This window comes from Prunus avium, chromosome 1, assembly GCF_965620075.1.
Source record: "Prunus avium chromosome 1, drPruAviu1.hap1.1, whole genome shotgun sequence".
NCBI classification, from domain to species: domain Eukaryota; kingdom Viridiplantae; phylum Streptophyta; class Magnoliopsida; order Rosales; family Rosaceae; genus Prunus; species Prunus avium.
Window position 1 is genome coordinate 59,522,126 of NC_142284.1, and position 112,272 is coordinate 59,634,397.

The window sequence follows — 112,272 nt, forward strand, 5'->3', positions numbered from 1 at the left end:
CTGCAAATCCTGCTGAGCAAGGTTGAGTGTTGGACGGGCTAAGCACTCCACATATGTCCAATTGGGCTGAAATTTGGATATGTTGTACTAGACACCCATTGGAACAAGTTTCATGAAGATCATCACCTTATTCGAGCCCCATAGCATGCTCATCCAAGGCCAAGAAGTTGACCTACGAAACTGGGCTGGCAAGGAGTTGTAGCCAAATTGAGTTTGTCTTTAAGCTCTTCTTCCATTCACCCAAATAAGGCCTTAACATGCATGGATTGCATCATTTCCTATCCAAAGTCATCATTGTTACCTAAAGCTCAATGAACTGAAACATAAACACAAAAAGGATTAAAAGCACAAGTTTAACTCAAAAACATAACCAAATCATAAGCTAGAAGGGTACAAAATAATATATAAATATGCACCGATCATCACACCACCATACTTCACGATCTCAAATGTCGATTAGACTACCCACTTGCTCTAATCAGACTTCACTATGCAGGATTTCAAGCCTCGATTACTCCTCCAAGGACTCTTCCTATAAATACAAGGCTCAAGATACATTCAAAGGGTTCAAACACCAAACCAAATCCTCCCACGGAGCAACTTATATTTTCCTGTAATGCACTTTCAATATTTTACTTGCTTTCCTAGGAGTAGTGTTAGTTTGTAAGGAAAATTCATTCATCAATATATCATACGACCCTTGATTTTCAAAGCGCCGGAGCACCATCCTTGTTATTCGCTCATTCACCCCATATATCATACGACCGCCGCTCACTAAGCGGCTCGCCGGAGCACCGCCCTAAACCCACCATCGACACCACCACTAAACGGCCTTGTAGCTCAGGCCGTGAACCTGACGGCCGAGATTAGTTCCTCTCTAGGCCGCAATCGTTTGATTAAAAGTCAAGTCCAAACAGGCGCACCATTTCACCACTTCCATCCAAACCACATCTCGACGCACGGTAGACCGTGCTGGCACGCTCGCGCTTAACCGCACCGCACCCAAAAGCAGGAAGCCGCGTGTCAACGCATATCCCCTCGGCCCGGAACTCCAGGCCGTGAGATCTGCGCGGCAGACAAATTCTAATCCTGATGCTTTATTTGTTTTTCATGAGTCTACTAATGAGGTTGTTGTTCCACGACTGTGTCAACCATCTCCACCAATAAATATTTCACCCACCACCCAAATTTCTCAAGACACCCAACCCCTTGCCTCTTCCACTCCTCAAGCTTCTCCACCGGATCCCATTGTTCCTGTTGTAGTGTAGGACTCTGTCCCTCAAAATCCAAGTGAACCAGTACTTGCAGGTAGTGTTTCTTCTATGGCTGATACGACATCATTACAACATGCACCCCCTGTGCAGTCACGTATGGTGACTCAGTCTCAGCTTGGTGTGTGCAAGCCTAATCCCAAGTATGCCCTGAATGCAACAATTGATGCTACAGACCATGAACCCACATGCTATAGTCAAGCAGTAAAATCTAAAAAATGGAGGCAAGCCATGAGTCAATAATTTAGCACCTTACAACGCAATGGAACCTGGTCTCTTGTGCCATATGAATCTCACATGAACTTGTTGCCAAATAAATGGGTTTTTAAGATTAAAAGAAAATCATATGGCTCGATTGAGAGGTACAAAGCCAGGTTAGTTGCAAATGGATTTCATCAGAAGGAAGGCATTGATTATAATGAGACCTTTAGTCTAGTTGTGCAACATAGTACTATTTGTCTAGTTCTGAGTTTGGCAGTCTCAAAAAAATGGCCAGTGCGACAACTAGACGTACAGAATTCATTCTTGCATGGTTTTCTCACCGAAGACATGTATATGCGACAACTTGCTGGCTTTATTGATTCTCAGCTTCCTCAACATGTGTGCAAGCTGCAACGCAGCCTCTATGGGTTGAAACAAGCGCCCAAAGCTTGGTTTCAACGGTTTTCTGACTATTTACTTGAACTTGGTTTCCAAGAATCAAAGTGTGATTATTCTTTGTTTGTCTACAATCACCATGGCGTCTATTTGATTCTATTAATATATGTTGATGATATTTTAGTGACAGGAAATGACCAAACACATGTTTCTACACTTATTAGACAACTTGACTCTTCATTTTGCATGAAGGATTTGGGACCATTACACTATTTCTTGGGAATATAAGTTGATTACAGTGGCGACTCCATGCATTTGACGCAATCTAAGTATGTCTTGGACTTGCTCTCTCACACAAAATTTACAGATGCAAAGCCTATTTCAACGCCCACCACAAGTGGTCAGAAGCTAAATGCTCTTGATGGTGAGTCCTACTCTGATCCAGCTTTCTATCGAAGTGTTGTCGGTGCCTTGCAGTACCTTACGATCACACGGCCTGATCTTTCTTATCCGGTCAACCAAGTCTGTCTGTTCATGCAGAATCCTATGACTACTCACTGGTCTGCTGTGAAAAGGATCCTCCGGTATTTGAAGCATACCTTTGATCATGGTTTAGTGTATCGGCATGGTGATCTGCAACTGCGTGCCTTTTCTGATGCGGACTATGCAGGGAATCCAAATTCACGACATTCCACAGGTGGTTTCTGTGTCTATTTGGGCAAGAATTTAGTTTCATGGAGTTCTAAGAAGCACAAGACAGTGTCACGGTCTAGCACATAGGCTGAATATAGGCAACTTGCGTATACCGTTGCTGAACTTTCTTGGTTTCGTTCTTTGTTTCAGGACTTAAAAATTCGCTTATCTCCTCCCCAGATTTGGTGTGATAATGTGTCCTCTCTTGCCATGGCTTCTAATCCTGTGTTTCATTCTCGAACCAAACATTTAGAAGTTGATTATCACTATGTTCGAGAGAAGGTAGTTTGGGGAGAATTGCTTATTCATTTTGCTTGTTCACAAGATCAGATTGCTAATCTGTTTACCAAAGGATTGTCTAATGTGCTGTTCAAATACCTGGTGTCCAAGCTTCCTGTCGTTTCTCGTCCTGTCAGCTTGCGGGGGGATGTTAGACAAAGCTTATCCACGTGTTCTAATTCAAAGTCTGTAGCAGCTGTGGAGTAGGAGTCCTAGTCTGTGTGGACTTCCTTAGTTGTAATATGATATGCTTTTCTATTTGTATTTCAAACTATAGTTTTGGCTCCCACTTATTTTGGGATAAGATGTAATCTCTGTAACTGATATGTTGAGTTGAGAATATAAATTGTTGTTCCATCGTGTTGATGGATACAAGCTGATCAAACTTTCCTGAGCTTTCTATTGTTTTACACCCACAACCACCATACACACACATACTCTCTCTCTCTCTCTCTCTCTCTCTCTCTGCGCGACCCAATACCCATTTGTGACTCCCCAGCCATATCCACCCTCGTTAGCTCTTCGCACCCACCGACCCTGCGACCCTGCAACCCATTGGTGCAATTTTCATGGGTCTATTCGAGAGAGAGAGGGGTTTAAGGAAGGGGCTTTAGGTTTCAAACAATCCAGATTTGAAGTGGGGAGTGGAGGTTGGTCGGAGATCAAGATAGAGGGTGGTGATGGTGGACATTGGGTTGCGATGCTGGTAGGGTTCGGATCTAGGGCGGGGAATGGGGTTGTCACTGCCTGCTAGGATTTCAATCGAGAATTTGGGTGATGCTTTGTTTTATTAGTTGTTGTTGAAGCAGCAGAGGATTTGGGTAGAGCTAGAAGGTCCAACAAAAAAAAATTGAACATGTTTGCAGAGAGAGAGCATTGGAATGGCTGAGCTGGGGATGGGGAGTTATTGTTCTGGGTCAGTGAGATGAGGGGTTGGCTGTGGTGATTGGGTGTGTAGGTTTAGGAAGAAGAAAATAACGATAGCATATAGCGAGTAAGAGAATCATTGCAGCTCTTCTAGGTGGTCAAGTTGTCCTCGAAGATCTTCCTGATAGACTCAGACTACTGAGAAGAATATTGAAGTCAATCTGAGACATGAAGATATGCGAGGTTCAGCAAAAGTGATGGAATTCATATGGGGAGATGATCCTGACCTGGAACTGACAGAACCTCCACCTGGTATTGGTAATATGTTGGTTCTCTCCTTTAGAGCAGCAACAATTGTTAATCAAATCTCAGTTACGGCTGCGGGGAGGTTTTTTATTTTTATTTTTAATTTCTCCTTTCTTTAATTTTTTCCAATGATTTAGATGAAATGTTGGATATAGACAGCAGGTGGATATTGAGAATAAAAGTTAGTTCGAATCCTTAATTTTCTAAAGAAAAAGGTCAATGGGTAAATTAATAATTAGGTACAAGTTCAGGGGTAATTTGATGAAATACCCTTTTATGTACGATATGTTTTGTTTATTGCCTCAATAAGTTATGCTGCTAACTGTAGCTAATTTTGTATTCCTTTCGGCCGAATGCTCTCTAGTCTCTAGGATGTTTTGACTTTTTGCTGAAAAGATTTTTTCTGTTAGTTTATGGGAGAAGAGGTTTAGGAAATTGTTGGTTTTAGTGTTTAGGACAATAGCTTGACTATGAATATAGAACTTTTGAAAGAGTAACAAAGTAATTTTATTTGAATGGAGGAGAAAAGAGAAAAGCGCTTATGTATTTTGATAGGATTTTTAGTACCTGCGCAAACAGGGTTAAAATCACTTAAAATACTTGCAAGAATACAAGGTAATTGTAGTTTAAATGCTCATGCAAGGTCGTTGTCCCCAAAGATTGTTTGACTAATTTGTAATTAAACTAATTCTCAGTTAATAATTAAGATAGATTTTATCAAAGTGTTGAAATTTATGAATTTGAAAAGATTAAATTAACAATAAAAGAAATTGGAAAGTTGGGAAATTGAAGAAAAGCAAATTTTAAAAACCAATTTATAAAAGCACTAGGGTTTCACCGTCACCTAGCAATCCTATGAATTTTTACCAATTACTTATGATTTGCACATGCCACTTTGAAGGTTAGGTTTTCCTAATTTATATTCTACTTGGAGCCTCCAACATAGAACGTATATCTAACATGCAACCCGTCCGGACGTTCGGATCAAATATGAACATGAAAGACTCATTAAGTTTTGTGAAAACCCTTTGAAAAACCATGCAACCCTTAAGACGTGGTGTTCATCTTAAGTGAAATTACAATTATTAACCACAAGAAGCCAGCGTCAATTCCAGGGAACCTTCCGACCAAAATTGCATCCAATTACTTTTCTAAAGATCATAATGGTGATCAAGCATTAGGACAATTAGATAATTTAAAACAGTGATTAACAATTCAAAGTATGCATGCAATCAATCATAAGCAATTAAATAAAAATCACATATTCATGTTAAGGTTCAAGGCTTCACCCTAGCAAAGAGAATTAGTTACGCATAATTATAACTAAAGCCCAAGAAAATATCATTCCCATGAATAAGAATAAAAACATCTTGAAGTAGAAGTTCTTCAAAAACCCTAGCAAAAGTCGCGTTCCAAAAGCCAAAAGAGAGATCCTAAAATTCCCTGAAACATAACTTAAATACCTCCTAAAACCCAGCTGCCCAATCTCCATAAGGAAACTAGGTTAAAATAAAATAAAACTAGGAAATAAAGTCCAAATTGGACTAGGAGAATCTGCCAACAATCTGCCCAGCCACGTTTTAGGCTCAAATCTCCTCCAAATCAGGCTCAAGATAGCTCGTTTTAAAGATAAAAACGTTCTGAACACTTCTCCAGAAGGCCACGAACCCATCCGAGGTCATCTTGGGCTCCAAAAACGTAATAAAGGCCCAACACGTCACTATTCCAGCACCGCGCATTGCTCCTTTATTTTATTGCCAGAAAATAACCGCTCGGTAGAAAGGTCAGAAAATAACTCACGAACGTCCTCCAACTGGAATTACTCCAAAATTCGTCCATTTGATTATGTTTTGCTCCGGAGGAAGTCGAAAGCCCTATATTGAAAATATAATTCAAAGTATCAAAATTCTTCCAAAATATTAACCAAATTATACTAAGAATAGGGTTAAATATATGATATAAAATATGCCGATCATATTTTATTTGAATGGGAGTGCTTTTGAAGCAGCGAAAAGCGCTTCTAAATGGGTGAAAGCGCTTATGTATTTTAAAAATGGTGTTTGGCAAAAATTGTAAAAGCGCTTTGGGTGAGATTCAAAAGCACTTGGAGTGGTTTTGGAAGAAGCACTTGAGAGGTGCTTCTTCTTAAAAGCGCTGCAGGACAAAAACAAGGGAAGCACTTGGCTCCCTTTAATGAAACTTTTAAAATGCCAAAAATATCCATATTTAATTTTTTTAAATGCCAAAATACCCTTTCTTTCTTTCTTTTTCTCTTAAGGAAAGCAAAGTCATTTCCTTTCTTCTTGTACTGTTCTTATATACGAGCTTCAAGACGGTGTCATTTCCTCAAACTTTTTCCTTTTTTTTTATATCCTCTTGAGTCTCACTTATGTCTACAGATTGTGTTGTTATTTTAGATTTCCTATGAATTTAATTTGGGAAGTTCATACTTTTTAAAGTCGTGTTTTTATTTTGGGATCCTATGAATTTTTATTTCCTGTGTTTATTATAATATTTTGGGATTCTTTAAATTTTTTTAAAGTACTTTTAAAAGCGCTTTTACTGTGTCAGCCAAACACTCATCAAAATATCAAAAGCGCTTTTATGTAGTGTAAAAGCACTTTTAAATGTGACATCCAAACGGCAAACTGCTTCTTTGTAGAAGCACTTATGTCATAAGCGCTACTGACATAAGCTCTACTAGCATAAGCACTTCGGAAAGAAGCACTCCCAAACGAGCCCACCTCTCAAAATAGGCATTGCCTCTATTTGTATTGGAGCCGTTGTTGTTTTGATTAGATTGAATGAAACTTGTCTGTTTTTGCTCCAGTCTTCTTCCTTCTATTTTTCCTGTGTTTGTGTGAGATCATTGAGTGTGTGTTTTGAGGCCTGGTTGTCGCTCTGACTTTGTTCATTCTGGTATTTGTTTCATTCTGTTTTCTACAAGATACACGGCAAGGAGCTTGCAAGGGGTAGGGAAAGGGAACAAGGCAGGAAAAAAGAGAAGAAACCAGCACGAAATTTCAGAGGGGAAGATTGACCCAACCAATTAATGTATGAAGAGTTTTGTCTCTAGGCAAATTCGTACTCTTTAGAAGTCAAGTGTTGTGTCTATATATCTATATTTTTTTTGTTTTTTGGACAATTCTAGATCTCTTGGAATTAATTCAAGTGTTGTGTGTTTTGTGTAGAAGTTCAATTCTAGTTATAAACAGCCAGTGTAATGGGCTATACTGTTGTATCGAAGCTTACACAATAAGTTGTTAATATTGTTGAAGAATACGCAGAGTCCCACATCGGCTATTAACAAAATAGAACGTTCCATATATTAAATTAATAGCTTCACTTCTAATAACATCAAGGCTTTTTGTATAAAATCTCACACCTGCTAAATATGTGGTTAAGTTGCGGACAATATCAATGTTGCTAGTAGTGGACCAAAGATCTGTCCCTACAAAATCTTAACAAATATTAGACTCTCTGGTTCTCTATATTCACTGCATTACTTCATTGGCAAGGGAATTGGGAGTCAAACATGTGGAAGTGGGAGGAATTTGATAGAAATTGAAATGTGTATGTCCTCGAAGTGTTCCAAATTGAAAACTAAAAGGATAAAATTAACAAAAATTTATAAACTACGAGGACAAAAATGATAAACCATCAAACTACAAGAACAAGAAATGACTTTCTTTTTTCCTAAGCCTTTTAATCTCTTTGCATTTCATTAGTTGGTCTTCGGACTTGTATGCTGAACTGAACGAGTTGTTTCGTGATTATTTTTTGTGGTAGTGGTTTGGGTGTTGCAGCACAGACAATAATGAAATACCCAAGTCAAGGTCAAGCTCCTTGAGCATTTTGAGCACATAAAAGAAAAAGCCCACATGATTCTGTCCGTGGAAGACTTTTGAGGGAGAGCAAGTCTCCTCCAGAATATATGGCATAGAAGTAGACCGAGAGCAAAAGAAGCTCCTCTGTTTCATGTTCAGTTTTTATTCCTCTGCATTCTGTTGTTTAATCTTAATGCTCGATAGATTGTGCAGCAAAAGTTTGTGAGTGTGCATAGGTTGGAATCAATATTCCAACAATTTTCTGTTGCTCCTAGCTGCACGATCTGTTGGGCGGCTAAAATTGAAGGTCCACATCAAATTGGGAGGAAAACGACGTACATGACAGCAATGCATTGTCTGCAAAATTAAGGATAAAAATAATCTTGTCAGTTGTATACGTTCCTACAAAGTTTCATGTCTCTTAGTTATATGAAAAGTTGTACTCTTAGAAGTCAAGTGTTGTGTCTGTATATCTCTTGGAATTACTTCAAGAGTTGTGTAGAAGTGCATTTCCAGTTAGAAATAGGCATTGTAGAATGGGCTATATTGTTGTATCGAAGCTTACAAGCAATCAGTTGTTAATATCCGATTCTCTGGTTCTCTATATTCATTGTCCTACTCCATTATTCTGCATATGTACTTTTTGTGATCTTTCCTCCAACAATGCCCAACTCATATTTGGAGAAAATGCGTATTGAGAGAAATAGGGACAAGGGGAAACAGAAAAGACAAAGAGTGGCCGGGTAAAGGGAATTAGGAGTCAAAATGTCGGAATTGGGAGGAATTTGACATAAATTGAAATATGTCGTTGAATTACTCTGAATTTAAAACTAAAAGGTAAAACTGACAAAATATAAAATTATATGGACAAAAATGATAAATTAGCAAACTACAGGGACAAAAAATAACTTTTTGCCCCAAAAAAGAAAAAGAAAACAGATCTGTTGTAGTCAAAAACTACCGGTTAGAGGCCACCATCCTCTCCACTCCAGCTTAAATATTCCAAGTGCTAAAAATAAAAATTCTTTTTTTTTTAATTTGACATTCGCATGAAGCTTTTGTACACATTACGGATAAAATTAAAATTCCTTTATTTATTTTTTTCAGAATCATACATCATTAAAATCGGGAAAGGAAGGAACAACAAGGAAAAAGAAAAAAAAGTGTATATGGAAAAACTTTATAAAATTAAGTTCCTTTCTGAAGGAAAAAGAAAAGTGTCATTTAAAACTTTATAAAACCATTAGAATTCATATTGCAGATATCGCAACCATTAAACTAACATCAAAATATTATATTTTTTTTTTTCTTCAAATATCAATTAGGATATAATTATGCAGGTTTATATGTACATATTGTATATATTATAATGATGAAGATAATTAGGATGGTTTTGTTATAAACTTCAGAACATGTTTTATTCTAGGGAAAACGTCAATATATTTGATGGAGTAAAAAATCTCTTTTGCGTATGTAATTTAGTAATACGTACATATATAGATATATGATATATCGAAATCTATGCAGGTTTATATGTCTTGCGTGTTCAACTTTGCAAATGAAAAGAGAGCAAAGTAAAGACGGTTCATACCAAATCTCTTAAATTTTTGGCTTTTGAACACAATCTTCAATGTGAATATCAAAACATTCCCTCATCACTCCATGAAATTTTTCATTATGTAATGAAAAACATTCTCCAATAACTCGAAACAAACATTTAATATCTATATGTGTTATGAGGAAACTGCGTAAGTGCCTATAATAAAATTAATCATCAACCAAAGAGAGTGGAATAAGAAATGAGGGAGATGGAGCATCTTCTCCTCCAACTACAATAAAGAGAATCGATTCCAATGCCAAGACTAAAAGGACTCTCAAGCGAGTTTCCTCCATCCCTTTACATTTTTATTTTGCAAAAAAAAAGAACTAAAATAATAATTATATATATTTATGTATTTTATTTTGCTTTCAACTAGTAAGCTTATTTTGATTACATAAAGATTCAGATACTGAAACTGATTAAAACTTTATATAATGTTATTAAGTTTCTTTTTCTTAGTACACTTTTTATTCGGGTATTTTGACAACTAAATTAGTCTTTTTTCAAAAAATAAATAAAATAAATAAAAATAAAGTGGCATTAGTGTGAAGCAACGTTTTGGCTAAAGAAAACCTTATCATAACTTAAATAAAATCTATTACGTATATAACGTTTCCCTTGACAGCGCAGGAGTTCATTTTACTTTACATCATGTATGTTCTTAAAGGGCAAAAAATAAAATTAAATAAAAAGATAATCGAGTCCCAGTGTGTTATTAAAATGTGCAAAATTGGGCCAAAAATCTTTAAAAGTGCAAAATTGGGCTATTTCCAGAATTCTAGAAATTTAGCTGTTACATAAGCCCTTCACTCTGTCCGTCGTCTGTGTGTTTGAACTTGAAGCTCCAACCATCGCGGGTCGTTGTTTTGCAGTGCGTGTAGGTTAGTTAAGGAAATGGAGGACATAGAGGATTTGCTAGGTGGGAGCGGAGGTGGAGCTCCTCCGGGTTTTCGTTTGCCCATAACAGCCGTCGGATTGAACCCAAAGAAGAACAAGAACAACAACAAACCCAATCCCAATGGCAATAGCAATAAGCTATCTCAAATCCAAGACCCCCTTGCTCCTCTCTCTCCCAAAATCCCTGGAACTCAGGTATTTCTCTCTATCTCTCTTTCCCTCTCCAGTGATGATTTTCTTTCGCTAACTTCTGTGTTTTTTTTCTTTATGCAAGACTATATATATCAAGACATTTGGGTGCTCACACAACCAGGTACGTTTTCAGGATTCTATTATTGCCCCATTATTTTTCTGTAGTTAATGTTACCCATGACCAACTGTTTAGATGCCCTACCAGTTTTTGCACTTTATTTAGTGTAATCTCATACTTTAGCAGGAAAACCTTCAGATTTCCTCTACAACTTGAATAAATAATTTTAGTTTTTCCTTCAATAATAAGCGGGGGAGTTTCATTTTTTGTTAAGTTTGCAAGTTTTGGATAATATGATGTGGTAAGAGGGGTTCAAATGATTAATTCAAGCAGCTGTCTTGAGAAGACAAATTCAGAGGTTTCTGTCATTTCTAACAATCAATAAAATTAAGTGACGAACAACAAACTGGGGTTTTCTTTACCAAAGTTGACTTTAAGCAGTCTCGTAAGAGGCAGATAGAGTGGATTACAAGGTTTCAAGTATCTTCTGTTCAAAATGCAGAGCTTGAAGCTTCAAATTACCATGATATTATTTTGTCAACTCCATGAACCTTATGTTCTAACTTCCATTTCATGCTTATAGTTATGGTGCTAAATGATGGACAGATTAGTCGTCTTCGTTAACACGCTTATGTCTACACATTAGTATTTTATTTGCTTCTTTGGTGATGCTACTAGAGCACGGTTGGATTTGTGCTACTCTCCTTTTCAACTTCGTAAAATCCAAGGATGAGTTGATTAAGTAGTTATTTTATTTTGTATTTCTTTCCCAGGTTGAAAGTAGCTCAGGAACTGCTAACACTATGGCAAACACAATGATGCAAAAATTCTGGGATTCAGCACTTGCTTTGGAGCCACCTGATGATTGTGATACTCAAAGGTATGCAAAATTTTCCAAGAACGTCACTTAAATTTTGTTGATGTGAGACTGATTGGGATATGAAAAACCATTTACTCAACTGCATATTGCGTATTGCTTCCTTGATTATTTGGTTTCCTGGTAACCTGGTTAGCTCATTAACTATACCTAGGGGATTTTTTTGCAGTGAATTGCCTGCACTAATGGCTTCTGATGGGACAGATGGAAAGTTCCCTTATCTTCTCTTGGTCTTGGAAATTCATTTGCGTTCAAGTTTGAAGATCTCAGGGTCGAATGCATCGGATCAATTGTGGTAAATGGCAGTGGAAGGCAACATTTCATTGCAAGGATGCTTGTATATGACTTTCCTTGGTTACCTTTTTTGGTCAATCCTTGGTTACCTATATATCACTCCTAGCTAATGAACATTTTGTGGAGTGATTGTGATGTTGGACAGCCTAAGGATTTGCTAAAATGCATGAAAACTCAAAGAACCAGATTAGTGAACTTGTAAAATTAAATCGAATGCTAAGGGATTGTGAATGAATTAAAATACAATACGGGGGCTGAGATGGAAGTAATTAGAAAATCAACAATGCAAATTATATGAAGTAACAAATATGATCATGCAGTACCGGAAAACAAGAAAGTTTCAAAGTCACAGTGAGAAAGGACTTTTGGTTCCCTAAGTGGACTTATTGAACTTATGGAAGTCGGACTAGCTTTGGAAAGAAACATGTTTACAATTATTTTTACTTGCAGCTTTTTTTCTTCATGTTTTTCTCTTCATTTTGCTGATTATTAAAAGGGTGATACATTGGGAAGACGAAGTTTTAATTTATTTATAAATTTTGGGGAGTATATTTTTGTTTTGCAGTGGATAGATAGCTAGGTATAAACTACGAAATAGGGGGTATACTTCTCCCCTCCTATTTTAGAGGCTCTAAACTGGGATTTTGAATTCTCATTGTACCTCTAGACCAATATAGCTCATTGACTTTTGGGGTAATGGGGTGAGTATTAGTGAGTTGTATTTATGATTATATTTGGGGTGGGGACATTAATGGCAGCTTATATGACAGTGGTATGCAGAAGTAAGCTCGGTGATGGTGTTATTAGTTGTGGCACAGAATTTGTTGTATACTGACACATGGTTTCGTCATATAAGTGTAGCTACTGGGCGTGATCAGCAGATTGGGTTTGACTGGGGATAGAAAAGCAGTCAGTGTGGTGAGAGGTGTGACAGTGATGATGGACATGGTTAATGTTTTTGCGCTTACATGCCCAGCTGTTTACAACAATACTATAGAATTCAACCCACAATGACCTACTTAAATTTGTTTTCTCTGTTCTCTTCAGGCATGGAAAATTTAGATGAGCTGTTATCTGCTGTCATGCAAAGGATTGGTGCTGCTAATGATTCATGATCGTCCTCATATATTGGTAAAAACTCTGAGCTATTTGTGGTGTTATATGATTTTATTCTGCTGTAAAACTTCAGATTGTGTTTACTTCAGTAATTTGTTCCACCAGTTTGAAGATGATGAAGGTGATAGAGTTCTACTTGCAACTGATGATGATCTTGTTAGTGCAGTCAGCCATGCACGAGGAGTGGGACTGAAGGTACTACAAATGTTGCTTCTTTGCTTCTTTTATTTTATTTCTAACACATTTGTTTTTTATTTTTGCGCATTTTGCACAATAGTTGTCTTGCAAACTCTTGGTCGTCACTCCCCTTGTCTAATATCCAATAATAAATGGAGGTTTTAGGGGAGTTTTGATGATAGGGTCAGATTGTTAATGTCAAGTTTTGATGTGTAATTATTCTCCGCTGTATGATTTATTTCCTTATGCCTCTCTCTCTCTCTCTCTCTCTCTCTCTCTCTCTCTCTCAGGTTCTAAGGTTGCATCTGGACTTCTCTGATTCTGGCCACAGAACCATATTGCAGTCAGGTACAACAACGGCCCAGAAAACGGGATGGACGTCTCTCCACACTGGAGTTTTGGCAAGTGCTGCTGTTTTAACCAGCATTGGGGTGTTGGTCTACTTAAAGCGAACTAACCTGTAATGTTATCCTGATTGTTCAAAGGAAGCACATACTAAGATCAATCAGAAAAAGGTTACTCAAGAGCCATGCCCCTGCCCTTCCATGCTAACCCTAGTAGATTATCTCATTGGCGGAGGTTTAAGTAAGGGATTTGCGTCTTCTTTTCAAGTGAAAGAAAATGCAGAATTTGGTTCCAGGCAATGTGTAAAGTTTCTTTTGCTAAAACAAGAAAAGGAAAAGGAAAAAATAAAATAAAATAATTTGGCTTCCTGCAATGTGTAGAATTCAATTCAAGGTTGCGACCCTTTCCTTTGCAATTAAATTCTTTGGCCAAAAAAAAAAAAAAGAAAAGGGAAAATTCAATCTTAAATCATTCCCGTCAACTAAATTCTTTGGCAACCAATCACAATCAACGTGGGTGGGAAAAACAATTGAAGAAAATATTAAATAAAAAACTTTTTAAGATACCCGAAACACCCCTTCACTGCTAATTGTTCATCCACAACACTCGATTGATTAGTGCGACCAAATGCATCATGGCTCCGTCTTGCTCCATCATCCGCCATGCCAAAAGGATTGTCTTCCACTGCTGATTCTTCAACTGTAGCACTCATTTGATCACCGGGAACAGATGCGTCATGGCTCCGTCCTCCCTCATTATCAGTTCCCCCAAAAAAATCCAGATATGGTTCCACTGCTAATTGTTCATGTATAACACTGCCCCTGAAAAATGCGTCATCAACTCCCCCTGAAAAATCCCGATTTGTTTCAAAATCATACAAATGACGATCCGGATTATCCATATTTTCCTTCATGACTTTGTCCCATTCTAGATGAACCCCGGTCTTCTCCACTCTCACAAAATCAACTAGAGGCCTTACAAGAATGGAGACTTGGTCCCCGCCTTGCAAACGGAGCACACCGTTTGACAATTGTCCCTGCCAAAGATGATGATGGTCTACCTGTCCGTATGAGAAAAACAATTGGTCTTCTGGTCTTCTGTAAGTTCTTAAGGAGGCAAATGCTATCTGGGTGTGCAAAGCAGTTCGTTTGGTAAGATTTCTAACGATAATGTCAATAGGACCTTCAGAATCTTCAAGTTTCGGGCCTAAAACAAGATAAACGAAGCATATAGTCAACCCTTTTAAATCACGACCCATGGATTTTTGAGGAACTTCAAAGAAGACGATATTGTCCACATCATTGACGATTTTGAACCACTCAGGAATATCATAAATTCCATTCAAATAAATTCCACCAAATCCGCAAGAAGTCCATCTCTGCACACCAGAAGCAAGACATTCTTATACATGCATGCATATATTATTACATGGGCCGCATCTGGAGCTGTGCCTCTGTGTTTGTGTGCGTGTGTGTGTGTGTGTGTGTGTGTGAGAGAGAGAGACCTGTAGGATGTTGTTCCTAAAATCGGCAGTCAGTTTGGTGCAGCCTTCCATATGAATCCTTGTCATGGAGTTTAATGACTTATCCAAGCCTGGAACCTCAGTGAGTTTGAACGAATCACGTAGATACAATTCTCTCATATCCCACATTTTTGAAAAATCTGGAATTGTTTCCAATTCTGGGCAGCCATTTGCTTTCAGAACAAACAAATAGGTTGGTAAATCTGGGATTGCAAGAAGTTGTCTGCATGCATTCAAACACAAGACCTTGAGCTTTGAAAGACCGGCGAGACTTGGGATTTGTCCGATGCCTGTCTTATCTGCTTCCAAAATTGTCAATGATACCATGTCCCCTAAGCCATCGGCCAAGTTTTGAAATCTTGAACAACCATTCAGTATAAGAGTTTCAATAGACTTGGATTTATAGAAATTCAGTGGGAGATCCTCTAGATTGTTGCAGCCTTCAAGATTTACCAAAGAAAGTCTTCCAAGATCCCCGATGGATGAGTGAACCTCAGACAAACTGCAACAGGATTGCAATATCAATTCCTCGAGATTTGGGAGTTCTGAAAAGTCTGGTGATTCGCTTAGCTGAATGGAATAACTGAGATTAAGGATTTTCAATTTCTGATGCAACTGTTACACAAAAACGAAATTAGAATGGAAATTAAAATCCGAAAGGAAGGTCTCTGATACAGAAATTAATGCAAAATGAAGAGAAGGTGAAGGAAAGAACCAACAACAGAAGGTTGAAATTGTTATACCTTGCAATCCTTCCAAACTATTTTGAGTTTGCTATATTGCAGGTCTAAAGCAACTAGTTTTGGTTGCATAGGAAAGTCATCTGGTATGGACTCTAAAGGAAAATGACGCCAGCACAACCATATTAAGTTTTTGGGAAAATCTTTGTACTCTCCAGTGAGCTCTACTCTGCTGAGGTAGAGTAACCTCAGTTTTTTCATCTTGGTAAATGCTTGTGCACTGAATCTAGTCAAATCTAGATCTGAATCTAGATCCGAATCTACATCCAAATCCAAATGTAGAGCAACTCCTTCAATTTTTTTATCCAAATGTAGAACAACTCCTTCAATTTTTTTAGTTCCCTGTTAAAAAAAGAGACCGAGTTAGAAAAATGATTTACAAACATGAAAATCCGTGTATGTATTAACCAAAAGGTATAATTAATAGTATTGGACCATGTTACGCCCTATAGTTTGTGTCTGCAATCAAAGCACATATTTTTTGTTGGTTATGCCTAATTGAGCTTTGATCTTAATGGATATAATATAAGAAATGGCAACGGGGTCTAGCGAAGTGAAAAATGGTCTAAACTTGCAGACTAAGGTCTCAGGTTCAAATTCATATCGCACCTTGGTAGTGTGGATGTGTAAGAATCCCCTCTTTTACTTTGGTTTAGACTATCGCTTGTACTAAATAAAATAAAAAAGAAATGGAAAAGGGCATTTTAATTTATTATAGACACGGGATATACATATGCTTCTCTTGCATGATGCATTCTAAAACTTTATTGGGAAAGTACTTACAGATTCATCGCTCAATACATCTGTTACGTCTTCAGGTTTCCACAATCTACTAAATTTTTCAGGGTGACTGTGGGCATTTTTACGAACGATCTCTCTTCCCATGTCTCGAAGCAAATCATGCACCATCAGCTTGTTTTGCTCACTGACAGTTACAAAGCACCGTTCGATTAGGACACTGATTCCTATCGTTGCATAAAAGCCACATCCATCTAATATTTGTGTTACATAGTCCTTGTCCATTCCTATCAAGAAACAAGATATATCAAGGAATATCTCTCTCTTTTTATGATCAGGTAGCCCGTCAAAGCTTATTCTGAGTATTTTTTGAATATCTCCATCAGGAGGACTTCTTTCCAGTTTCCCCAAATGTCTTTTCCACTCTGTCGTGGTTCTTTTCTTTAGAAAAGACCCTAAAACTTTAAGTGCTAGTGGCAAACCTTGACAGTAACGAATTACACGTTTTGAGAGGTCAAGATATTCTTGATTAGGATAACTTCTTTCGAAGGCATGCCTACTAAAGAGCTCTAGAGCTTCTTTTTCATCCATTGCTTGAGCCATATATGTGCTATCCACTCCAACTTGGTCTGGCAAATGTTGATTTCTTGTTGTTATAACAATTCTACTTCCATGACCAAACCAATCACGAGCTCCAGCTATTGCTTTTAGTTGCTGTAGATCATCTGCATCGTCAATTATGACAAGTGCTCTTTTACAGAAAAGTCGTTCTCTTATCATATCAATCCCTTTAGCAACAGATCCAACCTTTATGCCCTCTCCTTTCAAGATATCATTTAGAAGTTGTTCTTGCAAACCAACCAGACCATTACTGCGTTGGTTTGCAAATACTTCCCTCACGTCTGCAAGGAAACTCCTAACTTCAAAGCTACCTTCAAATTTGTTATAAATGGCTTTGGCAAGCGTCGTTTTTCCAATGCCGGGCATCCCCAAAATACCAATCATGCGAACATTCTTAGAACCTGAAGTTTCAAAATCTAAGTGATTACTCAAAACCTCCACCCGAGAAGTAATTCCAACTGAGTAAGCCGCATAATCATTGACCATATTTTGAGATGGATGATGTTTATACCCACAAATATTGTAATCAATCATATTTTCTTTCATAAGTTTATCCCATACTAGATTAACCCCGGTTTTCATCACCTTGGCAAAATCATCATGAGGTACTATGTGAATTCGGACTTTGTCCATTTCTTGCAATTGGAGCACATCATTTGATAATTGTCCCTGCCAAAGATAATGCTCTTCAGGTTTCCAGAGATAGTGTAGCGAGGCATGTGTCATCAAGGCGTCAAAATCAGTACCCTGGCTAAAATTTGTAATGGTAATGGTAATTGGAGCTTTAGGTTCGAGGTCTAAAGAGTAAACAAAGGACAGAGTTAACCCTGTAAAACTACGACCATCACTTTGAGGCACAGTGAAATACACAAAGTTATTCTCATTGACAAAGTCGAACCAATCAGGAATATCATTTCCATTAAGAAAAATGCCACCATATCCGCAAGAAGCCCATCCCTATACCATGCAGAGCAAGATTTGTATAAGAAATACATTCTTATGCATGCATGTGCACATGTAACATGTACGTCTGTTTATGTGTTAAAAAAAGAAAAATAAGAGAGGGAAAGAGAAGGATTTACCTGCATGATGTTGTTCCTAAATTGGGCAGTGAGATTGGTGCAGCCTTCCATATGAATCCTTGTCATGGAGTTTAATGACTTATCCAAGCCTATAATCTCAGTGAGTTTGAACGAATCACATAGATACAGTTCTCTCATGTTCGACATTTTTGAAACATCTGGCATTGTTTCCAATCCAGTGCAGCCAGCTGCTTCCAGAACTTTCAAATTTGTTGGTAAATCTGGGATTGCACGAAGATTTCTACAATGATTTAAATATAACTGCTCAAGTTTTACCAAACCACTGAGGCAGGGAAGGCTAAGAACATTATTTTTTCGAAGATCTAAGTATTCTAAAGAAATTAAACTCCCAAGATCGTTGTAGATTGCAGTATCAGTTAAATTGCAGCTTGCAAGAACTAATTCTCTTAATGGTTCGCCTTGGCTTGGTCCTGCCTCATCTGGAGCTCTCGACAACCAATCAGGATTTGGGTCCAAATCATACAGATGAGGATCCGAATCATGCATATTTTCCTTCATAACTTTGACCCATTCTAGATTGACCCCTGCTTTCTTCACTCTCACAAAATCAACTGTAGCAAATACAGAAAGCAAGACTTTATCCCCACCTTGCAAACTGAGCCTATCGTTCGATAGTTGTCCCTGCCAAAGATAATATTCTACAGGTTTACTGTCTGTTTTTACAGAGGCAATTGCTGGCCAGGTGTGCAAAGTAGTTCCCTGCGTTATATTTCTAACCGTAATGCCAAGACCATCTTTTGGTTTTGGGTTGTCTGAAGAGTAAACGCAACACAACGTTAACCCTTTTAAATCACAACTGAAAATTTGGGGCACTTCAAAATCCACTTCATTGTACTCATTACCGACCAACCTGAACCACTTAGGAATACCATAAATCCCTTCAAGATAAATGCCTCCAAATCCGCAAGAAGTCCATCCCTATACCATGTAGAGCCAAATTTGTGTAAATACATTCGTATTCATTCATGTGTATACATGCAGTGGACGTGGATGTGCATCTGTGTGTGTGTGTGTGTGTGTGTGTGTGAGAGAGAGAGAGAGAGAGAGAGAGAAGGGTTGACCTGTAGGATTTTCTTTCTGAAATTGGTGGTGAGTTTGGTGCAGCCTTCCATATGAATCCTTGTCACGGAGTTTAATGACTTATCCAGGCCAGGAATCTCAGTGAGTTTGTACGAATCAGATAAATACAGTTCTCTTATACTTGACATTTTTGAAAAATCTGGCATTGTTTCCAATGCTGTGCAGCCTAACACTCTCAGAACTTTCAGATTTGTCGGTAATTCTGGGATTGCACGAAGTTTTCTGCAGTCATTTAAACACAAATATTCCAGCTTTGAAAGACCAATTAGGCTTGGCAGTCTACAAAAAGAATTTTGTCCACAATCTAAATGTTCTAAGGAACTTAGGCTCCCGAGATCCTCAGGGAGTTCATCATCTGTTAAACTGCAGTCTGCAAGAGCTAATTTTCTTAAAGAGTTTAAGCCATCTAACAAAGAAGGCAAAAAACCAGTTGGTTGGGACCCTTCCAAACCACGGAGACCTGAAGATCTCAGGTAAGAATAGGGCAAAAAGCCAGTTAACCGTTCCAAACCACATAGAGATAAAGATCTCAGGTTCTTCAATTTTACTATGGAAGATGGTACTTTTGTTACAGCTGTATCGTCTGCTTCCAGAGTTCTCAATGATACCATGTCCCCTAAGCCCTCAGCCAAGTTTTCAAATCTTGAACAACCATTAAGTAGAAGAGTTTCAATAGACTTGGATCTATATAAATTCAGTGGGAGATCTTTAAGCATTTTGCAGTGTTCAAGATTTACCAAAGCAAGTCTTTTGAGATCACCAATGGATTCATGGACATCAGACAAACTCGTGCATTCCAATATCAACTCCTCGAGATTTGGGACTTTTGAAAAGTCTGGTGATGTTGTTAGATCATGAGAATGACTCAGATTAATGATTGTCAACTTCTCAAGCAACTGTTACACAAAAACAAAATTAAAATGGAAATTAAAATCCGAAAAGGTCTGATAAAAACATATGCAAAAAGAAGAGAAAGTGAACATAATCTATGTATAAAACCAGACAGAAAAAACTAACAACTCGGTTGGGATTATTATACCTTGTAGGAGGAAGAGAAATACACAACACAAATAGACACTAATTTCTTGAGAGAATATGCTATTTCATTTTAATTCAGTTCAACGAATAACATTGATAAAAGACCTATTTAAAAGACTTCTCTTATCATGACCTAAAACCCACTCTCACATCTTAATACTTCATCATCCTACTAATAAAATAACTGATTGTTTATTTTTCCCACTAAAACATGAACTTATTAAATAACAGAATAAAAAAAGACTCAATATTGAAACTTCTTGAATGCAATAATAATGCACATTCGGTTTAGTTCTCCAACTTACCTTGCAATCCTTCCAAACTACTTTGAGTTTGCTAAACTGCAGGTCCATAGCAATTAGGCTTGTTAGATCAAAGTCACCTGGTATCGAATCTAGAAGGAATCCATGCCAGCACAACCATCTTAAATTTTTGGAAAGAAATTTGTACTCTCCGGTGAGCTCTACATAGTTGAGCTGGAGCAATTTCAGTTTGGTCATTTTGCGAAATGCTTTAGTACCGAAACTAGCCTTTTCCAAGCTTCGCAGATTTAGGGCAAGTCCTTCAACTTTTGTAGTTTCCTATTAAAAAAAGGCAAATGATTTACACACATGAAAATTGCATGTGTTAACCAAATTCTTTATCCACAGGTTTGTTAACAAAAGCTATAATAGTATGTACACATGAAGTTTGGTTGGCAAAACATATAGTTTGGATGATTTTGCCTGACTGAGCCTTCTTAATGCAAGTTCAAACCAATAGAAAGAATTCTATCTATTAGGGGTTGGAAAACCGACTATGTTACGCATACATAGGCTTCTCTTGTATGATGCCATTCTAAACTTTTATTGAAAAAGTACTTACAGATTTGTCTTCCAATACATCTGTCGCATCTTCGGGGCTGAGCCACAATCTAGTCCGGTCTTCTGGGTCACCTTCTTGACAGATTGCTCTGCCCATGTCTCGAAGTAGATCATGCATCATTAGCTGGTTCTTTTCATTAACAGTTAGAAGGCACTTCTTACGGAGGACACTGATTTTTATTTCTGCTTTAAAGCCACATCCATCTAATATTTTTCTGACATGGTGTTTGTTCATTCCAATGAAGAAACAAGATATATCAAGGAATATACACTTCTCGTTACGATCTAGACCGTCATAGCTTATTCTCAGTTTTTTTAGAATTTCTTTAGGAGGGATTCCTTCCAATTCCTCCAATTGGCTTTCCCACTCTGCTATGGTTCTGTCAACCAAGCAAGAGCCTAAAACTTCAAGTGCCAGTGGCAAACCTCTACTATAAAAAACTACCTTTTTCGAGAGTTCAAGATATCGTTTATTAGGACAACCTTTTTGAAAGGCATGCCGACAAAAGAGCTCAAGACCTTCATCTGGATTCATTTCTGGAACCGTGAAAGTTTTATCCACACGAAGTACGTCTAGAAATTGTTTATCTCTAGTAGTTATTATAATTCTACTTCCAGAGCCAAACCAATCACGATTTCCAACTATCGCTTTGAGTTGCTCCTTTTCATCTACATCGTCGATAATTACAAGTACCCTTTTACATCCAAGTTCTTTTTTTATCATACCCATCCCTCCATCAACACAACTTATGTGAAATTTGGTCGGTTTCTTGTAGATTTCAGCAAGAAGTAGTTTTTGCAAATAAACAAGACCATGTCTATTTGCAGTGTCCCTAATGTCTCCAAGGAAACCATGAGCTTCGAATTTATCCTTAATTCGATTATAAATGGCCTTCGCAGCTGTTGTTTTGCCCAGTCCGCCCATCCCCCAAATTCCAATCATGACAACATCTTGTGATCTACCTAAAAGATAACTGATCATATCATGTACACGAGAGTCGACTCCAACCGTGTAGGCGGCTACTGGTAGGGGAGTTGTGGAAAGCCATCCGATAATATTGTTCTCAATAAATGCCTCGATAAACTTTGCTTCGTTCCTGAAAATTAAATTCAGAAGCAAAACAAAAGAACTCAGATTTTGTCGAGATCTGCATATAAGTTTCTAAACATAACGATATATATATGTACTAAAACTATAGACGTAATTAAGGAGATCATATTCTCGCATTACCTGTCCGCAGTGTCTTTGAGAACCCCGGCACACAAATTCGCAGCTTCAGTAAGAGCCCTTTTCCACTCCTTTACCACCTCATCTTTATGTCGGATGGTATGTTTCTGAAAATCAGTTGCCAAAGTACCAGTCTGATGCCTGACGTCTGAAGGATCCACATCGTAGAATATTGGCAAAACGATTTGATTCAGTGTTCTTCTACACTCCATGATCTTCACTAGCTCATCAAGACACCAACTGGAATCTGCAAACCTCGTTGAGAAGACAATTACAGACATCTTGGAATTTTCAATTGCCTGCAACAGTTCTGGTTTTATAACTTGCCCTACTTGTAGATCATCCTCGTCCATAAAAACATCGTATCCCCTGCTTTCTAATGCCTTGTGAAGGTGTGACGTGAAGCCCTTGCGCGTGTCTTCACCTCTGAAGCTCAAGAATATGTGGTACTCCCAACGTTTTGATGAGGAGGATGGTGAGGATGAAGAGGCTTTATGGGCTTTCCTGGGATCCATTAATTGATACTGGTTCAGATCAGACCAACTACAAATTGATACTGCCTTCCGATCCGACTTGAGCAGAAGAAGTTATCTCATAATTAATTATTTTTTTCTAGGCAGTGGTTTGGCCTTGAGCAGCAGATTAATATGTTATTGAATTACCCAAAGTCAGGGGTCGCTTTCTGTGGATGCTGGACGGCTAAGTTTGAAGGTCAGGAAAATGCAAGGAATCTTCGGGGAAAGAGGCATGAAAAGAGAGGGAAGAGACGAGCATAATGTCCAATAAAAAAAGACAAATAAAAAAGAAGAAGAAAAACACAAGTCTTGTAAAGGGGGAACATTGAGTCTTTAATTTTTTTATAAAAAAAGTTAAAAGGCAAATTAATAATTAGGTATAAGTTCGGGGATAATTTGATGAAATACCTTGCATAAAAGCGTGCGCATGATCAATTTGCCCTCACTTTTAGAACTCAAATGTTAAAAAAATGAGGGCAAATTGATTATTTCATATGTTAAAAATAATTAAATACTTTACAATAAAAAAAATATGACCTAAAAAATGAAGAAAAATAAACTATTATTATAAATAAACCCAATCCTAGACATGTATTTATAAAAAAACCCAAACACTATTTAAACATAGAAACACACCCAAAATCAACAATTGTATATTTTTTGGGTGTGTTTATAAATGGGTTTTGAGTGTGTGTAATGATGGATTTTGGGTGTGTTTATAAAGTGTTTTGGGTGTTGGGTTTTTTTATAATTTCAGCCCCCATTTTGGGTGTTTTAGTGAAACTCCCTTTTATAAAAAGGGGTGAGACCCACCCACCCCCTCCACCGCCACGTCTCCCTTCTGCCCGCTACCCTCACACACACACATACACATACACACTCTCTCTCTCTCTGCGAGACCCAATACCCATTTGTGCCTCCCCAGCTATAGCCACCCTCGTTAGCTCTTTGCACCCACCAACCCTGCGACCCTGCAACCCATTGGTGCAATTTTCATGGGTCTGTTCTGTTCGAGAGAGAGAGAGATAGAGGGGTTTGAGGAAGGGGCTCTAGGTTTCAAACAACCCAGATTTGAAGTGGAGCGTGGAGGTTGGTCAGAGATCAAGAGAGAGGGTGGCGATGGTGGACATTGGGTTGCGATGCTGGTAGAGTTCGGATCTAGGGCGGGAAATGGGGTTGTCACTTCCTGCTAGGATTTCAATCGAGAATTTGGGTGATGCTTTGTTTTATTAGTTGTTGTTGAAGCAGCAGAGGATATGGGTAGAGCTAGAAGGTCCAACAACAAAAAATTGAACATGTTTGCAGAGAGAGAGCATTGGAATGGCTGAGCTGGGGACAGGGAGTTATTGTTCTGGGTCAGTGAGATGAGGGGTTGGTTGTGGTGATTGGGTGTATGGGTTTAGGAAGAAGAAAAGAACGATAGCATATAGCAAGTAAGAGAATCATTGCAGCTCTTCTAAGTGGTCAAGTTGTCCTCGCAGATCTTCCTGATAGACTCAGACTACTGAGAAAGAATATTGAAGTCAATCTGAGACATGAAGATATGCAAGGTTCAGCAAAAGTGATGGAATTCATATGGGGAGATGATCCTGACCTGGAATGACAGAACCTCCACCTGGTGTTGGTAATATGTTGGTTCTCTCCTTTACAGCAGCAACAATTATTAATGGTTAATTGTTAATCAAATCTCAGTTACAGCTGTGGGGAGGGTTTTGTTTTTTAAAAAAAAATTTCTCTTTTCTTTAATTTTTTCTAATGATTTAACGGCAAATTGTAGACCTAGCAATATTGCACACGACCCGTTAACACGACACGAATTCGCACGAAATTATCAGTATTTGGGTTGAGCTTAATGGGTCGGGTTGAAAACGGGTGAACCCGTTAGCCACCCGTTAAGCTAACGGGTCGTGTTGGGTCGAAAACGGGTGAACCCGTTACACCCGTTAGGGAGGTTAATTTTGTAATTTTGCAAAATTTCTTTTCTTTTCTTCTTCACCTTTTCCTCTTTTTTTTTGGGTGAGTTCACCTTTTCCGCTTTAGCTTTCTCTTTCCGTGTCCTTTTCTTCTTTCCTTTTTTTCCTTTTCTTCTTCCTCTCCTTTTTTTCTTCTCTTCTTCTCTCCACTCAACAGACTCCTCCAGCTCTTCCTCTCCTTTTTTTCTTCTTCTCTTCTTCTCTGCTTCTCTCCACTCAATAGACTCCGTCAGCCCAGCCACTAGAGTCCACCAACGAGCCCAGCCACCAGAGTCAGCCAGGGAATAAGGAGGAGGTATCTGGGTCGAGTTCCACAGATTGAATTTTCTTTTTTCCTCAGTTTCTGTTGTTGTTGGGTTTTAATATATTTGTGAGAGATATATATACTATTTTGGGGTGAGAAGATTGAAATGTAAAGGGAAAGAGGGAAGAAAGGTTAGGGTTGGGGTTTGGGGGAAAAAGGACAGAGAAGGTGTTGTCTAGCTGGGTAGAGAAGCTGTGCTTTGATTTTTTTTTTTATTTTTTTTTTTCTCGTTTATTCTTAACGGGTTAACGGGTCGTGTCGGATATTCGCGAATTGTAACGGGTCGTGTTTGGGTCTAGTATTTGTCACCCGTTAACTTAACGGGTCGTGTTCGTGTCAACCCGTTAAGAAAACGGGTTGACCCGTTAACGACCCGGAACCCACTAAAACGACCCGTTTGCCAGCTCTAGCAAATTGGATGAAATGTTGCTGATTTAGACGGTATGGGAACATTGATAATAAAAGTTAGTTCGAGTTTTAATTTTCTAAAAACAAGGTCAACGGGTAAATTAATAATTAGGTACAAGTTTAGGGGTAATTTGACGAAATACCCGTACGATATGTTTTGTTTATTGCCTCAATAAGTCATGCTAACTGTAGCTAAGTGTATTGCTTTCGGCGGAGTGCTCTGTAGTCTCTAGGATGTTTTCACTTTTTGCTGAAAAGTCTCACTCTCTCAAAAGAGGCGTTGCCTCTATTTGTATTGGAGCCGCCGTTGTTTTGATTAGATTGAATGAAACTTGTCTGTTTTTGCTCCAGTCTTCTTCCTTCTATTTTTCCTGTGTCTGTGAGATCATTGAGTGTGTGTTTTGAGGCTTGGTTGTCACTCTGACTTTGTTGATTCTGGTATTTGTTTCATTCTGTTTTCTACAAGATTCACTGCAAGGAGCTTGCAAGGGGTAGGGAAAGGGAACAAGGCAGGAAAAAAGAGAAGAAATTACTGAGGGGAAGATTGACCCAACCAATTAATGTGACGTGAAGTGTTCCTAAAGTGAAGAGTTGTGTCTCTCAGTTATATATACAAATTCGTACTCTTTTGAAGTCAAGTGTTGTGTCTATATATCTCTTTTTTTTTTTTTTGGACAATTCTAGATCTCTTGGAATTAATTTAAGAGTTGTGTGTTGTTGTGTAGAAGTTTAATTCTAGTTATAAACAGCAAGTGTAATGGGCTATACTGTTGTATCGAAGCTTAGACAATAAGTTGTTAATATTGTTGAATAATAAACGGAGTTTCACATCGGCGATTTAACAGAATAGAAAGTTTCATATAATAAATTAATGGCTCCACTCCTAATAACATCGAGGTTTTTTTGTATAAAATCTCACACCTGCTATACATGTGGTTAAGTTGCGGACAATATCGATGTTACTAGTAGTGGACCAAGGATCCGTCCCTCCTTATGAAATATGAACAAATATCAGATTCTCTAGTTCTCTATATTCATTGCAGTACGTCATTTTCTGCAACATAATAATGAAGAAAAATGTGCATTAAGAGAAATAGGTACAAGGCAAAAAGGAGGACGAGTGGCCAAGGGATTGGGAGTCAAACATAGTGAAAGTGGGAGGAGTTTGATAGAAATTGAAATGTGTATGTCCTTGAAGTGTTCCAAATTGAAAACTAAAAGGATAAAATTGACAGAAATCTATAAACTACGGGGACAAAAATGATAAACCATCAAACTACTCTTAGAAGTCAAGTGTTGTGTCTATATATCTCTTGGAATTGCTTCAAGAGTTGTGCGTAGTTGTGTAGAAGTGCATTTCCAGTTAGAAATAGGCATTGTAGAATGGGCTATATTGTTGTATCGAAGCTTACAAGCAATCAGTTGTTAATATCCGATTCTCTGGTTCTCTATATTCATTGTCCTACTCCATTATTCTGCATATGTACTTTTTGTGATCTTTCCTCCAACAATGCCCAACTCATATTTGGAGAAAATGCGTATTGAGAGAAATAGGGACAAGGGGAAACAGAAAAGACAAAGAGTGGCCGGGTAAAGGGAATTAGACTAACATCAAAATATGATTATGTTTTTTTTCTTCAAATATCAATTAGAAGCAGATAAAAAAACCATGGCCCCAATTGGAATAACCATTAGAAAGAAATCACACCTGTTTCAAAACAAATATATATATATATATATATATATGTACATTCCTTCATCACTCCATGAAATTTTTCATTATGTAATGAAAAACATTCTCCAATAACTCGAAACAAACATTTAATATCTATATGTGTTCTGAGGAAACTGCGTAAGTGCCTATAATAAAATTGATCATCAACCAAAGAGGGTGGAATAAGAAATGAGGGCGATGGAGCATCTTCTCCTCCAACTACAATAAAGAGAATCGATTCCAATGCCAAGACTAAAAGGACTCTCAAGCGAGTTTCCTCCATCCCTTTTACATTTTTATTTTGCTAAAAAAATGAACTAAAATAATAATTATATATATTTATGTATTTTATTTTGCTTTCAACTAGTAAGCTTATTTATTTTTTTGGTAATTACCAAGGGTTGTCCGGGCCAGCTTACACGCACCTCGACTAATCCCCATTCGCAGAACTGAGCCTGCCACTGGCCACCAGGTGTTGCAACTGCTGGGACTCGAACTAGGGAGCAAACCCAGCTGAACCCCAGAGCCTTACCCAAATGGCAGACAAACCACTGGGCCACTCTTGATGGTTCTAGTAAGCTTATTTTGATTACATAAAGATTCAGATACTCAAACTGATTAAAACTTTATATAATGTTATTAAGTTTCTTTTTCTTAGTACACTTTTTATTCGCGTATTTTGACAACTGAATTAGTCTCTTTTTATAAAAAAAAAATTAAAAATAATAACAAAGTGGCATTAGTGTGAAGCAATGTTTTGGCTAAAGAAAACCTTATTATAACTTAAATAAAATCTAGGGCTAACATCATTTTACCCCCGAAGGTTTGAGGTCATTCTTGAAATGGGCCACGGTGTTTTAATTTTGTCAATTTACGACCCAACGTTTTAAAATTCAACCAATTTACACATTCTGTCAGTTTGACCGTTTGGTCTTCTGTTAAATGATGACATGGCAACGCAGGGTCTACTTTTTAGCTTAGGTGTAATTAAATATTAAGATATAATATTAAAAAAGAATTAAAATTTTTTTTATAGATATTAAAATTAAAATTAAAACATATATCTTCTCTCTCTCTCTCTCTCTCTCTCTCTCTCTCTCTCTCTCTCTCTCTCTCTCTCTCTCTCTCTCGGCAGTCTCATCTCTGTATCAACCCTCACTCCATCTTGCCGAGCACAACACATAAAACCTAGCCGCCACACCCATTCTCAGCTTTCAAAATCATCCTCGCCCCTTCTGACACTCGCCCATTTCTCACGGCTTTGTTGCTGGTCGTCGACGTACGGCTGGACTCGACTGTTCCAATGTAGAGGAAGTGTTGGGGTCTTTTTCTTCCAGCAGCCAGACGAATGGGCTTGGGCTGCTGTAAAGGATGAGCGGAGGAGGTTGCCCCTGTTTCTGAGTTCAAAGACCAGGCTCCAAGAGAGTTTTGAAAGGAGTAGTGACAACCTTAGAAAACACCTTGGATTCTTTCACCAATCAACCAAATAAACGTGACAAATTAGCAATGGAATGGCTTGGCATGAGGAGCTTGTGGCATGGGAGCTAAGCTTTCACAAGTTTAGCAATTTGAGAGAGAGAAAAGCATGAGTTTAGCATAAACAGAGAGAAGGCTGTGAATTCCTATGAGGAACAGGGGTTCTAAGGAAAGGGAAGTGATTCTAAGAAGGTTGACTAAGGAGGGAGAGAGATGAGGAGGAACGATGGGTGGTTTAAGTAATTTCCAGCAGCTTGACGAAAAGTCTGTCAAGATCTGGAATAGCTTGCCATAAGAGAAAATTGGAGGAGATGGAGAGTTGTGGCTCGAAATTGAAGGGTTCCAGAGGTGAGAGATGATGCTTGCTCTCTGGGTCTGGTTTGCTTGCCTTCGATTGAGTTGTTTTCAATGGGTAGAAGACACTCCCTTTTATAACCGATGGAAGCTCCTCCTTCCCAAGAAACCCTAAAAGCTTTTCTCCAATTTTCCCAAGTCTCCCCTTCCCTTTTTCTTCTCTTCTTTCGATTCATCCTCTTTTATGCAATTTTCCTCAGTCCAAACACACCAAGACAAGGTTTTTGGGAGCTCTAAAGCCTTCCCGCAGCTGCTCCAGCATTGAACTCCTATTTTTGGTTATCATCTCACCTTCTTTCCTTCCCTCTTCTATGGCCAGACCTGGTGGGAGAAAAAAATTGGTAAGGGCGCTGGTCTGAATGGTGTTTTGCTCAAGTATCCTTTGGTTTTTTGGATGGCTTGTGTTGGGATTTGTCTTTGGCCATGTGCTGGAGGCTCCCAGCAGTCCACTCACATGGGTAGCTTTGGTTTTGTCGTTGGTTTTGTTTCCAGCTAAGTGCTGGAGAGATGGCAGATATTTTCCTTGGTTACTTGGGCCATTCTAAGGTGATGGGTTAGCCCATTAAGGGGATGGGCTAATTTCCTAAAGTGATGGGCTACTTTATTAAGGTGAAGGGCTAATTTTTCTAGAGTATTGGGCTTCCTTTTCTCTCTCTTTTATGCTTACCCACATATTTGGGCTCAAGAAATGGGCTTGAGTTTTGGGCTCCCAAGAAACCCAAAACTTCCATTTCTCGACTCATCAATGGGCCTTATGAAAGCTTGTTACCATCCATACCACAACCCACTCAGCAAGCCCCGAGCATTTGCGTGGCTTGGGCCCACTTAAGCTTGCAGCGTGGCTAGGTATAAAATAATGATCTTCCGCTTGGCATGGCATGTCGCTTGGCGTGCTTGAATTTTGTCGTCTTTGAAAGAGACATAATGCTTGACAAAATAATTAGCAAGAGCTTGTAGAGCCAATGCCTTTTGTAGGCTCATTTTAATTCCTAGCATGATAAATTGCATATTTATTTGGCATGGCACGTGACCGTGGCTCGTGAAAGCGTGCATGACGAATTCCGCATACTCTGAATTGGGTTTCTTCTTAATAAGGTGTCGCACTGGGCCGAGAATTTATTTGGGCCCAACCCTTGATTTTTTTGGCCTCAACAAGAAGCTAATGGGAGGGATTCTCAAGTCGTCTGCGAATCTCTGGGAACCTGGTTTTGGTCGGGATGAGGGAGAAAGGAAAAGAGGGGCGTTTGGTTAGGATGAGGGAGAAGTGGGTGGTTTTAGTCGAGATGAGGGAGAAAGGGGGCGGGATAAGGGAAGGGGTTGAGGGGTTTGGAGAAAGGGGGCAGGATGAGGGGGAAAGGGTTGGGGGGTTTGGTCAAGATGAAGGAGAAGGGGTGGTTTGGTCGGGATGATGGAGAAGGGGGTTAGGAGAATGAGGGAGAAATGGGTTGGTATGGGGGGTTTGGTTGGGATATTGGGGAGGTAGTGGGGAGAATGGGGGTGGGTGTATGGCCGGTGATGAACTTTGAGGATATGAGGGAGAAGGGGATCTGGAGAAGGGGGTGGGGAGAATGGGGGTTTGGTTAGAAATCGGGATGAGGGAGAAGGGGGTTTGGTCGGGATATTGAGGGGGGGGGGGGGAAGGGGGTTTGGTTGGGATGAAGGAGAAAGGAGTGGTAGGGGCGGTGGGTTGGATGGGTGGCCGGTGATGGACTGTGAGGATATGGGGGATAGGGAGGTGGGCATGGTCGTGTACAGAGATAGAAGAACAGAGTGTTTTTTTTAAAATATAAAAAAAAAAACTCTATTGATTATTTGGTAGTTGAGTGTTGAGAGAGAGGGGATGAGAGAGAAAGAGGTGGAGAGAGTATTTTTTTAATTTTTTTTTTTTAAATATTTATCATGTCAGAGAAAACAGAGAGAAAGGGGACCCACGTTTGCCACGTCATCACGTAACAGAAAACGGTCGAACTGACGGAATGTGTAAATTGGTCGAATTTTAAAAAGTTAGGGCGTAAATTGACAAAATTAAAACTCCGTGGCCCATTTCAAGAATGACCCCAAACCTTCGGGGGCAAAATGATGTTAGCCCTAAAATCTATTACGTATATATCGTTTCTCTTGACAGCACAAGAGTTCATTTTACTTTACATCATACTAGCCTCCCTGCACGCGCTTCCGCGCGTGCGAGAGGCTTTTTTAATCACGCGCGCTATGCGCGACTTACAAAGTTTCGTAAATATTTTTTCGCAATTGTATTTATATAGATGTCCGTTTCAACAGTTTTATATTTTAATCTCGCGCGTGTGATAAATCGTCGTGTTAAGAGTTTTCTTTTATCGCCCGTATTTTTCTAGACGTCCATCTTAACAGTTTACACACTATAAAAGAAAAAATAGAAACTGCTAAGATGGACGTCTAGAAAAATACGGGCGATAAAAGAAAACTCTTAACACGACGATTTATCACACGCGCGAGATTAAAATATAAAACTGTTGAAACGGACATCTATATAAATACAATTGCGAAAAAATATTTACGAAACTTTGTAAGTCGCGCATAGCGCGCGTGATTAAAAAAGCCTCTCGCACGCGCGGAAGCGCGTGGCTAGTCTTTTTTAAACCTTTACATAAAAATTGAGGTTAAGGCATTAACTCATACGTTGAAAATGAACTTCTTATATAAATCAAATAAGGGTACATCGATTATTGAAGTTAAGGCATTAACTCATACGTTGAAAATGAACTTATATAAATCAAATAAGGGTACATCGATTATTAATACAAAAGATTGGTTATTAATACAAATGATTAATTAATTACAAAACAAAATATAATACATAAATTGCAAAGTTCAACCTTGAGCATGTCGAGGTTGTAGTCGTCATTGTTTTGGTTTGTATAATAATAATCAAATACAAAGGAGCAAGCAAAATGATTTTCTCTGTTCAATGTTTTCATTGTTCTTCTTTCAGCTGCTTGCTCCTTTTTTAGGTAAAAAAGTATAATTAGCAAACGAAGAAAGTAATGTAAAGGTAGGTGAATGTGAGCATATACCCATACCTCTAAAAGACTCATTTTACAAAATGATATAAAATCATTTCCTAAGTGAAGTTTTTAACTTGAATGCCTTCTTGTATTAGTTTGCATTGCTTTTTTTATATTTGTCATTTGTTTTATACGAAAATCTAAACCCATTTTTTTAGTCAGTTTGCATGAAAACCAACACCATCCTAAGTTACACAGCTAATCAGATAAACAAAACAATCTAAAAACAGCTTGTAAGTCAAGCAAAAGGTATAAACAACCACCAAGGTATATAACAAATTTCCCAATTTAACCCAAATAATAGTGGACACTCTCATTTTAGTAGTACTAAACACAACTCCCATGGATTCAAGCACACCTTGAGATGAAGTTCCTAATGATAAGGGCTAAGTCAAGGCTATCAAAAATATCATGATTGAGCAAATTTATTACCTGCACTCGTAATGTTTGATCCTTTGAAAGATGTGTTGCCTGTGGAAAGTGCACCTTCCAAGAGAGCGTTGCTCAGATTTGCCTGCAGAAATGGTACACGCATGTGTAAGAACATTAGAAAACGTTATGGAAACTTGTCAATCTTTATGTTCTTTGCTTGGAAACAATTGAACCTTGGGCCTTTTAGAATCCTAAATGGATGGTTACCACCAAAACCTGAGCCATTGACCAAGGGACAGGGATTCGGGAATTAACTCAATAGAGTCAGGGTGAAAACTAACAGATTTTAGAAAGGGAATCTGGAAATTTTATAAGGTTCTACTAAACTGGTAGAGGAAAGCCTTTTCCACTGCTGAATCTACAGGTTATCCCTGTCAGATAGACTTATCTGTTTTGTTCAAGTTATGATTGTGGTCCTATTAACTTGACTGAAAGATCAACCAAATTCATTCTCAATGCATCTCAAAACGACAATACTGATTATTATGACAGTGAGGCAGTGCCAAAAAATTAACACAGTATGGTAAAACCTGCTAGCTACACACAGTATGGTAAAACCTGCTAGAAAGAGAGTAAATTTCATACCCAAGCTCACGACTGCTAGAAAGAGAGTAAAGCGAAGAATGGTTAGACAATTTGGGCTCATTACATCATATATGTTCTTAAAGGGAAAAAATTAAATTAAAAAAAAAGAAAAAGATAATCGGGTCCCAGTGTGTTATTAAAAAGTGCAAAATTGGGCCAAAAATCTTAAAAAGTGCAAAATTGGGGGCTATTTCCAGAATTCTAGAAATTAAGCTGTTACATAACCCCTTCACTCTGTCCGTCGTCTGTGTGTTTGAACTTGAAGCTCCAACCATCGCGAGTCGTTGTTTTGCAGTGCGTGTAGGTTAGTTAAGGAAATGGAGGACATAGAGGATTTGCTAGTTGGGAGCGGAGGTGGAGCTCCTCCGGGTTTTCGTTTGCCCATAACAGCCGTCGGATTGAACCCAAAGAAGAACAAGAACAAGAACAAACCCAATCCCAATGGCAATAGCAATAAGCAATCTCAAATCCAAGACCCCCTTGCTCCTCTCTCCCCCAAAATCCCTGGAACTCAGGTCTTTCTCTCTATCTCTCTTTCCCTCTCCAGTGATGATTTTCTTCCGCTAACTTCTGTTTTTTTTTTCTTTATGCAGACTATATATATCAAGACATTTGGGTGCTCACACAACCAGGTACGTTTTCAGGGTTCTATTATTGCCCCATTATTTTTCTGTAGTTAATGTTACCCATGACCAACTGTTTAGATGCCCTACCAGTTTTTGCACTTTATTTAGTGTAACCTCATACTTTACCAGGAAAACTTCAGATTTCCTCCACAATTTGAATAAATAATTTTAGTTTTTCCTTCAATAATTATCGGGGGAGTTTCATTTTTTGTTAAGTTTGCAAGTTTTGGAGAATATGATGTGGTAAGAGGGGTTCAAATGATTAATTCAAGCAGCTGTCTTGAGAAGACAGATTCAGAGGTTTCTGTGGTTCTTGGAAAGAATAATGGAACCAGAAAAATAAATCATTGTGGGCTCCTTTCCAAGAATAAGTCTTAATCTTTCTCCTGTCCTACTGCTCTTCAAGCCGCATGGAAATAGAAGACTGCTAGGTTTTTAGGGAAATGCTACACTTGCCAACTTTTGTTCCCCAACTAAGATGGCAATGTCCAAGTGAGTTATATAACATGGTTCATTTTCTACTCCAATGATACAGTGTGTGCAGCAAGTGCCAAATAGGTTGGGAAACAAATGATGGGAGACAAAGTTGGGCTGTTAGGAATTTTTCATACTCTTATTATGAAAATGAATAACTGACAGCATTATTTTATATATAAAAAGTTTCTGGAAGGGGTTTCAAAAGGTTAGAAAACATCACAATTTAAGAGTAATATTAGGCTATCTTCTTAAATCAATGACCATTAGCTTGGGTGGAACCTTTGGGTTTATAGCAAGGTAGTAGAGTAGTTGATGATGAGAACAGGGTAAGTCTTCTTAATATTTGAAAATTCCTTTCCTTAAGAAATGTAGGATGCCACCAGAGAAGGGGAGTGGGGGCGTTAAGCCAATGGCTGAACTGCTTTTGTAGATCTCCAGGCAATAAAGGTGCATCTAATTTGGTTGGTTTCTTGTTTGAAGTTTTCTTAGATCTGTATCTAAGGTTTTAGTTATTTGCTGATTATCCTCTATCATCCACCTATTTCAAATAGATCTATGATATCAAATTTTAAGGTTATTATTGTGGTTATAACTTATAAGTAGGATTTATTTGGTAGTAATGTTTTTTATTCTTATTTAATTTGGATTTTGCATCCTTTCTGATCGTATTGCGTGGAGTGGTTGTTGATGAATTTTCTGATCGTACTGTTTTTTTTTTCTCCCATCTATAAAATAGATCATCTACTGGGAACTTCCCAGTTTTAGGGAGGTTGTTGATGAATTTAAACATCATGTAAACTCCAGCTGTTAGTTCACCATTCCATTTTGCTTGACCTTAATGTTATATAAGCATGAGATTTAGTTCTGTCACCGGCATATATTTCTTTTTTTTTGGTTAAATTTATCAGGGATTGAATGAGTAAAGTTTCTCATGTTTGTATTTGTTTTCCTTGCACTTTGTCTTTATGTCAGAGTGACAGTGAATATATGGCTGGCCAACTTTCAGCTTTCGGTTATCCATTAAGTGACAATCCTGAGGAGGCAGACCTGTGGCTCATAAATACGTGAGGATCCTTTTATTGGTATCATTTGTTCAGTGGATTTGGTCATGTCTTACACTGAAAACAATGTCTTAATTTTTATTTGAAAATCAATGTCAAGGGAATAATTTAGTGCTCCTTCAGTCATTGGAACATAAAGGATATAGTTTGTGGTATAGTAATATTTTTGAACTTTAGTACACCTGTTTTAAATTCTTTGTATTTAAGTCATCTATTCTTTTTGTTCTTTCCCAAACGAATCCTTTTCTTGCTTCTGATGATTACTGTCAAGGTAGTCAAATTTACTTAAGCACCTAAGAAGGCTAAAAGAAAAACTTGCGATAATGTGGACATGTGAAACTTACTTAGGCACAAGTCATCAGCTTGAATTGACTGCTTCCCTACCCTGTTAAAAGAATGGTGTCCTGTCTTGTACAAGAAAGTAGCTTGCATAGATCGTGTTATGAGGAAATATTGTCATTTCTAACAATCAATAAAATTAAGTGACGAACAACAAACTGGGGTTTTCTTTACCAAAGTTGACTTTAAGCGGTCTCATAAGAGGCAGATAGAGTGGATTACAAGGTTTCAAGTGAGTAGATTTCTCAATGATGATGTTTGCAGGGTGGCCTCCTCTTGTGGCCGGTGTAGGAGGGAGATAAAGAAAAGAGAAAGGGAGAAAGAGAGAGAGCTGGGCTCCTCTTTTGGTGGGTGAGAGAGAGAAAGAGAGAGGGAGGAGAGGTGCTGGGGGTGGGGTTGCAGGGGAGAGGGAAGAGAGTGGGGATGTCGAGGGGAGGGTAAGTCACTGGCAGGGTACAGCAGGAGAGGGGAGGGAGGAGCACCCAAAACTATTTTCTTCTTTTTCTTTTTAAATTTGATTCGGAGGGTAAAATTTGGGTTTTAGGCTTTACAAAAAATGACGGGAAGTATAGTTGGTGACTTTGTGGTATGAATACAATTACTCTTGACATCTTGTGGATTTATTTTTTTGGTGGACTGCATGTCTAGCGTTAATGTAAGCTTTACCACTTCAACATTAATAAATATATCTCCATGTCCTATAAAAGAGGACCCCAATTGAGCGCTTTTAATTGGCCGGTTATATTGGCTGGCCTTTACATTTTCTTTCTAAAATACCTAAGCCCCTTTCTCATCTCGCATTTTTCAAATGGTTTTTTTTAATTTTCTTAACTATTAGGTTGCATCTGCCACCAAATAGAATATAGTTATTACTATTGGTCATCCAACCATTTCTCACCGTCGCTCTCTGCAATTTTGTTCTATGACATTGTGCACTAACACATCATGGGATATTGGTCCTATGGTATTTAAACTGGTATGTCACTCTGCTTTGCATGTATATTATCAAAACTAATTCAAGAGTTAATAAGTTTTAGCATTTGAACCTAGGAGCTACTTAAAATCAATTTATTTTCACAACATTTGCAACTGTTAATAATATGTTTAAGGGAAAACAGTACGTCATATATTATTACTAAGATTTTAGGTTTTGGAGTCACAGTGTTCAAATTCTTCATGGGAGTGGCTGTATTCTGGAATGGAATGTCCATTATACTCACTTCTGCAACAATTGTCATTGCGACTGTTCCCGCACTTTAGAATCTTTCTGCCAAAAGCTTTCGTCCCAAGTCTCTTAGTGCTTTTGTGTAGTAATTAATAGCAATATAATTTTTTTAACGAACTACTGTGCTTGATGTATTGCAACATTGCTCCTATCTGTATTCCTCAGAAATTGTGTGCATCCATGCTTGTCTTTTAATGCTGAAGTTCTCTCTTTCAAGCTGACCCCATTTTGTTTACACTATTTTTGAAATTTGTCATTTTTATTTTAAGATCTCTCTATGCACATGTTTACCTACGATAATTGTTATTATCTGTCAACTCATAATTCTCAATGTATAGAGTTTATTACTTTATGTAGATGCACAGTCAAATCTCCAAGTCAATCTGCCATGGATACTCTGATAGCAAAAGGTAAAGGTGCAAAAAAGCCCCTGGTGGTGGCTGGGTGTGTGCCGCAAGGAAGTCGAGATATAAAAGAGCTAGAAGGTGTCAGCATTGTAGGAGTCCAGCAAATTGACCGTGTGGTTGAAATTGTTGAAGAGACTTTGAAAGGTCATGAGGTGCGCCTTTTGAGCCGTAAGACATTGCCAGCGCTTGACCTCCCTAAGGTTTGTCTTCTAGATCTGCAATTTGGTGTTTGCATTTTATTTGTTTTCGATTTAGTTTTCTTGGAATGTTACCCATTCTAACACATTTTTTTGGTTTTCTTCACTCCTGCAAAATTATGTTTCTGTTTCCACCTTATATTGTCAACTAGTCTGGAGATGAAGTATTTGCTCTTAATTTTTTCCACAGGTGAGGAAAAACAAGTTTGTTGAGATTCTCCCTATTAACGTTGGTTGTTTAGGTGCTTGCACTTACTGCAAGACTAAGCATGCTCGTGGTCATTTAGGGAGTTATACTGTTGATGGCCTTGTAAGTTTTGTGATATTGGTTTTCCTTATTTATTTATATCAGATTTCAATTTAATAAGAATTTTAGCACTGCAGGTGGGACGTGTAAAATCTGTGATAGCTGACGGAGTCAAAGAAATATGGTTGAGCAGTGAGGATACTGGAGCTTATGGTAATTTATTGTTATAATGTCTTGTCTTCATTTAGTTGAGAATGTGAACGTACTTGTTATCTGGAGAAATTTGGTCTCAATAGAGTTCTTGATGGTACTTGGTTTTGGTATATTATACATTCATGTGATATAATCCTTGGAAGCTTGAGGTAATGATCAAACTATGTAAACCATATCTTGTTTTGAGCTTTATTGCTCAAAATGGTAATGTGGTTCTAGTTGGTTGAGAGCTATGTTAAACATGTGAGTTCCTATTTGAACAGAAAAACAAAAAAAACAAAATACACAAGTGTATCATGTTCCTGTATCCCGATATCTTCCTACTTTTAGTATTATTGTTCGTTGGATGTTGCAGGAGAAATAATTTCAGACAGGACACAGAAAATGATGTAATATTTAAAAAGAAACAAAAAAAGTTAAGATGTTGCTCATGCCAGTGTTTAGTTGAACAATAATGGTGGCTAACCTGATGTTTGCAGGTCGTGACATTGGTGCCAATCTACCAATTTTATTGAATGCAATTGTTGCAGAACTCCCTTCAGATGCAAGCACAATGCTTCGAATTGGGATGACAAATCCTCCTTTCATTCTGGAGCACTTGAAAGAAATAGCAGAAGTTTTGCGACATCCATGTGTATACTCATTTCTACATGTACCAGTCCAATCTGGAAGTGATGCTGTCTTAACTGTAAGTGCTAAAATGCTTTTCATGTTTCTTTCTCCATAGATTGGCACAATTTATTATAGCGGTTGTTGATTTATCCTTTTACTTTCTTCTCCCTGAGATTTAATTATAAATGTAGTGTTTCTCAAGTGTACATAACTAGACTTCCCATTACATTATGGTCACTTTGTTAAACTAAATATCCTTATTGTTTCAGGCAATGAATCGGGAATATACTGTAAGCGAGTTCAAGACTGTGGTAGATATCCTAACTGAGCTTGTGCCAGGGATGCAGATTGCAACTGATATAATATGTGGATTTCCTGGTAGTGTTTAACTTGATTCTGATATCATTGCTCTTGTTCTTTTAATTTTTCACAATGATTCAAATTTTTGACCTCCAGATTCTGTGTTGATCAGTACTGATGTAACATATCTCTGAGGTTGTTTTTTAATTCCCATGCTAAACTTCTCATGCAATATATGTTAAAAATTTGGCTAACATGGTAAGAAGTTCCAATTTAAGATTGTGATACTATAGCACTCCAAAAGGAAGCACTAAGATTGACTTGGAAATGTTGAGGGATAAACTTAGCATGAATGGGGTACAAGTGATTCCTGGAGGTAGACAAAGTTGTTTGGAATGGTTTAAATAATTAGACACTAAGAAGCCTTCTTACTACGTACCTCCCTACACATGGTATTGTATATAGATATTTTTCCCAGTATGCTTGGCTTCAACACTACCTGATTTGATTATTTATTTTTTAAAGAGTTCCAGATGTGCTCTCGCTAAACTGATAATATGTGGATATGCTTGGGGGAAAATAATGATTGTTTGTTTATTTTATTGAAGTAAATATTACGATCTTAATTGCAAATTTAAAAATTCCATATCTTCTCCTACTTGGTTAGCATTTTTCCTTATAGAGGAATTGCTCCCCATTTTCTTCTTTAAGTAAAGGCAATTTAAGGTGGTTTAACATCATACATAATGACGTTAAGTTTGTAAATTCTTTTTTAAAAAATTTACTGTATCAGTGAGTAACTGATATATTTCCATGTGGTAAAACTTAGCTTTCTAGGAAGAGCATTAACAATGTATGTATAACATATTCTTGGAGTATCAGTTTTATTTGCAGTGGTGATGGGTACTTTTGAGGTAACTTGGGGGATTTGATTACTTTATTATATGCATTGAGCAGTCCAAAGAATATTACTTGAGGAGTTTAGGCTTATTTCCTGACTTCTCAGGTGAAACGGATGAAGATTTTACTCAAACTCTTAGCCTTATTAAGCTGTACAAGTTCCCTCAAGTTCATATTTCACAGTTCTATCCTCGACCAGGTATGTGAATTTGTTCCCCCCAAGTTCATATTTAACAGTTTTAGCAATTACATAAATTTGTAATAATCTGTTTTGTGTTTTATCTTGTTTCTATATTCAGGAACACCTGCTGCAAGGATGAAAAAGGTCCCCAGTACTGTAGTGAAGAGAAGGAGTCGTGACTTGACTTCTGTTTTTGAAGCTTTCACACCATATGTTGGGATGGAGGGCAGGGTGGAAAGAATATGGATAACTGAAGTTGCCACTGATGGAATTCACTTGGTAAGTTTAAGTAGTTCTTTATCATCCATGTCAGCTAGTTAATGTATGGAAAAATTGAGTGAGCAATCCGCTGTACAAATGTGCTCAAATAATCTCCTACCTGAGATAGCTACATTTGTCAGCATTGCAGATTAGGGGCTGGCTTCTTCTGTATTGTTTATTAATTGAAACATCATAATAATTAAGCAGATATCTGGAGTCATGCTAGTTTTTGTTTTGAATTAAGTTCTTTTTTCTTTTTTGATTCAATGAAACAACTCAAGTTGTGGCTTAATTGCAATTTGCATGCATATTATTGAAGAAAATTGTAATCCAGTTTGGTGTTTAATAATGAAGGTTTCAATCGCTGGATCAATATTTCATAACAATTGAGTTGAACAAATTTTATATAGTTATATTTTATCAACTCAACATTTGATAATAAATAGTTTTGGGTAGATCATGATAGAACTAATAATGGTGTTGACGTAGTTGCTATTTCAATTTTGTTGCCAATGATATTTTGGTCTAGTAACACCAAAATGGCGGTTTGTTTTTTTGGTGTTACAGCCAACCAAGATGACCTTCTAGCCAAAAGTTCTGTGGGGTTTTGGACAATTATTCAATCAATTGAAATCAAGTGATGTTTACAATTATCTGTTCTTTCTTTGCCCAAGGTTGGCCATACCAAGGGATATGTGCAGGTGCTTGTAGCTGCTCCAGAAAGTATGTTGGGGACTTCAGCTATTGTGAAGATCACATCTGTTGGAAGGTGGTCAGTTTTCGGAGAAGTGATTGAGACTATTCCTCATATAAATGATACAGTTTCAGGAAATGAAAGGCCTAAGCAGGAAAAAAATTTCTCTGGTTTGAACCATTATGAGACTAGTGCATGTTCAACAAAGTCGAAAAATTGTTGTTGTGGACCAGAAAGCTGTGGAGGACAGTCGGAAAAGTGTGCTGAAACAAAGAATGACGTTCAGCTGGAAGACAGGAACAGCAGAAATCTGATTGGATGGCTACTGAGGAAGCGAAAAAACCATGTTGAGAAACCTGTGGAGAATGAAATAGCCTTGGGATCCCAGAAAAAGCAAGAGCAGACCCAAGGAAGCTTGGGTGAATGGGGTGTTGTTGATCGGGCTCTTCTAGGCGGGATGCTTGTGAGCTTCCTGACAATTGTAACTCTACTATTACATCTTGGATTTAGGATTCTGTCATCTAATTAGAGAATTCTAGTTGTACTAATCCATTTTTGTCAAGGATTTTTCATAGAAAAATGCCATGAGCTTGTTTGTCTGTTCAAAAAATAGAATATTTTCGGTATGTTTGTAATATTGGACATAGTACGGCTGTTGAAACTTGAAACTTGGATCTATTTTTTTGTAACTGAAACTGATTGAAACTGACCACTTTTACTATAGTTGGCATGACTTCCTACTATGCCTCAGCAATTTGATCAATCTCTCATTCGGGGAGTAGAGATAAAGAATGACTCTACATATGGGATATTGACAAACTGGATGTACATATTCAAGAAAAGTGAAAAAAATACATTATCCCACCATGGTCTTTCCTGCTATTATTTGCTGGGTTTATTTACTGAATAACCTTTTTCTTCACAAGAATGAGGTGAATAAGTAATAAGCTGCCGTTACAAAAATAATAAAGATAATGAGCTGCGGGTAATAGCTTCAATCTCATAGTAGCATATCTGACTTGGATGGCAACCTCTTGAAGAAATTGACAGGTGCAGAAGGCATCTTGCTCCTGAATCGTGGATGCCGAAGCAAGTAGAGCCCAACCAGCACTGCCACAACCTGGAATGGAGTAATGTATATGAAAACAGCCCAGATCAACGAGAAGATGATGAAGATTGCTGTAGCCCTCGGGTCCCTCCAGCTTAGTATTGCCTGAGCTCTTTCCCCTTGGGTTGCCAAATCTCCGACAACGGTCTGCACTCTACCCGCGACACTACGCAACCTGTCGTACCTCATCCTCACAATGTCAGCGGGTCGACTTGTAGGGAAGCTGTCAAATTCCTCATCCAATTCATCCAGGTGCGCAAACTCTGCCTGTGAAATCCGAGCATCCATGTGAGGTGGGTGCCTTGGCCTGAACCTATAGTTCCATATACCAATCACAAAGAGGTAGAGGAAAATTGTGGGCAGGATTAGCTCTGGGTAGCAAACTAGTATCACAAACAAGATATGAACAAGGCATGTCGTGATTGGGTTTCTCCAGTTGCAGATGTCATTAAACCATCTGCAGACATTCGTGACTCCGCTAAGAACCGACATTATGCGTTGGAAGTTGGCTTTGCTTCTCCTCAGACTAAACATATGGTAGTCTACATCTAACATGTACTCAACAATCTCGCGCCTGAGCGGTGGCTCTGCTCGGGCTAACCTTGCCGACACAATCTGCATTGCCTGGTGGCGGAGCCAATCCGTGTACCTGACAGGTATAGGTTGGATATAATGCATCTTTGGAAGCAATGGCTTTCCATATTGAGCTACCATATTAACCCAAGCTGTGCAAGTGAACCTCAAAGCCAGTTGAAGTTCCCCATTCTTCTTTAAACCAGAGGGTGTGAGAATCAAAAGGGGATAGTAATGTGTATAAATCCGATCAGTTTCCAATGTTGATAACCGAATTCTCACCTTCCCAATCCTCTGATCTCTCGCGTCTTCTCTGCTTCCGTTGACATGGCAATTGTCGAAAACACCAATGGTGATGACAGTGTATGGATCATAAACCTCCCAAGTATACTGCTCATTCCAGCGAGGTGTCAGAGTGTCAAGAAGTGTTCTAGTTCGAACCCATTTGTTCCCATACCTTGCCACACAATACGCATCAGTGGTCCTGCCCTCCTTGCCCTTCATAGGCAGCAGATTTTTGGCACTCAGAATGCCAAGCTCAAGAATTCCAACGCCTGACTTCCTCAAATGCTTGGAGGAAGGCTGAAGATCGCTGCTGAAGTGCGTGGACTCATCAAGAACATGATAACCGGCGTCTAAACAGAGGCGAAGATGAATCTTGCTCGAGAACTTCTCTTTCTTCCTCTCACTTTCCTCTTCCACACTAGCGAAATGCCTCTGGAGATTGAACCACCGAGGCTCGGGAAGCTTATGAGTGTCAATTCTATGCGGGAGGTCTCTAACTGAAAGGATCAGCCTTCCCAATATCTCTTCCTTTCCGGGACCAACTTTGTCATCAACTGATATAATTATGTAATCTTCAAAAGGCTCGGATGCCACAAACATGAGCTCGTCATTCCACATTGGGTTAATAGTACGCACTTGGGAAGGCCTTGTCACTCTCAGCTGATTACCTAGCTGTATCTTCACATATGTTTCCGGAGGCCGGTTTCGCTCGGAAGGGACAAGATCCTGAGCTTCTAGAACTTGAATTCTAAGGTAATATAGCTTAGGGGAGAAGTAAACCTTTGATCTTGTGGTGGCAAGATTCATATGGCTAATGTCATGGGCATCAGAATGCCAAGCCTCAGGAAAAGCCTCATCAGCCTGCGTCCCAATCCAAACCGCAAGCATAACCTCTCCTCTAACTTTGTCTCCCTTCTTGTCCTCCAACCTATACCACTGAGGAGCCAAAGGGCTATCCGGCGGCACCCGAAGAGGGACTTCAGAGAGGTCAAAATGAACCCTCCCCACAAAATCATCCTTGCCAATATCCTTGTCTTTCACAGTCACTTCTAGCAGATTGGACTGCACCCTCTCCTTGGAGAAAGCGAAAATTTGCATCCACACCGGGTTTTGGTTCTTCTCCAAATGCTTGGTGACCCCTCTGTAGTTCCCAAGCTTCACCTCCACATAAGGGTCAAGGCTGCCTGAGACATCCATGGTTGGAAGATCTCTAGCTTTCACCACACTCACATACAAGTAATGCATCTGCTCCACCAGATCATATGTGCTTGAGGTCTTGTCCCCTCCAATGCCTCTGTACCTCAGCCGCGCCGCGAGTGGTGGACTAGTCTCCACCAGCGCGAACTCAGGGTTCTGCCTCGGAGCCTGCTGCATATGCATAACCGTGGCAGGACCCGCTCGCGCGAAATCTGTCCTGGTTTCGACAGTGGGTGCCTTCTCCTTCATATGGTGGGTCTCAAATCCAAACCCAGAAGACATTGGAGGAGGATAAGCCATTGAAGGAGGAGGAGGAGGACCACCACCACCTGCCCCAGTGCCAATGGAGTGGAAGGTCCTCACTTCCTTTTCCTTGCTCTTCTTCTTCTTCATCTTCTCATCCCCAAAATGTTCACGCCTAATTTCCTCATCAACCCTGTTGGTATTGATTTCCTGCAGAGGAGGAGGAACCGGAGGAGGAGGCTCTGCATTTCCAGAGCTAGTAAACTCAACATTACCAGAGCCATCCTCATGCTGGGGAGGAGGGGCATAATGGTCATCTTGAACTGCATAGATTCTGAGAGCAATATCACCTTTGACATTGGAGAAGAGGCCTCGTTTGTCAAGAGGGTAGCGCTGGATTGTGGCTTCAGGCTCAGAGAAGGGAACAGAGACGCCTGAGATTCTGACTCTGCCGAGGAAGTTCTTGTGGTGACCACTTTTTCTGTCATTGTAAACAAACACATCAATGGTCTTGCCTGGAAGCTCTCTTGGGTTGTTGATGTTGAAAACCAGCTTCTCATTCCACTGAGGGTTGAGGTCTTTGGGCTTGGTTTGGGTCCTCTGTCTCTCCCCCTCAAAGTCTACTTCCACAAAGGGACTTGCAAACCCATCACCATCTTTGGGCATGAGGTCACTTGCATCATGAACTTCAACAACCAGCTTGTTCATGGCCGTTGATAACTAATTGGACCCTGAGAGCTGAGAGCTAAGAGGTGACAGAAGAATTTTATGGTCTAAAATGGAAGGGAAAGTGAGAGTTGGGTTGTGAATAGCAGTGAAGAAGAAGAAGAAGAAGACAGAAATGGTGGTAGGAGAGAGAGGGGGGAGAGAGAAAGAGAGGTGGGGAGAAGAGTAGGCGGTGGTGGTGATGAGATATTCATTTTGGAGTATGAAGACAGAAACAAATGTTAGAAAGGAGGGTCGTTTGGTGGTGTGAGGTGGCCCCCTTGGATCATATGGCCTTTGATTGATAAAGATTCTAGTGGGTACATATATTTGAGCTTTTATGAGAGAAACAGGGAGGAGAGCTATTATAATGCTGTCCTCATCTCTTCAATTATAAGCCTAATAATGCTGTATATTGATGCAGAGTCATACTGTAAATTTGGACCGCACATTTTAACAAGAATATCAACTTGATCGATGGTTTAAATTTCGTCTGTCGACAGAAGTATCTGATGTTCGCAGACGGCATGTCAACTAAACATCTACGTATCGATCTTATGTTGTTAGACGGTTTCACAACAAAACATTTTCTTGTTTACTTATTGATGATGTCTGTGTACAACTTATTTACTGTTCACTAAACGACGTCGTTTCGGTGTTTCACTTGCATAGGTAAAGCTCATTGATTCAGGGGGTGGTACATGTGGATCCCTTTGCTTTTGACAGAGATGGGTTTGATGGAGATAATGTTTAGGTGGAGGAGAAGAATGCTAAGATAATTCTTAGAGGGAAGTGAAAGCGATCACTTCATTGATGAAACATACACACTTTTTCCAAAAGCAAAGTATTGTATCCTTTTTAATTGGATCTCTCCCTGTCAAGGAATTAGGCAGATGCATTATTAATTTCAAACTGTGGATGGATTGTTGTCAAGTCTTTGGCTAAAAAGGTCAGCAATATCATAATTCTCCTTTTGCCTAGAAAAAGTAGAGAGGTCCTTTGAAACAATCTATTTATTATTTAATTTACCCAAATAAATAAATATAAAATAAAAAGAAAAAAAGAAAGGTTTGGCTTGGTATTTAGATGAGACGGTGATGAGCCGACTCAGCAGAATTGCTTTACTGGTTTGTTGTTGCATAAAATATACACATTTGTGAGTTTTGCTTTTTGAGCAAAGCCCAAATCTTTGAATTGTGTGTGTTGCTTCTCATATGTAGGACGAAAAAAAACCAGCTTCTAGTGCCAGTTTGACTGTCAGAACTTGGTCATTATAAATAAATCAATTTGGTAATGTGCTGATGGCTGACAAAAGGTGAGGTGTAGAGAAATTGATGCATCTAGTGGTGTCTGCCAGTTGCAGGCAAATTAAATATTTTGCTTGCAGTAAATGAAGGTAAACAGAAAAGGACATATAGAGAAATAGACGTGTAATACTAATACCCAGTAAATGAAGTTTTTGTCTCCGATCTATATATGTGGTGATAAAAATAGACATATAATTGTATACAATTGAATGTAAAAAAGAAAATTTCGGTAATCACTACTAGTGACGAACGAAAAAGACATTTTGGAAGCGTTATTGTATTTGCACCTGGATTTCATAAGTAGAAGTGTCATACGGACCGTGTCGGTGCTACCCAACCTGTTTACTGTCTAGAGCAATACACTTAATAAACGGACGTATCTCACATAAGTTTTATTCACCTCCATTATGCGAGACGAGGGTACAACAAACCTCTCACATAGGTTTTATTCGTATTTCAATCATTCGCATGTCATCCTTCGAGTATTATCCTTGCCAAAAAAAAAGTCATTGAGATTCGAAGTTTTGTTTTAAAATGTGCACACAAAAACTAAAAAAACAACAGATGGGTCGTGGAACTTATGGATGTGATTAATTCTACCACGGGATATTCTTTTATAGTTGATATCGTCGTCACACTCGCAGCTTTTATGGTTCGCTAAAGCAGAGCCTGCAATCGACATAATCGTAAAAGACTGTTGTAAAATGACTAGATTGCCCTCTCCTTTAAACTTTTTGAACCGCTCTCTTTCTCTCATCTGAAGTGTGCGTAAGCACATAAAAGTCATTTTACTTTCTGACTCACTTGGCAATGTAGTTTCGTAATTGGAGTTGGTACTTTTTTTTTTTTTTTGTCTTAACAATGAGGTAGTTCTGGATGGGCCCCAACTATGAGTGGCACCTTTAAACCTTAACCACAACCCAAACTAATCCCCACTCACACCGGGTCGGCCCGTAAGGGGTAAAGTGTTGGCCAAAGTGGTGACTCCGTACAAGAGCAGGGATCGAACCCCTGACCTCTCTTAAGGAATGAGAGTGCCGAACCACTCACACCAACCACCTTGGTTGGAGTTGGTACTTTTATTATCTCTTTTGTCTTCTTTTTTTTTTTTTTGTAATTTATTTTAATTTTCTTTTCAATTGAACACTTAAAATTATCACAATTTTAATCAAATGATATTATTGTCAATTTAGGTCTTTTTTTTTTCTTTTCACAGTGCTGTTCACGAAAAAATGACAATAAAAATGAACGGTCCAGATAATAAGTTCACATTGCGAGATAGAAAGAAGAAAGAAAAAGGCATAAAAATTTACACACAGTATAAAAAGAAAGGTAGCTAACATTTCTCTTTAATTTATTAAAAGACTTACAATTATTCTCTCCAATTGCACACATATGTATATACGCGTATAAAAGAATTTCAGGACATTTTGAAGTGAAAAAAATAAGGAAAACTAAAGAGAGTAATATTAACAAACGAATTACATTCATGCAAGCTACATTTGCTTCAAAATTTAAGCAGTCTAGCTAGCTTAAGAGCTAAGGACTGTGTGCATATGCCCAGCCTAAAAAGAAAATTGCATGAGGGGGTAAAAGAACACATCGTGGAGAAGGCCTTGCTCGCTTTCTTTTTCCTTTATTCGGATATGTTTGTTTGGTTGTGTCACTTTAAGGACTTTTTTCTAAAGAAATATGTCCAAAAGTCCATCAACATTTTCAAAGCGGTGCCTTGCCCATCTGGTATCTAAAAACAATCTATGGATGGACACCTTGCTATGGCGTTGAAACCTAGACATGCAAAATACATTACGTAATCTTAATTCAATGGAGAAAAATAAGTAAAAAGTTAGGCATTTTAAGAAAATAGACAATTTACTTTTATTTTTTATATTTATTTTCATGTACTTTCAATTATTGTTACACATGAACTTACCTAATGTTTCCATTGATTTTCTCTTGAATATGATTGCAAATGTTGCAAAATGTTTCCAAAAGGCTTTAAAGAGACTCCATCAAGGTATGGAGGTCACCAGACAAAGTGATGCGCGACTTCATCTTTGCCCTCATGAAGAAAATTCTTGGTTCCGTCACTAACTATACGAATTCATTTCGCACTCATATAGGCATAACCAATTTCGTGCCCCCACCCCCATACGCATCCTTTAGCACAACACAATAATGATAGCTCTAATGCAAGACCATAAAACTGATGATCAAGTAAATATCTTTTTGTTTAGATTTAAGTGTGAGTTGTTGTTTGAATCTATAGTTCATACGTAAAATATCGGGAACTTCTCAATGATTGGGAATGTATGAGTGAGAGTGCAGTGGAAGCATAAACAATTTGGATATGCATGATGATCCATTCACAACTTTAGAAGTTTGTAAAAGAATATGCTGTGGGGGTGCGTCACAGGGCACTTCATGTTTGAGGGTCGCTTTCAAATTTTTCAGTGATTGTTAATCTTTAGGATCAGCAAGTGAAAGTGCAAGTGAAGTGATGATATTTTAGTCGGCACTGCTTCTCCTGCCCTCAAGTACTCTTAGCCGATGTTAATTTACTGTCTATGCTTTTCATTTTGTGGGGATTAAAAGAGATAAGGTGTTGATATTGTCGGGATTAAGTTTTCTCTATGACTAATACATCTTTGACAGTCAACTTTGACAAAATTTAGAAATTGACCTCTAGTTTGTTTTTTGTTTTTTTTAGTGTTAGGCACCAATTTTGACCTGAGAAATTTGTTGTTTAAGAGCAACTCTCCAAGGCTAATTTATCAGTTATTAAATTTAGTTTTGTGACAGCTAGCCATAGTTAAAAGGAGAAAATGACTCTAACCAAATGTTCAAACAATACAATTTTTGAATGTCCGAAGTTATTTTTATATATATTTAAAAAATAATTAAATATTCGAGGTTATGTCAAAATGGTCAGCATTACTAGAGGATTATAAAGTGGTTAGTCATAATATATAACTTTAGTAACCATGTTAAGTCATATATTTGATTCAACTTCAGTTAATATTGCTGAAATGATACCAAGTTGGCTAAAGTGGAAATGCTCCCTACTCTGCACCCGAATTCGAATCCCTCTTTTTGTAGTTTAAATTAAAGTAGAAAAATGGATGAGTTAACTTAATGGCTAGAAGATCACAAAAAATAAAAAATAAAAAAACCCCTAAAATTAATTAAGACAGATGGATTGTGTTATCTCTTTCTTATTAAAGAAAAAATAACAGAAGACAAATCACATGCGACACAATGACAACTTGCAAATATTGTACTTTTTCTTCTTCTATATTTTTATACTGATAACAATTTGACCCTTGAGGTTTTAAAAAGTTTATATGGCACACAAAAAGAATAGTTGCCTTGTGTTCTCATATGGTTTGTCTTGCTGAGATTATAGAACCTGCGAAAGACAATGCATGTGAGAAAATAGGACCACCCTCTACTTCCTGACCCATGCATGTTTATTCTTTACTTTTTGTATTGCTAACACCATATCACACCACATTCCTAGAAATTTAACGGTGTAGTAATTGTGGGTTAGGTGAGTTGATAAAGACAACGTATCTGTCTCCTACATCTGAGTTTGATCTCCCTCTTCTTACGTTACGTATTTTTTAGAATATCATTTAGTCAAAAAAATAAAACTAGAACATAGTCTAGGTAGATGTTTACTCCCATCAACAGAGCAAACTTTATCATTGTGCCTTGAGGAGCATCTTTTCAGCTATTGACCCCCTCAATATACAGATTCTAGCTCCGCCATTGCGATATAACTTCACACCAACTAGAGGAGGAGTGTGATCACGAATTGTATATAATTATAAGTAGAAATTTGTTACCTAATTTGTATAGTTGACCTATTTGAGTGTAATTAGGAGTTCGTCTTACTATTCTTGTAGTCCATATAACACAATGTAATCTTATATATTTGCCTCACAAAAAAGAAGAATACATAGATTCCCATCTTACATTAGAACATGAGGAGTTAACGTTAAGTAGAAGAAGAGTTTTCTATACTTTTCTGCTCTTGCTTCAAATTTGGATATAATCTCTTATTCTAACTAATGAATTTTCTCAACTGTAATTAAATAAAAAATAAAAACATTTTTAAGAAGTCGAAGTCAAGCTATTTGGCAAGTACCTTAATTTCCTCCATGTTCATTGGGCCAGATATTTGACCTATATTAGATCTCTCTATTTGAAATTGCATTTTCATGCCAAGTGAAAAAATGAACTGGGACTCAACTAAGTTCAGGGTTAGATAGAACCACAAGTCCAATTTCCAGAGACTGTATTAGAGCAGAATCAACTTCTGCAGCAAGGCTTAACTATTTTATAAGAACCTAAGAAAGAACCTACAAGTCAAAAATTAATTGAAATTCGAAATGTATAGTAAACTAGCAGCAAATCCACAACAAAAACCATATTTGTCAAAATAAGCAAGTACTAAGTTATTTACATTCATTAAATAAAATATGTAAAGTATACAGAGGCCCTTTGGAGAACTAGGTATGCATAGAGGCTAGATATGGCAAAGAATAGTAAATAAAAGCATGTAAAATCAACTTATATCTGTTGCAGCCAAGTTGGCCTTTTAAACCCCGCTGGCTACCGCAGTCACGTTAAACAATTGAATTCCGGTAGCGAATCAAAAGTTCAATTTCTTTGCAAACTCTAATTAGATGATGACAACTCTGTAAACCTAACGCCAAGAAGCAGCCTGTCTAAGGCAGAGCTGATGAGAGTCCCATCCCCCGTCTGGTTCCCTTCTCTTCATGGGAGTAGCTGTCAATGCAACTTGCTGGAAAGATTTCATTTGTTCTTCCATTGTTGAGTTACTTAAAGGAATGCAGAGTTGTCTAGCACTGGTTCCTCTGCTTCCACTCTCCGGACAATTTGCACCAGCATTTAGATCAAAAGTTGGCCTTATGAAAGCAAAGTCGCTGGGGCTGGATCCATGAGGAACCTCCATAAGATGTGGGGCCCCAGAAAACATAGAAAGAGTACCAGAACCGAGAATTTGTGGGATTACAGTGGTTGCATGGGGATCTGTCATGTATGGCAGGGCAGGGGGTGGGTAAACTGTTGAGGATATGCTGTTGTTTGGGTCAAAGTAGAAACCATTATTATAGAGGAAGGCATGAGGGTATGATTGGGTAAAGCTTGACTTGTGTTGCAGGGTAACTATCCTCTGCATTTGTTCGTTTGAGGGAAGCATATTGGTAGCAGCTACTAGAAAGGGTTTAGCATGATGACTATGACTAAATCCCTCCATTGAACTCAAATGCGGAGAACAGGACGACCTGAAACTTTTACAGTCTGATTGTCTTGAATTTTCCACAGAAGAAATTGCTGGATCATCAAAACCACCATTTGCCCGGGTGCCTTCACAGGGCCAGTAAGGATCAATGCATGCATCTGCAGAAATTGGGTTGTCGTTTAAATCAAAATCCCTAACAGAATGACTTGATAATGAAGCTGGTGGAGACAATTGATGGCAGTTTTCATCATTTTCACTGACACAGTTGAGATCAATATCAAACATTCTTGCTTGTCTGGAACTCACTTCCACAGAAGACTCTGTTGTATAATTACTTGACAGTGCTGGGATAGATTTCTTTGGCAGCAACTCAACATCAAAATCAACACCAGCAGCAACATTGAGGTCAATCCCTTTAACATGTGAATAGTTTGAGCTGCCAATAGTATCATTAGTGGACAATGCCTTATTTCTACTGCAACTCTCAGAAAAAGAAGTACGTCGAAAAGCGCTAGTGGCGGATGAACCTCTCCAACCGCTCAGTTCCCCTGCGCTTTGAAATTGTGGCACAGGTAAGCATATTCCTGATTTGGCGACCATGGGTATTGGCTTCGACACATTTTCACAGATAGATGCAGCTTCTTTGACTGACTTCTCAGTGTGTTCTACTGCATTTTCCAGGACATCTTCATTAAGATCAATTCCAAAAACATGACAAGTTTGGTCACCAGAACCTTCAGGTCTCATAGATGGCTCCTGTTTCTGACAGCCGTCATTAATTCCCAGAACCATGTCATGCAATGGCTCTTTCGCCTCCTCCAAACAAAACTGTTCCTTTTTTGTCAACAGTTTTAGATCCACAGCCTCTTTAGCGGAAGAGAAACTATCAGACTTATCTTGTTCATTGCACTGCTGCTGTACGGATCCAGCTTCTGTCAAGCATCCTTCTTTATCAGAGTCTGCCGAATCAGCATAGCTGAGATGAACCATATCACTATTTCTCACTTCCATAGAAGAGGAGCTTCCAGAAGCCTCAGCCTCCTGCTCTACTTCTTTTGCAACTCTCCAAGCCACATCCAGTGCATCATCCAGGTCATAGGGAGTTTCTGCTCTATCAGGATTATAAATCTCTGCACCTTTCTTCTTAGGCAGATCAGATTTGAACTGATTAATATTCTCCACAGTCCCACAATTATCATCCGAAGTTAAATCCGGCACCTTGTCACTAGTCCTTGTTCTGATGTTGTGAATAGGCTCTGAATGTTTAATCACATTGCACTGTTTTCCAGATGACAAGTTGGTAGTATCCAGTACTAAACTTCTAAATGCAGTCTCTCCAATATTAAAGTCAGTACAAGTGGAAGTGTCTATGGCACTAAGTTTGACATTCTTACATGACTTGTTATCAACTGACATTTCCTGACAACTGTCACTAGAACAAGCTTGAAGAATGAGTTGCGTGGAGTTGGAAGAAGAAGACTCAGATTTACATTGCTTATCATGTAAGGATGTCTGAACTGCAGCCTTCAATTCACTTTCACCAATTTTTAGTGGATATCCATTAATTTTCCTATCTTCCAACTGATTAGTTTCAATGGGTTGTACACTGTCCAAGCAACCATCACTGCTCATGGAACTTTTCTTTGTAGAAGCGTTTCCCTCCAGAAAAAGTGCAGAAACTTCAATGTTGGACTTTGCGGGGGAAATCCATAGAGGTACAGCACTGGATGCACTATTCACACAAGACTGTTGCTTCAAATTATAGTCATTATCCTTTGTACAATCAGTTGAAGAGACACGACCAATCCTTTCTCCTTCAGCAAGTTTTTCACTTTTACATCCATCAATTTCGTGGTCAGATTTATGTATATGCTTCTCTAATCCCACATTTGCATCACTTAATGTCCCAAGAACATCGGATAAGCTCTTTTCCTTCCCTGAAAGACTTTGCCCTTCAGGACAACCGAGGTGCCCAACATTGTCTTCCATTTTACTTCCTCTCAGAATATGGTAGTCCACTGGTTTCTGATGATTACCTCCTAAACAGTATTCAGTGACATTAACACCCACGCAGAATATCAACGGAATGCCTTACAAAGTTCAATTTACCAAAATCTACAGGATGCCTTGAGTGAAAAAGCCAACACAAATTTAAGGATGATAAGTGGCCAACCGAATGCTTAGAAGTTCATGATTCTTGTTGCTACATTATAGGCATCCATCCCACTCAAAAATATTTGAAGGCCTATTGGTCATCAAACAGGAAAGTTCAGTTTTAATAACCAAAATATCCAGCTACAGGCAGTTGGATCTCCTGCAAGAATTAAGCTCCTCATGAATTTGTAATCTCAATATATTAAGGATGAATAGTTTTCCCAATGCAAAAGAATAAGAAGGCTATCTCTCAAAGAGTAAGATGGTTTAGAAACATTATAGTCCACTAGACAGAAACATTTAATATACATTTAAGTCACACTGGACCTACGAATTATCTGCTGCACAACTATCTACCTCATTCCATAGAAAATTCATTGGAACGAAAGAAAATAGAAAAACATTGAATTGTCAAGCCACTTCGGTTGTACGAGATAATAAAATTCAAAGTGAAAGAAGCACAAAAGAAAAGCATTTCCCTCATCCCAATCATAGAAGCTCAATTTGGTTGCAGAGAAATGTATAAAGTCTCTTAATCAAGCTGTCATGGAAAGTAGCATAATGCCCGGAAGTCACCAAAATTTTAAAGAGCAAAATTATGAAACTCTGTACTATCCAAATCCAAGTAAACACAATTTAATTTAGTAGGACCCTGAATTCTCACCCACCCTTTTGGTTTTTGTGGAACAGTTTAAAAATCCAATCTGGTTAGTGAAAACAAAAAAATGTAGGAATATGAGCTCAAGTTTTCAACCCTGACAACAAATGGCTTGACTCCATGAAAATAAACCTTGCCTAAAAAAACCACTAGAATATTATTTCCATGGTTTACTAATCACTTCGCAATTTATAAGCAATCAAACAAAGACAACATGTGAAGACAGGAAAATCAGCAGAAAAACCCAAATGGAGCTGAAATATTGCAGACCCAGAAATGAACAGAGACCCAGAAAAACGTTAAACCAACCAATACCTCCAAACAGAAAATTCTACAACAAAGCTCAAACACAGAAAGAAATGAAAGAAAAACAAATAAAGGGTGAAGAATTAAGGAAGAAACGGACCTGTAAGACGAATCTCATGGTGGTGTTGGTGACGGAGGAATCAGTATTAGGGTTTGACAGAGCATACAAAGCAAGACAAGCAGAGAGACCCTCAAAGCTCTCTCTCTCTTTCTCTCTCTAGAGCTTGTGAGTTGAAGAAGCTACAAAAAGTTGGACCAACCAAACGGATCCTCCCCTTTTCTCTCCCCCAAAAGAGTGAGAGAGAAGCTGACGTAGACCCAAAACGTAACACTCACTAGCATAACATAGCATAGGAATTATAAAAATACAAAAATAAATAAATAAATTATAAAACAGAAAATGAGAAAAAATAATAATAAAGAAAATAATATTGGTTTGTTTTGTTTTACAGAGGGAGAAGGACGAGGGAGAGGGGGACAGTGAGACAGAGACAGGAGGATGATGTGATAGGCAGCTGGAGGAGGGAAGGAAGGACGGTGAGGAGTGTCAGTGGGACCCACTCTGACTGCGCCTCCTTCTCTGACTCCGTAGGACCCACATGCTGGTGGGACCCGGCCCCGCACTCTCCTCCTCCTTGCTCTTGGAATGCTGCACCTGGGACCCACATGGTGGTGGTGTGGTATCACCAAAGTCTTCAGCGTCTCGGGGTCTACAGGGTCTTTTTCCACATTTTTTAAATTTTATTATTAATAAATAAGTATTATTAGTAGCGGACCCTACCACCAACTCTATTTTACTGATCATCATTAAATTTAATTGTGTTTAATTTTCTTTGCTAGTGTACTAGTGTGGTCTTTTTTTTTTTTGGTGAGATAGGGGGCCAAGCCCCAGGAACAACAACTAAAACAAATCAATACAAACTAGGCGGGTTCTGTGAACCCCAGCACTATCATCTGCAAGAGTTGATCTCACCCACTCAGGGGCATTATCAAAGAGATGAACTCCCAGCTCTACATTGTAACTTGACTTAGCTAAGCAGTCGGCAACGCAATTTTTCTCACGAAAAATGTGTCTGACAACACAATTATTAATTTTCCCCATGTAATCCTTACAGCTGCAAATCACACCAGCAAGGGGGTGGAAATTACTGTAATCAGGAGCTTGAATAAGCTGTATAGTAGTTGCTGAATCCATTTCCACAATGAGGTTAGAGATCCCACGATCAACTGCAAGTTTAAGCCCAAAAACCAGCCCCCAAGTCTCTGCATCAAGGATCTGACCCTTGCCTAAGTTGGCTGCAAATCCAGCAATCCAATCCCCATCAGAGTTGCGAATAACACCACCAGCACCAATATCACCAGTAGCAGATTTCCGAGAGCCGTCGACATTTAGTTTAAAAAAACCAAAGTCTGGAGGTTCCCACACCAGGTAGACAGGAACTTTGGTAATCTTGGAATTGGTAGCAAAGGCATTTGTGAACCATTCATTGGCATTAGCCAAGATAAGGTTCTGAGGTTCGAAGGGCAGCTCTTCCTCCTCGTTAAACACATAATTGTTCCTCCATTTCCAGATGTGCCAGCAAGTATAGATGAATACCAAGCTCCAAGGTATTCCACCCCTCCAACCACGTTTAGAGAGAAGATTTGCAGCTAGCCATGGTTTTAACTCAGATTGGAAGAATTGGGTCCTATGTAGGGAGGGAGACACAGCCTTCCAAATATCTTTAGATCTAGAGCAATCTCTAAGGATATGGAGGACAGATTCAGAGAGCCAACCACAGATCATACAGGAAGGGTCCTGAGTAAGGTGCCTTTTTGCTCTCTGCTCATTAGATAGGATTTTACCCTGGTACAACAACCAAGCAAAGATTTTCAATTTAGGGGGAATTTTCAATTTCCACATGCTTAGCCAAAACAGATCAACCTCACTCATCTCAGCAAATAACAGATCATAGGCAGATTTAACTGTAAAAATCCCATCAGCTGTCGGGTTCCAAATTTGAGTGTCTTGTAAGCTGCTATTGAAGCCAACAGGAGAGCTAATAATCTGCTGAACAAGCTGCTCATTAAGCATATCCCGAAGCTTCCCAATATCCCACCAACCATCATGAGCAAAGTTAGCCACAGTATAGTCCACAGTTTCAGAGTACAGAGTTTCCTCATGATGTATTAGAGGACGATCAGTGATCCAATGGTCCTTCCAAAACTTAACAGTAACTCCATTGCCAATTCTCCACTTCAACCCTTTTTTAATGAGGTCGGAGCCATGTAAAATCCCCTTCCAGGTAGATGAGCCACCTTTTTTACCCTTCAAAGAGCTGTCCAGGATGGACTTCCCTTTCAGATACTTATCTTCAAAGATTTTGGCCCATAGCCCTTGGTCTTTGCAGTGCAATCTCCAGCTATTTTTGGCCAATAAAGCTTGGTTCATATCAGAGGTTCGTTTAAAGCCCATGCCACCTTTCCTTTTGGGTGTACAAGCCAAATCCCATTGGCAAAGGTGCACCTTCTGTTTTTTCCCACTTCCTCCCCAGAAGAAGTTCCTATTAACACGATCTAAGTCCTTGCAAATGCTAGCAGGAAGCTTAGCAGTTTGCATAGCATAAATGGGGATTGCAGCCGTGGCAGCTTGAATCATGGTAGCTCTGCCAGCAAGAGATAGGAGTTTACCTTTCCAAGACGCTAGCCTCTTGTAAACTTTATCCACCAGTCTTTTGTGAGTTTGTCTAGTCACCCGAGAGTGTAAAAGTGGCATCCCCAGATAAATACCCAGATTATCAGTTAGGGGGGACCCACATATATAGCTTATTTCTTTGGCAATAGCAGTACCAGTGTTGGGGGAGCAATAGATGGCAGACTTGTCAAAATTCACCGTCTGACCAGACATTTGGCAGAAGGAATCCAGGCTGTTCTTCATAACTCGGGCTTGCTTAGGACTGGCTTCAGCAAATAAAATTAAATCATCTGCAAAAAACAAGTGAGAAATCGATACCCCTGACTGAGAGGACTTGACCGGGTTCCAAATTTTCCTTCTGACAGCATCGAATATAATGTGAGAGAGTTTCTCAATGCACAGAACAAATAAGTAAGGAGATAGTGGATCTCCTTGTCTGATACCATTACTAGGTTTGAATGCTTCAGTTAGTTCACCATTCACACAAACTTGGTAATTCACAGTAGAGATACAATCCATGATAAGCTTAGTAAGATTGGGAGGTAAACCCACTTCATTCAGCACATAATTAATAAAGCTCCAATTCAACCTGTCATAGGCCTTGGACAAATCAATCTTCCAAGCAATGAACCCTTTTTTCCCTTTAGAAGCTTTGAATTTATGCATAAGTTCTTGCGCGATAACAATGTTGTCAGTTATATGTCTCCCAGGCACAAAGCTGACCTGATTTGGGCTGATAAGCTTAGGCATTAAAGGTCTGAGCCGGGCAACAATGATTTTGGAGATAACTTTATACAGAGTGCAACAGAGACTAATTGGTCTAAATTGCAACATAGAATGGGGGCTGTCCACTTTTGGAATCAGGGTAATCAAGGTATCATTGAGGCCAGTTGGCACAATACAATCAATCATAGCTTTACGGATCAAATCCACAATCTCAACAGCCCAAAGATTCCATTGAGTTTGGTAAAAAGCTGCTGGAAAACCGTCCACACCAGGAGCTTTCAGACTACCAATGTTGAATAGACTTTCCTTCACATCCACAATATCAATGCTTTTATGCAGCATACTAAGATCGCTTGGATCAATGCTAGGGAAAAGATTGGGAAAATCAAAATTAGTATGCAGCACTTGAGAATGAGAGAACAAGGAGGAGAAGTACCTGACAGCTAAAGCTTTGATTGCGCTGGCCTCTTCGACCCACTCACCATGCTCGTTCTTCAACCTCTCAATTTTGTTCCTTCTTCTTCGAATAATAGTAGACAGGTGGAAGAAATTAGTATTTCTATCCCCTTCTTGAATCCATTTGATTCTAGACTTTTGATGCCAAAAAGTAGCTTCCTGATCCAGCAACTTGTTAAACTCCTCCACAAGAGCGACTTCCAGGTTATTCAAAAATCTGTTAGGCCCCAAACAGAGAGATTTCTGAATTCCATCAATTCGAGCTAGAAGTCTAGCTTTCCTTTTCTTTAGATGACCAAAAACATTGGAGTTCCACTGCTTGAGAGGATCAATTAGACCACGAGCCTTTGCCACAAAAGAACCTGAAAGATGAGACCATTGTTGGATAATAAACTCTTTAAAACCCTCATGCTTCAACCACATAGCTTCGAATCTAAACGGCCTGTGAGCTAGAGAGGGGGTGAAGCCAGACTGCAAGCAAACCTTAATAGGATTATGGTCAGACTTAGTTCTAGGTAGGTGTTTGACATGAGCTTCAGCAAACAAACTTCTCCACTGTAAGTTACACACTGCCCTATCAAGTCTTTCAAAAATCCGCTTATTGGTCCAAGTAAACTTAGGACCGATGAATCCCAAATCAACCATACCATTACCATCGACCCAGCTCTTAAAACCTTTTAATCTATTATGGGGCACTCCCCCTAATTTATCATCTATATGCAGCATTTCATTGAAGTCCCCAGCAAGTAGCCAAGGCATTTGGTGACAGCCAGCCACAAACTGAAGATACTCCCACAGTTGATCTCTCTTCTTTGCACAAGGATTCGCATAAACAGCAGAGAATAACCAAGGCGTTTGACCAGGCCAAGAGGCACAAATAGTGATGGCTTGGTCAGTTGTACCAATAACATCAACACAGACTTTGGCATCATTCCATAATAACCATAAACCTCCAGAGAAACCATTAGCTTCAACAATTTCATAGCAGGGGAATCCCAATGACTTCACAACAGACAGAGCTTTTTTTCCACTAATCCGAGGCTCACACAGAAAAAGAATATCCATGCGATGGGTTTTAATTAATTCCAACATCGTAGCTTTAAATTTGGCGCAAGCAGCACCTCTAACATTCCAGCATAAAATATTCATAAAGACAGACAAAAAGGGAACTGTCAGCGACAAGGCTATACCTTGGAAACAACGGTCATACCTTTAGAAAACTTAAAGGTACTATCAGCTAGTTCTCCAGTTTGGTTTTGAACTTGGCCTTCTGCAAGGTCCATCAACTCTGCTGGGGCTGAACCTTCCGCTATTGGATCAGTGTCAATAGTAGTGGTAGCCTCCTCTTCTGGTGTCCTAACATTATTCACAATATTAGGAGGTTGGTGCCCAAAGACATATAATCCCTGCTTATCATACCCAATCTGACCATTAATCCAGTTATTCAACTGGTCATTGACAGAAACCTGGTTAAAAATCTTTTTTCCCTCAGGGAGCACCTTCCCTGTCATCTTCCCAGGACTAAAATTGTTGTAACCACCTGTCTTTTTAGCACTGTCCCTCAAAGTCACTTTCTCCTTTGAGATCTGGTTAGAAATGTCATGCAGAGCCATGTTGTTGCTGCCTTTTTTCGCCTTGGATTTGGTCCATACTTTCTGCCCAGTACCAGCAACCGTCTTAATTATATCAGCTTGTCCCAAGTTTGTTTGGTCAACAGATTCAATCCCATTTGCATCCTTCTCGCCCGAGCTCTCCCCCTCATGCCTTAGAGCATCAAATCTTGAACCAGTAGGATTCAGTTTACCATTCCAATCCTTTCCTCCATTTCTAATTCTCCTCCTTGGGGTTACAATCATCCAGGGGCCCCGTAGGCCATCACTGACCAAGACATCCTTCTCATTGCCCATTTCAGTATCATTGCCCATGGCAGAGTCATTGCCATGAGGAATAGCCTTATTTGTATTGTGCATTTCACCAGAAATGTCTGAGGCAGGTCTGTTTGTCAAGTCGCAATTAATCCTACTGTGACCATATTTCCCACACAAGAAACATATATCTGGAAGCCCTTCGTATTCGATATTGTACCAGACATTATTAATTTGTAAGAACGCCTCAAGTGGTTTAGATAAGTCCAACTCAATGCAAAGACGAGCAAACTTACCACGATTTTGAGAAGTGGTAAGGGTGTCAATTTTTAGAAGCTTCCCCAGCAGGTTCCCAATTCTCTTAAGTGCCCACACATCAAAGCATTCTAACTGGATGGCAGAGACTCTGATCCATGCAGCCATTCTGGTAATTTTTGCAGTAGCAGGACAAAATCCAGGTACCCACTTTTGCATAATCAAATACTGACCTGCAATAATCCAAGGTCCTCCCGTGAGTACGAAGTTGAGATCCTCCTCCAAATCGAATCTGACAACAAAGTAATCATTCACCAGGTCGACTAGTTTCCATCCACCCTTAAGGCTCCATTTCTGCTGTAGTTTCGTTAGCATATAATTATAAGTATGGGAGCGGCCCAGCAACTTAATAATTAAGGCATTTTGCCAAGGTTTACAGAGGCGAGACATTGCTCTTTCAGAAAATTTTATACTTGGGCCCCGGTCTCCTCTAGAGATCAGCACATCTTCATCATCGTTGAGTTCCTCATGGGTGTCACTCAAGCTATTAATATCCACTCCCAAGTTCAACATTTGGGGCACCTTATTCATGAGAGTGTCTCGGAAGCTTACTGGAGCAGCAACCGTGTTGCTCGACGGGTCTGGGCTGGGTTCAACCAGCCGATTGGGATCTGAATCAGCACCCATGATACTATCAGTTTCAGTCTCATCTGCAGTACGGCTGCGTTTAAGGAAACGGAGGTCTGGTAAGAACCCAGGAGATCCGTCTTCCATAGCCAAGGCAGATCCAAATCTGCACGATCACTGTAGCAGTCTGGAGCGAAGCGAGTTCACTGTAGCAAAGTTCTTTCGTTCACTGTAGCAGTTACTAGTGTGGTCTTTGGATGAAGTGAATTGAGTGCATTTTGTGTATCCGTAGGTTTGGGATACTTGACTTGTGATCATTAATGAATGAATTATTATTACATTAATACCACCCGCTTACCTTTTTTTCTTCTTCGTGCAAACACCAAATTTATTAAGTATCTACTTCTTGTAAGATATCATATGTTCCTCCCTGTGAAAGAAAGACAAGGTTTGGAGTTATAGCCGCCACCCCCTTTGGGGGTGGGTGAGTTCCTCTTGCTCTCCCCCCTCCCTTCCCCCCTCCCCTGTTTCTTTCCCACTCTTCCCCTCTTCTCTCGCCCCCCTCTCCCTTCCTTCCCTTGCCTTCCGTCCACTCCTTCCCCCACTCCCTGAGTTCTCTTCCTCTCTCCCTTTTTCTTCTGCTCTGTCTTTGGGTTTTACAGGGTGTGCGTGGCTGGGTAAGGGTGGTTTTGTTGCTCTGTTGCTTGGCATCTCCGGTAGATCTATTCTGGATCTAGTTTATCCGGGCTTTGCTGTGGTGTTTCGGTGGCTTGGGTGCTTTTCCCCTGTGGCCGCCGCGGTCTATCGAGGTTCTCTCTCGGGCATTTGGTGTTCCCATTTTGCTGGTTCCGATGCTCTCTCTTAGGATGAGAGCGGGTGACGTCGTTCGAGCATTCACTGCTTGTATCGAAGGCTTCATGCCTCCTATCTGTTTAGATCCCTCACATCTCCACCATTCCATCTCTCACAGAGCTGTCCATTGGCCTTCGTCACTTCAGTTGCTGGGCTTCCCTTGGTGCGTTGGTGTTTACGATTTCGGCGAAGATGCGATTTCTTGGGTTGCTGATGACCAGAACCCAGATCCCCCCACTTCCCTTTCGAACCGACTTCATCACCCGGTTTCAACGGCAAACTCTAAACGCGAGCTCTCGCGTACCCCTCGGAAGGTGTGTCGAGCCGCGACTTTGCTCCGACTCTGGTGCCTGCACCACCTCCTTCCTGTTACTTGGTTACTTTCCCTGTGCCTTTGGTCTACTTTGAGAGTTACTGGTTTTTGTGGTAGATTTGTGATTTGGGCGTGTATTTTCTGTATTTTTTCTTGTTTCAACTTGGTGTTGCTACCACATGTTAGGTGTGGGTTCTGTTTTACTGCTGGCTTTTTGCCAGCTTAATTTTGTTTCCGGCGGGATCATGATCTTCATGCTATGCCTATGCCTGGGTTTTAGTTAGATCTGGTCCTGTTTTGGTGTTGTTGCGTTTGTCTTTTGCGGGTGCTCCTTGCTTGGCCCTTTGGTTGTGTTCCTTGCCCTTTTGTGGGTTTTCAATGAATTTGCCTTTCGACCAAAAAAAATACATTGATTGTCAAACCTTTAAAAAAAAGGAAATTTTAGCAATGTCCTCGACATATAGATATTGTTTTTTCCCTATGAACTTTCAATTTGGTTTTGAGACCCCTAATTTTTCAAAAACTGTCAATGTTACCTCTTCTGTCAAGTTTGTTAATTCCTTTGTCAAATTCAGGAGCATTTCTATCTATTCAAGTTATGGTTGTTGTTACCTACCCTAATTGATTCGACCCATTATTCCTTTTAGACCCCATTTTCATCCATTTTAAATTTTTTTAATGTCCATTAAAACATGATTTGAATGCAAGAATTTGTCGAGTCAATTAGGGTTTAAGGGGGCTCAAAATCAAATTGAAAATTTAGAGGATAAAGTGGAATCAAGTCTATAGGTCACATAAAATTGCTATAAAAAAACCATAAAAAAGTTTACAGTGTCACATAAATTTTTAGCTTTCCTATTATGTTGGATTGGATTGGGATTGAATTTGGATCCTCTACTTTGATTCTTTTTGCCATGGTTTGCTTGACTTTTATCATTCACACGCCACCTCATTAAAATTTAATCTAAGGGACTTAAAAGTTGACACATCATCTTAAAAATAAAATCCCAAATTACTCTGAATTTTTTTTATAAAAAGGGATCCTAACCCAACTAACACGAAAGATTACGTACTTGAGTCCTTTTTTTTTTTTTTCTCCTTCCTACCTCACGTTAGTTGGGTTAGGATTTTTTGTTATCCTTTTTCAATTAGTAGTAAAATGGATTTTTGTTTTTAGGATGATGTGTCAACTTTTAAGTTTCTTAGATTCAATTTTAATAAAGTAGCGTATGAATGATAAAAATCAAGCAAATCATGGCGTAGAGAATCAAAAACAGAGGATTTGGACCGATCTCTCGGGTTGTTTTTACATCAAACAGAGGGGGCCTACATAGTGTAAGGTTGGGGCATGCCATTTTTGGGATATTTGTGGACAAGGACAAGTCACAAGTGAAACATTGCGTTGCGTATGCAAACAAATAAAAAATTTAATTACAACTAATTAAAAAAAAAACAAATTAATTATAAAATAATAATTGTTGTGATCTAGTGTAGTGGAGTGTGGTGTGGTGTGATGGGGTGACGTGACATTGAATGGTGGATGAGGTTGTTGTCTGCAAACACTTTGTTGGTGTTAAATAAATAAATCATTCATTTAGGGAAATTGAATGGGAGGAGGCTGTAAATGCCAACTTGGGCTATCACTTTAACTTGGGCTGTAAATGACTGTGTTGTTTGGAGCCTAGGAAAGTATGGTGACGTGACATGCACCGATTAAAAACAAGATAGGTACCAATGGAGGGAGGGGCCAAATTAGCTGAGCTACGAATTCAATCCCAGAAAAAGGAGCCTGACATTGTCCTATCGACACGCACAATTCAACGTGGCCATGCAAGTTGACACGAGCACACACTATCTATCTATACGTGTCAAGCCGCCACGCACGGCCTTTGAAAATGATCAAAGTACAAATTTCGTACCTCCAAATTGTTTGTGATCTTCAGTAACTGACGACCAAGAAAGAAACCACCAAGATATTCAAAGAATAGAAAAAAATGATGAATTTTTTGGCAGTGTTCCTGGTTGTGAGCTCGCTGGCCAGCGCTGGAATGTGGTCTCCGAGCCCACAAAATGATAATCAGAACCAGCAGAAGAAGCAAGGAGATCATCAGAGGGAGGTTATAGTGAAACATGGGCACAGGGTTGTCGTCGTGGAGTATGACGAGCATGGCCATCCCATCACCAAAGTCTCAATCTCACCGGAACAAGACCGTCATTCTTCCATTTCCGACAATGACGTGTCGTCGCCCTCTATGGTCTCGAGGGCATTCGACAAAGCTATGGACAACATGAAGGAAGCGGCCTCTGCTCTCCCCAACCTCGGCCAAGGCATCTCCAATGGAGAGGGACGTCACAGCCCGAAAGAGCTTATATGCGACGCGTACGGAAAATGCAAGCACAAGATTGCAAGGGATCTCGAGATGAAGAAGAAGATTGTGAAGGGGACCGTGCACGGGGCGAAGGAGGCGGCACATAAAGTCGGGGAGGCGGTGGAAAGTGCGTACGAGAAGACGGGCGAGGCGGTGGGGAATGTATACGAAAACGCGAAAGAAACGGTGTCCGATAAAGCTCATGAGGTTGAGGAAACTGCCAAGGACTCAGTGGGAAAAGCGAAGCGCGCCGCTAAAACGGCCAGGGAAATGGGGGAGACCTTGGCCGGGGATATAAAGAGCAACGCGTCGAACCTGTGCGAAGACTTGGCAAGCAAAGCTCAAGAGGCCAAAGAGACTGCAGAGCATGCTGCTGAGAAAGTCAAGACTGGAGCAGAGGAGCTCAAGAGTGGGACCCAGAACAGGTTTCATCAACTGGGCCACAAAGGGAGAGAGATTTGGTACGGTACCCTGCGGTCTACGGGATTGAGTGATGCTTTGGACGCTTTGATGTCTGTGGCTAATTTGTTTGGGTTGGCCACTGCTTATGGGACGTGCATGTGGATTACGTTCGTTTCGAGCCACGTGTTGTTGGGGAATTTGACGCCGCAGCAGTTTGGGATGGTGCAGAGCAAGATTTACAGGGTTTATTTCAGGGCCATGGCTTCTAGTGTTGGGATGGCGTTGTTGGGACATCTTTGGAGACTCGGAGGGAAGGCCGCTGATATGTTGCAGTTGCAGAACTTTAATCTTATGGCTGCCCTGTTCATGATTTTTGCCAATATGTTATACTTGGAGCCTCGATCCACCAAGGTAGCTTTTTTATTATTTTTTATCTTGTATATATTTTGTGGCTTTCGTATCCTGCTTCAGATTCACTTGTTTATACGATCGATCCCCTTCACAAGCATGATTATTAATTGTGTGGTTTGTTCATTGCGGTCTGTCGGCCCTAGAGACAACTCTCCAGTCTGTCTAAAGTGGGACAAAAGTTGTGCATTGCAGTTTGTGTTGGCCATGTAATCTATGGAAAAGAAAGATGAGACTATGCCATGATGAAGGTCTCACCAAAAGAAAAAGATAATTTGAGTCAAAGGACCCTGTATTTGTGTTTGTTTATCTCTACCTCATCTCAGATGAAGCAGAATTCGGGAACTCCCATAATTCATTGAAACAGTTCATTCTGATGTCTTGTTCACAATATTTGTCTACAAATTCCTTTCCATTCCATAAAACAGTGGTACATTACCACGACTTCGATAGGTATTCAAGGTTCTGATGCAGTAGGAAAAGTGAAATTGGCTTGGAGTTGTGCTGTCACATGCATGGTTTTGCATTTTCACTGTCTTTCTTTGTTTTTTGTTCTCTTATTTCAAAGCATGTGTGGTGCAGGTGATGTTTGAGAGAATGAAGATGGAGAAGGAAGAAGGAAGAGAAAGAGTAAATGTTAGTACCAGAGTCAGCAGAGAGGCTGAGCAGCAACCAATTACCACTGAAGTCGAACCCACAACCACGGTTGCCTCACAAGTCACTGAAAGAAGAGCTCAGGCTGATACTGATAGGCTCAACGAGATGCGCGAGAGGCTTAAGAAGCTAAACTCATATTCGTCGTTGCTTAACATCATGTCGCTGATGTCTCTGAGCTGGCATCTTGTGTACCTCGCCCAGCGCCTGCACGGTTAGTGCTGCCGATATCTCTATTACGGCGTATTTCTTTGCTTGATGAGGATGATGCTTGTTTTGATGATGTTTATTTGTATTCCTTTTGATGCTTATAACTTTTGGCACTGTGACACACATGGATTCCGATATGTGTATATTATGTACAGACAATGCTACACTCTACTTGCTTTTGAATTAGGGATTTTATCTTTGACAAATTCACAACCTTTCGTCTTATATAATTGCAATAAAACTGCATTCAGTCAGGTAAACAGAAAGAGAAAAGTACATTTTGGGACAGTACAGGTAAATAAGAATACCTGTATCACCAGCACTGCCTCTTTCCACACACACCACAACATTTATTTTGAAGAGCTTTTGTTACTACTTCCTTCTAAAGACACTATATTAGCCTTGATCCCCCATCTCATCAGAATCAATTTCAGCATCAACTTCATTGGGCTCAAGACCTTCCATGAACTCAATCCTATTAGTAATGAAACTAATTTTTTTAGCCAATTGATCTTCCAGTGCTAACAAACTTCCGAGACGACTAGAATCACGCAAATTTTTACCTTCCAGGTATTCAATCAAAAGTACCTCAGCATCAAGTGCTTGATTTTTAAATCTGGCTCTTTCCAATTGTGCATTCAGTCTGGATATATTTTTCTTCAGAAAGGCTTTTTGATCCATCATAAATTGTCCTCGTCTTTGTTCGGGTAGTTTCTTAAAATTTTCCAGTACATAAAACGCTTCTTGTGGAGAAGGCCACGCATCCATCTTGGAATCAGAAGGATCATAGACCACAGCACAGGCAATAATCCCACATAAGGTTGTTATCTCAGTCAGCTTTCTGAACAGACTTGCCTTTCTCTTCTTGAAGGTGACTCTCCTGTTTGGTTCATGAGAAATCAATTCAGCTTGATTTTATTTTTGCCCATGGTTGAGAATACAAAAAAGTAACGGGGATGCTTTCGGAAGTTGCGTTCGAGAAGGATATAAAGGGAGATAATCCAATGCTGCAAGAAATCAACCATACTACTGCTCTTAATTTTCACATCTTCATGGATATAGATATTTCATATAATTGGTTAGAAAAAGAACAAGTATGGTATATAATTAAACAGGATTACTATAAAAAAAAAATTCAACATTTAATTTTTCGAACGAATTCAGTTGAACAATGAAATTTGTATTTTATCTATGAAAGGTAAAATTTCTTTAGCCAGGGAGCTTGAAACTAAACATTTTGGAAATTTACAAATTCTTGGGACTGCAGATTCCAGATCTGACAAAGGCATTTTCATCCATCAGAACAAGTACATTCTCGATCTTTGAGAAGAGGCTGAGTAGTCTGGTATGTTAGGTTTCAAACCAGCAAACTCTCCCATTGAGGCAAATCGTCAGTACTTGAACTGGTAAAGGTAGTCAACTGGATCAAAGACTTGTGGGAAGTTTGATATGTGTCTCTCAGACATAACCAAACATAGCGTATGTGGTAACAATTGCAAGTGAATTCATGCATGACCTATGTGCTCTCCACCTAGAGGTTGTTTAATACCCTGAGAAACCTGAAGCCTGTTCCAGGCAAAGGAATACTCTTTCCTAGCCGTAGTCACTTGAAGTTGTACTCCAAATGTCAACGAAAGACTTGGTATTTTCTTGCGACAGACCAATAAGGCTATATATAATAATATGGTTTCTATTATTGTTCCTAATAATCTAGTTCAACAAGAATGAATAAACACATTGAGATTGACAGACATTTCCTCGAGAAGTTAAATAAAGGATTGAATCACATGCCTTTTGTGAAATCAGAGGAATAGTCGCATACCTCACATGAGCACGACTGAACAAGAAGGTTCCAAGCTAAAGTGTTTAAGGATCAGTCTCAACAAGTATCTCCATCATATGTAAAGTGTTGAAGGGAGGTAACAAACTAGGGGCTTTAGAAAATTTCCAAAGATCTACTGAAGTTAACCACCTGAATGTTACTTTTCTAAAATATTAAAGGAACAAACGACTGTGAATATGTCCAACTGTTGTTATAAAGAGTTCGGATCCTCCTTTTCACCATCTTAATCTCATAGGAGTAAAAGTTACCTGACATTGATAAGCCAGTTCCAAGGTCAATTGCTTCTCTACCAAGCAGACCACCAATTGCATCTCTACCTAGCATTCCCGATCATAAATGAAAGGGCTGGAAGAGGAAACAAGATAAGAGGTTTTAACAGATAAAGTAAACAATGCAAAATTCAAAACAATGCAAAGAAAACATTTCCTACACAGACTAAGAACTATATGTTCATCAAACAAACATTAAAAGGCAAAAAGGCAACTTAAGAACTTTTCAGTGGAACCATTTTATATCAAAACAAAGTGAGCCAAGCCAAAAACCCTTTCTCGCATATTCCATTTTATTAAAAATAAAATACAATCATTGAGGTCAATAAATTATAAATATACCTGACTCCTTTGACATACTTGATCATCCGGCGTACAGATAAGTCCAAACTGGTGTACAGATGAAGCAAAACTGGTTTTTCATAGCAGACTTTTTTTAGCTTCCTATTTAATGTTATCTCATGTACCATCTTCCAAAGAGGATCCAGCTATTCTAATTCTTTTGACTGAAGGACTCTTGTACTTCCAATTAAATATGTAGAGAAAAGATTTGTCTCCAGAATTTTGATGTCCACAAGAGAGCATTTATCCAAGAATGTAATCTCAATACATTGTGAATGCGGCTACCAGTAATCTCTACAAGAACAAGCACCATCTCTGAAATGATGAAAACGAATTGGATCTCTTAGGATTATTTCTCTTTTTTCCATCTCTGAGAAGAGCTTCATTGTTGTATGGCAATCAGAGCAAACTCTCAAGTTCTTCATCACCCTCACCGGAGCTGATTGTGGCAAGCTGATTATTCCAAAAGTTACAGCTAACTTTTCACTGTGGTAGTGTACCACTTTTCTGTCCTTGATTTCAGGTCCAGAAGTAATCATACATCCTATTTTCTTTATCTTACCCAACATTTCTTCCAACCGAGCATAAATTAATTGGATCATTTGGTGAGATTGATCACCACTAACAAAAGAATGAACTTTGTTTCCTACCTCTATCCAACTTAGACCAGGTTCCTTCTTAACCCCTCGATCTGTCATCAACTCCCTGATCTTTTGGGCTGGTAACTCTACGCCAGCATCATTGTAAATGTTGTACAGAAGAACATAAGATGCAGCAGCCTGAGGTTCAAGATTAATTAGTTTCTCTGCAACACGTTTTGCAGCAACAGTGTCCTTATAAACCCTGCAAGCACTCAACAAGGCTCGCCACATAACTGGATTGTCCTCAAAACATGAGTTGGAAATGAAATTTTCAGCATCCACTAGCCTTCCAGCACGACCCAGGAGATCAACAGCGCAGGCACAGTGCTCTACATTGGTTGTCATGCCATAATCATTCTTCATGTTTTCAAAATATCTGCATTAACAAGAACCTTTTTATTCTTACTGAACTAAACAAGGTAAAATCAGGAAATTAACTCACTCTGGTTGAGAGGATTTAAAATGCATTCACAAGAGTGTCATTTTTATAAACCAAGTATAGGGTTGTATATCAAAAGACCTGATGTGATGATCTAGAAACAACTAAATAGATTTCAAATATGGCATATAACTCTGGTAAGGACTCCCATTGAATCCTAAATTAATTCCTAGCAGTTCAAGACTTCAAAACAGTACAATTTTCAAAAAGCTCCACCGATTCTTTCCTTCATTACTTCTAGATGAATCACCTTGTGCTATTGTTAATTTCAATCCCCCGCAACTTATCACCTATTAGCTTCCCAACCAACTCCCAAACTCAGGTCTATTACCTACTGAATATTAACCATCACCAAGTTCTGAACATAAAACAGAGTTTCCTCCTCCGAAAAGCAACAAGCAAAATACGAAGTTTGTTTCACGTTCAAAAAAATAATATAGAGAATGAAAAACAAGAAAAGTGGGAAAGTAAAATGGAGGGAAATTTTTATTTGTTTGTATTTGGTTTCTTAACAAAAATGAAGGGAAGTTTTTAAATGTATATGTATTTCGTATCATATTGCACATATTTTGTGCAGAAAGTTTGAGGAAAAATGGAGTTATTTTATCTCATTTCCTTATCTTTTCCAATCTTATTTCATACCAGACAACAGAAAGCAAAGGAATTTAACTTTTAATCTATATCCTACCGTAAACCTTCTTCTACAAGCCCTCCATGACTGCAGGCTGTCAGAACTCCAAGAAATGTGATGTGGTTGGGTGCAATTCCACAATTCTTCATCAACTCAAAAAGTTCCAAGGCTTCCCTTGCACATCCATGTTGCGCTTTGCTACAGATCATTACAGACCAGGACACCACATCAGGATTCTCTGTCTCTGTAAAGGTCAAATTAGCAGAATCAATGTCTCCAGATTTTGCATACATGCAAATCTGTGAATTTTGAACAATAGTGAATTTCCCGACACCAGCTTTTACAGCATATCCTTGGATCTGCTCTCCAGACCTTGCTGCAGCCAAATTAGCACATGCACCCAGCATGCTCGATATTATGAATTCATCAGGCTTCTTTCCGGATGCCAAGAGTTTATAGAATAAATCAAATGCACTTTCAGTTTCCCCATTTTGAATATAACCTGCAACCATGGATGTCCATGAGACAATATCTAGCCTAGGAGTTAAGTTAAAGCATTTCAAAGCATCCTCAAATAAACCCAATGAAGAGTAGAAATCAATAAGTCCACTTCCAATGAATTCATCTCCCTGCAGGTCGTACTTGCAAACTTGAGTGTGAACTTGCTTCCCGTACTCAAAAGCTTCAACCGACTTACAAGCTCTAAGTATTATTGAGAAAGTAAATGTTGAGGGCTTAACTCCTAGCCTTTGCATCTGAGACAGAAGATTGAACATTTCATTTGCGTGCTCATAAGAAAACGTATCTATTTGGAGGAACCCAGCAATCATGGCATTATACATTACAACATTACGATAAGGCATGACTTTGAATATTTGTATCGCATCATCTAAATCACCGGTCTTTGCATACATATCAAGCAATGCTGTGCCAACAACAACATCCAAGTCCAACCCCAGTTTGACCGTGTACCCATGAAGTAATTTCCCACATAGTTCTGAATTATCAAAACTTTGGCAGCATGCCTTAAGGGCACTTCCCAGTGTATATGTATTCAAGCTGAAACCACATTGATGCATTTTCACCAGAGTTCTCAATGTTTCCTCGTTAGCACCAATTCGAGCATAACTAGCAATCAAGGAATTCCATGAGACATCATCCACGTTATCAGAATTCTCAAACAAAATCCTTGCATGATCAACCCGGCCGCACTTTGAGTACATATCCATAAGAGAATTGGTCAAAACAACATCTGAGCCCGACCCACTAAGGACTATTAAGCCATGAACCAGCTTACCTAGCTCAATGTCACAAGTTTGACCGCACACACACAAAGCACCCGCATAGGTAAACTTATCAAGTTTCAAACCAGCCATTCTTGCCTCATTAAACACCCCCATTGCCTTATCAAACAAACCCACCTGGGTATATCCAGAAATCAAGGAGTTGTATGAAATGACATTACGCTTCGGCATTTTGTCAAACAAATTGCATGCACTATCCAATTCTCCATGCTTGCAGTACATATTAAGAAGATTGTTCAACAAAAACAGGCAGGGCTTAAAACAAGTTTTGACCATGTGGGCATGAGCAAGCTTGCCATGGACTAAAGACCCAGTTTTGGTAGAGTACTGGACCAATTTTGTATAGGTAACATTATCCAAAGAATAGTTTGGATGGCAAAGTTGAGAACTTTGCTGTGAAAGTGGTGTGGTTTGAGGAAACATGGGATGAGAATTATTGGGTTGTTCAAATGTAACGAGAGGCTCAGAAAATTCAATGGCGTTGAAGAGGATGTTGAAGTTTGGGGGCTTTGTTTTCTGGAGCAACATGTTTCTTTCTTCTACGCATTGAAGTTGTGTGTTCATCCTTGAGGATCCCAAGCCTCTGCATTTAGGCTCCGTGCATTTACCTGCATTTCGGTTAATCTAAGCCACTCAAATGATCTAACCACTTTGCCACCTAAGAGCAAATTACAAACTCAAAAATGATTACACTGAGCCAGAGGGGCATTGAAGTTCTTGTATGGAAGACATGTTTATGATGCCTTGTATCACTTCAGGGAATACTCGGCCTTTTGCAAGGACTGTAATTGCACATATGCTTCCACAACATTTTTCCTACGTGAAAAAGGAGGGAAAAAAAGTTTGTAACTTGAGATGTTGGGGGAACATCTGTACGTGCATCTAAGACGAGCATGATCGATGATAATTTAGAAACCATTATCAATTATCAATTAAACTTAGGCACGTCTTATGTATAGTATCATTTCATATATCCAAATTAAAAGGAAGCTAAACAATTGATCCTCTAAATCAAGGGAAAGAATCAACTTAATCAATCAGAGGAGTCATAGATGACCATAAAATTGCGCCTTGTACATGTGAATTATGTATTTACTTTATAGGTTTGTATATTAGCCCTCTATGTTTTGCAATTTATATAAGCCGCTATGCTTCCAATTAGCCAGTGGTCAAGATATATAGCTAAAGAAGAAAATAAAGATTTGCATAATAAATACAAGAAAATCATTAATATCCATCTGAGCAACAAATCTTAAAAAGATTATGTTCTTACAATGATCAATGATGATGGTGATACCGATAAACATACAAGAAACATAACCCTCCCTCCCTTGTTTCAACTTTCAAGCACTATTTCTACTTCCATTTTCTGATCCAGGCATCAGCTTTCTCAGCATAGTCAAAGAAAAGACTGGATAAGTTAATTATTGACCCAAAAAAGACAGAATCAGTTATGTAATATTTTTGAATTCCTTACGTCCCAAACAAGAATATATACATAGCCCTCACTGACACTGCTCTCCACTATAGTCAAAGAAAGAGAGAAATTCTTTTAAATGCATACCCTTTGAGCTAGACATTTTATCAAACATGTTCTGAGCAGAAACAAATTGTGAGCCATTTAAACTATAAAACCACCGCAAATTATGTCCGTTTAAATCGTACATTGGCGATGAACTTCGCCGCAAGTCTGTTGCAAGACGACCATAAGACTAAATTGGATTATAGAACCGCAAAGAATTCCCAAACCATGAAGAAACACGCTTCCAAACCAGGAAGAAAGAAGTAAATAAACACGTTCACGACAGAAGGAGGAGGAATCACCTTAAAACTAACCTCAATGCTGTTGCAACACAACCAGCCGACTAAGTAAGATGATTGCACCACACAGAACTCTCCCAACCAGGAAGAGAGCACGCTCCCAATTAACAGGAAGAAAGAAGTTTAAGAAAAAGAAAGAAAGAAGCACGCTCGCTCGCGGGAGAGAAAAAAAAACACACGCTCTAACGTGTTCAAATGGGTTTTGGGAAATAAAAATAAATAAAATATGACTTGTCTTGTGTTAAGTGATTAGATTTTTTGGGTCGCTTAGATTAACCGAAATGAGGTAAATGTACGGAGCCTATATGCAGAGGCTCGGAATTCTTCAATATTCTAACTCATTGTTTTATCTTTAGGATCCCGAGCCTCTATTTAAAATCAACGCATTTATCCGCATTTCACTTCATCTTAATCGTTGTAATAATCAAACAACTTATATATACCTCAACTACCATAAGATTAATTTAGTTTTACCAGTCTAACAATCCAATTTTATCCTTCTAATAAAATTAAGAAACAAAACCCGGTCCTGGCGGAGTGAAGGGAGGATCTTTGGGACCTCGGGAAGGTTTTGTGTAGGTTCCAAGAGGTTGGGATGGGTTTGTGTAGGTTCCTCAACCTCACTTGGAGATGTTGTTTTTGGTACTGTTGCAAATGTAGCTGCAAAAAGTACTGTTGCAATTGCTGAGTCGTTTTGGTTGGTGATTTGAAGTTTGTGATATTTTCATGAATTGGTTAATTCCTCAACAAACTTTTTCTTGTCAAAATTCTTCCTAGATTTTGATTGCTTTATGAATTGGGTGCTGATTTGGTTATTATGTGTTTCTTGTCAAATAAATAACCATATTCAAGCATCATTTTTTTTTTATAGCCAAAATTATGGTGAGGATTTCTCACACATACACTACAAATGTGTCATGACTGTTCGAACATGACACCATTAATTTGCAAGTTAAGGTAATTTTCTACCTAGTTAGATCCCGTTGGGATATTGAAATATAATTAATTCATAACAAACTACCAAATTAATAAAAACATAAATATACGGATTAAATAATATAGTTATTTTTGTTGTTGGAATAATATGTTGATTTTGAAACACTAAAAATTCCAACAACCGATGATTCTTGGTGATACTCTAGAATATTTTATTTGAATAATAAGGCATAAATTTAAGATTAAATAATAAAGCTAATTTTGAACCACTAAAATTCCCTTTTTCTTATGATCATGATTATATGTCCCAATCTCAGTGTCAAGATTTGTCAAAAAAAAATCTCAGTGTCAAGATTCGTCAAAAAAAAATCTCAGTGTCAAGATATCCCCAACGTAAAAACGAAATGAAAACGAGAAAAACAAAAGCAAAAAGGAAGAAGAAAGAGCCAATCACTGTCAACTTTACATTTGCGATTGTCGTTTTGGTGTACAAGCTGTGCCCTCGTGCTTCACCTAACTTCCACGGAGTTGAATTTCCGTTCCATCTACCTTGCGTGAAGAGTATTTCAAAACCTCACCAGAGGAGAGAAGCCAAACACAAATCAACCAAAAGCCATGGAAGAAGAAACAATAGTCCTCTACGCAGCTCCAGGAATGGGGCACATAATCTCCATGGTTGAGCTAGGCAAGCTCATTCTCAATCACTACCCCGAAAAATTATCCATCACCATTCTCTACACCAACGGCAGCATTGTGGATAGTCCAAGCATCCCCGCCTACATCCACCGCATCTCCCTAGCCTATCCTTCCATCTCCTTCCGCCAATTCCCTCGCGTTCAAAATGAAAATACATCATTAATTGGCCGCAGCGTCGCTGCCATAATGTTCGATTTCATCCGACGGAATGATCCTCATGTCCGCCTTGCCCTCCAAGAGATCTCCAAATCTTCAGCCATTCGCGCTTTTATCATCGACCTCTTCTGCTCCTCTGCGCTGCCAATGGCGAAGGAACTCGGCATTCCCACCTACTACTTTTCCACCTTTGGCGCTGCAGCTCTTGCGGTTTTTCTGTATTTCCCGAAAATCGGGGAACAAACCACCAAGAGCTTCAAGGATCTAACCGAGACTGTTTTCGAGTTTCCCGGGTTGAAGTCTCCTCTCAAGGCCCCCCACATGCCTGGACCAATGCTTGACCGAGACGACCCTGCGTATTGGGACATGCTCTACTTTTGCTCACACCTTCCCAAATCTAATGGGATCATAGCCAACACGTTCGAAGAGCTGGAGCCTCCTGCAGTCCTCAAAGCCATTGCTGGAGGTCTTTGTGTTCCTGATGCTCCCACTCCTCCCGTCTTCTACATTGGGCCGTTGATTGCTGAAGAAAAACAATCTGGTGATGCCGCTGAGGCGGAAGTTTGTTTGTCATGGCTTGATAAACAGCCAAGTCGAAGCGTGGTGTTTCTCTGTTTTGGAAGCATGGGATCATTCTCAGGGGCTCAATTGAAGGAGATGGCAGATGGGTTGGAGAAGAGTGGGCAGAGGTTTTTGTGGGTGGTGAAGAAGCCTCCCCTCGATGAGAAAACCAAGTGGGTCCATGGAGTTCATGATTTTGATTTGGAGGGTTTGTTGCCAGAAGGGTTCTTGGAGAGGACCAAAGATAGGGGCTTGGTGGTGAAGTCATGGGCTCCGCAGGTGGCAGTGTTGAAGAAGGAATCGGTGGGTGGGTTTGTGACGCATTGTGGCTGGAACTCGGTGCTTGAAGCGGTGATCGCCGGCGTGTCAATGGTGGCATGGCCGCTCTATGCAGAGCAGCACATGAATAGGAGTGTTTTGGTGAAGGAAATGGAGATGGCGATTGCTGTGGAGCAGAGAGAGGAAGATGGGTTTGTATTTGGGGATGAATTGGAGAGAAGGGTTAGGGAGCTGATGGAGTCGGAAAAAGGGCGAGAGCTTAGAGAAAGGAGCAGGAAAATGGGAGAGATGGCTTTGGCTGCTAGGGGTGAGTCTGGTTCGTCCACTAGAAACTTGGTCAACTTTATTAATAGCATTATATAAGTTCCGGATTGCATAAGTAAATGAAAGCGAGCTGCAGACAGACCCTTTGGAAATAAATCTGCATGTTGTTTCTTAGAACAAATATAGTGAACAATGAGTTCCCTGCGAACAACCTTCTCCCTAATATAATGGTAGTCCACCTCCAAGTAGGGGTGGGCATCAATCTGGCCGAACCGATGAAACCGGCCGAACCAAATCGTAATTACCGGTTTGGTTTGGTTTTGATCAAGAAAAAGTCAAACGGTTTAAAAATCAAACCAGACCGTATATGGTTTGGTTTGGTTTGGTTTTGAGCTTTCGTAAACCGGCTTAAACCAAACCAAACCAAACCGTTTATGTGTATATTTATTTATTTATATTTTATTTTACATGTGTAATACTCTAATTAGTTAATAACTATATATGAAGATTTGAAGTGAGCTATATTAGTTAGTGAAATATTAAGCTTTATGACATTTTGAGTTTTAGGATGGTTTTGTACTCTAGAAAATGATTTATGTATGTTATGAATTTGTTTGTTAAAATTGGGCTAACAATGTTGAAAAAATGCAAAAAGAAAGAGAATTGGGCTTAGGCCCAAACCAGCCGAACCAAACCGAACCAAACCATCTTAAATTGGTTTGGTTTGGTTCGGTTTCCTTTATAACTTCTATTCAAACCGAACCAAGCCAAACCATCATATTGTAATTGGTTCGGCCGTGGTTTTGAGGTGAAACCGATCCAATCCAAACCGTGCCCACCTCTACCTCCAAGTTACCCATCTCTGGCGGTTGTGGATTTGCGACGGCAGCGCGGCAAGGAGAAAGTGGCGACTGTAGCTTCTCAGATTTAGGGTTCTTCCTTTGTGTTTGTTTTGGGCTAGATGTTAGTTTTAGGGTTTTCTTTTATGTGGTTTTTTATTTCTGTTGGGCTGAGGCCTTGTACCTATCAGTGTTGGGCTGGTTTTTATTTTGCTTTTTCTGACGGTGTAATCCCTTTCATATTTATGGAATGAATTACCTTGACCAAAAAAAAAAAAAGACACATTATCGCATAAGAGAACAGGAGAAAAAAGAAAAAGAGATAAATCCCGAGATAAGGACCTCAACCAAGATAATTCAATGGCTGTAGATGCGAGTTGATGATACTCAGCTTCCATACTGGAATGTGAAATCGTTCGCTGCTTCTTAGAACTCCAGAAAATCAAATTTTGACCTAAATACAAGCAAAAACCACCCGAGGAATATCGGGAATCTGGATTCCCTGCATAGTCAGCATTAGAAAAACCATGCAACTTGATTTTCCCATCACAATATACCAAACCATGAGATTAAGTGGCCGTCAAATAAAGCAAAATTCGTTTAGTCGTCTGCCAATGCATCGTTGTGAGAGAGTGCATAAACTGAAAAACTTGATTAACATCATATGAAAGGTCTGGACGTGTTATAGTTAGATATTCTCAATGTTTCCTCGTTAGCACCAATTCGATCATAACTAGCAATCAAGGAATTCCATGAGACTTCATCCAAGTTATCAGAATTCTCAAACAAAATCCTGGCATGATCAACCCGGCCGCACTTTGAGTACATATCCGTAAGAGAATTGGTCAAAACAACATCTGAGCCCGACCCACTAAGGACTATTAAGCCATGAACCAGCTTACCTAGCTCAATGTCACAAGTTTGACCGCACACACACAAAGCACCCGCATAGGTAAACTTATCAAGTTTCAAACCAAACATTCTTGCCAAAGAGTAATCATTGGGATGGGTTTGTGTAGTAGGTTCCTCAACCTCACTTGGAGATGTTGTTTTTGGTACTGTTGCAAATGTAGCTGCAAAAAGTACTGTTGCAATTGCTGAGTCGTTTTGTTGGGTGATTTGAAGTTTGTGATATTTTCATGAATTGGTTAATTCCTCAACAAACTTTTTCTTGTCAAATTTCTTCCTAGATTTTGATTGCTTTATGAATTGGGTGCTGATTTGGTTATTATGTGTTTCTTGTCAAATAAATAACCATATTCAAGCATCATTTTTTTTATAGCCAAAGTTAGGGTGAGAATTTCTCACACACACAAACACTACAAATGTGTCATGGGTGTTCGAGCATGACACAACTAATTTGCAAGTTTAGGTAATTTTCTACTAAGTTAGATCCCGTTGGCATATTGAAGCATAATTAATTCATAACAAACTACCAAATGAATAAAAACATAAATATACGGATTAAATAATATAGTTATTTTTGTTGTTGGAATAATATGTTAATTTTGGAACACTAAAAATTCCAACAACCGATGATTCTTGGTGATACTCTAGAATATTTTATTTGAATAATAAACCACCAAATGAATAAAAGCATAAATTTAAGATTAAATAATAAAGCTAATTTTGAACCACTAAAATTCCAACATGCCCAAAGAATATCTTATTCCAATAAATTAAAAAAACCATTTCCCCTTTCTCTTATGATCATGAAAACGAAATGAAAACAAGAAAAACAAAAGCCAAAAAGAAGAAGAAATCCGTCTATTATTGATGGTCAGAATCAGCCAATCACTGTCAATGTTACATTTGCGATTGTCGTTTTGGTGTGCAGCCTGTGCCCTCGTGCTTCACCTTACTTTCACAGAGTTGAATTTCCGTTCCATCTACTTATCGGGAAGAGTATTTCAAAACCTCACCAGAGGAGAGAAGCCAAACACAAATCAACCAAAAGCCATGGAAGAAGAAACAATAGTCCTCTACGCAGCTCCAGGAATGGGGCACATAATCTCCATGGTTGAGCTAGGCAAGCTCATTCTCAATCGCTACCCCGAAAAATTCTCCATCACTATTCTCTACATCTGCGGCAGCGTTGTGGATACTCCAAGCATCCCCGCCTACATCCACCGCACCTCCCTAGCCCATCCTTCCATCTCCTTCCGCCAATTCCCATGCGTTCAAAATGAAAATACATCATTAATTGGCCGCAGCGTCGCTGCCATAATCTTCGATTTCATCCGCCGGAATGATCCTCATGTCCGCCTCGCCCTCCAAGAGATCTCCAAATCTTCAGCCATTCGCGCTTTTATCATTGACATCTTCTGCTCTTCTGCGCTGCCAATGGCGAAGGAACTCGGCATTCCCACCTACTACTTTTACACCTCTGGCGCTGCAGCTCTTGCGGCTTTTCTGTATTTCCCAAAAATCGGGGAACAAACTACCAAGAGCTTCAAGGATCTAACCGAGACTGTTTTCGAGTTTCCCGGGTTTAAGTCTCCTCTCAAGGCCTCCCACATGCCTGAGCCAATGCTTGACCAAGACGACCCTGCGTATTGGGACATGCTCTACTTTTGCTCACACCTTCCCAAATCTAATGGGATCATAGCCAACACATTCGAAGAGCTGGAGCCTCCTGCAGTCCTCAAAGCCATTGCTGGAGGTCTTTGTGTTCCTGATGCTCCCACTCCTCCCGTCTTCTATATTGGGCCGTTGATTGCTGAAGAAAAACAATCTGGTGATGCCGCTGAGGCGGAAGTTTGTTTGTCATGGCTTGATAAACAGCCAAGTCGAAGCGTGGTGTTTCTCTGTTTTGGAAGCATGGGATCATTCTCAGGGGCTCAATTGAAGGAGATGGCAGATGGGTTGGAGAAGAGTGGGCAGAGGTTTTTGTGGGTGGTGAAGAAGCCTCCCCTCGATGAGAAAACCAAGTGGGTCCATGGAGTTCATGATTTTGATTTGGAGGGTTTGTTGCCAGAAGGGTTCTTGGAGAGGACCAAAGATAGGGGCTTGGTGGTGAAGTCATGGGCTCCACAGGTGGCAGTGTTGAAGAAGGAATCGGTGGGTGGGTTTGTGACGCATTGTGGCTGGAACTCGGTGCTTGAAGCGGTGATCGCCGGCGTGTCAATGGTGGCATGGCCGCTCTATGCAGAGCAGCACATGAATAGGAGTGTTTTGGTGAAGGAAATGGAGATGGCGATTGCTGTGGAGCAGAGAGAGGAAGATGGGTTTGTATTTGGGGATGAATTGGAGAGAAGGGTTAGGGAGCTGATGGAGTCGGAAAAAGGGCGAGAGCTTAGAGAAAGGAGCAGGAAAATGGGAGAGATGGCTTTGGCTGCTAGGGGTGAGTCTGGTTCGTCCACTAGAAACTTGGTCAACTTTATTAATAGCATTATATAAGTTCCGGATTGCATAAGTAAATGAAAGCGAGCTGCAGACAGACCCTTTGTAAATAAATCTGCAAGTTGTTTCTTAGAACAAATATAGTGAACAATAAGTTCCCTGCGAACAACCTTCTCCCTAATATAATGGTAGTCCACCTCCAAGTAGGGGTGGGCATCAATCTGGCCGAATCAATGAAACCGGCCGAACCAAATCGTAATTAACGGTTTGGTTTGATTTTGATCAAGGAAAAGTCAAACGGTTTAAAAATCAAACTGGACCGTATATGGTTTAGTTTGGTTTGGTTTTGGGCTTTTGTAAACCGGCTTAAATCAAACCAGACCGTTTATGTGTATATTTATTTATTTATATTTTATTTTACATGTGTAATACTCTAATTAATTAATAACTATATATGAAAATTTGAAGTGAGCTATATTAGTTAGTGAAATATTAAGCTTTATGACATTTTGAGTTTTAGGATGGTTTTGTACTCTAGAAAATGATTTATGTATGAAACAAGTTATGAATTTGTTTGTTAAAATTGGGCTAACAATGTTGAAAAAATGCAAAAAGAAAGAGAATTGGGCTTAGGCCCAAACCAGCCGAACCAAACCATCTTAAATTGGTTTGGTTTGGTTCGGTTTCCTTTATAACTTCTATCCAAACCGAACCAAGCCAAACCATCATATTGTAATTGGTTCGGTCATGGTTTTGAGGTGAAACCGATCCAATCCGAACCGTGCCCACCTCTACCTCCAAGTTACCCATCTCTGGCGGTTGTGGATTTGCGACGGCAGCGCGGCAAGGAGAAAGTGGCGACTGTAGTTTATCAGATTTAGGGTTCTTCCTTTGTGTTTGTTTTGGGCTAGATGTTTGTTTTAGGGTTTTCTTTTATGTGGTTTTTTATTTCTGTTGGGCTGAGGCCTTGTACCTATCAGTGTTGGGCTGGTTTTTATTTTGCTTTTTCTGACGGTGTAATCCCTTTCATATTTATAGAATGAATTACCTTGACCAAAAAAAAAAGACACATTATCGCATAAGAGAACAGGAGAAAAAAGAAAAAGAGATAAATCCCGAGATAAGGACCTCAACCAAGATAATTCAATGGCTGTAGATGCGAGTTGATGATACTCAGCTTCCATACTGGAATGTGAAATCGTTCGCTGCTTCTTAGAACTCCAGAAAATCAAATTTTGACCTAAATACAAGCAAAAACCACCCGAGGAATATCGGGAATCTGGATTCCCTGCATAGTCAGCATTAGAAAAACCATGCAACTTGATTTTCCCATCACAATATACCAAACCATGAGATTAAGTGGCCGTCAAATAAAGCAAAATTCGTTTAGTCGTCTGCCAATGCATCGTTGTGAGAGAGTGCATAAACTGAAAAACTTGATTAACATCATATGAAAGGTCTGGACGTGTTATAGTTAGATATTCTCAATGTTTCCTCGTTAGCACCAATTCGATCATAACTAGCAATCAAGGAATTCCATGAGACTTCATCCAAGTTATCAGAATTCTCAAACAAAATCCTGGCATGATCAACCCGGCCGCACTTTGAGTACATATCCGTAAGAGAATTGGTCAAAACAACATCTGAGCCCGACCCACTAAGGACTATTAAGCCATGAACCAGCTTACCTAGCTCAATGTCACAAGTTTGACCGCACACACACAAAGCACCCGCATAGGTAAACTTATCAAGTTTCAAACCAAACATTCTTGCCAAAGAGTAATCATTGGGATGGGTTTGTGTAGTAGGTTCCTCAACCTCACTTGGAGATGTTGTTTTTGGTACTGTTGCAAATGTAGCTGCAAAAAGTACTGTTGCAATTGCTGAGTCGTTTTGTTGGGTGATTTGAAGTTTGTGATATTTTCATGAATTGGTTAATTCCTCAACAAACTTTTTCTTGTCAAATTTCTTCCTAGATTTTGATTGCTTTATGAATTGGGTGCTGATTTGGTTATTATGTGTTTCTTGTCAAATAAATAACCATATTCAAGCATCATTTTTTTTATAGCCAAAGTTAGGGTGAGAATTTCTCACACACACAAACACTACAAATGTGTCATGGGTGTTCGAGCATGACACAACTAATTTGCAAGTTTAGGTAATTTGGTGATTTTAAGCAAATTAGCAAGGGTGCACCTTCTCGTGGTTAACAAATTTTCACTGTATATATAATCATAATACGAACCGTCATTTTCTTGTATGTAAAATATCAATGAAATTGGAGATCGTTTAGTTATCCAAATGCATCGAACAAATCGACGAAATTGATTACAAGTAAGATTTTCATTATGAACTATGCATTTTTTTTTATAGATATCAACTGCATTTTAATTGTTAACCATGTGAGTATTGTTGGAATTATCAAATGCATCATTTGTTATGTGTGCTTGTTCCTATAATTTTTTTTTTTTTGACACCTTAATATGATTTGAACATGTTATGCATCTAACAAGACACTATTTTGCAAGAAAATTGATACTTTGTACCATGCTTTGCAAGGAGCTCTCGATCCCATCCAAGATTTGGTTGTGCCAACAAAATGTATGAAAAATATACTAAATACATTTAGAACACACCTTTTTTGGCCTTATTTTTTTGTTATTGGTTTTGTCCTTCTTCATCCTTTTGAGGGCACTTTTCATATTTGAGACTTGAGAAGAAAAAAAAAAGTGATAGTCTAGATTAAACTACAAAGGGGTATGAGAGTTTCTGCAGAGTTTCTGAATTCTTGCCTTATTCATTTTTGGAGACCGATCAAATCATAACATCGTACCTGATTAACTGCCATTCTTGCTTCATAGTTATCAACACAGCTTAACACAAGGTCCACTCTACTGCCTTCTTTATTTGGGCGGAATGATTTATCTATTACAACTATTGTCATTGTCAAGTAACATTTGAGTCTGGCTGTGGACAACTTGTAACATGATAATTCTCCATTTTCTCATCATTGTAAATGCAGCAGGCTGGCTTGTCTTATGTGCACGTCGCTTTCGGGATCAAAGTTAGGAATCAGAGGGGAAGAAGGAATGGGATGATTCCTGATTCGGATAAACTAAAAACTAAAAGAAGGAAGAAAGAAAGTTGTCCCACAAGTAGTACGTGGGGGCAAAGAATAGGTAGGCAAATCACTAGAAAGTACCTCATTATCACGACTTGATTGAGGCAATGGCAGGGCAGAGGGGGGTCATGTATCAATTTCATATGTACGAGATTCGCTAGTATCACTGTTATGTCCTTCTGAGAGAGGCTCGAAAAAACCAAGAATATCGTCTGGCGACCGGTCGTGACATTCCTGGCGACCGGTCGCGTCACTCGTATCAGTACTGTTGTCGCTCGTCGAGGCAGGCGATCGGTCGCTTCCTATGTGCGACCGGTCGTTTTCAGGCAGATCCATTAGCGACCGGTCACTCACTTCTACGCGACCGGTCGTATCCAGACAGATTCGTTCGCGACCGGTCGTTTCATCCCAGCGACCGGTCGCTTCTTGTTCGCCAGAAATTCCTTATTCAGGTCCAAGATCTTCCATATTTTCCACTCCGAAACTCTTCAATTCACTCCCTCTCTCCCCCTGAATTGAAGAGAAGGGAGAAACATAATAAGGTACTTCTTCATGAAAGGTGACATCCAAAGTGACATGTACCTTCTGAGTAGGCGGGTGATAACACTTATAACCCTTATGAGTAGTAGAATAACCAATGAAGACGCAACGGAGAGCACAAGGATCAAGTTTACTCCGTTGATGGGAGTAGACATGAACATATGCAACACACCCAAACACCTTCGGAGGTAACTTAGAGACCGAAATCGGAGGAGTATGAGCACACAACACATCAAGTGGGGTCTTGAAATTAAGAACCCGACTAGGAGTACGGTTAATCAAGTAGGCGGCGGCCAAGACACCATGTCCCCAAAGATGATGGGGAACAGACATATCCAACATCAGAGAGCGAGCAACTTCAAGTAACTGACGATTCTTTCTTTCAGACACACCATTCTGTTGAGGTGTGAATGGAGTGGTAGTTTGGTGAATGATACCTTGATCACGAAAGAACTGGGTCAAGGTATGATTCACATATCCACCGCCATTATCAGTCCGAAATACTTTAACACGAGCATGAAACTGAGTAGACACCATGGCACAAAAGTCAGGAAAAATAGAGGCAACATCATGTTTATTCTTCATCAAATACACCCAGGTTAAGCGAGTGCAGTCATCTGTAGGAATTTCAAAATATTTTTCCAAAGTTCATTTGAATATTAAACATGCATTTAATCAAATTAATCGCAGCGGAAGTCTAAGGTGGTTGTTTAAATTCAAAAACAAAACTTCTTCCAAGTATCTTAAGCCATGAACATTGATATGTTTTTCATAAATGAAAATTCAAGAGAAAGGATAAGATCTAATTACCCTTGAAGCAATTATATGAACCAATTTGTGTTTGGTCTTCTCTTGATGATTTCCTCTTTGTTGATCTTCTCTTTTATCTTTGATCTTTGCTCCTTGATCTTTCTTCTCCATGTGAGCCACAAAAGTATATGGCCTCTAAGTCTCCACACCAATGGAACCTTGAGATGAGAAGAAGTATCTTGAGAATACTTGGATGCTAGTGCAAGATTCTCAAGATTGGTTTCAATATAAACCACTTTGAAAGATGAAAGTGTTCACTCTTGAAAACTCTCTTTTCTCTCTCTTTGATCTTCCAAACCCATTTGGTTGATGTTGGATTATGTTTGTGTGTTAATGAGCTTATGGAAACAATTCTCATACACATTCACTTAAGCATTTTCGGCCAAACCCCATTGGGCTTCCAAAATTGGGCCTTATGACACTTAAACCATAATATTTAGGTGTCTTAAGCCCTTGGGCTTGATACCCAACCATTTGGGCTTTCCGTTAACTATTACTTAGCCCAAATACGTTTTTACACGTAGTAAATCATCCACATCAAATCAATCAAATTGATTTCCTCATTCTCATTTGTATTACTCAAAGTTAACCATTTAAGGTGTGCGATCCATTAGGTTCTAATTAGCAAGGCAGTGGGAAAATATTAGAACTCTTTCTAACCAACTGGAATTAAAACCCCTTTTTAATTCTTCCTTTATTTGGATCGATCACAATCAATCCTAGGACTTCCACAAGCCAAGAGTGACATCTAGCAATATATCAAGGCTACCCAAGCTAACCAGAATAGATGAAGAACCTATTCAGTTGGAATTGCAATGCAATACGGTCCTTCTCTTATACAATGTTTCAAATCATATTATTAGGGTACGGATTGATTATGTCAAACCCCTAATATGATTTACAACCTCATGTGATTCAAAAGAACATGATTAAGAACAACTTTCTAAATCAAGCTCAAAATACTTTGGCCAAAGATTTACTGAATCACATCTTGAAACATTCTCCTTCTTTATCGAAAGTAGAGATTCCTTATTGTACATTCACATGCCCCTATGATGAATTAAGAGATCCCAACAACACTTAAGACAAATCTTTTACGGCTTGCCTTTAAGAGCTATCAAAGATCAATAACGCATCACAAGACAACCATGATGCCTCGGGTCTAAGGACTAATTTGCATTATTGCAACTATGAGTTCTCATTTGACATGTAGATAAATACTCCATATGAGAACTACGGTTGATCGCGTTCAGTGTACTCATTCACTAATGAGCACCCACATACTTGTATTAGTGTCAACTACACAAATGGTTTGAGACTAACCATCCTCCCAATTGAGCATACATAATATGCGCTAATCTTGACGGTTTATCAATGCCCATTTGATAACCTATGGTTAGGAACATTTTGGGATACTACAATTAGAGATTAAAGGTCTCATGAATCTAATCTTCTTTAGATTACTTTATCTCTTATTTAGCATACCCTGGACATTTGTTTCTTTACACGATGTAAAAGATAACAAATTAAGTTTGCCCTTTATATATCATATACGAAATGTATTCTAAGGAGATTACATCAAATGTATTGGCTCTTAGGGCACATTTCTAACATCATCAATAAACATAACAAACCAACGGAAACTATGAGAAGTCACACGAGCAGGACCCTGGACATCAGAATGTACTAACTCAAAAGGCAAAGCAACTTTATTATTATTTAAGGGAAAAACAGTACGGTGGCTCTTGGCCATTACACAAGTCTCACATTTGAAACTAGACTCATCACACGAACTAAATAACGAAGGAAACAAATGTCTAAGATAACCAAACGATGGATGTCCTAAGCGACGATGCCATAACCAAAGTTGTTGCTTGTCTTTAACATTGCCACTCGGAGCTTTATTAGCGACACAACCACGAACTCCTGCAGCCGGCAACTGTAAGTAATACAACCCCCCTATCCGTTTACCATGCCCAATCTTCTCGTGAGTCCTGAGATCCTGGAAAAAACAATGGGTAGAATATAAGGTAGCAGACGCGTTAAGTGTATCAAGTAAACGCCCAACATATAACAAATTGCAATGAATATTGGGAACCAAGAGTGCATGAAACAGAGGTAAAGAAGGAGTGAGATGGATGGTACCTTCACCGGTAACTGGGGAAGGTAAACCATTAGCACTAGTAATATAGGGGTCACGAGGATTATGCGACAACTCATCAAACATATTATCATTATAAGTCATATGATCAGAAGCACCAGTGTCAATTATCCAAGTAGTAGAACCCATACCTGGCATAGTATCGAAAGCACACAGATTTGCAGATGGAGCCGGAGGATGGGCCTCATTAGGAGTCACAGTGTAAGTGGCCTTGGGGCCATACATACGAGCTTTGTAGTCAGCAAACCAATCAAGGTAACCATGCTCCTTAAAACACTTCTCAGAGTAATGATTCCCATTACAATGGCGACATTTAGACGGACCTTCAAGAGAGCTAGGAGTAAAGCCAGAAGGACGAGACTCAACAGAAGAACCAAATTTTCTGGACGGAGAGCGACCGGTCGCGTCGTGCTGGGCGACCGGTCGTTGACGAGCTGGGTCAACTTTGAGAGCCAGCGATCCTCCTCCAAGTATAGCGGATTGACGGGTGTCTTCCTCCATAACCATAGCATAAGCTTCGAGAGGAGGCGGGACAAGACTAAGAGCAAGAATACGGCTACGGACACCATCATACGGTGGATCAAGTCCGCCAAGAAAATCATAAACTCGATCGGCTTCAATTTCTTTAAGACGACGAGCCCCATCAGTAGAACAACTAAACTCATGCGGACCCAGACAATCAATCTCTTGTTAGATAACATGGAGTTTTTCGTAGAACACTTTCACAGGTTCACCATTCTGACCTGTAAGTATGGACTGCCGTCGGAGTTGAAACAAACGAGAACTATTCTGAGTCACTGTATAAGTCTTCCGAGCAGCCTCCCATATACCAAAAGCAGTATCACCATGTTCAAACAAGGCACGAACTGGTTTAGTCATGGAATTGAGAAGCCATGACTGCACCAGACAATTATCTTCTTCCCATTCGGCATAGACATCGGAATCTAGAGACGGAGCAGGCTTCTTCCCATTGATCCAACTTGCCATACGACGACTAGTAATCGTAATACGCGCACCACGAGACCAAGAGCCATAATTGGAGCCATCCAATTTGTCAGAAGTAATCGAGGTAGAGTAATCACACGATGGACATGCCTCTTTCGGTGTAGACACACTAGTACCAATCACAACCTTGGAATCATCACCCATGATAGTAGCGGAATTATCACCCATGATAGCAGCGGAAACAAACACAACACGAAGTACAAACACAGCACAGGCACAGGCACAAGAACCCTAAAAGAAATTAGGGCACACAGTAGAACACAGGTGGGCACAACATAATATCTATACAAAAGGAAAAAATAAATAAAACCCTAATAGAATAGGATATATCTCGCCAACATAGTTTGGATGGCAAAGTTGAGAATTTTGCTGTGAAAGTGGTGTGGTTTGAGGCAACATGGGATGAGAATTATTGGGTTGTCCAAATGTAACGAGAGGATCAGAAAATTCAACGAAGTTTGGGGGCTTTGTTTTCTGGAGCAACATGCTTCTTTCTTCTATGCATTGAAGTTGTGTGTTCATCCTTGTGGATCCCGAGCCCCTGCATTTAGGCTCCGTGCATTTACCTGCATTTCGGTTAATCTAAGCCACTCAAATGATCTAACCACTTTGCCACCTAAGAGCAAATTACAAACTCAAAAATGATTACACTTAGCCAGAGGGGCATTGAAGTTCTTGTATGGAAGACATGTGTATGATGCCTTGTATCACTTCAGGGAATACTCGACCTTTTGCAAGGACTATAATTGCACATATGCTTCCACAACATTTTTCCTGCATGAAAAAGGAGGAAAAAAAAGTTTGTAACTTGAAATGTTGGGGGAACATCTGTACGTGCATCTAAGACGAGCATGATTGATGATAATTTAGAAACCATTATCAATTATCAATTAAACTTGGGCACGTCTTATGTATAGTATCATTTCATATATCCAAATTAAAAGGAAGCTAAACAACTGATCCTCTAAATCAAGGGAAAGAATCAACTTAATCAATCAGAGGAGTGCATGTAGATGACCATAAAATTGCGCCTTGTACATGTGAATTATGTATTTACTTTATAGGTTTGTATATTAGCCATCTATGTTTTGCAATTTATATAAGCCGCTATGCTTCCAATTAGCCAGTGGTCAAGATATATAGCTAAAGAAGAAAATAAAGATTGGCATAATAGATACAAGAAAATCATTAATACCCATCTGAGCAACAAGTCTTTAAAAGATTATATTCTTACAATGATCAATGATGATGGTGATACCGATAAACATACAAGAAACATAACCCTCCCTCCCTTGTTTTAACTTTCAAGCACTATTTCTACTTCCATTTGCTGATCCAGGCATCAGCTTTCTCAGCATGTCAAAGAAAAGACTGGATAAGTTAATTATTGACCCAAAGAAGACAGAATCAGTTATTTAATATTTTTGAATTCCTTATGTCCAAAACAAGAATCCTAGCAACCAAATATATACATAGCCCTCACTGACACTGCTCTCCACTATAGTCAAAGAAAGAGAGAAATTCTTTTAAATGCATACCTTTTGAGCTAGACATTTTATCAAACATGTTCCGAGCAGAAACAAATTGTGAGCCATTTAAACTATAAAACCACCAAAAATTATGTCCGTTTAAATCGTACATTGGCGATGAACTTCGCCGCAAGTCTGTTGCAAGACAACCATAAGACTAAATTGGTTATAGAACCGCAAAGAATTCCCAAACAAGAAACACGATTCCAAACCAGGAAGAAATAGGTAAATAAACACGTTCACGACAGAAGGAGGAATCACGTTAAAACTAACCTCAATGCTGTTGCAACACAACCAGCCGACTAAGTTAGATGATTGCACCGTGTTTAAATTTTGGGCCAAAAGTGACTTTTGGTCTTTGTAGTTTGGCACTTCAACCACTTTTGACCATGTAGTTTCAATTCCGTCAATTTTGCCACTGTAATTTCGTGTTTGTAGTAATTCAAGGACATGTTAGTATTTGACCAAAAAAAGGACATGTTAATATTCTTATCAATTTCTTTAACGATGCAAGTGGCAATTTCGTCAATCCAAAACCCTTGAGCGTAAAAGCTTGTCTGAAATTCTCCCCATTTCATATTAGGGCTTGAAATTCAATTACTAATCCCAATTTTTGAAGAACCCTAAACCCAAATGACCAATTTCAAGCCCTAATATGAAATTATGGGAGTTTCATACGAGCTTTTATGCTCAAGGATTTTGGGTTGATGAAATTGCTCCTTGCACTGTCAAAGAAATTCACAGGAATACTAACTTGTCCTTGAATTACTACAAATATGAAACTACAGGGTCAAAATTGACGGAATTGAAACTACAAGGTCAAAAGTGGTTGAAGTGCCAAACTACAAGGACCAAAAATGAGTTTTAGCCTAAATTTTGGGAAATAAAAAATAAAAAAAATATGACTTGTCTTGTGTTAAGTGATTAGATCTAGTGGCTCAAATTAACCGAAATAAGAGTAAATGCACAGAGCTCATATGCAGAGGCTCGGGATTCTTCAATATTCTAACTCATTGTTTTATTTTTAGGATTCGGGGCCTCTATTTAGTATTCGCGCATTTATCCACATTTCACTTCATCTTAGTCGTCGTAATAATCAAACGACTTATAACATGATACCTCAACTACCATAAGATTAGTTTAGTTTTAACAGTCTAGTAGTCCAATTTCACCCTTCTAATAAAATTAAGAAAAAACCAAACCTGGTCCTGTCGGAAGAAGGGAGGATCTTTGGGACCTCGGGAAGGTTTTGTGTAGGTTCCAAGAGGTTGGGATGGGTTTGTGTAGGTTCCTCAACCTTACTTGGAGATGTTGTTTTTGGTACTGTTGCAAATGTAGCTGCAATTGCTGAGTCGTTTTGGTGGGTGATTTGCGGTTTTGATATTTTCATGAATTGGTTAATTCAATTGGATCCTCAACAAACTTTTTCTTGTCAAATTTCTTCCTAGATTTTGATTGCTTTTATGAATTGGGTGCTGATTTGGTTATTATGTGTTTCTTGTCAAATAAATAACCATATTCAAGGTTTTTTGTTTTTTTTTGTTTTTGTTTTTGCCAAAGTTAGAGTGGAGAATTTCTCACACACGCAAACACTACAAATTTGCTATGGATGTTCGAACATGACACTACTAATTCTCACACACGCAAAACCATGTTTGAGATACTCAATGGGGCTTGGAGAAAATAGCTCATACCACTTCAATGATTCAATCCCACCCTCTTAGAACTAAGGTTTGTTTCAATTCTTGAATCATACCCAGTTTTTGTTTTTGTTTTGTTGTCTTACTCTGCTTTGTAAGATGTCAATTAATCAATTAGGTTTTGAAATTTCTAATTTGATTTGTATTAATCAATTATTTGTATTAATGAAAATATGGGATTGGGTCTGTCAGGGTGTGGGAAGAGCTGAGAGAATTGGGTTATGGAAGAATAAATGATTTGTCTTTTCATTGCACTAGTTTCCAAAAGGCTATTAATTTTTTATTATTAATACCTCACTTGCATGGTCCCTATGTTGTAGATTTTGTATTCAATCAGAGAGATGATTTCTGGAACGAGGCCATTAAACTTGCTGATTTGCACCACCTCAATGTGGTAGCTTCTATGGTGTTGTGCTTGATGGGCCGGGAGGTTCTGTGCCAACAGTGACAGAGTATATGGTTAATGGCTCTCTCAGAAATGCCTTGCAGAAGAATAAGAAGAAATGTGTTTGTTTGGCTTTTTGTTCTTTGCATTAATTTGATAAAATCAGAATGAATGTTGTATCTGACTAGTTGGTATGTAATTTCCAATTGTATTAATCAATTGGGTATTGAAATTTGTTTGTATATGTATGAAAATATGGGATTGTATGTTGAAGTTTGTTGCTGGAATTTTGGATGAACTTTGATGAAAATGTTTATGTTTGTTAGGAGCAAGTTCAGTTTTAGGATTATTTGATGGAATACAGATGTTAACAGGTTTTGTGTTATTGTAAACATGTTTTCTTTTATGCCTAAACCGGCCGAACCAAACCGCACCAAACCGGATATGAATGGTTTGGTTTGGTTTGGTTTTCATTTTGATTTTAGCTCAAACCGAACCACACCGGACCGTAAAAGTTTAATTGGTTCAGCTGTGGTTTGAGGGTGAAACCGGACCAAACCGGACCGTGCCCACCCCTAGCTACATCCCCTTGGCATATTGAAGCATAATTAATTCGTAACAAACTACCAAATGAATAAAAACATAAATATACGGATTAAATAATATAGTTAATTTTGTTGTTGGCATAATATGTTAATTTTGGAACACTAAAAATTCTAACAACCGATGATTCTTGGTGATAATCTAGAATATTTTATTTGAATAATAAACCACCAAATGAATAAAAGCATAAATTTAAGATTAAATAATAAAGCTAATCTTGAACCACTAAAATTCCAACATGCCTAAAGAATATCTTATTCCAATAAATAAAAAAAACCATTTCCCCTTTTTCTTATGATCGTGATTATATGTCCCAATCTCAGTGTAAAGATATCCCCAACATAAAAACGAAATGAAAACAAGAAAAACAAAAGCAAAAAAGAAGAAGAAATCCGTCTATTATTGATGGTCAGAATCAGCCAATCACTGTCAATGTTACATTTGCGATTGTCGTTTTGGTGTACAGCCTGTGCCCTCGTGCTTCACCTTACTTTCACAGAGTTGAATTTCCGTTCCATCTACTTTGCGTGAAGGGTATTTCAAAACCTCACCAGAGAAGAGAAGCCAAACACAAATCAACCAAAAGCCATGGAAGAAGACACAATAGTCCTCTACGCAGCTCCAGGAATAGGGCACATAATCTCCATGGTTGAGCTAGGCAAGCTCATTCTCAATCGCTACCCCGAAAAATTCTCCATCACAATTCTCTACACCTGCGGCAGCGTTGTGGATACTCCAAGCATCCCCGCCTACATCCACCGCATCTCCCTAGCCCATCCTTCCATCTCCTTCCGCCAATTCCCTCGCGTTCAAAATGAAAATACATTATTAATTGGCCGCAGCGGCGCTGCCATATTGTTCGATTTCATCCGCCGGAATGATACTCATGTCCGCCTTGCCCTCCAAGAGATCTCCAAATCTTCAGCCATTCGCGCTTTTATCATCGACGGCTTCTGCTCCTCTTCGCTGCCAATGGCGAAGGAACTCGGCATTCCCACCTACTACTTTTACACCTCTGGCGCGGCAGCTCTTGCGGCTTTTCTGTATTTCCCGAAAATCGGGGAACAAACCACCAAGAGCTTCAAGGATCTAACCGATACTGTTTTCGAGTTTCCCGGGTTGAAGTCTCCTCTCAGGGCCTCCCACATGCCTGAGCCAATGCTTGACCGAGACGACCCTGCGTATTGGGACATGCTCTACTTTTGCTCACACCTTCCCAAATCTAATGGGATCATAGTCAACACGTTCGAAGAGCTGGAGCCTCCTGCAGTCCTCAAAGCTATTGCTGGAGGTCTTTGTGTTCCTGATGCTCCCACTCCTCCCGTCTTCTACATTGGGCCATTGATTGCTGAAGAAAAACAATCTGGTGATGCTGCTGAGGTGGAAGTTTGTTTGTCATGGCTTGATAAACAGCCAAGTCGAAGCGTGGTGTTCCTCTGTTTTGGAAGTAGGGGATCATTCTCAGGGACTCAATTGAAGGAGATGGCAGATGGGTTGGAGAAAAGTGGGCAAAGGTTTTTGTGGGTGGTGAAGAAGCCTCCCCTTGATGAGAAAACCAAGCAGGTCCATGGAGTTCATGACTTTGATTTGGAGGGTTTGTTGCCAGAAGGGTTCTTGGAGAGGACCAAAGATAGGGGCTTGGTGGTGAAGTCATGGGCTCCGCAGGTGGCGGTGTTGAAGAAGGAATCTGTGGGCGGGTTTGTGACGCATTGTGGCTGGAACTCGGTGCTTGAAGCGGTGATCGCCGGAGTGTCGATGGTGGCGTGGCCGCTCTATGCAGAGCAGCACATGAATAGGAGTGTTTTGGTGAAGGAAATGGAGATGGCGATTGCTGTGGAGCAGAGAGAGGAAGATGGGTTTGTATTTGGGGATGAATTGGAGAGAAGGGTTAGGGAGCTGATGGAGTCGGAAAAAGGGAGAGAGCTTAGAGAAAGGAGCAGGAAAATGGGAGAGATAGCTTTGGCTGCTTGGGGCGAGTCTGGTTCGTCCACTAGAAACTTGGTCAACTTTGTTAATAGCATTACATAAGTTCCGGATTGCATAAGTAAATTACCAAGGCTGCACATTCTCGTGGTTAACAAATTTTCACTGTATATATAACATAATCTGAACCGTCATTTTCTTGTATGTAAAATATCAATGAAATTGGAGATTGTTTAGTTATCCAAATACATCTAACCAATTGACGAAATTGATTACGAATAAGATTTTCATTATGAATTACGCCTTCTTTTTTTTGGCTTATTATCACAAAACGTCCCTAAGGTTTACAAAACTATCAGATTACATCATTAATGTTTTTTTTGTGTCATTCGTGATCCTCAAGGTTAGTATGTGTGATCACAAATGATCTCTGCTGTTAGGTTCCGTAAAAAATTCCGTTAGTTTGCTGACGTGGCATATATATATATATCACAAAACATCCATGAGGTTCACTCACCTATTACAAATGGTCCCTGCAAAATTTTTTACTTTTTTATATATTTAAAATTCATAAAATTGTAGTTTTCTTTTCAAAATTTTATGAATTTTAAATTATTTAAAAATATATGTTATATTTTAAATACATGCGACACTATATTATTGTAGATGTGGGCTCCATATATATGTCACATCAACAAACTAATGGAGTTTTTTAAAAAAAAATTAATGAAAAAAATTAAGGGTTTAGGGTTCATAAATGGTCCTCAAGATTAAAATCCTTCTATAAATGGTTTTTTCATTTATAAATAATTTTAAAAAGAAAACTAAAATTAAAAAATTTCGTAGGGACCATTTGTGATAAGTGTGTAAACCTCAGGGATGTTTTGTGATATATATATATATATATATGCCACGTCCGCAAACTGACTGAGTTTTTGACGGAACATAACGGCATGGACCATTTGTGATCGCACGTACTAACCTTGAGGACCACGAGTGACACAAAAAAATATTAAGGATGTAATATGATAGTTTCGTAAACCTCAGAGACGTTTTGTGATAATAAACCTTTTTTTTTTTTTTTTACAGATATCAACTATGCATTTTAATTGTTAACCATGTGGGTATTGTTGGAGTTATCAAATGCATCATTTGATATGTGTACTTGTTCCTACAATAATTTATTTTTTTTAAACACCTTAATATGATTTGAACATGTTATGCAACTAACAAGACACTATTTTGCAAGAAAATTGATAATTTGTACCATGCTTTGCAAGGAGCTCTCGATCCCATCCAAGATTTGGTTGTGCCAACAAAATGTATGAAAAATATACTAAATAAGTAGTCAACATAAGGGATCACGAGCCTTTATATTTAGCCTTGGTATGCATTATTTACATAAATACATTTAGAACATACCTTTTTTGGCCTTATTTTTTTGCTATTGGTTTTGTCCTTCTTCATCATTCTTCATCCTTTTGAGGGCACTTTTCATATTTGAGACTTGGAAAAAATAATTGATAATTTAAATTAAACTACAAAGGGGATGAGAGTTTCTGCAGAGTATCTGAATTCTTGCCTTATCAACACAAGCTTAACACAAGGTCCACTCCACTGCCTTCTTTATTTGAGCGGAATGATTTATCTATTACAACTATTGTCATTGTCAAGTAACATTTGAGTCTGGCTGTGGACAACTTGTAACACGATAATTCTCCATTTTCTCATCATTGTAAATGCAGCAGGCTGGCTTGGCTTATGTGCATGTCGCTTTCGGGATCAAAGTTAGGAATCAGAGGGGAAGAAGGAATGGGATGATTCCTGATTCGGATAAACTAAAAACTAAAAGAAGGAAGAAAGAAAGTTGTTCCACATTGATTAATTGCTCTCCGAGTAAGCTCCTTATAATTGTGCATCTACCACATTAGTTTTCAAGAAACTGGATCCTAAACCCAGATAATGTTGGCCTATAGTGAGAAATAAAAAACACTCTCTAACGTGTTTAAATTTTGGGAAATAAAATATGACTTGTCTTGTGTTAAGTGATTAGATCTAGTGGCTCAAATTAACTGAAATGAGAGTAAATTGTTGGAATTTTAAAAGATTTTAAAATTTTAACCGTTTTATTTATTTAATTATTTTGGCTATTTATTTTATTTATTGTGGGGGTTATAAATATTTAATATTCAGGTTTTATTTCAATATTGAATACCTTAATTTTGTGGTTGGTGAACTTTTATAGTTGGTGAAGATTACATGTTTTTGGATGCCTATAAAAGGCCACTCCTCCTTCACATTTGATACACACACAGTACACCATTATAATATCACATACCACAATCACCACCATAAACTAATTCTCTCCTTTTCTACTTCTATATATATTCTCTACTTTATATTATTATTTTGGCAATGGTTCTGTGACTTGGATACCCATATCCATCTATGAACGTGCTCATAGCGGATCTTGAGTTTGTGTACAAGGGGTCGTATCTTGGAGTCTTGTAGACCGTCAGTACCTGCACGTAGGGAGGCTACAAAGGCTTTAGGACAGCGTCTTTGACGTGCTTCACCGTACCAAACTCACATTCTTACTTATTATTTATTTTCCTTTTACTTACCTATTATTTTGTTTTCTTCAATTTCATTATACCTTAAAAGCTTTCCTATTTATTTATATGTTATTTATAATATAATGTTTTTGTGTTTGGCTTTACGGAAAAGGAAAACTATATTTTGTATATTTTTTATAACATAAATGCACAGAGCTTGTATGTAGAGGCTCGGGATTCTTCAATATTCTAACTCATTGTTTTATTTTTAGGAGCCTCTATTTAGTATCCATGTATTTATCCGCATTTCACTTCATCTTAATCGTTGTAATAATCGAACAACTTATGACATAATACCTCAACTACCATAAAATTAGTTTAGTTTTAACAGTCTAATAGTTCAATTTTACCCTTCTAATAAAGTTAAGAAAAAAACAAGAAACCAAACCCGGTCCTGGCGGAAGAAGGGAGGATCTTTGGGACCTCGGGAAGGTTTTGTGTAGGTTCCAAGAGGTTGGGATGGGTTTGTGTATGCTCCTCAACCTCACTTGGAGATGATGTTTTTGGTACTGTGGCAAATGTAGCTGCAAAATGTACTGTTGCAATTGCTGAGTCGTTGTGGTGGGTGATTTGAAGTTTGTGATATTTTCATGAATTGGTTAATTCCTCAACAAACTTTTTCTTGTCAAATTTCTTCCTAGATTTTGATTGCTTTATGAATTGGGTGCTGATTTGGTTATTATGTGTTTCTTGTCAAATAAATAACCATATTCAAGTATCATTTTTGTTGTTGTCAAAGTTAGGATGAGGAATTTCTCACGCACACAAACACTACAAATGTGTCATGGGTGTTTGAACATGACACTACTAATTTGCAAGTTAAGGTAATTTTCTACTAAGCTAGATCCCGTTGGCATATTGAAGCATAATTAATTCATAACAAACTACCAAATTAATAAAAACATAAATATACGAATTAAATAATATAGTTATTTTTGTAGTTAGAATAATATGATAATTTTGAAACACTAAAAATTCCAATAACCGATGATTCTTGGTGATATTCTAGAATATTTTATTTGAATAATAAACCACCAAATGAATAAAAGCATAAATTTAAGATTAAATAATAAAGCTAATTTTAAACCACTAAAATTCCAACATGCCCAAAGAATATCTTATCCCAATCTCAGTGTAAAGATATCCCCAACATAAATCGAAATGAAAACAAGAAAAACAAAAGCAAAAAGGAAGAAGAAATCCTTCTATTATTATTGATGGTCAGAATCAGCCAATCACTGTCAACGTCACATTTGCGATCGTCGTTTGATTGTACAGCCTGATCCTGTGCCCTCGTGCTTCACTTAACTTTCTCAGAGTTGAATTTCCGTTCCATCTACTTTGCGTGAAGAGAATTTCAAAACCTCACCAGAGAAGAGAAGCCAAACACAAATCAACCAAAGGCCATGGAAGAAGACACAATAGTCCTCTACGCAGCTCCAGGAATGGGGCACATAATCTCCATGGTTGAGCTAGGCAAGCTCATTCTCAATCGCTACCCCGAAAAATTCTCCATCACTATTCTCTACACCTGCGGCAGCGTTGTGGATACTCCAAGCATCCCCGCCTACATCCACCGCATCTCCCGAGCCCATCCTTCCATCTCCTTCCGCCAATTCCCTCTCGTTCAAAATGAAAATACATCATTAATTGGCCGCAGCGGCTTTGCCATAATGTTCGATTTCATCCGCCGGAATGATCTTCATGTCCGCCTCGCCCTCCAAGAGATCTCCAAATCTTCAGCTATTCGCGCTTTTATCATCGACTCCTTCTGCTCCTCTGCGCTGCCAATGGCGAAGGAACTCGACATTCCCACCTACTACTTTTACACCTCTGGCGCTGCAGCTCTTGTGACTTTTCTGTATTTCCCGAAAATCGGGAAACAAACCACCAAGAGCTTCAAGGATCTAACCGAGACTGTTTTCGAGTTTCCCGGGTTTAAGTCTCCTATCAAGGCCTCCCACATGCCTGAGCCAGTGCTTGACCGAGACGACCCTGCGTATTGGGACATTCTCTACTTTTGCTCACACTTTCCCAAATCTAATGGGATCATAGTCAACACGTTCGAAGAGCTGGAGCCTCCTGCAGTCCTCAAAGCCATTGCTGGAGGTCTTTGTGTTCCTGATGCTCCCACTCCTCCCGTCTTCTACATTGGGCCGTTGATTGCTGAAGAAAAACAATCTGGTGATGCCGCTGAGGCGGAAGTTTGTTTGTCATGGCTTGATAAACAGCCAAGTCGAAGCGTGGTGTTTCTTTGTTTTGGAAGCATGGGATCATTCTCGGGAGCTCAATTGAAGGAGATGGCAGATGGGTTGGAGAAGAGTGGGCAGAGGTTTTTGTGGGTGGTGAAGAAGCCTCCCCTTGATGAGAAAACCAAGCAGGTCCATGGAGTTCATGACTTTGATTTGGAGGGTTTGTTGCCAGAAGGGTTCTTGGAGAGGACCAAAGATAGGGGCTTGGTGGTGAAGTCATGGGCTCCGCAGGTGGCGGTGTTGAAGAAGGAATCTGTGGGCGGGTTTGTGACGCATTGTGGCTGGAACTCAGTGCTTGAAGCGGTGATCGCAGGAGTGTCGATGGTGGCGTGGCCGCTCTATGCAGAGCAGCACATGAATAGGAGTTTTTTGGTGAAGGAAATGGAGATGGCGATTGCTGTGGAGCAGAGAGAGGAAGATGGGTTTGTATTTGGGGATGAATTGGAGAGAAAGGTTAGGGAGCTGATGGAGTCGGAAAAAGGGAGAGAGCTTAGAGAAAGGAGCAGGAAAATGGGAGAGATGGCTTTGGCTGCTTGGGGTGAGTCTGGTTCGTCCACTGGAAACTTGGGCAACTTTATTAAAAGCATTACATAAGTTCCGGATTGCATAAGTAAATTACCAAGGGTGCACCTTCTCGTGGTTAACAAATTTTCACTATATATCATAATCTGAATCGTCATTTTCTTGTACATAAAATATCAATGAAATTGGAGATTGTTTAGTTATCCAAATGCATCGAACAAATCGACGAAATTAATTACGATTAAGATTTTCATTATGAACTACACATTTTTTTTTATAGATATCAACTATACATTTTAATTGTTAACCATATGAGTATTGTTGGAGTTATCAAATGCATCATTTGTTATGTGTGCTTGTTCCTATAATAATTTTTTTTAACACCTTAATATGATTTGAACATGTTATGCAACTGACAAGACACTATTTTGCAAGAAAATTGATCATTTGTACCATGCTTTGCAAGGAGCTCTCGATCCCATCCAAGATTTGGATGTGCCAACAAAATGTATGAAAAATATACTAAATAAGTAGTCAATATAAGGGATCACGAGCCTTTATATTTAGCCTTGGTATGCATTATTTACTTAAATGCATTTAGAACATACCTTTTTTGGCCTTATTTTTTTGTTATTGGATTTGTCCTTCTTCATCCTTTTGAGGGCTCTTCATATTTGAGGCTTGAAAAAAATAAGTGATAGTTTAAATTAAACTACAAAGGGGATGAGAGTTTCTGAATTCTTGACATCCTACCTGATTGACTGCCATTCTTGCTTCATAGTTGTCAACACAGCTTTGTTGTGAAAATGGACAAACACTTTCACTCACTCCCCTAATGATCTTGTTGTTGATGGACTTTGTGACAAACACAATGATGGATGAATCACACACACACACACACTTGAGAAACCAACCAAGCACAAAGTGACACAAGAATTTATAGAGGTTCAGCAATTGCCTACATCCTCTTGGTGATCCCCTTGAGAAATTCACTTCATGAAAGAATAAGTTACAACTTTGGTTTTACACAGAAAACCCCCTTAGAACTCTATTCTTTCCCCAAGCTCTCTTTTCTCTCACACCCTTTGCTCAACACTTTGATGCACTTGTGAACACTCACACAACCCTTAGTGTTTCCCTCCTTGGTGTCTAGACTCTCAAGACCCCAACTCAGCTCCTAACTTGAACTGATTGCTCTCCCTCACGTTCTCCCTTGGTGAGTTAACCTCCTTTGAACACAATAGCTCCCAGCTACTTGACCACCTTGAGATTAACCACACAATGTTTCTGCTTCAGCCACTTCCTCTTATTCAACTTGTTTTCTCTTCTTGTGTTATCTTACTTCACCCCATTACCTACATAAGCCAATGGACAAGAGATAAGATATCAGCTTGTCCTCCACGTTCCTCCCTTTAGTCACCACTTAGACTAAATGTCAGATCAAGTAGGCAAATAGAATCCAACTCAGCCACCTCCATTAAACCAGAAAATGGAGAGAAGAATATTCAAAATAAGATAACCAATTAGCCATGAGTGCTCTCCCAACTATCCAGCAGGTAGTCAACCTTCATTTACCTCAGAAGTGACCCACTAAGCCTCTGAAATCTTGTGGAAAGCGATAGCCCTCGAAAACACAGTTGAAAACACGTAAGAAAACGTCACAGCACGATTTGGGCGACCGGTCGCCAGGAACTAGCGACCGGTCGCTTTTGGGCAGAGTCGAAACACTTTGAATCTGTGCTAGGGCGACCGGTCGCAAATAGCTGGCGACCGGTCGCTGCCTCCATCACTTGCAACCTTAATGTGAGCCAAATTTCCAACAAGCTTAACACAAGGTCCACTCCATTGCCTTCTTTATTTGGGCGGAATTATTTATCTATTACAACTATTGTCATTGTCAAGTAACATTTGAGTCTGGTTGTGGACAACTTGTACAATGATCATTCTCCATTTTCTCATCATTGTAAATCCAGCAGGCTGGCTTGGCTCATGTGCTCGTCGATTTCGGGATCAAAGTTAGGAATCAGAGGGGAAGAAGGAATGGGATGATTCCTGATTCGGATAAACAAAAAACTTAAAAAAGGAAGAAAGAAAGTTGTCCCACATTGATTAATTGCGCTCTAAGTAAGCTCCTTATAATTGTGCGTCTACCACATTAGTTTTCATGAAACTGGATCCTAAACCCAGATAATGTTGGCCTATAGTGAGAAAAGTGACAGATATCACCACGACCCATGTTCTGAATAAGGACAGACTTCCAGCCGAGCCCGAACGTCTTTTTAAGTTTGAGGTGGGGGCTTATCCATCAAATTTTTTTTTTAATGGGGTTTTGGGTTTTATCTTTTATGCATCGAATTTTTCCGTCCCCTCTATCCCCTTCACTGTGGGGCTTATCCATCGAATTTTCCGTCCCTTTTATCCATTCCCAAATTTTGGTTTTTTGGTTTGAATTTTTCATTCCCTTCTATTATTTTCCCTTCATTGTGGGGCTTCCCCCTTCTATCCTTTAATGTGGGTTGTTTTCACCATCGAATTTTTCCATTTCCATCCCTTGTGTCACGGGATGATCGTGCGATGCGGCGCGGCGGAAGCAAAACACAAATTTCGCTCACACAAGCACACCCGTGCGGCCCAGGATCCCTTCGGATCCCAGTCAGCCTTCTTCCACTTTATGATATTCCTGACTCTCACAACTCCGCGAGAGGTTCATCATCATGTGTCGTCTCCCATAGGCGCCAAGCCCTATAGCTAGACAACGAGTCACACTTCCTTGTGACAACACAATCACTCCGCATCCGGCAACGAACCGTCGACGCCCATACATCAAGCGTTGCATAAGACACGTCAACTGCATCGACCACGTCGCATGCCAAACTCGTGGCTCGCTCATGTCTTTGTCAAGACATCGCGATCCAACACACCATCAGTTTACCCACACTTCTGTCACACTCGCAGGTCGCCCAAGCCTTGACGACAGATGTATTCTGAATGTCTCACATAACCATCTATGCATTGCATGGGGTTGCAACCCATGCGTACCGGCATCCAAATATCTTCCTTCCATCTTAGACAAGGCCGAACCCCAAGCCAAGTCCATTGAGTATTGCCAAGTATCTCGCTAGCCGACGGCATAGCGAATGCCATACATTGACCTCACTCTTTACAACGATGCGCAATACGAACGGCCCCGCCTGTTCGTATTGTCCTCTGGAATTCCTTTCCCTCGGAGACACAGATTATCCTTCAACAATCTTATGCCCGCCCTTATGACTACCTCCAATGTCATAAGGATGCTCGCTTAGTGCCAAAAGGGTGTAAGCACCAGGGGTGGTAGATAGCATGACACCATGTCACCCGCTATATAGCATTTTATGCATTTAGCCTTCTACCATGAGGGAACATCACTTATGCACGAGGAGTCATAATTGGGCATAACTAATTCATACGAACTCCGAATGGCAAACCGTCAGTTGCGTTGCCTGTATCTCGACATCACGAACGTCCCAGTATTTTAACCTTCATCAGATTCCTCCCGTAACCTTCGAAAATACCCAAAATACCCTTCAACCATGCAACCCGGCCAACACAAACCATTCTAGCTCTTAAGCTCTCGCCCTTCCACACTTAGACTACCTCATAAGCGCATGGATGTCCCAATGGAGTCACGATAGCACAAGCTTAAGTGCGATCCGTGACATTCTCCCCCACTGATAGTGTCGACGTCCTCATCGACGTGCATACTGCACTGCCGCATAACAACACCATATAGGAATATCCTTTTCTCTTCTCTCCAGGGACCACAAAACACCACTGTCTTAACCCATTTCAACTTATTTTCAAAGTTCCTCATCCTTCCCTCTTTGGGCCGAGACCTCCGTCTCTTGTCGCACTCAACCATTGAGCAAACACATAGCTCGCTGGTCAGTACTTCCACATTTTCCCCATTAAGGAGATGCACCCCGCCTGGATGTGACTCGTAAGCCAACTGTGTGTCCTCCACGGCCCCTCCATTCTCTTGCGCCTCTGCGCTGCCATACCTCATGGCATTCATGGTTCTCCCCCTTATCTCGTCGACACACCCTCCATGTGTCTCCAAAGCAAAGTTCCACAACACTTAGGCCATCACAATTCACCAAGGTTAGACATCATCCTTACTACGAGTAGAACCACCTATCTACCAAAGCCCAAACTCGGACTCGGCAGCACCACTTCCATAGCATCCCCACGGGAACAAGTAAGATGTCAACACCCAAGTTACTCCAACTTTATCTGCCATCAAGTGCGGACGTACTCCATATCCTTAGAAACCATGCCCACGATTAAGACTCCGGGAACCCCTCTTTATGGAACATTCCATCGTTCTGAATATCAGTAGCAACCTTATGTCAAATATTGTGCCTCACCCACTCGTTCTCCACAACTGCAAGAGCAACCACTTAAGTGACTCCTTCATTAAAGCCTAGCCCGTCAGCGACTTACTCCCTCAATGGAGCCTAGCCCGTCAGCGACTTACTCCTTTCGAAGCCTGCACCATTTCAACCATGAAACCCCCACAACTCTTCCCCGAACAAAGGTCTTGCACCATCCATTCAACACTCGTCACCCACTGAATTCAACCCAACTGTTAACTGTTATCACACCTCAATGGCATTCGTGGGTCTCCCCCACTTATCTCGTCGACGCACCCTCACGCCAACGTACCTCCGAAGCTCAGCTCCATAACACTTAGGCATTCACAATTCACCAAGGTAAGACATCATCCCTACTACGAGTAGAACCACTCAACAACGCCCAAACTTGGACTCGGTAGAACCTACTTTCGTAGCATCCACAAGGGAACAAGTACGACATCCTCCCCTACGTTACTCCAACCTTTTGCTTGCCCTTAAGTGCGGACATCCTATGTCTTTAGCTACCATCCTTGCAAGAAAGACTCTGAGATCCACCTTTGGAACACCCCAGCATTCCCAATATTAGTTAGCAACCTTGTGTCAAACATTCTGCATCACCCACACGTTCTCCACAATTGCAAAAGCAACCACTTGAGTGACTCCTTCATTAAATGGTATCAGAGCTGGACCCCAACCGAAAATGGTCGTGACACTTGGCATTGTAAAGTGTTATGTAATCACTTGTTTTCTGCCTTTCCTTCCTTTTATCTGGACCCAAGTTGTTTTGGGCACTAATGAGTATTACTAGACATTTATATTTTTAAGTCCTTTTTCTTTTTTTCTTTAAAAAAAATTACAAAAGATAGTCTATTTTAATTTCATCTAAATTATGGGAACGGAGATTCTAACCAACTTGACTAAGCCCATATCTGCGTCATTTCTTTTTTTTAATATAAAAAAGTATAAGGATATGTGAGTGGTTGATATATTGATTCTTTATGTTTATTTACAAGGAATATGAGAAGTCATTAATTGGGAAACATAAGAATTTGGAAATAAGGAATGGAAATTGAAATTGGAATCGGAAACTCTCTCAAGTGCTTTACCTAGACATACTTGAATTTTAACAAAAATTCCGGCGTTCTCCTAACAAAAACACTTCTCACAAAAGTACTACCGAGAATTGATCCCAAAAAAACGGGTACCCTTATGAGAATAAGTGTTTCCTACACAAATAGTCCTAAACGGGTACTCAATTCGGACCAAAAAACGGGGTCCTCAATCATATTATCACCCACCAAACCCCTCATTTCTTATTCTTCGATCTTTCACACTCGCACAGTTCAACACTTCCAGTTCGACAATTCCCACCCAAGACCAATTGTAAAGCCTTGCTTTTCTGATTTGCTTCCAAATTGTCAAAAGGTATTTCTTGTTTCTTTTTTGTTCTAAATTTCCACAAATTTGATAATTTAGAAATTTTACTCTAAACATATGTTGCATTCCTAAAAGGACACAAATTAATGTGCAAACAACCAATTAAAAATACCCGCAAGTGCACGAATCTAATGAAGTATAGATTATGTAAGTACGGGGTCGATCCCACGAAGAACTTGTCGGTTTCCTATAAGTTCTAATTTGAGTACGTAAAGAACACTAATTTTACACAACACACAAACACAATACAAATTGGAAACTAAAAATGAAGTAAGGAAGATAAAAGAAATGAAACAACACAAGAAAATAAAGAAAAACACAAACAGCACTTTCTATCACCCGTTTATCACCATTTGGACAGATTCGTTTCTCTGTTTTTCAGTTTCGACCTCTGTCCAGTTTTTGACCTATAACTTTCCAACCGTTTATCCAAAATTCACGTTCTTTATACGGTTGGAATCAGCACAGAAAATGCAAGAATACAACGCGGACCAAAAGTCCAAAACAATTACGAAACAAACAAAATTCAGTGACAAAGACACAAAACGTGTCAAACACGCAACTCACACACACATTGGGGGGGTTTTTTGATTTGGTTCAAGTGACCTATTTCTATTGCATGAAAGTAAATGGACTTTGAATTTAAATGTGAATGGCAGAGATGAATTATCAAAATGTGAAATTAAAATGTAACAAACACTAGGGTTTCGGAATCCACCCTAAACAATTCTACCCATGTTCATGGATACTCAAGTGATGAACTCTAAATGTATTGATGAAGATGTTCGCAATCAAGACCATGGGTCGTGGCTCAAGACGCATTGATTCTCTCTAATATACGTAAAGTGCATGGTTCGTGCTACAATACTTGTGCCCTCCTCATAACCGAACCTAGGTATGGTTCGTACTTCGATTCGATTGCAAGGAAAACCCATTAAGTTCAAAGAGAATATGAACATCACAAGAACCCTAATAGCATGGTGTTTACATTAGGTATTCAAGAAACCAATTCACATGGATGGTTCTTACTCCATCCATCTATTGCTTAGGAAAACATGAAGATACACATAATCCCAACAACCTCAAGAAGCATGCTTTCAAAGGTAATCAATCAAGGAAAACACACATCAAGGATAGATTAATTTGGTGAATTGGAATTCATCAATTGTTGTCAAGAAACCAATTCACATGATGCTCACTTAAACAAGTTCAATCATTTGTTGCTAATTAGAAATTGTGTTCTTGGTTATCTTACACAACTTCTCAACTTTAGCTACATGCATACAACCTAAGGTGATTAAGCAAAGGAAGCAAACACATATCATAAAATTCAATTAGTGAATGGGGTTCATCAACAACATCTAGAAATTCATACACTCAAGCATCAAAACAATAAGGTAATCATGTTTAGGGCTTCAACCTAAGCCCTAGCTATGGAGTTTAGTTCCTCATAATCATTTCAAACACAAATTCAAAATGAAATTAGAAAGAGTTTACAGATTTTCAGAAAATGATGAAAGCTTCAAGATCATCAATGGTGGAAGTCTTCTTCTCCACTTTTCTTGACTGCACCTTGTCTTTCTCCTAGCTCCAAGCTCCAAAATCTGCTCTCAATTGTGTAGAATGGTGGAATACCCTCTCTCCCGTTGCAAAAACTCCCCCAAATCTGATTGCAATCCCTTTTGACTTCTCTCTCTCCTCCTTTCCAGCTTTTCTTTTAGTATAAAACTTATTCTTTCTCTAAAGCTATTGCCCATTGTCCCCTTGCAAATGATGAAACCTTGTTTTAAGGTATAATCCAAGGCTCCAATTGACTCAGGAAATGCCACTCAAATGCAATCCATTGTTACCAAAAGGTGTGGTAACAAGTAGAAATAAAATGCTATTAAGTGGGGGTGAAAACTGGGCCAAAACAAACATCCAGAGCCAGCGTCAATTGTCCGATCAGCTGGATAGGCTACACTTGCCCAATGGAGCTCAAATTTGGATATGTTGTAGTTAACATCCATTGGAACAAGTCTTATGAAGATCATCACCTCATCCAAGGACCGGAACATGCTGATCCAAGGCCACGAAGTTGACCTACGAAAATGAACAAAAACAGAATTTATATCAAATAATGCACTTTTAGCTCATTTTCATACAAACCAAGGTAAAACCTATTAAAACACAAAAAAGAAGTAAAAAGCTATAAAATGTCAAGAACTAACTCAAAATAGTGGGTGAATAACATGAAAAAGCATGTGTAAAAATGAACCGAACAAACTTCCCAAACTTATCTTTTGCTAGTCCTCGAGCAAAACAGAAATTAAAACAAGACTCGAAACAAAACTTTCCGAACACTTTCTAAGGAGAGAGCAACTCATGCAAACGACTCAAAAGTTTTCACAAGAAAAACTCAGTTTACACATTATTCACAAGGCGGCAAAATTCATAACACAACATGCTCAAGTGTAGTAGTGTGATGGCCAAATGGAACTCATTCTCCAATTTCAGTTTTCACACAACTTCAAAAATCATACCAAGCACAAATGTAACTTCAAATCTCACCAAAGTTGTCATCTCACAAATGAATCACTCAGAAGAGGGCTATAATGCACACTCAGTTATAAACATGAGAATAGAGTTAAACCATAAGGGACTTAACTCGCAATAGAAATATGAAGAACTTGCATTAATATGATCTCAAGAAGGATGTCAAACACTTAAAAGTAGAAAAATGAATGCAATTCAACCACATGACATTTAAGATCAATTTAGGTCTTTAACATGGGTTGTAATGGGGCCAAGGGTGTAAGGTGAGTAAGAAATGAAGGATATAGATAATACAAAGTCCAAGGAACTCGTAATGCAAGAGCATAAAATAATTGTTTACAAGACTTCGAATCATCACGATTAGATTTTTTTCTTTTACCTGATCAAAACTCCTTATACCCTTCATTTACATTGATTCACTCCTTTCCTGAACAACCACCAATTTATTTTGAAGGCCCAAAAATGAAATTTCATTCAACCACCACTTAATCACAACTTTTCTCTTTTCTTTCACCAATTGTGTGATTTTTTTTTTCTTCGAAATTCCCAAACTTAGTATGAAAAACACATCCCAATTAAAGCTCATGAGTTCTTTAGAAAGGTAAATATTTGTTTTTCAGGCTAAGGCGAGGAAATATAATTGGTTAAATGAAAGAAAAGGTTTACATGTAGGCTCAAAATGGTTAACAATGGAAAATCATGCTTAAGCATGCATAAGGTTAGCTTGAAAGGCACAAACGATCCAAAGAGGGCCGTAATATCACTTCTTAAATGTCGTGAAGTCAAATTGCATAAGAATGAATGACTTTTAAGTGTTCAACCAAATCAATAAATAATGAGATCAAACAACAACTTTGATGACAAGAAAATAAGAGTATGTATATAACACTCATGAATTGAAGTACAAGGCTCAAAAGCTCACTTTATATGGTTATATAAGTCTAATTTGTGCTTGATACAATTCTTTGGGTCATGCAAATCCTTTAATTGGAAAATTATGAAACAAATGGCAAGTGTAAAGAAGGTTTCAAACATATCATGCTAGAACAATGCCAAATTTTTTTTTTATTTTTTAATAAAGAAAAAAAAACACTAAAATAAAATGAAATCCAATTTTTATTTAAGTCATGCAAACATTTATCACTATCTCATCATAAGTGTTCGGAAAGTGACTTGAAAACAAAAAAGACTCAAAACTGAAAAGAAAACAGAACAAATTAAAGCAAGAATTTAAGCGAAACGAAAAAGACTTGCTATCCCTTCCCAAACTTAGAAATAAACATTGTCCTCAATGTTAAAGAATTCAGGCATTAACAACGTTATAACAAGAAATAAAGGGAAAGAGCAAGTAAATACAAAAACAAAAAAGAAAAACAACTACAACACGGTTGCAAAACAAAACAAAACAAAACAACACAAAACCAAACAGTAAGCCCTAACAACAATCTTACACATGCAGAAATCCAGCCCAATGAAATGCACAAACCAAATGAAAGCCCAACCCAAACGAAAGCCCAAAAGCGAAGAAAGTAAATAAAAAAATAAAAAAAATAAAAAACAGAGAAACCAAGTCAGAAGCACAAAGAGCGAGGACTCAGTAAAATAGAAAAAAGTGGGCCCTGAAGTCTCGGCACCTGTGAGTCACGGGAAACAAAGTGAGAGACGTGTCGACAAGCAGCGGTCTCTCTCTCGGTCCCAAGCCAGAATTATTGGCTTCATAGGAAGGTGTGACGACTTTTGTTTCTCAAAAGTGCTGAAAGGCAGAACTGTAATTAAAGGGGTTGGGGACCAGGTGAGGTGACCTAAGGGGATAGGCCGTAAGGGCCGCGCAAAACGCAGAAGCGCCGTGTCTAGGGTTACGTAGAAACTAACTCTATAAAAGAAGAAGAGAAAGAGTTGGGGAAAAACACACAAACGCAGAAACACACAACAGAGAAAAGAAAGAACAAAAGAAAAGAAAGTTCAAATGGCTTCTTCCTACCCATTCTCGCTGGATCTCAACCTAGCTCCACCGACTCAGACTCGGGGCCAAGCAGTGGCACCAGTGTGGATGCCCTACTTTGCCTCTGCACGGGGGCACGTGACAGTGAATGACTCGATACTGCTGGACAACGATGTTGCCCTTGGAGTTGCTAGAAATCTAGTAACTCCCAAGGATATACGGGTGCTGGGATCAAGGGATGACAACCGGGTCGTGAGCGATGCTCTGGCACTAAGCGTGCAAAGCACCGCAACAGTCGCAAGTGTGGGTCATCGCCTACTTGCGAAGTCCCATGAAGTGGAGGTGCTAAGAGGTCAGTTGGCGGCGGAGCGAAGTATGGTGGAAGAGTGCCAGAGTATTATTAAAAGTTTAAAAAGGGAAAGGGCAAGGATAGTGGAGGTGAATCGACACCAGCTAGAGGCGTTGCGGGAAGAGAACCAAAATCTCTCAAAGATGGTAAGTGTTTACGCCCATGACATGAGAAAGCAGCTGGAGGACCTGGACCAACCGGGTAAACGCAAGAAAACCGATCGCGAGAGTAGGTATGCTCAAGCTAAGAGTGCGATCTTTGGGAGCTCGAGTGATGAGCCCCAAGAGGCTGTGCGTGAAGCCCCGGAAGAGGATAGCCATAGGGCTAAACTCAAAGGTCCAATGGCCGAGACACCGAGCACTGTGAAAGAATAATTTCTAATGTATTAGTGGTGTGCCTGGTTGTCTTTGCCCTTTCCGTGTATTTGTTTGTTGTTGTTGTTTTTTTTTTTTTTTTTTTTTTCAGAAATAAAAGAAAATGAAGTTGCAAAAGAAAAAGAAGCACACTTCCCAAACAAAACAAAGACGACAGCCGAAAGGGAAAACACACTTCCCTAACTAAAATAAGACAAAGGTGATAGCCGAAAGGGAAAGGCAAAAACACAAAACACTAGAAAAACACGGAAAAAAGAAAAGTAAAGTGAAAGTTAATGTGCTCCCCCTTGAAGCGATTAGGTCGAGCATGCCCGGGAAATCCGAAATGGCGTTGGCTCTCCCTCTCATCTGCATATGTCTATTTAAGCCACGCCTCTGCAAGCGGAAGAGTACCCTGCAATTCTTTCTGCAAACTCAAGGAAAACCATCAAAAACATCCAAAAACAAAACAATGGCATCCATATGTACTCACCTTGATGATCTCAACCTTGAGCTGTCACTAGCACCACCAAATTCCCAGATAAGGGCTCCTCCAAACCCTATCTTCCCAAACTCCTCATACCACCATGGCTCGGCCTCAAACTTCTCTGAGGTGGTGCCGCGAAGGGCAGTAATGCCGGAGGGCATGACTGTCAGCAGACTGACAGTTGCAGATCACCTGCATGTGGCGCAGAGGTCTGACCAGATGGCAGTGGACGAGTCCCACAATCTAACCGTGCTCAACGCGGTCTCGGCCACAAATTTGGGCATGCGCCTACTGGCGAGAACACGAGAGTGCGGGGCACTGAGTGATGAGGTGGCGGCCCTGAAAGCTCTGGTGGCGGACCTGCAGAAGCGGCTCTACAGTGCCAGCCAGCATGTAGAGATGCTGCAAAAGAGGAATGAAGATCATGTAGAGCTTTTGCAGGTTCTACAAGCAAGAACAGACAGAGGCAATTAGCAGAAGCCTCAGGTGGTGCAAAATGCAACAATGAACATGTGATTGAGAAATTTATGTTTTTTTTTTTTTTTTTTTTTTTTTTTCAAGTTTGTGTTTGGAATCACATGTATGGAATGAAATAAACATTTGAGCCAAAGTTCAGTGTGTGCAATCATGAAGCAATTTACTTCCCAAACTTAACAACAAAATAGAAACACAAACAAGTAAAGGAAAGTAAAAGTAAGAAAAACAAAGAGAAACAACAAGAAAATCGAAATTACCTTGGTTGGAGATTGAAATCCTAAC

At 39.3% G+C, this 112,272-nt stretch overlaps 10 protein-coding genes, 1 long non-coding RNA gene and 3 pseudogenes across 18 annotated transcripts; 8 read left to right on the forward strand and 6 right to left on the reverse strand.

Moving 5' to 3' along the window:
* The first annotated feature begins 10,206 nt into the window (after positions 1-10,206).
* Positions 10,207-13,752, forward strand: LOC110750745 (uncharacterized). Of its 4 annotated transcripts, XM_088247307.1 has the most exons (8): positions 10,207-10,532; positions 10,612-10,650; positions 11,361-11,467; positions 11,634-11,759; positions 12,620-12,683; positions 12,806-12,889; positions 12,980-13,069; positions 13,342-13,752. In XM_088247307.1, exons 1-5 carry the CDS (start codon positions 10,335-10,337, stop codon positions 12,630-12,632), a joined length of 483 nt encoding a protein of 160 aa, XP_088103433.1. In that variant the 5' UTR covers positions 10,207-10,334; the 3' UTR covers positions 12,633-12,683; positions 12,806-12,889; positions 12,980-13,069; positions 13,342-13,752. The 4 variants fall into 4 exon arrangements, with proteins under 4 accessions (XP_088103433.1, XP_021806802.1, XP_088103434.1 ...); XM_021951110.2 differs by lacking the exon at positions 12,620-12,683 and having other exon boundaries at positions 13,342-13,748; XM_088247308.1 differs by lacking the exons at positions 12,806-12,889; positions 12,980-13,069; positions 13,342-13,752 and having other exon boundaries at positions 12,620-12,791.
* A 100-nt stretch (positions 13,753-13,852) lies between these two features.
* LOC110750727 (disease resistance protein RPP2B) lies at positions 13,853-23,259 on the reverse strand. Of its 2 annotated transcripts, XM_021951096.2 has the most exons (9): positions 22,333-23,256; positions 21,103-22,198; positions 20,544-20,819; positions 19,182-20,096; positions 18,100-19,038; positions 16,442-17,974; positions 15,662-16,000; positions 14,901-15,533; positions 13,853-14,774 (listed from the first exon to the last, which is right to left on the reverse strand). In XM_021951096.2, exons 1-9 carry the CDS (start codon positions 22,842-22,844, stop codon positions 13,938-13,940), a joined length of 7,080 nt encoding a protein of 2,359 aa, XP_021806788.2. In that variant the 5' UTR covers positions 22,845-23,256; the 3' UTR covers positions 13,853-13,937. The 2 variants fall into 2 exon arrangements, with proteins under 2 accessions (XP_021806788.2, XP_088103425.1); XM_088247299.1 differs by lacking the exons at positions 13,853-14,774; positions 14,901-15,533; positions 15,662-16,000 and having other exon boundaries at positions 16,091-17,974; positions 22,333-23,259.
* Positions 23,260-33,359: 10,100 nt separating this feature from the next.
* Positions 33,360-45,032, forward strand: LOC110767065 (Methylthiotransferase). The gene is made up of 11 exons (XM_021970498.2): positions 33,360-33,649; positions 33,728-33,766; positions 35,210-35,301; positions 37,220-37,469; positions 37,657-37,776; positions 37,851-37,926; positions 38,406-38,614; positions 38,808-38,916; positions 39,845-39,937; positions 40,038-40,198; positions 40,855-45,032. The coding sequence occupies exons 1-11, from the start codon at positions 33,452-33,454 to the stop codon at positions 41,401-41,403; spliced, it is 1,896 nt and encodes a 631-aa protein (XP_021826190.1). The 5' UTR covers positions 33,360-33,451; the 3' UTR covers positions 41,404-45,032.
* LOC110767064 (C2 calcium/lipid-binding plant phosphoribosyltransferase family protein) lies at positions 41,660-45,340 on the reverse strand. Its single transcript, XM_021970495.2, has one exon. It carries the CDS (start codon positions 44,986-44,988, stop codon positions 41,875-41,877), a length of 3,114 nt encoding a protein of 1,037 aa, XP_021826187.1. The 5' UTR covers positions 44,989-45,340; the 3' UTR covers positions 41,660-41,874.
* A 5,369-nt stretch (positions 45,341-50,709) lies between these two features.
* LOC110767058 (uncharacterized) lies at positions 50,710-54,984 on the reverse strand. The gene is made up of 2 exons (XM_088247065.1): positions 54,780-54,984; positions 50,710-53,875 (listed from the first exon to the last, which is right to left on the reverse strand). Exon 2 carries the CDS (start codon positions 53,548-53,550, stop codon positions 51,004-51,006), a length of 2,547 nt encoding a protein of 848 aa, XP_088103191.1. The 5' UTR covers positions 53,551-53,875; positions 54,780-54,984; the 3' UTR covers positions 50,710-51,003.
* Positions 54,985-55,561: 577 nt separating this feature from the next.
* Positions 55,562-61,429, reverse strand: LOC148298104 (uncharacterized). The gene is made up of 3 exons (XM_088249751.1): positions 59,746-61,429; positions 58,516-59,656; positions 55,562-58,443 (listed from the first exon to the last, which is right to left on the reverse strand). The coding sequence occupies exons 1-3, from the start codon at positions 61,427-61,429 to the stop codon at positions 55,581-55,583; spliced, it is 5,688 nt and encodes a 1,895-aa protein (XP_088105877.1). The 3' UTR covers positions 55,562-55,580.
* A 2,780-nt stretch (positions 61,430-64,209) lies between these two features.
* Positions 64,210-66,703, forward strand: LOC110767084 (uncharacterized). Its single transcript, XM_021970518.2, has 2 exons — positions 64,210-65,629; positions 66,209-66,703. Exons 1-2 carry the CDS (start codon positions 64,442-64,444, stop codon positions 66,497-66,499), a joined length of 1,479 nt encoding a protein of 492 aa, XP_021826210.1. The 5' UTR covers positions 64,210-64,441; the 3' UTR covers positions 66,500-66,703.
* On the reverse strand, positions 66,695-68,986 carry LOC110767085 (agamous-like MADS-box protein AGL80). Its single transcript, XM_021970519.2, is given in 4 exon segments — positions 66,695-67,398; positions 67,401-67,497; positions 68,582-68,678; positions 68,945-68,986. Coding segments are annotated over 3 exon segments (672 nt in total). The 5' UTR covers positions 68,645-68,678; positions 68,945-68,986; the 3' UTR covers positions 66,695-66,886.
* A 237-nt stretch (positions 68,987-69,223) lies between these two features.
* On the reverse strand, positions 69,224-74,065 carry LOC110767083 (Tetratricopeptide repeat (TPR)-like superfamily protein). 4 transcript variants are annotated; one of them, XM_088246851.1, is made up of 4 exons: positions 73,796-74,065; positions 72,651-72,775; positions 70,713-72,567; positions 69,224-69,961 (listed from the first exon to the last, which is right to left on the reverse strand). In XM_088246851.1, exons 3-4 carry the CDS (start codon positions 72,521-72,523, stop codon positions 69,226-69,228), a joined length of 2,547 nt encoding a protein of 848 aa, XP_088102977.1. In that variant the 5' UTR covers positions 72,524-72,567; positions 72,651-72,775; positions 73,796-74,065; the 3' UTR covers positions 69,224-69,225. The 4 variants fall into 4 exon arrangements, with proteins under 4 accessions (XP_088102977.1, XP_088102976.1, XP_088102978.1 ...); XM_088246850.1 differs by adding an exon at positions 73,233-73,649 and having other exon boundaries at positions 70,713-72,775; XM_088246852.1 differs by lacking the exon at positions 72,651-72,775 and having other exon boundaries at positions 73,784-74,065.
* A 1,229-nt stretch (positions 74,066-75,294) lies between these two features.
* On the forward strand, positions 75,295-77,209 carry LOC110767051 (UDP-glycosyltransferase 88F5 pseudogene; annotated as a pseudogene).
* Positions 77,210-79,422: 2,213 nt separating this feature from the next.
* Positions 79,423-81,328, forward strand: LOC110767050 (UDP-glycosyltransferase 88F5 pseudogene; annotated as a pseudogene).
* Positions 81,329-91,662: 10,334 nt separating this feature from the next.
* LOC148298105 (uncharacterized) lies at positions 91,663-92,436 on the forward strand. Its single transcript, XR_015833009.1, has 2 exons — positions 91,663-91,750; positions 92,040-92,436. It is a non-coding gene; the product is annotated as an uncharacterized LOC148298105 (long non-coding RNA).
* A 738-nt stretch (positions 92,437-93,174) lies between these two features.
* LOC110767054 (UDP-glycosyltransferase 88F5-like) lies at positions 93,175-94,876 on the forward strand. The gene has a single exon (XM_021970481.2). It carries the CDS (start codon positions 93,296-93,298, stop codon positions 94,733-94,735), a length of 1,440 nt encoding a protein of 479 aa, XP_021826173.2. The 5' UTR covers positions 93,175-93,295; the 3' UTR covers positions 94,736-94,876.
* Positions 94,877-98,573: 3,697 nt separating this feature from the next.
* Positions 98,574-100,222, forward strand: LOC110767066 (UDP-glycosyltransferase 88F5 pseudogene; annotated as a pseudogene).
* Positions 100,223-112,272: the final 12,050 nt, after the last annotated feature.

What these genes read in the sequence shown, in the direction of transcription:
- LOC110750745 (XM_021951110.2), top strand. Translation starts at nt 10,335, where the DNA reads ATGGAGGACATAGAGGATTTGCTAGGTGGGAGCGGAGGTGGAGCTCCT. An exon ending in TTGGGTGCTCACACAACCAG is followed by an intron (nt 10,651 to 11,360) that starts GTACGTTTTCAG and finishes TTTCTTTCCCAG; the next exon opens with GTTGAAAGTAGCTCAGGAAC. An exon ending in GATGATTGTGATACTCAAAG is followed by an intron (nt 11,468 to 11,633) that starts GTATGCAAAATT and finishes ATTTTTTTGCAG; the next exon opens with TGAATTGCCTGCACTAATGG.
- LOC110750727 (XM_021951096.2), bottom strand. Translation starts at nt 22,844, where the DNA reads ATGGATCCCAGGAAAGCCCATAAAGCCTCTTCATCCTCACCATCCTCC. An exon ending in TAGTTTGGAAGGATTGCAAG is followed by an intron (nt 15,534 to 15,661) that starts GTATAACAATTT and finishes TTTGTGTAACAG; the next exon opens with TTGCATCAGAAATTGAAAAT. An exon ending in TTAGGAACAACATCCTACAG is followed by an intron (nt 14,775 to 14,900) that starts GTCTCTCTCTCT and finishes TCTGGTGTGCAG; the next exon opens with AGATGGACTTCTTGCGGATT.
- LOC110767065 (XM_021970498.2), top strand. Translation starts at nt 33,452, where the DNA reads ATGGAGGACATAGAGGATTTGCTAGTTGGGAGCGGAGGTGGAGCTCCT. An exon ending in CCAAAATCCCTGGAACTCAG is followed by an intron (nt 33,650 to 33,727) that starts GTCTTTCTCTCT and finishes TTCTTTATGCAG; the next exon opens with ACTATATATATCAAGACATT. An exon ending in TTGGGTGCTCACACAACCAG is followed by an intron (nt 33,767 to 35,209) that starts GTACGTTTTCAG and finishes TCTTTATGTCAG; the next exon opens with AGTGACAGTGAATATATGGC.
- LOC110767064 (XM_021970495.2), bottom strand. Translation starts at nt 44,988, where the DNA reads ATGAACAAGCTGGTTGTTGAAGTTCATGATGCAAGTGACCTCATGCCC.
- LOC110767058 (XM_088247065.1), bottom strand. Translation starts at nt 53,550, where the DNA reads ATGGAAGACAATGTTGGGCACCTCGGTTGTCCTGAAGGGCAAAGTCTT.
- LOC148298104 (XM_088249751.1), bottom strand. Translation starts at nt 61,429, where the DNA reads ATGGAAGACGGATCTCCTGGGTTCTTACCAGACCTCCGTTTCCTTAAA. An exon ending in TACCTTTAAGTTTTCTAAAG is followed by an intron (nt 59,657 to 59,745) that starts GTATGACCGTTG and finishes GGAATGTTAGAG; the next exon opens with GTGCTGCTTGCGCCAAATTT. An exon ending in ATCAAAGCTTTAGCTGTCAG is followed by an intron (nt 58,444 to 58,515) that starts GTACTTCTCCTC and finishes TCTTTTCCCTAG; the next exon opens with CATTGATCCAAGCGATCTTA.
- LOC110767084 (XM_021970518.2), top strand. Translation starts at nt 64,442, where the DNA reads ATGATGAATTTTTTGGCAGTGTTCCTGGTTGTGAGCTCGCTGGCCAGC. An exon ending in TGGAGCCTCGATCCACCAAG is followed by an intron (nt 65,630 to 66,208) that starts GTAGCTTTTTTA and finishes TGTGTGGTGCAG; the next exon opens with GTGATGTTTGAGAGAATGAA.
- LOC110767083 (XM_088246851.1), bottom strand. Translation starts at nt 72,523, where the DNA reads ATGAACACACAACTTCAATGCGTAGAAGAAAGAAACATGTTGCTCCAG. An exon ending in CTTGTAGAAGAAGGTTTACG is followed by an intron (nt 69,962 to 70,712) that starts GTAGGATATAGA and finishes TTGTTAATGCAG; the next exon opens with ATATTTTGAAAACATGAAGA.
- LOC110767054 (XM_021970481.2), top strand. Translation starts at nt 93,296, where the DNA reads ATGGAAGAAGACACAATAGTCCTCTACGCAGCTCCAGGAATAGGGCAC.